The 144179-nt window shown below is 38.8% G+C and overlaps 1 long non-coding RNA gene across 3 annotated transcripts; it reads left to right on the top strand.

Moving 5' to 3' along the window:
* Positions 1–47107: 47107 nt before the first annotated feature.
* On the top strand, positions 47108–138947 carry LOC123332759. Of its 3 annotated transcripts, none has more exons than XR_006549774.2 (4): positions 47108–47411; positions 91036–91115; positions 91811–91884; positions 138857–138947. It is a non-coding gene; the product is annotated as an uncharacterized LOC123332759 (long non-coding RNA). The 3 variants fall into 3 exon arrangements; XR_006549772.2 differs by lacking the exon at positions 138857–138947 and adding an exon at positions 114009–114117; XR_006549773.2 differs by lacking the exon at positions 138857–138947 and adding an exon at positions 92620–92664 and having other exon boundaries at positions 47109–47411.
* Positions 138948–144179: the final 5232 nt, after the last annotated feature.

Raw genomic sequence — 144179 nt, 5'->3', positions numbered from 1 at the left:
GGAATAAGAGATCAAATTGCCAACATCTGCTGCATCATCGAAAAAGCAAGAGAGTTCCAGAAAAACATCTATTTCTGCTTTATTGACTATGTCAAATCCTTTGACTGTGTGGATCACAATAAAGTGTGGAAAATTCTTCAAGAGATGGGAATACCAGACCACTTGATCTGCCTCTTGAGAAATTCGTATGCATGTCAGGAAGCAGCAGTTAGAACTGGACATGGAACAACAGACTGGTTCCAAATAGGAAAAGGAGTACATCAAGGCTGTATATTGTCACCCTGCTTATTTAACTTATATGCAGAGAACATCATGAGAAATGCTGGGATGGAAGAAGCACAAGCTGGAATCAAGATTGCCGGAAGAAATATCAATAACCTCAGATATGCAGATGACACCACCCTTATGGCAGAAAGTGAAGAGGAATTAAAAAGCCTCTGGATGAAAATGAAAGAGGAGAGTTAAAAAGTTGGCTTAAAGCTCAATATTCAGAAAACGAAGATCATGGCATCCGGTCCCACCACTTCATGGGAAATAGGTGGGGAAACAGTGGAAACAGTGTCAGACTTTCTTTTTTGGGGCTCCAAAATCACTGCAGATGGTGTCTGCAGCCATGAAATTAAAAGACGCTTACTCCTTGGAAGGAAAGTTATGACCAACCTAGATAGCATATTCAAAAGCAGAGATATTACTTTGCCATCAAATGTTCGTCTAGTCAAGGCTATGGTTTTTCCTGTGGTCATTTATGGATGTGAGATTTGCGCTGTGAAGAAGGCTGAGCGCCGAAGAATGGATGCTTTTGAACTGTGGTGTTGGAGAAGACTCTTGAGAGTCCCTTGGACTGCAAGGAGATCCAACCAGTCCATTCTGAAGGAGATCAGCCCTGGGATTTCTTTGGAAGGAATGAGGCTAAAGCTGAAACTCAGTACTTTGACCACCTCATACGAAGAGTTGACTCATTGGAAGACTCTGATGGTGGGAGGGACTGGGGGCAGGAGGAGAAGGGGAAGACAGAGGATGAGATGGCTGGATGGCATCACTGACTCAATGGATGTGAGTCTGGGTGAACTCTGAGGTATTACTTATAATTGAAATCTTAAAAAGAAAACCAAAAACAGAACAGCCAAACTCATAGAAACTGAGTTGATTGGTGGTTGTCAAGGGTTGCACTACAGGGAAATTGGGTCAAGGTTGGCAAAAGAGTACAAAGTTTTAGTTATAAAGGAATAAGTTCTGAGGAATTAGTTCATGAGTATAATTGATATTATTATCTTGAATAATTGAAATTTGCCAAAAGAATTGAACCTGTGTTCTCACCAAAAACACAGGTGAATATACGAAGTGATGATTGTCTTAATTAACTCAATTGTGGGAATTTTTTCATAATGTATACAAAATCATTGTATTATACACTTAAATAATTTCCTATTTTATTTTATAAGTGTACATTTATAAAGCTCAAAAAATTTTTTTTTCTTATCTGAAGTTCATACAGATATTCTCCTATATTGTCTTCTGAAAGTTTGTAAATGTTTCTTACTATTAATATATTTTAGCTTTTTAATATCCTGGAATGGCTTTTGGTTAACATGTGAAGTTTCCATACTCAGTTTGGTTACTTTGTTTATCAATCGCCACTGTTAATATATTACATCACCCTGGTGGCTCAGATGGTAAAGAATCTGCCTGCACTGTCGGAGACCTGGGTTCTATCCCTGGTTTGGGAAGATCCCCTGGAGAAAGGAATGGTTACCCACTCCAGTATTCTGGCCAGGAGAATTCCATGAACAGAGAAGCCTGGCAGGCTATACTCCAGGGAGTCTCAAAAGAGTCGGACACGACTAAGCAACTTTCACTTTAATATAAATAAAACTTTCTACTTCATAGGAAAGTGCTCCAATTTTTTCTTACTCTCCTGAGATATTCTGGCTCTTCTTAGCTATTTTTATTTCATATGAAAATTAAAACAGAACCAAAAAAGAAACCCCAGGAAAACAAATCTAAATATAACATAATTGTGCTGACAGTTTGATTAGAATTTTATTTTCCATTTATTTGTTTTCTAATGTCCTTCAAAATAGTTTTAACTTTTTCACAAATTTTATGCATTTCTTTATTTATTCCTGGGTACTTATAACTTTGTTGTAAGTATAGATAGCTACTTCCATTTTAATTATATGTATTGCATATTCATTGCTGGGGGAAAGAAATACACAAATCTAAAGATTTTTTCAAAAAATAAAAATGATGAAATTTTTTGTGAGTCTAATCCTCATCAATAGATGCTTTCCACTTTTCTAATAAGTAGCAATTTTCTTGGAAAATAGTGATTTTTTCCTCTAATTCTAATGCCATTCATTTTCTTTCCTTATATTTCTTTCCTAGACATGACTTTCACCAAAATGTTTAAATGTAGCAGTAAAAGTAAGTGTCTATGTCTTATGTTCTTAAAGGGAATACTAACTTTTCACTTTAAATATGATGACTGTTGTGGGATTTCTATCAATTCCCTTTTTAAGAATAAGTTATTTCCTTCTATTGCTAGTTTGCTAGGTATGATGTCTACAGATATAAAAACAAATAAGTAAATATTATCTGGCATCCATTGGGATAATATTCTATATATTTTTCTTGATAATACCTGTTTAGCGTTTTTCATCTGCAGTCTTAAGTGTATATTTTGCAGATATATTGGATTTTCCTTCTTATCTTTCTCCATTTGCTTCTGCTTCTTAAAAGGCAGAAGGAAGCATCATAAAAATATGTTGGAGTATTTTTCATAAGTTTCTATGTTCTGTAAAATTCTATATAAGCTTGAATTTATCTGTTCTTAGAACACTATCTGGTTTTGGCATTTTGCTTATATGAAGATTTTAATTACTTTTCCTATTATTTTTGTGGTTAAAACACTCAACTAATCTATTACTTCTTCAAGTATGGTGTACTTGTTTTAAATGTGAGCTACAGTTTGGACGTATGACCTAAATCAAATCCCTTACAATTATACAGTGGAAGTGACAAATAAGTTCAAGGGATTAGATCTGATAGAGTGCCTGAGGAACTACGGACAGAGGTTCATGACATTGTACAGGAGGCAGGTATCAAGACCTTCCCCAAGAAAAAGAAATGCAAAAAGGCAAAATGGATGTCTGACAAGGCCTTAAAAGTAGCTGACAAAAAAAGAGGAGCCAAAGGCAAAGGAGAAGAGCAAAGATATACCCATTTGAATGCAGGGTTCCAAAGAATAGCAAGGAGACATAAGAAAGCCTTCCTCAGTGATCAATACAAAGAAAGAAAGTAAACAATAGAATGGGAACGACTAGAGATCTCTTCAAGAAAATGAGAGATACCAATGAAACATTTCATGCAAAGATGGGCTCAATAAAGGACAGAAATGGTATGGACCTAACAGAAGCAGAAGATATGAGGAAGAGGTGGCAAGAATACACAGAAGAACTGTACAAAAAAGATCTTCATGACCCAGAAAATCACGATGGTGTAATCACTCACCTAGAGCCAGACATCCTGGAATGTGAAGTCAAGTGGGCCTTAGGAAGCATTACTACGAACAAAGCTAGTGGAGGTGATGGAATTCCAGTTGAGCTATTTCAAATCCTAAAAGATGATGCTGTGAAAGTGCTGCACTCAATATGCCAGCAAATATGAAAAACTCAGCAGTGGCCACAGGACCGGAAAATGTCAGTTTTCATTCCAATCTCAAATAAAGAAAATGGCAAAGAGTGTTCAAACTACCACACAATTTCACTCATCTCACACGCTAGCAAAATCTCAAAAACCTCCAAGTCAGTCTTGAACAGTATGTGAACCATGAACTTTCAGATGTTCAAGATGGATTTAGAAAAGGCAGAGGAACCAAAGATCAAATTGCCAACATCTGAGGGATCGTCGAAAAAGCAGTGAGTTCCAGAAAACATCTGCTTTTACTTTATTGACTATGCCAAAACCTTTGACTCTGTGGATCACAACAAACTGTGGAAAATTCTGAAAGAGACTGAAATACCAGACCACCTGAATTTCCTCCTGAAAAATCTGTATGCAGGTCAAGAAGCAACGGTTAGAACTGGACATGGAACAACAGACTGGTTCCAAATCAGGAAAGGAGTAAGTACATCAAGGCTGTATATTGTCACCCTGCTTATTTAGCTTATATGCAGGGTATATCATGTGAAATACTGGGCTGGATAAAGCACAAGCTGGAATCAAGATTGCCGGAAGAAATACCAATAACCTCAGATATGCAGATGACACCACACTTATGGCAGAAAGCGAAGAGCAACTAAAGAGCCTCTTGATGAAAGTGAAAGAGGGGGGTGAAAAAGCTGGCTTACAACTCAACTTTCAGACAACTATGATCATGGCATGCAGTTCCATCACTTTGTGGCAAATAGATTGGGAAACAATGGAAACAGAGTCTTTATGTTTTGGGGCTCCAAAATTACTGAAGATGGTGTCTTTGGCCATGAAATTAAAAGACGCTTTCTCCTTGGAAAAAAAGTTATGACCAACCTAGACAGCATATTAAAAAGCACAGACATTACTTTACAATCAAAGGTTTTTCCTAATCAAAGCTATGGTTTTTCCAGTAGTCATGAATGGATGTGAGAGTTGGACTATAAAGGAAGCTGAATACTGAAGAATTGATGCTTTTGAACTGTGGTGTTGGAGAAGACTCTTGAGAGTCCCTTGGACTGCAAGGAGATCCAACCAGTCAAACCTAAAGGCAGTTATTCCTGAATATTCATTGGAAGGACTGATGCTGAAGATGAAACTCAAATACTCTACCTGATGCGAAGAACTGACTCATTGGAAAAGACCCTGATGCTGGGCAAGATTAAAGGCAGGAGGACAAGGGGACAACAGAGGTTGATATGGTTGGATGGCATCACTGATGCAATGGACATGAGTTTGAGTAGGCTCCAGGAATTGGTGATAGAGGGGGAAGCCTGGTGTGCTGCAGTCCATGGGGTCACAATGGGTCAGTCAGGACTGAGCGACTGAACTGAACTTTGAGTTTGGAGACAATGTTTGACTCATATACACAGTACCAATGTTCTTTTTCTGTTGCTGTTAGTAGTGAGGTTTTTGCATTTCATATTCCTTCACATTTAACTTGCTAATGAAGTGCTCTAATTGTAATGTATGCCTCTCCATATATATTTCTTTTTGTCTGTCTCTTGACGTAACTTGGAAACAAAATTCATACTGGATTACCTGAAACACTTTATAGATGAGCATAATTAAGATAAAAACATATTCATTACAAAACATGGAATCAGTAAGTAGACTATTCACTTTGCTGTTGATGAAGTTAAGGTTCAAGATACCAAGCAAGCCTAATGTTTAAGATTAATATTAGAGGGGTTAGAATTTTTAACTTTGAGATGTAAAAATGTATAAATTGAAGCACCAAAGGGCAAAACTGCCTGGTTAATATCTGCTGGGAGGTAAACTTGGAAGATATAGCATATTAGAGCAGATTTTACTGGTACCCTTTCCATATCAGTGGGCAAAGGCCAGATTTATGACTGCTAGCATTGACTTTTTCTTTTTTTTTTCTCTAAAGGCTTTGTCTGGCCTTTGGTATGTTCTTAGCCCACCTAGAGACTGGCAGTGTCAGGAGATTAATACCTCGTCTCCCTGGGGTTCCCAGCTAATGGTGGTTTGTGTGTAAATATCCCAGTTCTCTTTCCTCTCTGATGGTATAACTCTACAGCAGGGGTCTCCAACCCCCGGGCCATGGCCTGCTACTGGTCCATGGCCTGTTAAGAACCAGGTCACACAGCAGGAGATGAGTGGCAGGCCAGGAGCAAAGCTTCATCTGTATTTATAGCTGCTCCCTGTGTCTCGCGTTACCACCTGAGATCCACCTCCTGTCAGATAAGCAGCAGCACTAGATTCTCATAGGAGTGCTAATTCTACTGTGAACTGTGCAAGCAAGGATCTAGGTTGTGTGCTCCTTATGAGGATTATCCCCAAACCATCTTCCCCCAACCCTGGTCTGTGGGAAACTTGTTTTCCCATCCCTGATGCCCAAAAGGGTGGGATCTGCTGCTCTAAAGTGAATGTCGTATAATGGTTCCTAGAATTTTCCAGTTTTTGGAGGTCATCCACAGCATGTAACCACTGGTTGACCTGCAAATTGAAACAGAGCAACTTGGGTATTCCTCACCCTCCTCCTTAACCTGGGAATGTACATTGAGCCCACTGTCCTCATAGTGGGAATAATTTTCAAGGACTCAGCCTTCTGAAAGAGCCCTCTGTTATTGAGACATTTGCAGTATATATGATTGAATCCTGTTAAGGCCTCTCTACACGAACTTTTAAGATTCTGGTGGATGGGTGAGGAGATCTATTTGTCTTGTGGCCATCCTGTGTGAGCTTCCTTGCTTATTAAACCTGTCAGTCTGGAGTAGTCTGCTTCTTTCTTTGGTCTCTCCTTGCCCTCTGTGTACAAGGCCAGTTTGTGAACCAACACCAGTGGAATTAAGCTATTGTTTCCCTTCGTGATAACTTGATATATGCCCATGCTTTTCTGGCACTCTCCTCTCCCCTGTCTCAGTTCCCCAATCACCTACTTGCATTTCTGGACTTACATTCCAAATAAACTAATTGTACTTGAATACATTTTTCAGGATCAGCTTATTTGAAAATTCCCACAAAGGCAGAAATTTTCCTAATAATCAGGTCCTAAGGATATTTTTCTGTAACTGGACAACTGGCTGGCTGAGAGACCACAATAATTAGATTGCTGGTCCTCAGTGATGATAATATCTGAAATACTTTCCCATCACAATTATTAAGAATTTTCTCTGGAGTGAATTGAATTGGTATGCAGTTGTAAGAGGATACACTAATTTATGCCATGTTGTTAGCATTTGAGTATTACTGAAACAATATTAATTATATAAGACCTGTGAAATTTGAAACCATGGGGGCAAATTCTTAATCTATCTCTACAGTGTAGGACATTATAATATTTCTTAATATTAAAATTATTATAAGGCCTTTTGAATAAGGTTATATAAATAAACGGGAAAATGTAGTGATAGATTTGTTGAAAGTACTCATTAAAAATTGACATTAATACTAATGAGAAGAATAGACTGTCAAAGCTCAGTCATCTAGATAGTGCTTTTATCCTACATTATTTTTCTGCCATGCTTTTTTAAAAATTTATGACCACTTGTGGAGACAGTAAGGAGGCTTTACTTTTGTGGTGTTTTCTACTACAGTTGGCCCCTTGAACAACATTGGTTGAAATTATGATAGTCCCTTATATATAGACATTTTTCTAGTAAATATGTATTACAGAACTACAGGAGGCAAGGTTGGCTGCATCTTTGGATGTGGAAGGACAGATGCAGAAGGTTGTCTGTACAGTTACAGGCAGATTTTTCAACTTCATGAAGGGTTTGAAGCCTTAACTCCTGTGTTGTTCAAGAGTGAATTGTATTCCAGTAGATTTTCAGAGAAGTCAGTAAATGTTGGTGTTTGTTTACCATTTAACATAGCGCTCATTTTCAGTCACTCAGTTGTGTCCAACTCTTGCAACCCCATGCACTGTAGCCTGCCACACTCCTCTGTCCATGGGATTTCCCAGGCAAGGATACTGGAGTGGGTTGCCATTTCTTCCACCCACCAGGGGATCTTCCTGACCCAGGGTTCGAACTGTGTCTCCTACATTGGCAGGCGGATTCTTTACCACTGAGCCACCTGGGAAGCTCCCCTGCATTTAATATAGGTAGATTCAAAATAAAGAGCAAACATAGGAAGAAAGAACTCTATGGCATACTGTTAATTCTTTTTTTTTTTTTTTTTACATACTGTTAATTCTGTGAAGTGTTAAGTGAGAAAAAATATAGATTAATACAGATGGCATAAACTGATATTTGTAAAGCAAACAACATAACATCACCCCCCACCCCCACCAACCAGTCTCTATCTAAAATAAGTGTGCATAAATTTACGTATGAGGGAATAAATGCCAAATTTCTATAACTGTTTACACTCAGAGTTTAAGCATGGAAGAGATTGGAGGAGAATTTTTAATATACTGATGTATCTTTGCATTTGTCCACAAGTCACCATGAAGATATGTTCCTTTGATAATTTAAAATATATTTAATTTATTTTAGTGTGTGGAAAGATTAGATAATTTGAATCATTCAAATATATAAAAAGTAAACACATTTTTTGCTTTTTGGGGACACATACAGACTGAAAGTGAAGGGCTGGAAAAAGATTTTCCATGCAAATAAGGACCAAAAGAAAGCAGGAGTAGCAATACTCATATCAGATAAAATAAACTTTAAAACAAAGCCTGTGAAAAGAGACAAAGAAGGTCACTACATAATGATCAAAGGATCAATCCAAGAAGAAGATATAACAATTATAAACATATATGCACCCAACACGGGAGCACCGCAGTATGTAAGACAAATGCTAACAAGTATGAAAGGAGAAATTAACAATAACACAATAATAGTGGGAGACTTTAATACCCCACTCACACCTATGGATAGATCAACTAAACAGAAAATTAACAAGGAAACACAAACTTTAAACGATACAATAGACCAGTTAGACCTAATTGATATCTATAGGACATTTCATCCCAAAACAATGAATTTCACCTTCTTCTCAAGCGCACACGGAACCTTCTCCAGGATAGATCACATCCTGGGCCATAAAGCTAGCCTTGGTAAATTCAAAAAATAGAAATCATTCCAAGCATCTTTTCTGACCACAATGCAGTAAGATTAGATCTCAATTACAAGAGAAAAACTATTAAAAATTCCAACATATGGAGGCTGAACAACACACTGCTGAATAACCAACAAATCACAGAAGAAATCAAAAAAGAAATCAAAATTTGCATAGAAACGAATGAAAATGAAAACACAACAACCCAAAACCTGTGGGACACGATAAAAGCAATCCTAAGGGGAAAGTTCATAGCAATACAGGCACACCTCAAGAAACAAGAAAAAAGTCAAATAAATAACCTAACTCGACACCTAAAGCAACTAGAAAAGGAAGAAATGAAGAACCCCAGGGTTAGTAGAAGGAAAGAAATCTTAAAACTTAGAGCAGAAATAAATGCAAAAGAAACAAAAGAGACCATAGCAAAAATCAACAAAACCAAAAGCTGGTTTTTTGAAAGGATAAATAAAATTGACAAACCATTAGCCAGACTCATTAAGAAACAAAGGGAGAAAAATCAAATCAATAAAATTAGAAATGAAAATGGAGAGATCACAACAGACAACACAGAAATACAAAGGATCATAGAGACTACTATCAACAATTATATGCCAATAAAATGGACAACGTGGAAGAAATGGACAAATTCTTAGAAAAGTACAACTTTCCAAAACTCGACCAGGAAGAAATAGAAAATCTTAACAGACCCATCACAAGCACGGAAATTGAAACTGTAATCAAAAATCTTCCAGCAAACAAAAGCCCAGGTCCAGACGGCTTCACAGCTGAATTCTACCAAAAATTTAGAGAAGAGCTAACACCTATCCTACTCAAACTCTTCCAGAAAATTGCAGAGGAAGGTAAACTTCCAAACTCATTCTATGAGGCCACCATCACCCTAATACCAAAACCTGACAAAGATCCCACAAAAAAAGAAAACTACAGTAGGCCAATATCACTGATGAACATAGATGCAAAACTCCTTAACAAAGTTCTAGCAATCAGAATCCAACAACACATTAAAAAGATCATACACCATGACCAAGTGGGCTTTATCCCAGGGATGCAAGGATTCTTCAATATCCACAAATCAATCAATGTAATACACCACATTAACAAATTGAAAAATAAAAACCATATGATTATCTCAATAATGCAGAGAAAGCCTTTGACAAAATTCAACATCCATCTATGATAAAAACTCTCCACAAAGCAGGAATAGAAGGAACATACCTCAACATAATCAAAGCTATGTATGACAAATCCACAGCAAACATTATCCTCAATGGTGAAAAACTGAAAGCATTTCCTCTAAAGTCAGGAACAAGACAAGGGTGCCCACTTTCACCATTACTATTCAACATAGTTTTGGAAGTTTTGGCCACAGCAATCAGAGCAGAAAAAGAAATAAAAGGAATCCAAATTGGAAAAGAAGAAGTAAAGCTCTCACTGTTTGCAGATGACATGATCCTCTACATAGAAAACCCTAAAGACTCCACCAGAAAATTACTAGAACTAATCAATGACTATAGTAAAGTTGCAGGATATAAAATCAACACACAGAAATCCCTTGCATTCCTATACACTAATAATGAGAAAACAGAAAGAGAAATTAAGGAAACAATTCCATTCACCATTGCAACGGAAAGAATAAAATACTTAGGAATATATCTACCTAAAGAAACTAAAGACCTTTATATAGAAAACTATGAAACACTGGTGAAAGAAATCAAAGAGGACATTAATAGATGGAGAAATACACCATGTTCATGGATTGGAAGAATAAATATAGTGAAAATGAGTATACTACCCAAAGCAATTTATAGATTCAATGCAATCCCTATCAAGCTACCAACAGTATTCTTCACAGAGCTAGAACAAATAATTTCACAATTTGTATGGAAATACAAAAAACCTCGAATAGCCAAAGCTATCTTGAGAAAGGAGAATGGAACTGGAGGAATCAACCTACCTGACTTCAGGCTCTACTACAAAGCCACAGTTATCAAGACAGTATGGTACTGGCACAAAGACAGAAATATAGATCAATGGAACAAAATAGAAAGCCCAGAGATAAGTCCACACACATATGGAAACCTTATCTTTGACAAAGGAGGCAAGAATATACAATGGATTAAAGACAATCTCTTTAACAAGTGGTGCTGGGAAATCTGGTCAACCACTTGTAAAAGAATGAAACTAGAACACTTTCTAACACCATACACAAAATAAACTCAAAATGGATTAAAGATCTCAACGTAAGACCAGAAACTATAAAACTCCTAGAGGAGAACATAGGCAAAACACTCTCTGACATACATCACAGCAGGATCCTCTATGACCCACCTCCCAGAATATTGGAAATAAAAGCAAAAGTAAACAAATGGGACCTAATTAACCTTAAAAGGTTCTGCACATCAAAGGAAACTATTAGCAAGGTGAAAAGACAGCCTTCAGAATGGGAGAAGATAATAGCAAACGAAGCAACTGACAAACAACTAATCTCGAGAATATACAAGCAACTCCTACAGCTCAACTCCAGAAAAATAAATGACCCAATCAAAAAATGGGCCAAAGAACTAAATAGACATTTCTCCAAAGAAGACATACAGATTGCTAACAAACACATGAAAAGATGCTCAACATCACTCATTATCAGAGAAATGCAAATCAAAACCACTATGAGGTACCATTTCATGCCAGTCAGAATGGCTGCGATCCAAAAGTCTACAAGTAATAAATGCTGGAGATGGTGTGGAGAAAAGGGAACCCTCTTACACTGTTGGTGGGAATGCCAACTAGTACAGCCACTATGGAGAGCAGTGTGGAGATTCCTTAAAAAAACTGGAAATAGAACTGCCGTATGATCCAGCAATCCCACTGCTGGGCATACACACAGAGGAAACCAGAAGGGAAAGAGACACGTGTACCCCAATGTTCATCGCAGCACTGTTTATAATAGCCAGGACATGGAAGCAACCTAGATGTCCATCAGCAGATGAATGGATAAGAAAGCAATGGTACATATACACAATGAGTATTACTCAGCCATTAAAAAGAATACATTTGAATCAGTTCTAATGAGGTGGATGAAACTGGAGCCTATTATACAGAGTGAAGTAAGCCAGAAAGAGAAACACCACTACAGTATACTAAGGCATATATATGGAATTTAGAAAGATGGTAACAATAACCCTGTGTACGAGACAGCAAAAGAGACACTGATGTATAGAACAGTCTTATGGACTCTGTGGGAGAGGGAGAGGGTGGGAAGATTTGGGAGAATGGCATTGAAACATGTAAAATATCATGTATGAAATGAGTTGCCAGTCCAGGTTCGATGCACGATACTGGATGCTTGGGGCTGGTGCACTGGGACGACCCAGAGGGAGGGTATGCGGAGGGAGGAGGGAGGAGGGTTCAGGATGGGGAACACATGTATACCTGTGGCGGATTCATTTTGATATTTGGCAAAACTAATACAATTACGTAAAGTTTAAAAATAAAATAAAATTTAAAAAACAATAATAATAAAAGAAAGTTAAATTTTAAGAAACCAAGAAGAAAGCTCTCATTCTTTAATATTCTTTTCTGTGACTTTTTTTCTGCTTCAGTAGTTAAAATTGTTTGCATTTAGAAACTGAAACAAAGTTTTGTATCATAAACATTAAATACATGGCAGTAAACATTTCAGGAAACTATTGGCTGGTAGCAAATATCTTTCTAAGTGGCTTAGGCTATCACCCACCAGTCTGGTGTTTCTTTAAAAAAATGAAGACTTTTCCTGCAGACATATATGATGAAAGGATGCAAAATACTTGTTTGATTCCACATTTGCTTCAAAACTTCTTAAACTAGTGTGGCCTACCTAAAGTAAGTGAAATCATCAAACTGCAGTCCTTTTATCTGTCAGTTGCTGTCTTATATGATTGCCATAAATAATGAGCCATGTCCTTTAAGGGAGAGGATTTCTCCCAAGCAATTCAGTTCAGTTCAGTCACTCAGTCATGTCCGACTCTTTGCGACCCCATGGACTGCAGCACACCAGGCTTCTGTATCCGTCACCAACTCCTGGAGCTTGCCTCAAATTCATGTCCTTTGAATCAGTGATGCCATCCAACCATATCATCTTTTGTCATCCTCTTCTCCTCCTGCCTTCAATCTTGCCCAGCATCAGGGTCTTTTCCAACGAGTCAGTTCTTCACATCAGGTGGCCAAAGTATTGGAGTTTCAGCTTCAGCATCAGCCCTTCCAGTGAATATTCAGGACTAATTTCCTTTAGGATGGACTGGTTGGATCTCCTTGCAGTCCAAGGGACTCTCAAGAGTCTTCTCCAACACCACAGTTCAAAAGCATCAATTCTTCAGTGTTCAGCTTCCTTTATACTCCAATTCTCACATCCATACATGACTACTAGAAAAACCATCGCTTTGACTAGATGTACTTTTGTTGGCAAAGTAATGTCTGCTTTTTAATATGTTGTCTAGCATATTAAGTTAGTCATTGTAAATTTCATTAACATTCTGAGGCCCCTACAAAGATGGTGTTCTGTCATCAAATATAACTTTATGAAAAAAGTTGATAAAATTGGTTTAAAATGAAGACTATGGAAGTATTGATTTTTATATTGTTTTAATATCCTGATTTTTAAAATCACTTAAAAATTCAATTAATAGTGTATTTAGTGACATCCACAGTCTCTTATCAATACAAAAAAATATAATCTGACTGTTTTAATAGTTTGATGTAATTTCTAAATGAAGCCTCAGAAAAATAAAGTTACATTGCTTCTTTGATTGAATTAATTGCTTATTTGTTTGATGTAGTCAAAGTGATATATATATATATAAGGATATTGGGTTTCCAGTGACTTTAAAGTAGCGAAGACTGATAATTAAATTTAATGAATACATTTTCTTTCTTTTATTTACTTATGTATTTATTCATTCATGCTAGCTATGTAATAAGCACTCAATCAAGTCTTGAATACATCGATTTGTGGAATATCTTTTCCCTTGATATTTTCTCAGTGTGAAAGACAAAGGCTAATTTGTAAGCAAATAATGAGGAGACGTGTGCTTGGTACTAAGGGAGAAAGTTACAGCACTGTTAATGGTCAGGCACTGACCCCATCAGACGCACTCTCAGTTCAAGAGATTGGAAATGGGGTACAATTCTTTTATTATATATCACTTTCTTCTTACAGCAAGTTATCCAAAAGTCTAGCTCAACTATTTGCTGACAGAGATACTGCTAGAGGCACATAGAGGTACTGTTCATTCAAGGTATTTTTAACGTCATGTCCTCTGAAATTACTTTTTTAGGGCAGTGATCTCTTCTTTCCCACACTTTTTTGGTTCTTCTTCTTTTTCACTGGCTCTGATTCTGCACCTGGTGTATACCCCAAGGTGCTAGGTATATGAGTGTAGGGGAACAGCACTGGTTTCAGGATCCTGACTTGACCGTAATCGTTCTCAGCATCTTTTTATTCATGTATAAAATGAATTAGGTTAAATTTTAAACGTCACTATGCAATTAAGTAAGAATATAGAGAATTCTTGAAAACATTAAACCTTAAAAATAGTAGAAACAAGCTTAGTTATCTGAATCTTTCTCTCCTATTCAACTGACTTACCAAAACAAGTTTGAAACATATACCAGGACAAAAAGCTGCAATATTCAATGCACATATTATCTTGCAATTCAGTAGAATTGTAATAATACAGTAAAAATAAAACTGATGGAGAGAAGGGCAGAAAGTGAATCTGATAGCTTTTCAATACATAGGTAAATAAAAACAAAAATATATAGTAACAATCAAAGCGTGATTGGGCTTCACAGATCTACAGTAAATGTGTTTCTCCTTTCTGGAAAGTACAAGTAAATAATGTGGTTTTTAGCATTCACTATCGGTTAGTGGCATCCTACATGCTATCATTAAATAAGTTAGGCTTATTCCTTCCATTATCATACAAGCTAAATTTGGTATTGAGCACATGCACATAGAGCAGAAGCTCTGAGGAAGTCTGAACAGACAGCAGCATAAACAATTAAATTTAAAGATGTGCATAGATAAAACTTGCTGGAAAAACTGAACCTTGGGGAAGCATTTAAAGACAGGGAAGAAGGTAACTCTTCAGAGAAGCAGGGGAAAATTATTCCAAGTGAAAAATCATATCCAGACATCAAACCCAAAAACAATTGTGTAGGCAAGAGGGAAAGAAGAGATAAAGAGGAGAGAAAAGACATGCTATTCTGTGCTGTGCTCAGTCACTCAGTCGTGTCTGACTCTTTGAGGCCCCCTGACTGTAGCCCACCAGGCTCCTCTGTCCATGGAATTCAGCAGGCAAGAAAACTGGAGTGGGTAGCCTATCGTTTCTCCAGGGGAACTTCCCAACCCAGGAATCAAACTGGGGTCTCCTGCATTGCAGACAGATTCTTTACCAGCTGAGCTACTAGGGAAGCCCAAAGGACATGCTAAAGGGGGCCATTTGGTGACTCAGTCCTGCCATTTGCCTACAGGTAGAATAAATTTGCCTCGAATTTTTGAAACAACCTCAGCAAACACAATCTTCTAATCCTTATGGAGTTTTACTAAGGCAAAGAAAAGGAAGTATGAGATACTGGAACTTAATTTTTACAAAAGCTATGAAAAATAGTTGGACTTTGAACAGATCGAAGGATCTAAGTGTCAGCTCAAGAAATTGACAAATTATTGCATCCCTACCCTTTACTTTATTATCACTATTTCAGGTGATGAAAATGTAACTTGACTAAGAACTGACTCTTGTCTTCAAGGAGATCACCATCCTGTGAGACAGATATTCAGGTAAACACATACTGAAAGTCAAATGTTCTGTACTAGAAGTGAGAACCATGTAAACAGGAGATAGAGGAAATTACTTGTTCCAACTTGAGGACCTTAGGAAACTTTCTCTAGACAGAAAACATAAAATCTGTCTTGATGGGAAGTGTGGCATTAACCAAGTGTTGGTTAAGGTTTCTAGGCAGTATTGGAGTTTCAGCTTCAGCATCAGTTAGTTCAGTTCAGTCGCTCAGTCGTGTCCGACTCTTTGCGACCCCATGAAGTGCAGCACGCCAGGCCTCCCTGTTCATCACTAACTCCCGGAGTTCACTCAGACTCACGCCCATTGAGTCAGTGATGCCATCCAGTCATCTCATCCTCTGTCGTCCCCTTCTCCTCTTGCTCCCAATCCCGCCCAGCATCAGAGTCTTTTCCAATGAGTCAACTCTTCACATGAGGTGGCCAAAGTACTGGAGTTTCAGCTTTAGCATCATTCCTTCCAAAGAATCCCAGGGCTGATCTCCTTCAGAATGGACTGGTTGGATCTCCTTGCAGTCCAAGGGACTCTCAAGAGTCTTCTCCAACACCACAGTTCAAAAGCATCAATTCTTTGGCGCTCAGCTTTCTTCACAGTCCAACTCTCACAACCATACATGACCACTGGAAAAACCATAGCCTTGACTAGACTGACCTTTGTTGGCAAAGTAATGTCTCTGCTTTTCAATATGCTGTCTAGGTTGGTCATAACTTTCCTTCCAAGGAGTAAGTGTCTTTTAATTTCATGGCTGAAGTCACCATCTGCAGTGATTTTGGAGCCCCAAAAAATAAAGTCTGACACTGTTTCCACTGTTTCCCCATCTATTGCTCATGAAGTGATGGGACCAGATGCCATGATCTTCGTTTTCTGAATGTTGAGCTTTAAGCCAACTTTTTCACTCTCCACTTTCACTTTCATCAAGAGGCTTTTGAGTTCCTCTTCACTTTCTGCCATAAGGGTGGTGTCATCTGCATATCTGAGGTTATTGATATTTCTCCTGGCAATCTTGATTCCAGCTTGTGCTTCTTCCAGCCCAGTGTTTCTCATGATGTACTCTGCATATAAGTTAAATAAGCAGGGTGACAATATACAGCCTTGACGTACTCCTCCCAATGAATATTCAGGACTGATCTCCTTTAGGATGGACTAGTTGGATCTCCTTGCAGTCCAAGGGACTCTCAAGAGTCTTATCCAGCACTGCAGTTGGAAAGCATCAGTTCTTTGGTGCTTAACCTTTATAAAGGAGATCCAACTCTCACATCCGTGCATGACTACTGGAAAACTCATAGCTTTGACTAGACAGATGTTTGTTGGCAAAGTGATATCTCTGCTTTTTAACATGCTGTCTAGGTTTGTCATAGAGAAGGCAATGGCACCCCACTCCAGTACTCTTGCCTGGAAAATCCCACGGATGGAGGAGCCTGGTAGCCTGCAGTCCATGGGGTCGCTGGGAGTCGGACATGACTGAGCAACTTCACTTTCACTTTTCACTTTCATGCATTGGAGAAGGAAATGGCAAGCCACTCCAGTGTTCTTGCCTGGAGAATCCCAGGGACGGGGGAGCCTGGTAGCCTGCAGTCCATGGGGTCGCTGGGAGTCAGACACGACTGAGCAACTTCACTTTCACTTTTCACTTTCATGCATTGGAGAAGGAAATGGCAAGCCACTCCAGTGTTCTTGCCTGGAGAATCCCAGGGACGGGGGAGCCTGGTGGGCTGCAGTCTATGGGGTCGCACAGAGTCGGACACGAGTGAAGTGACTTAGCAGCAGCAGCAGCAGGTTTATCATAGCTTTTCTTCCAAGAAGCCAGTGTTTTTTAATTTCATGGCTGTAGTTACTGTCTGCAGTGGCTTTGGAGCTCAAGAAAAGAAAGTCTGTCACTGTTTTCACTGTTTCCCCATCTATTTGCCATGAAGTGATAGGACTGGATGCCATGATCTTAGTTTTTTGAATATTGAGTCTTAATCCAGCTTTTTCCCTCTCTTCTTTCACTTTCATCAAAAAATTCTTTAGTTCCTCTTTGCTTTCTGCCATTATGGTGGGATCATCTGCATATCTGAGATCTTGGAATTTCTCCCAGCAATCTTGATTCCAGCTTGTGCTTCATCCAGCCTGGCATTTCACATGATGTACTCTGTATATAAGTTAAATAAGCAGGGTGACAATACACAGCCCTGATGTACTCCTTTCCTGATTTTGAACCAGTCCATTGTTCCATGTCTGGTTCTGTTATACTGAGCAAAATTCAGTCATTTGTTGGATTTGAGACAAAGAGATGTATCTAGAATGACAATCAGTTTTCTGATTTGGGTAACTGGATTGATGTTCAGACCCATGAGTAAGAAGTAAACACAATATCTGAGGGAGAGAGGTAAATGTGTTCAATTTTGGACAAGGTGAGTTTGAAGTTCCTGGGGATATCTCATGGGTCAAGTGAGCAGTGAGTAATATGCATAAGACAGGACCTCAGTAGGCTGCCCAATACTAGGAATATAGTTTGGGGAGTTATGATTTTGTAGATGATATTTGAAACCAAAGAAATAGGTGAAGTCCTGAAAGTAACAGAAGAGTAAGGGAAAAAAACTGGAAAATGGAAATGGATTATGGATGAAATGGAATATGGATGAAAGCATGAAAAAATTAAGGACTAGGGTCAGAGGATTATAGGTTAAAGATAAAAAAGTATTCTTCACCACCTGAATCTATCTGGTTCTTGAGTTTAGCCAGGAGGAATTTCAATGGAAAGGGTCATTTTAGTCTTAGAGAATCCAAGGGAGTAAGTCATTTTTAGGAACAAGCGGTTAGTAGTTCCAAAATCAATAGATAGGTCAAATACCACAAAAACTGAAATGTATTCATTTAGAAATTAGATGCATTTTTAGTAGTTTCAATGTGTTGATGAGACAGAAGCCAGAATTCAAGGGGATGTGCAGCAAATGGATGTCTAGAGTCAGTGAGATAAAACTACTTTCAAGAAGCTTGACCCAGATAAGAAGGAGTGATATCAAATTAGATAAAGATCTACGAGAGAAGGTTTTCATGACATAACAGACTCAAGCATGTTCTTCACATATCTCTGATTATATATTTATGGAAACAATTTGCATTGTTGTTCAATTGCTCAGTAGTGGCTGACTCTTTGCAACTCCATGGACTGAAGCATGCCAGGCTTCCCTGTCCTTCACCATCTCTCAGAGTTTGCTCAAACTCATGTCCATTGAGTCGGTAATGCTATCCAACCATTTCATTCTCTGTTGTCCCCTTCTCTTTCTGCCCTCAATCTTTCCTGAAATCAGGATCTTTTCCAATGAGTCTGCTCTTCACAACAGGTGGACAAAATATTGGAGCCTCAGCTTCAGCATCAGTCCTTCCAATGTCTGTTCAGGTTGATTTCCTTTATGATTGACGACTGGTTTGATCTCTTGCTGTCCAAGGGACTCTAAAGAGTCTTCTCCAACACCACAGTTCGAAAGCATTGATTTTTCAGTGCTCAGCCTTCATTATAGTCCAACTCTCACATCCACACATGACTACTGGAAAAACCATAGCTTTGACTAGATGGACCTTTGTTGGCAAAGTGATGTCTCTGCTTTTTATATCTGCATAGATTAAAAAAAAAATAGAAGACTGGAATCATTCTAAATACAGTTGGGGGCAACTCATTATCATTGTCATTATTACTACTTACCATTTTTAAGAAGCCAATAAAATATGTTTAGGATTCCAACTCTCCCTTGCCTACCACATACATTCATTCTGCTGAGATATGACAGAGAGGCTGCTGTCTCCAAAGGCAACACATTCTGTGCTTTCTCAGCTCTGTGTTTGTGTGTGTTCATTACTCAACTGTGTCTGACTCTTGTGAACCCATGGACTGTAGCCTGACAGGGTACTCTGCCATGGAATTCTCCAGGCAAGAATGCTGGAGTGGGTAGCCATTCCATTATCCAGGGGTTCTTCTTGACCCAGGAATCAAACTATGATCTGTATTGAAGACAGATTCTTACCATCTGAGCTACCAGAGAACATTGCCTCTTATTCTTCTTGGTGATTGGTAGTTTAGTGGCTAAGTCCTATCTGACTCTTGTGACCCCATGGACTGTAGCCTGCCAGGCTCCTCTGTCCATGGGATTTCCTAGGCAAGAGTACTAGAATGGATTCCCATTTCTTTCTCCAGGGGAATCTTCCCAATCCAGGGATCAAACACATGTCTCCTGAGTCTCCTGCATTGAGTCTCCTTACCAACTGAGCCACCAGGGAAACCCATATAAGAAGCCCTTATTCTTCTTCATTTTGGTTCAGTCACTCAGTCTTGTCTGACTCTTTGCAACCCCATGAACCACAGTACATCAGGCCTCCCTGTCCATCACCAACTCCCAGAGTCTAAACTAACCCATGTCCATTGAGTCCATGATGTCATCCAACTGTCTCATCCTCTGTTGTCCCTTTCTCCTCAAGCCTTCAATCTTGCCCAGAATCAGGGTCTTTTCAAATGAGTCAGTTCTTCACATCAGGTGGCCAAAGTATTGAAGTTTCAGCTTCAGCATCAGTCCTTCCAATGAATATTCAGAAATGATTTCCATTAGGATGGACTGGTTGGATCTCCTTGCAGTCCAAGGGACTCTCAAGAGTCTTCTCCAACACCACACTTCAAAAGCATCAGTTCTTCAGTGTTCAGCTTTCTTTATAGTCCAACTCTCACATCCATACATGACTACTGGAAAAACCATAGCCTTGACTAGATAGACCTATGTTGACAAATATGTCTCTGCTTTTTAATATACTGTCTAGGTTGGTTATAACTTTCCTTCCAAAGATAAGCATCTTTTAATTTCATGGCTGCAGTCACCATCTGCAGTGATTTTGGAGCCCCAAAAAAGAAAGTCTGACACTGTTTCCACTGTTTCCCCATCTATTGGCCGTGAAGTGATGGGACCAGATGCCATGATCTTCGTTTTCTGAATGTTGAACTTTAAGCCAAGTTTTTCCACTCTCTTCTTTCACTTTCATCAAGAGGCTCTTTAGTTCCTCTTCACTTTCTGCCATAAGGGTGGTGTCATCTGCATATCTGAGGTGATTGATATTTCTCCTGGCAATCTTGATTCCAGCTTGTGCTTCATCCAGCCCAGCGTTTCTCATGATGTACTCTGCATATAAGTTAAATAAGCAGGGTGACAATATACAGGCTTGACGTACTCCTTTTCCTATTTGGAACCAGTCTGTTGTTCCATGTCCAGTTCTAACTGTTGCTTCCTGACCTGCATATAAGTTTTTCAAGAGGCAGGTCAGGTGGTCTGGTATTCCAATCTCTTTCAGAATTTTCCACACTTTATTGTGATCCACACAGTCAAAGGCTTTGGTATAGTCAATAAAGCAGAAGTAGATGTTTTTCTGGAATTCTATGGCTTTTTTTGATGATCCAGTGGATGTTGGCAATTTGATCTCTGGTTCCTCTGCCTTTTCTAAAACCAGCTTGAACAACTGTAAGTTCATGGTTCACATATTGCTGAAGCCTGGCTTGGAGAATTTTCAGTTCAATTCAGTTCAGTCGCTCAGTCATGTCCAACTCTTTGTGACCCCATGAATCACACTTTACTAGCACGTGCTGTTGCTGCTGCTAAGTTGCTTCAGTTGTGTCCGACTCTGTGCGACCCCATAGACAGCAGCCCACCAGGCTCCCTCGTCCGTGGGATTCTCCAGACAAGAACAATGGAGTGGGTTGCCATTTCCTTCTCCAATGCATGAAAGTGAAAAGTGAAAGTGAAGTCGCTCAGTCATGTCCGACTCTTCGCGACCCCATGGACTGCAGCATACCAGGCTCTTGCATCCATGGGATTTTCCAGGCAAGAGTACTGGAGTGGGGTGCCATTGCCTTCTCCATTACTAGCATTTGAGATGAGTTCAATTGTGTGGTAGTTTTAGCATTCTTTGTCATTGTCTTTCTTTGGGGTTGGAATGAAAACTGACCTTTTCCAGTCGTGTGGCTACTTTTTCCAAATTTGCTGGCATATTGAGTGCAGCACTTTCACAGCACTATCTTTTAGTATTTGAAATAGCTCACTGGAATTCCATCACCTCCACTAGCTTTGTTTGTAGTGATGCTTCCTAATGCCCACTTGACTTCACATTCCAGGATGTCTGGCTCTAGGTGAGTGTGAGTGATCACACTATCATGATTATCTGGGTCATGAAAATCTTTTCTGTACAATTCTTCTGTGTATTCTTGCCACCTCTTCTTAATATCTTCTGCTTCTGTTAGGTCTATACCATTTCTGTCCTTTATTGAGCCTATCTTTGCATGAAATATTCCCTTAGTATCCCTAATTTTCTTGAAGAGATCTCTAATCTTTCCCATTCTATTGTTTTCCTCTATTTCTTTGCATTGATTGCTGAGGAAGGCTTTTGGATCTCTCCTTGCTATTCTTTGGAACTCTGCATTCAAGTGGGTATATCTTTCCTTTTCTCTCTTGATTTTGCTTCTCTTCTTTTCACAGCTATTTGCAAGGCCTCCTCAGGTAGCCATTTGCTTTTTTGCATTTCTTTTTTTTGGAGATGGTTTTTATTCCTGTCTCCTGTACAGTATCACGAACCTCCATCCATAGTTCATCAGGCACTCTGTCTATTAGATGTAGTCCATTAAATCTATTTTTAACTTTCACTGTATAGTCATAGGGATTTGATTTTGGTCATACCTGAATGGTCTAGTGGTTTTCCCCACTTTCTTCAATTTCAGTATGAATTTGGCAATAAGGATTTCATGATCTGAGCCACAGGCAGCTCCTGGCTGTTTGTTTGACAAACAGTCAGCTTGTTTTTGCTGACTGTATAGATCTTCTCCATCTTTGGCTGAAAAGAATATAATCAGTCTGATTTTTGTGTTGACCATCTGGTGATGTCCATGTGTAGAGTCTCTTGTGTTGTTGGAAGAGGGTGTTTGCTATGACCAGTGCATTCTCTTGGTATTCCCTTAGACTTTGCCCTGCTTCATTCTGTACTCCAAGGCCATTATTCTTAGGTTAATTCAAAAGCTTCCTCTTGTATTTCCACTTTTTCTAGTTCTGCTCTTTGGAGCCACAAAAGAGTAAGACAAGTCTATCTTTTATAAGAAAATCCTTTGGGTATTTGAAAAATAGCTTGTGTGCTTCCCCTTTTATCTGACTCATTTCTAAGCTAGATGGAAGTTTCTATACTTAACTCCTATTTGAGATGTGTTCAGATCTCTTCTAACTTCATTTCTCATTTTTTCTTCTTCCTTTTAATTTACTCTGGTTTATCAATATATATAAATGATGCTGAATTGTATGTAATATTCCAAGTTTGCTTTGTGTAGTGCAGAGTAAAGTTGGCCAGCTTTATTTCAAACTCCTCTTATTGGCTACCCATTGCAAGCAAACATCTGACACCTCTAGCTCATTAGTAAATTTACATTCACAGTTAATTTTCACATTAACTCATACCAAGTATTTTTTCTTCCTCCATAAATTTATGTTGGCTATTATTGAGCTTTAAAGCATAAGTGTACATTTGATTGCCTTCATAGTAGCCTAGGAATATAGGCCCTCACTGTCATATCTAATCTTGGCTTCATCCCCTTATTGTTTGCTTTCTACCTTCTTTGTTGTCTCCTGAAAATATAATAAGCATACTTTTTTGTTTTCATCTAATGCATGAGAAAAAAATGATATTTTGATTGGTAAGGACGAGGCCACAAATCTGTAATGATCCACCTTTATCCAAGGTTGAAATCAATGTCTTAGTCAACATTATTTATGATTATGAAGGCATTTATGAATGTACCTAATAATTCACATTTCAAAAAGCATCTTATTAACATGTATAAATACTTTATTCAAGTGTCCAAGTGTTTTGTTAAGCTAGTGAAAAATTACCAAAATAGGAAGTAATGATTGTACAGCAGATTTATTTAGGGTAAATCTGCATAGATTTCTTAGGATTTCACAATTCTTGTCAAGTAATAGTAAATTATATTTGTATAGTGCTTGACTTTTCTAAATGATTCATCATGGGATTTTCTAAAGTGGAAGCATTGTATAAAGTTCATGGGCATTTTAGTCTAACAAATGGAATAGAATATCTGGCTTTAGTATGCATTAGCTCTGTGTCAAAAGTGAATGTTTAAACTTTCAGTATATAAAAAAGATAATAATGGATGATTCATAAGATTATTATGAAGCTATAGAGAGAATTTATACCCAGTCCAGGGCCTAGACCACAGTATGCATGACAAAATTAATATCTCTTACTTCCTACACCAAGATAGTTGATTAACTGTACTGATTATTCAGAGTGATATTATAGCCATTTTGAAGATGAATAAAAAATGTTTAGAGAGCTTTATTCATTCATTCAATAATTATTGAATGCTTTCTAGGTTTGGCACTGTTATTCAGCGGATAGAGTGAATTATGAGATAGATGCACAGATACCATGGGAACACAGAGAATGTGTAACCAAACCCAACCTCAAAGGCTAGACAGTTAATTTTGAACAACAGCTTGCTTAGAGTTGACATAATGTTTTGACAACTCAGTAATTGTCTTTATTATCGACGTGACATAAATATTAACAATAAATCTAATTTTTTCTGGTAGGTATAGTCTATAACAAAATAGCTTCTCATATTTAGCTTCAAAGGGTAATATGTTGGGGCAGAAAATTGTGACCCACAAAAGTTTAAAAACCAGCTTTAATGAATCATTAAAGATTATTTATAATTAGCATATGAAGTATATGTAATTAGATGCTAAGGTATTCATGAGGTTCAAATAATTTGTTCTTTTATGAAGTAAAATGTTTTCTTTCTGATTAAAAATATTCTTTATTAAAATGATAATCCATTTTTATAGCTGGATAGTCTTAATTTGGCCATAAATACAGAATTAGTGGAATTAAAATTAATGATATTACATGTAATTCAAAACCATCAAATTATGACCTTTGTAAGAATGAATTTATTCTGTGCAAATCTTATTGTCTGAGAGAATGAATAATATTGTACAACTATGGAAAACTGTCAATGTAGATAATAATTTAGTAGCTATATTTAATAGCAGTGACTAGAAAGCTGACTAAAAATACGGTTTAAACATGACAAATCCATTTTGTTTTTTGCTAAGTTAATCAAAACATATAGTGTTTTTCCCTTGAGAGAATTTTTATTCATTTGAAAAGAGATTAAAAAAAATGCTAATACAGGACTTTTTACTTTGAGCATTTATATAAAGATACTATGTGAATCCTTAGTGTATTTAAAAAACAGTAAACACCAAAAGTAGGACTCCCACTTATCAGAATCATAGGTTGTTGATCCTACACACACACACACACACGACCATACTGAATTACCAAAAAAAAAAAAAAATCTAGACATTAGGAAAATGATAAAAGGCAGAAGAGAAACAGAATCACTTCTTGAAAAATCGCTGTAGTTTCACAGAAGAAAAATGGCAGTCTTTAGGCTTTTTGCCAGTTGCTGTATTCCTTACCTACTTGCACTCTTAGTTGGTGAGAAGCGTTAATTTATCAGCTGAGGGCTGTCTGCATAAACTTGCAGGTGTGCTATCCAAGGATGTGAACTCAGTTTTGAGCAGAATGTGAAAACACAAGACCTTGCAGAAGAAATTGGTGGAGGCAGTAGGAAACCAAGGAGATTGCGATAGTCTGAGATTTGGTCCTGGTTGGGGTGAACAGGGGACTGGGTGGAACTTGATTGGGTGGTGTAGACTAGTTAAGTAAACTCTCCATGCGTCCCTGACTGTCTGGGAAACTTTGTACGTGAGACAGCCAAGTGGAAATTGAGTGTAAACAGAGATTTGGGAACTGGTTGATTTTTGAAGGCCCCTCACCAGTTGCACACAACAGATTGATCATTGAAGAGAGGAAGTTCAAGATTTTTGAGCACATCTGCCAAACTCATTGGCTGACCATTAAATCAATAGAGACACAAGGGTGACCCCTCCGAAACAAAGCTTAAAGGGAAAAGATAAACCCTGTAGAATCCTATAGAAAAGAAGAAATAGACCATATTGCTATCCTAAACCTACATATTTATTATCTATGTGAGTTGTGCTCACTAAGATGCAGATAATCATGACAACTTCCCCCAAGGGCTCTAGAAGAAATCATATAATACAGTTCAAGTAATTAGAGAGCATAGTCTGACACATAGTAACTCTTCTGTTATTTCTTTTTCCTTTTCATTTTTATTGAGGTATGGTTGACTTGCAACATCACATATATTAGTTTCAGGTATACAACATAGTAATCTGACACTTATGTACATTGCAAAGTAATCACCACAATAAATGTAGTCACCATACAAAGTTATCATCGACTACGTTATTGTATTATCACTGTATTATTGACTGCATTCCCTATGCTGTACTTTACATCCTCAAGACATTTATTGTGTGCCTAGAAGTTTATACCTCTTAATCCCCTTCATCTATTTTGCTAATTTGCCACCTTCCCTCCCCTCTGACAACCACCACTTCATTCTCTCTATGAGTCTATTTCTATTTTAATTCGTTTGTTCACTTGTTTTGTTTTTTGGATTTCACATATCAGGGATATCATATGGTATTTGCCTTTCCCTGTCTGACTTTTATCACTTAGCAGAGATACTGAACATTCCACTGCAAACAGCAGAATAGAACATTCTCCAGGATAAATCACGTTTGGCCCCAAAACAAGTCTTAAAAATTTAAGAAGAATGAAATCATCATCAAGCATCTTTTCCAACTACAAAACTATGAAACAAGAACTCAATTACATGAAAAAAACTGGGAAAAACACAAACATGCGGAGGGTAATTTTTCTGTTATTCATACAGAAAGCAGTAAGTGTGCTTTTGCAGAAACAAAAGCAAAATTCTATGAGAAAAGTAGTTTACATTCAGATCAAAAAAGAATAAAAAAAGAAAATAAAAAAAAAAGAGAAGCAAAGATTCAACAATACAAAGTTCCTAATTAACTTGCTAGTTTTAGATGTCCTGAATTTTGCTATTCATGAATTTAGGGTACTGATGGCTGGATGGCATCACTGACTCGATGGACATAAGTCTGGGTGAACTCCAGGAGTTGGTGATGGACAGGGAGGCCTGGCATGCTGCGATTCATGGGGTCGCAGAGTCGGACACGACTGAGCGACTGAACTGAACTGAACTATGCATTCATTCAACAATGATGTTGACACCGATGGGACACTGTGTAAGTTTCTGAAAATAGAAAGATGACTGATTTAAGAATTATAAAAACAGTGATACTACTAATTCAGATGTTTCAAACATATTATAATGATTTCATGTAACAGGGTCTCCCTGTTAGTCATGCAGCTGCTGCTGCTGCTGCTGCTGCTAAGTCGCTTCAGTCGTGCCTGACTCTGTGCAACCCCATAGACGGCAGCCCACCAGGTTCCCCTGTCGCTGGGATTCTCCAGGCAAGAACACTGGAGTGGGTTGCCATTTCCTTCTCCAGTGCATGAAAGTGAAAAGTGAAAGTGAAGTCGCTCAGTCGTGTCTGGCTCTTCGCAACCCCATGGACTGCAGCCCACCAGGCTCCTCCGTCCATGGGATTTTCCAGGCAAGAGTACTGGTGTGGGGTGCCATCGCCTTCTCCAAGTCATGTGGCAAGACAGTTTAAAGGTAAGGACTTCCTTCATGTAAATATGTAATATTACCTCAGTGGCTGGTGACTAAATCCAGGAGTTAAATATTGACCTAATAGGCTTATATTAAAGTTAGCATTGTGTGGGCCTTTATATTACTCTTAAGTCAATGTAGCTGATAAATAGAGATTTCTACCAGAGTTATTGTACCTTCTTTGAATTTGCTATTAGTTATTTCATTCTACATCCATTAGTTTAGAGAGCATTAGGATGTTAGGAGTAGACTTCTAACTTGAGAGCTTATTGAGAGCATAACACCAGAAGGGAGTCCATTGTGATTATCTTGGGGAGTGATACTCATAATTCCTTCTGACTTTTCCTCAATCAACACATGAAAAATTCATACATTTCAGGTTTGACTTTTGAAGGCTTATCTACAAGGAGTAGGCAGCACTGAGACTGCAGTTTCTGTTGATGGTAATAACTCATAATATCTTTGCTGCTGAACAGTTCTCCCCTGACCTTTAGACTCATATAGTTACTAGACTACTTGACATTTCCAAATGCATGCTACATAGATAAATCAAACAATATTTTCCAAGAGGAACTGTTGATTTCATCCAACAAAACTGATCCTCTTCTGGCATTTCCTGGTTTCAGTAATTGTTAAAACCACCCACCAAGATGCTCACATTGGCAAATGTAGTGCCTTCCTCAATCTCCCAACTCTGCAATTCCTATTGTTTCTGCCTTCTAAACATGTCTCATGCTTTTTCAGTTTTCTCTACACTATGATGGTTTGAATCCAAACTGCTTACATTACACCTTTCTCCTAACCAGTCTCATCTTTAAATATTTTGTTGTTGTTCAGTTGATAAGTCATGTCTGACTCTTTGCCACCCATGGACTATAGCATGCCAGGTTCCTCTGTCCTCCACTGTCCCCTGGAGTTTGCTCATATTCATTTCCATTGAGTCAGTGGTGCTATCTAACCATCTCATCCTCTGCTGCTCTCTTCTCCCTTTGCCCTCAATCTTTCCCAGCATCCGGGTCTTTTCCAGTGAGTTGGCCCTTAGCATCAGGTGGGCCAAGTATTGGAACTTAAGCTTCAGCATCAGTCCTTCCAATGAACATTCAGGGTTGATTTCCTTCAGGATTGACTGGTTTAATCTCTTTGCTGTCCAAGGGACTTTCAAGAGTCTTCTCCAGCACCACAATTCAAAAGTATCAATTCTTTAGTGTTCAACTTTCCTTATGGTCCATTTCTTACATCTGTGCATGACTACTGAAAAAAACCATACTATATGGATCTTTATTGCCAAAGATTGCTTTTTACCTTGATTCATGGACCTAACATTCCAGGTTCCTATGTGATATTCTTTACAGCATTGGACTTCACTTTCACCCCCTGACACATCTGCAATTGAGTGCATTTCTGCTTTGGCCCAGCCTTTTCATTCTTTCTGGAGATATTTCTCTGTTCTCCTGTAGTAGTATATTGGATACCTGCTGACCTGGGGGGCAGAGTCATCTTCTGGTGTCACATATTTTTGCCTTTTCATACATTTCATGGTGTTCTCATGGCAAGAATACTGGAGTGGTTTTGCCATTCCCTTCTCCAGTGGACCATGGTTTGTCAGAGGTCTTCACTACAACACATCCATTTTAGGTGGCTTTTCAAGGAATGGCTCATAGCTTCATTGAGTTATGCAAGCCCCTTCAACACAACAAGGCTGTGATCCATGGTGGTGGTTTAGTCACTAAGTTGTGTCCAACTCTTGTGACCCCATGGACTGTAGTTTGCCAGGCTCCTCTGTCCATGGGATTTCCCAGGCAAGGAATACTGGAGTGGTTTGCCATTTCCTTCTCCAGGGCATCTTGCCAACCCAGGGATTGTACCTAGGTCTTCTGCATTGCAGGCAGATTCTTTACCAACTGAGCTACTGGGGAAGCGAAGGGTCTTTAAATCCCTCATTTAAATCCTCTTTTAAACATAGCAGCAGGGTAATCTTTCTAGATTATGGATTGGACAATAATATTGTTCTTTTTTTTTAATTTTATTTTTAAACTTTACAAAATTGTATTGTTCTTAAAAACTTTCAATTCCCTTGCATGATGTTTTCCAGTTACAAATATGAATTCCTTACCAAGGCCTATTATAATCTAACTTCTTTACTCCTTTCAAATTTGTTTCTTTCTACTCTGTCTTCCCTGTATGTTCTGGCCACTGTGGCCTCAGTTTCTCATCTTTGTCTGTTCCTTTCCTACCTCAATGCCTTGGCAGCTAGCTTTATGGTTAAAAATGACTTTATGCTGAAGATCCCAGGTTAAACTTTACAAAGACTTTCCCAAACTATGGTAAATTGCCTAACTACTGTTATTATTTTATATATTCTATCTTTGATTATCATATAAGTACCTCATTTTTATTTTTTTATTGAGATAACATTGGTTGTGACGTTATGTTTCATGTGTGCACATTATATTTCTAATTCTGTATACAGTGCAATGAACACAAGTTTTGGATATGCATTTTATGTACTCATCTATACCAATATATATTTAAGCTGCCACATAACTGCTTTTAAAAGAAGTGCTAAGAGAGCACATTTAGCACCTGTTTCTGCACAATTTCTAGAGCATATACCCCCTCACACAAAGTAAATCTGCAAAACAAAATAATGGACATTACTAAGCTGTATATGTTCGTAATTAATTCAAGAACACAAATAATTTAACAAACAATACTGAAGTCATGCCTTGGAGGTACTAGACATAGGCATAGGCACTCAGCAAGGTGGCAAGTACCCTCCCGACCTGTTGTGGTGTCTCCTAAAATGTAGCCCCCACACCGACCAACACAGCACATTGCTGAGGAATCTCCCCAAACACAAGGCTCATGTCAGAGATCAACCACCAGCACTGGTGGAAATTCTCAATTTGTGGAGACATTGCATTTTTAAAGAACTGGGTAGAAATAGAATAAAAGGTAATATATCTTAATTTCCTTTATAGACCTAGCCATTTTACTAGATTCACAGTGTAAAAATTATAACATGTTTACTTGATTTATTCATGAAATTAAAATGGTTGGCATATTAAATTTAAAAGGATGGTTTATGTAGCCTCTGATTTCAAATTTACTATTAGATATAGTTAATTGCTACAAATACACTGCAAGCTGCTGCACTTAAAAAGTGAACATCTTTTACTTTTCCCCCTATTTATCTGAAGTAGCAAACAACAGAAAATAAGAAACCAATATTAAAATTAACCAAAGTTAATATGGTCATGTTTTGTGGCCATGATGTCCACCATGTTGTCAAACAGATGTAGAAATACACAAATTCAGGAAAGAGAGCTTAGAGTGTGTATCTGTGTATATATATGTGTGTGTGTGTATGTATGTATATATATATATATATATATGTATGTATATTTCTCACACAAAGCAAACCCACAAAATACAAATGTATATTGCTAAGCAGTAAATATTCATAATGCATAAATGAGCACTAATAATTTTATTAAAGGGTGCTAAAATCATGTCCTGTAGGTACTAGCTGCAAGCATAGGAAATCATCAAATTGGCAAAGTACCCTCCTAATCCTATGTTGATGGTATCTCCTAGAATACAGTGTCCCACTCTGTGTGTGTGTGTGTGTGTGTGTGTGTGTGTGTACATACATACACACATATAATGTGCATATTTCACATTGGATCAGGCCAAAAGATTCTAGAATGGAACACAGAGTTGTAACATGAGCAAGAGGTAGGATGTTGCTATCCTCATATGGTGAGAATATCTTGGAAAGCAGGAAGGGCAGGGCCCAGCTAAGAGATCTGAGCAGATAGAGTTCAGTATAAAGGTGATGGGGAAGGTGATACAGAAGGTGATGCAGTTTACTGAATAAATAACCTCAAGCCAAGGACTGGGCTTGTTATTGTTTAGTTGCTAAGTCATGTCCACCAGGCTCCTCTGTCCATGGGATTCTCCAGGCAAGAATACTAGAGTGGGTTGCCATTTCCTTCTCCAGGACATCTTCCCCATGCAGGGATCAGACCCACATCTCCTGCATTGGCAGGTGAAGTCTTTACCACTGAGCCACCAGGGAACTGGGCTAGACAGTTTAAAGGTAAGTTGCTTTGATGTTTGCAACAAATTTTTGAAGTAAATAGTATATTCCTTAGTTGTAAGAGACTTGGCGCTCAGTAAATTTAGCTCCTTTGCTCAAGTTCACATAGAAAGTAGCCTGTTCAGGGACTTCCCTGGTGGTGCAGTAATTAAGACTATTATATGGGGGGTACAGGTTCCAATCCTGGTTGGGAACTAAGATCCCACATGCTGTCAGGATTGGCAAAAATATTTGAAAGCACTTGAAAATGGCCTGTCTGGACAGATAGAGCGTTATGTATTGGTCTTAAACTAAGTTCTTTAAATTTCCAGAAAATGGAGGAAGAAACAAGACTACATCAAACCAAGAGGTGGAGAGGTGGCATTAATACTTTACCATTATATACGTCCCTGGAAAAGGAAATTGCTACCCATTCAAGCATTCTTGTCTGGGAAATCCCATGGATAGAGGAGCCTGGCAGACTACAGTCCATGGGGTTGCAAAAGAGTTGGACATGACTTAGCAACTAAACAACAAACAAATATATGTCAGGCACACTTGTAGACTTTGTGTTTATAGCAGTAAATGAGACAAAGTGTTAAGCTCATTGACTATACAGTCTAGCAGAAGAGACCAGCAATGAAAAATGAAGATATGAATAAATACATGGCATAAATAGTATATAACTGTAAATACGTTGAAGAAAACTGTAGTTATCAAAGGCCATAGATGTGAAGGGATAGAAAGTGGTTTTTTAAAATAGCAGATATATAATCAGAGACACAAATGAAGAGAGGAAAGACTGAAACAGTAGTGTTCTGGGCAGCCGCTAGTGCCATGAAGCAGAATTACTGTGTTTGAGGGATGGTAGGAAGACAGCATGGTTAAAATGGGTAAGAGAGGCAGACAGAGCTGAAGATATGGTTAGAGACAAAGAAAACAGCTGGTTTATGTAAGCTTTCATACGTTATTATAAAGAGTTTGTGGGTTTTTAAACATTTTTTACTTCTTTAATTTTTAAAAAATCTGTATTGAAATATAGCTCATACTATAGTTAGTGTGTGTGTGTGTATATATATATATATATATATATATTCTTTGGGGGCTTCCCAGGTAGTAGCTCCCAAGGCAATAGACACAAGAAACACAGGTTTGATCCCTGGGGGATGGGAAGATGCCCTGGAGAAGGGATGGCAGCCCACTTCACTATTCTTGCCTAGAAAATCCCATGGACAGAGGAGCCTGACAGGCTACAGTCCAGGTGGTTGCAAAGAGTAAGACATGACTAAGTGACTGAACATACATACACACACACAGTAGACATATCTGAGATATATTTTGATGCCACACACATAGAATATCTATACTAGGAGCATATAACAGGCTCTCCCAGGATTCCTCTGGGCATGACTTTGCTGATTGAGTTGCCTATGATTTCAGCTATGTCCCCCTCAGGAGTTCAAAGGATGCTATAAAGGAACAATACAACTTCTGATCTCTCCATTTTCCAAACTCCAATATTATTGCAAATGTCCTTTGCCATACTATTACACATTCTGAATGATCACTGTCAGGGCCTTCTTTGCAGAAAGTCTCATTTTGATCTCAGCATACATTTCACAAAACTGAAGGTTTTTACAATCATCTCTTGTCTTTTAAAATTCGTTAATTTCTTGGAGAGAGAGATTTCCACACAGACATGGGATTTGTCATTGTTCTTATCCTTTGTTTTACTTTCATTTTCTGATGAGGAATTCGATACTCCCCCTTATGCGGCCATTGTTGGTAATGTTTTGTGAAGAGGATGTTAATTAATATTTCTGGAACTTCCTTTTGTGCTAATTTTGGAACCAAGCATCTTGCTTACATTATTTTACTTTAGCTTCAGAATAACCCTGGTAAATGTGTGTTATTTTCATTCATAAAGGAGGACACTGAGGCTGATAATTTAAATACCATGATTAATTACACTTAGTAAGCAGGGGAGTAAGGCAATGGCAACCCATTCCAGTACTCTTGCCTGGCAAATCCCATGGATGGAGGAGCCTGGTAGGCTGCAGTCCATGGGGTCCTAGGAGTTGGACATAACTGAGCGACTTCACTTTCACTTTTCACTTTCATGCATTGGAGAAGGAAATGGCAACCCACTCCAGTGTTCTTGCCTGGAGAATCCCAGGGACGGGGGAGCCTGTGGGCTGCCGTTTCTGGGGTCGCACAGAGTCGGACATGACTGAAGCGACTTAGCAGCAGCAGCAAGCAGGGGAGTGGGGATTTGAGACTTTCCCTATAATTTCTCTAGAACTGCAAAGCACAAGTTCTTTCTATTGCTGGTGCTCCACAGATCCCAGAATAAGTTCCTGTAGCAACCCCTGAAGGAATGGCTTTTTTCCTCCAGCACTTTAAAGTTCCTTTCTGACATCCAGGCTAACTGTGCTGCTTATTTTGTAATCCAGTCAAATGCAGCAGCAGTTTTATATTTCTGCCTTTGAATCTCAGATCCAAGAAACTGGCAGCAGCATGAATTCCTCAGTGTAAAAGAATTGTAATGATCTGACTTTGTCGATGGGTTGACACTGAATTCTTTTAGTCACATAAGGCTTTTTCTTTTTTTGGTGAGAAATAAAAATAGTTGCAGAGGAGTGAATTTGAGGAGTAAGAACAATTTAACTGAAAACTGATTTTTTTATACAAGATTTATAATGAAAGTGAAAGTCATTCAGTCAGGTTTGAATCTTTGTGACTCCATGGACTATACAATCCATGGAATTCTCCAGGCCACCTTTCCCTTTTCCAAGGGATCTTCCCAACCCAGGGATCGAATCCAGGTCTCCAACATTGCAGGCGGATTCTTTTTTTTTTTTTAATTATTATTATTACTTTTTTTACTTTACAATATTGTATTGGATTTGCCATACATCAACATGCATCCGCCACGGGTGTACATGTGTTCCCCATCCTGAATCCCCCTCCCACCTCCCTCCCCATACCATCCCTCTGGGTCATCCCAGTCACCAGCCCCAAGCTTCCTGCATCCTGTATCGAACCTGGACTGGTGATTTGTTTCTTATATGATATTATACATGTTTTAATGCTAGTCTCCCAAATCATCCCCCCTCACAGAGTTCAAAAGACTGTTCTATACATCTGTGTCTCTTTTGCTGTCTCGCATACAGGGTTGTCGTTACCATCTTTCTAAATTCCATATATATGCCTTAGTATACTGTATTGGTGTTTTTCTTTCTGGCTTACTTCACTCTGTATAATAGGCTCCAGTTTCATCTACCTCATTAGAACTGATTTAAATGTATTCTTTTTAATGGATGAGTAATACTCCATTGTGTATATGTACCACAGCTTTCTTATCCATTCATCTGCTGATGGACATCTAGGTTGCTTCTATGTCCTGCCTATTATAAACAGTGCTGTGATGAACATTGGGGTACACGTGTCTCTTTCAATTCTGGTTTCCTCAGTGTGTATGCCCAGCAGTGGGATTGCTTGATCATAAGGCAGTTCTATTTCCAGTTTTTTAAGGAATCTCCACACTGCTCTCCATAGTGGCTCTACTAGTTTGCATTTCCACCAACAGTGTAAGAGGGTTCCCTTTTCTCCACACCCTCTCCAGCATTTATTGTTTGTAGAATTTTGGATAGCAGCCATTCTGACTGTCATGAAATGGTACCTCATTGTGGTTTTGATTTGCATTTCTCTGATAATGAGTGATGTTGAGCATCTTTTCATGTGTTTGTTAGCCATCTGTATGTCTTCTTTGGAGAAATGTCTATTTAGTTCTTTGGCCCATTGTTTGATTGGGTCATTTATTTTTCTGGAATTGAGCTGCAGGAGTTGCTTTTATATTTTTGAGATTAGTTGTTTGTCAGTTGCTTCATTTGCTATTATTTTCTCCCATTCTGGAGGCTGTCTTTTCACCTTGCTTATAGTTTCTTTTGTTGTGCAGAAGCTTTTAATTTTAATTAGATCCCATTTGTTTATTTTTGCTTTTATTTCCAACATTCTGGGAGGTGGGTCACAGAGGATCCTGCCGTGATGTATGTCAGAAAGTGTTTTGCCTATGTTCTCCTCTAGGAGTTTTATAGTTTCTGGTCTTATGTTTAGATCTTTAATCCATTTTGAGTTTATTTTTGTGTATGGTGTTAGAAAGTGTTCTAGTTTCATTCTTTTACAAGTGGTTGACCAGTTTTCCCAGCACCACTTGTTAAAGAGATTGTCTTTAATCCATTGTATATTCTTGCCTCCTTTGTCAAAGATAAGGTGTCCATAGGTACGTGGATTTATGCCTGGGCTTTCTATTTTGTTCCATTGATCTATATCTCTGTCTTTGTGCCAGTACCATACTGTCTTGATGAATGTGGCTTTGAAGTAGAGCCTGAAGTCAGGCAGGTTGATTTCTCCAGTTCCATTCTTCTTTCTCAAGATTGCTTTTGCTATTCAAGATTTTTTGTATTTCCATACAAATTGTGAAATTATTTGTTGTAGCTCTGTGAAAAATACCGTTGGTAGCTTGATAGGGATTGCATTGAATCTATAGACTGCTCTGGGTAGTATACTCATTTTCACTATATTGATTCTTCCGATCCTTGAACATGGTATATTTCTCCATCTATTAGTGTCCTCTTTGATCTCTTTCATCAGTGTTTTATAGTTTTCTATATATTGCAGGCAGATTGTTTACTAGCTGAGCCACAAGGGAAGCCCAAGAATACTGGAGTGGGTAACCTATCCTTTCTCCAGCAGATCTTCCCAACCCAGGAATCAAACTGGGGCCTCCTGCATTGCAGGCAAATTCATAATTCATTATAAGATTTATAATAAAATATGCTTAATTTTCCATTCCCAGAGACAGCTACCAAAAAATATACCTCCTTCGATTTTTATTCCCATCACTTTCCTCATTTCCCCTCAGGTCTGCTCTAAAATAATGTTCATAATCTGCTCCAAACTGTATTGTCCTGCCCTTCCTTTTCTGAGAGAAGAATAGGGAAAAAAATCTTCTCACTTGGTGATAATTGATTAATGCATGCATGCTCAGTCACATCTGACTCTTTGCGACACCATGGATTGAAGTCATCAAGGTGCCTCTGTCCATGGGATTGTCCAGGCAGGAATAGTGGAGTGGGTTGCCATTTCTTTCACCAGGGGATGTTACTGACCAGGGATTGAACCTATGTCTTGTACATCTCCTGCATTGGCAGGCAGATTTTTTTATCACTCAGCAGCCTGGGAAGCCCTAACTGATTCATGCGTGCATGCTAAGTCACCTCAGTCATGTCTGACTCTGTGTGACCTATGGACCCTAGCCCTCCAGGCTCCTCTGTCTATGGGATTCTCTAGACAAGAATACTGGAGTGGGTTTCCATGCCCTCCTCCAGGGGATCTTCCCGACCCAGGGATCAAACCTGTGTTTCTTAATGTCTCCTGCATTAGCAGGCAGGTTCTTTACCACTAGAGCCACCTGGGAAGCCCAATTGATTGATACCTCAGGGATAAACTGGAAATGGTTATATTAATACCACCGATTTTTACCCCACATCTTAGTTTTCCTAATTCACACAAACCTGTTTTACTACAACTTAAATATAAGTAGCAAACTTTATATAGTGTTTATCACCATTCAGTTTAGTTCAATAGTGAGGAGTTAATATGGGCTATGGCTAAAGAAACCACTTAAGGAATTTATAGTCTGTGGAAGAACATGTAAAGGGAGACAATTATATCCTAAGGTACAAATGATTTGAAACTCTCAAGACAGTAATTTTCTCAACTTTAAAATTCAAAAAAGCTTATTAATGGCAATAAGTAAAGTGGTTCAGGTGAATGTAAAGGGAGATCAATTTCTGATAGAGGAAGCTTCTTGAAATAAGGCAATCTAGGGAATCAGGTATTGCCAGTTATTATTCTGCTTCCCTCTGTTTCTTCCCAATCCCCAACACGTGATTGGGGCCCAATGAAGAGCTGAGTCTCCAACTTTTCCCCCATTGATAATATGAAACAATGTGGTGGGAGGTGGGGCTAGCTGGCATTCCGCTTTCTTCTCTTAACTGTGCTATATGTCTGTTGGAGGTTGGGGAACCAACAAGGGGCTCACCACCCACATGCAGGAACTGGCATCTAACTTAGCACCCCTGTGCTCTGTGCTTGCTCTGCTTAGTGGCTCAGTCATGTCTGACTCTTTGAGACCCCATGGACTGTACCCCCACCAGGCTCCTCTGTCCATGGGATTCTCCAGGCAAGAATACTGGACTGAGTTGCCATGCCCTCCTCCAGGGGATCTTCCCAACCCAAGAATCGAGCCCAGGTCCCCTGTATTGCAGATTCTTTGCCAGCTGTGCTACCTGGGAAGCCCCAAGTTGATGCCCCTAACCACAATCAAATCTAAGTCAGTTTCCTTTTCCTGTTGTTCAATCGCTAAATCATGTCTGACTCTTTGTGACCCCATGGACTGCAGCATACAATGCTTCCCAGTTCTTCCCTGTTCTTCAGAATCTTTCCTGTTCTTCAGAATCTCCCATGCTCAAATTTATGTCCATTGAGTCTATGATGCTACCTAACTATCTCATCCTCTGTCATCCTTTTCTCCTCCTGCCCTCAATCTTTTTTGCATCAGGGTCTTTCCCATTGAGTCAGCACTTTGCATCAGGTGGCCATATTGGAGTGTCAGCTTCAGCATCAGTCCTTCCAATGAATATCCGGGTTCATTTCCTTTAGGATGGACTGGTTTGATCTCCTTGTAGTCAAGGGACTCTCAAGAATCTTCTCTAGCCCGACAGTTTCCTGTTACCTCAAGTGATATTTGGATTTGGTTCAGAACCCTCTATGTTCTTTCCAAAAGATGTCATTATGAGAGGAGTAAACTTTCTCTTACCTTCTTGGTACATATTTGACACCATCAGTCTGAGTATAAATTTTGGATGGGGTTTCCATTTCTTGATGGATGGGGTTTCATCACTTGAATGCCTATAGATGTACAGAGGGACAATAATTTAAATAGATTAAATCAGATTTCCCATCTGAAACTATGAAGGCCATTTTTCACAAATGTCAACCATAAGTTCTACATATGGTGATCTTAGATGTAAACATCTTCAATAAAATATTAGCAAGTCTAATCTAGCAATGAATAAATATAATTACTGATTCTGATCAACTGGAATTTATTCCAGGTATGCAAGTCTGATTCAACATTCAAATATCAACTAATGCAATTCACTGTACCAACAGGCTAAAAGAAAACACATGATCCACTAATTAAGAAATTGATTTAATGATATAAAATGAGTCTTCATGATAAAAACTCTCAGCCAACTAGGAATGGTGTGGAGGAAGGGACTTCTACTTGAAGAACAACTAACAAAAAAACCTACAGTTAACAAAACTCTAAATTGTGAATGACTGAATGTTTTTCACCTACAATCAGGAACAAAGCAAAACCATCCACTATTAATAGCTTTATCCAATGACTACTGGAAGTTATTGTCAGGCAAGGAAAGGAAATAACAGGTATACTGATTAGAAATGAATAAATAAAGCTGACCTATTTGTAGATGAAATGACTGCCTACATAGAAAACCCCAAGGAGCCTGTAAAAATCTACAACTAATAAATGAGTTGAATATGAATGTATTTATAAGATCATTATACAAAAATCAATATGGCATTTCTTTATACTAACAATAAATAGGCAGAAATGAAGAAAATTTACGATGCCTCAAAATAAAATGTGGTGCTTAGGTATAAATGAAAATATACATGGACAGAACCTGCATGCCTAAAATTACAAAATACTGATGAAAAAAGTCAAAGAATATCTACATAAATGGAGAGTTACACTGTGCTCATGGATGGAAAAGTTCAGTGTAATAACGATGCCATGCATGCTTGCTTAGTCCAGTTCTTTGTGACCCTATGGACTGTAGCCCATCAGGCTCCTCTGTCCATGGGGATTCTCCAGGCAAGAATATTGGAGTGGGTTGCCATTCCCTTCTCCAGGGGATCTCCTGAACCCAGGGATCAAGACCATATCTCGACTTATGTCTCCTGCATTGGCAGGCAGGTTCTTTAACATTGGCACCACTTGGCGAGCCCAGTGAAGATGCCAGTTCTCTCCAAATTGATATATAGGTTTAACAAAATCGCTATCAAAATCCCATGAAAGATTTGCTTTTAATATTAACAGAATTATTGCACCAATTTTATGGAAAGGCAAAGCAATTATAGTAGTTAAATGTATTTTAAATGACCATTTTTTATGATTCCAATTTCTCTCCTTTCTTAGAATATCATTTATAGTTTTTTTAAAAAACTTTTTGTTTAGTAGTTTCTCTAGAGTTTGCAATATTATTTACAACTAATTCAATTCTACTTTCAAATAATACTATAATACCTCAGGGGTAGTGTGAGTATTTTATAATAATATAATATTAATTGCTTTTTCGTGTCCTTTGTATCATTCTTGTTATTCATTTCACTCACACATAAGCAAGTATCATCATCAGTTCAGTTCAGTTTAGTTTGGTCGCTCAGTTGTGTCCGACTTTTTGCCATCCCATGAATCGCAGCATGCCAGGCCTCCCTGTCCATCACCAACTCCTGGAGTTCACCCAGACTCACATCCATCGAGTTGGTGATGCCATCCAGCCATCTCATCCTCTGTCATCCCCTTCTCCTCCTGCCCCCTATCCCTCCCAGCATCAGAGTCTTTTCCAATGAGTCAACTCTTCCCATGAGGTGGCCAAAGTACTGGAGTTTCAGCTTTAGCATATGTGTATGTATGTATGTATGTATGTGTATATATATGTATATATAAAATCTTCTATATGTATGTATATATATATCTTCTATACATAAGCTGTATACATAAGTATACATGATCAAATACATTTTTGCTACTGTTATTTTGTACAAATGCTTATTTGTCAAATCTGTTAAGAATAAAACACATAAAAGTTTTATTTTACCTTCACTTAACCTTTTTGATGTTCTTTTATTTCCTTGAAGTGGATTTCTGACCTGTGTAATATTTCTTGTCTCTGAAGAACTTCTTTTAATATTGCTAGGAAGGCAGGTCTACTGGCAACAAGTTCCTTCAATTTGTATGTTTTTCTGAGAAAGTCTTTATTTCCCCTTCACTTTTGAAGGACAGGTTTTAAAGGTACAGAATTCTAGGTTTGTGGTTTCTCTCTCAACACTGTAAATATGTCACCTCACACTTCCATGTTTTCTTAGGAGTAGTTGACATGAATTTTTTGTTCTAATGCAAGACGTCTTTCAGGATTTTTAAATTCATCTTTGATTTCCTGTCGCTTGAAAATAATATGAGCCAGGGGTAAATTTTTGTTATTTATCTGACTTGGAATCCTCTGAGTTTCATGGATCTGTGGTTTGATGTCCAACATTAATTTTGGGGAAATTCCAAGTTATAATTGTTTCAAATATTCCTTCTGTTCCCTTCTCTCGTTCTTATTCTGGTATTCCTATTATACTTATGTTACAACTTTTTGCAGTTGTCCCACAGTTCTCGGGAGTTTTTTAGTCTTTTTTTTCCCATTTGCTTTTCATTTTTTGGAGATTTCTGTTGAAATATTGGCAAATCTTTTGTCAGCTGTGTCCTATCTAATAAGCCCAAATAAGGCATTTTTCATTTCTGTAATAATAATTCTGACCTTTAGCATTTCTTTTTGGTTCTTTTTTAGAATTTCCATTTCTCTGCTTTACACTTACTCTTGCATGCTGTCTCCTTTGTCCATCAGAGCAGGGGTTCCCAGCCCCCTGATAGGAACCAGGCCACGCAGCAGGAGGTGAACAGTGGGCAAAGCTTCATCTATATTTACAGCCGCTCTCCATTGCTCCCACTATCACCTGAGCTCCACTTCCTTTCAGATCAGTGGCAGCATTGGATTCTCATAGGTACACATACCCTACTGTGAACTGCACATGCAAGGGATCTCGGTTATCTGCTCCATGTGAGAATCTAATGCCTAATGATCTGAAGTGGAGCTGAGGCGCTGATGCTAGTGTTAGGGAATAGCTGCAAATACAAATAGCAGAGAGGTATGACTGCACAGATACCATAACAAAGCAGTTACTTGCAGACTCATATCAAAACCCTATCAGTGAGTGGCAAGCGACAAGCTGTGTCTGGTGGCAGGCTTTAAGTCAGGCTCCAGTACTTTTATTTTAGTCTCTGTGTGGCCTGTCTATTGTTTTGTTTACCACTTCTGTACATGCCTCTTTCCCACACTATGCACTTGTCTCAGTCACAGTTTTCATAAGTCTACAAGCTAACCCTAGCCAAAATGAGTAAAAAAAGAAAAATGTTGCTGGAGAGCTTCTTTGAAAAGGGGGAAAGACTCATTAATGAGATGACAAAAGACTCCAAGACTACCAACATAAAGAAAGCTGCATATAAAAGAAAATATGAAGAGTCCTTAAATTGTGGGCTCACTGAAAAAATTTAATTTACATCCTCCAAGCCCAGCTTGTATAATATGTGGTGAATGGTTATCCAGCAAAGCCATGAAATCTTCAAAACTGGTTTGCCACATAGAGACCAAACAATCTGCATTAAAAACAAGCCTCTGGTGTTTTTCAAAAGAAAAAAAAATGTGAACACAAAGAACAGAGCAATTATTGAAGGCCACAATTTCATCAAATGTGTCTGCACTGAGAGCATCATTCTTAGTGGCTAACCACATTGCTAAAGCTAAGAAGCCATTTATTATTGGTGAAGAGCTGATCCTGCCTGCTACTAAGGACATTTGTTGTGAACTTTTAGGAGAGGAATGGCACCCCACTCCAGTACTCTTGCCTGGAAAATCCCATGGACGGAGGAACCTGGTAGGCTGCAGTCCATGGGGTTGCTGGGAGTCGGACACGACTGAGTGACTTCACTTTTACTTTTCACTTTCATGCATTGGAGAAGGAAATGGCAACCCACTCCAGTGTTCTTGCCTGGAGAATCCCAGGGATCGGGGAGCCTGGTGGGCTGCCATCTCTGGGGTCGCACAGAGTCAGACACGACTGAAGTGACTTAGCAGCAGCAGCAGTCCAAAAGTGGAGAAGGCAATGGCATCCCACTCCAGTACTCTTGCCTGGAAAATCCCACGGACAGAGGAGCCTGGTAGGCTGCAGTCCATGGGGTCGGACACAACTGAGGGACTTCACTTTCACTTTTCACTTTCATGCATTGGAGAAGCAAATGGCAACCCACTCCAGTGTTCTTGCCTGGAGAATCCCAGAGATGGGGGAGCCTGGTGGGCTGCCGTCTATGGGGTCACACAGCATCGGACACGACTGAAGTTACTTAGCAGCAGCAGTCCAAAAGGTGGCCTGTTTACCTCTTTCAGCTAGCATCATAACTAGATGAATTGATGAAATAGCAGAGGACACCAAGGCACTCATTAGAGAGGATTAATGAGTCACCGTGGTATGCAATCCAGGTTGATGAGTACTGATATTGACAAATCAACAATGTCTGTTTTTGTGTGATGTATTTTCAGGAGGATGTGCACGACGATATGTTATATGCACTTTTGTTGCCAACTAGCATGACCACACTGCAGAACTCTTCAAGCCTAAATGATTGCTGCTGCTGCTGCTGCTAAGTCGCTTCAGTTGTGTCCAACTCTGTGTGACTGCCCAGACGGCAGCCCATCAGGTTTCCCCGTCCCTGGAATTCTCCAGGCAAGAACACTGGAGTGGGTTGCCATTTCCTTCTCCAGTGCATGAAAGTGAAAAGTGAAAGTGAAGCCGCTCAGTCGTGTCCGACTAGTAGCGACCCCATGGACTGCCGCCTACCAGGCTCCTGCGTCCATGGGATTTTCCAGGCAAAGTACTGGAGTGGGGTGCCATTGCCTTCTCCAGCCTAAATGATTACATATCAGGAAAACTGAGTTGGTAAGTTTGTCTCCATATATGCACACACAGACTGACTGCCATGACTGGATGGTTTTCTGCTTTCACTACTCAGGTCAAAGAGGTTGCTTCTGAATATGAGTCTATGCACAGATCCATCCATAGAGAAATGCTGGCTAGCCAAAAAATACTACCTGAACATAGCAAAGTTTTTCAGGCTATGATTAAAATTATCATCCTCCTTAAAGTTAATGCCCTTTAGTTCAGTCACTCAGTCATATCCGACTCTTTGTGACCCCATGGATTGCAGCACACCAGGCTTCCCTGTCCATCACCAACTCCCAGAGCTTGCTCAAACTCACGTCCATCAAGTCGGTGATGCCATCCAATCATCTCATCCTCTGTCATCCCCTTCTCCTCCTGCCTTCAATCTTTCCCAGCATCAGGGTCTTTTCTAATGAGTCAACTCTTCGAATCAGGTGGCCAAAGTATTGGAGCTTCAGCTTCAGCATCAGTCCTTCCAATGAATATTCAGGACCAATCTCCTTTAGGATGGACTGGTGGGCTCTCCTTGCTGTCCAAGGGACTCTCAAGAGTCTTCTCCAACACCACAGTTCAAAAGCATCAATTCTTTGGCACTCAGGTTTCTTTGGGTCCAGCTTTCACATCCATACATGTGATCTCAAATCCATTCATGCCCTTAACTCACCTCTATTCACACAGCTCTGTGAGATGAACCGGAGAAGGCAATGGCAAGCCACTCCAGTACTCTTGCCTAGAAAATCTCATGGACGGAGGAGCTTGGTAGGCTGCAGTTCATGGGGTCGCTACTAGTCGGACACGACTGAGTGGATTCACTTTCACTTTTCACTTTCACACATTGGAGAAGGAAATGGCAACCCACTCCAGTGTTCTTGCCTGGAGAATCCCAGGGACGGCGGAGCCTGGTGGGTTGCCATCTATGGGGTCGCACAGAGTCGGACATGACTGAAGCAACTTAGCAGCAGCAGCAGCAGTGAGATGAACACAGAACACACGTCTTCTCTTATACATAGAAGTGAGATGACTTTCTAAAGGTAAATCATTGGCTAGAGTTTTTGAGTTATGAGAGCAACTGCAGAGAATTTTTTTATAGAAAATCAGTCACCTCTGGCAGCACTTTTCAGTGACAAAGAATAGGTGGCAAAACTTGCTTACTTGTGTGACATATTCAGCCTGTTCAATGAACTCAATCTGTCATTTCAAGGGAGGATTATACTATGTTAAAGTTGGCAGATAAAGTGACTACATTCAAAGCCAAATTGGAATTATGGGAGTGAGGAGTAAACATTGGGCTTTTTGACACATTGCAAGCATTAGCAGAGATTTTGAAAGAGACTGAGCCAGAGTCGTCTTTGTCCCAGTTGGTGCATGATCACCTAGGAGTTTTCAAAGGAGTTTGGGCATTACTTCCCAACAACAAAAGATCCCACACTGGGAAAGAATGGATCCATGACCCATTTGTGAAAAAAACAGATGAATCAACTTCGTCTGTCTTTTGTTGTTCAGTTACTGTCATGTACGACTCTCTGGACTGCAGCCCAAACTGAACCCTGGACTGCAGCACACCAGGCTTTGCATCTCCCAGAGTTTGCTCAAACTCACGTCCATTGAGTTGGCAATACCATCCAACTGTCTCATCCTCTGTCATCCCCTTCTCCTTCTGCCCTCAATCTTTACCAGCTTCAGGGTCTTTTCTAATGAGTCAACTCTTCACATCAGGTGGCCAAAGTATTGGAGCTTCAGCTTCAGCATCAGTCCTTCCAATGAATATTCAGGATTGGTTTCCCTTAGTATTGATGGTTTCATCTCCTTGTCCAAGGGACCCTCAAGAGTCTTCTCCAGCACCAAAGTATGAAAGCATCAGTTCTTTGACACTCAGCCTTCTTTATGGTCTAATTCTCACATCCATACATGACTACTGGAAAAACAATAGCTCTGACTATATGGACCTTTGTCTGTGCTAGAAGAGGATCAGCTATTTGAGATCACAAATGATGGTGGCCTTAAAAGTATGTTGCTAGTGAGAAGTTGCTATATAACACAGAGACCCCAGCTTGGTGTTCTGTGATAACTTAGAGGGGTGGGATGGGGGGAGGGCATGGAGGCTCAAGAGAGAGATTATGTATCTATTATTATGGCTAAATTGTGCTGTTGTCCTGGATAAACCAACACACTATTGTAAAGCAATTTTCCTCTAATTAAAGAATATATACATATTTTTAAATTTTTTTAACTTAAAAAAATTAAGTTATATATTTTAACTAGAGGCTAATTACAATATTGTGGTGGTTTTTGCCATACATTGACATGAATCAGCCATGGGTGTATATGTGTCCTCCATCCTGAACCCCCCTTCCTCCTCCATCCCCATCCCACCCCTCAGGATCATCCCAGTGCACCAACCCTGAGCACCCTATCTCATGCATCAAAACTGGACTGGCGATCTATTTCACATATGTTAATATACATGTTTCAATGCTATTCTTTCAAAAAGCATGTTTGAGACAACTTCAAATCTCCATATGTCAAGGTGGAATATCCTGATATTGCCACAAAAGCATTGAAAAACCTGCTTCCATTTCCAACACCACATCTTTGTGAAGCAAGGCTTTCTGCAATGACAGCAACCAAAATGAGATTATGGAATAGACAAGACATGAGAAACACACTTCAGGTTTCACTGTTTCCCATCACCCACAGATGAGATTGTCTAGTTGCAACAAAACAAGCTCAGGGCTCCCACTGATTCTGCAATATGGTAAGCTGTATAATTATGTCATTCTATATCACAATGTAATAATAAAAGAAGTAAAGTGTGCAATAAATGTAATGAGCTTGAATAATTCCCAAATCATCTCCCTTCCCAGTCTGTGGAAAAAGTATCTTCCATCAAACTGCTCCCTGGTGCTAAAAAGGTTGGGTACCGCTGCATTAGAGCCCCTAGCATATTATTTATGATTGTTTCAAATCCCCAGTCAGATCATTTCAACATGTCTATCATATCTTAGTTTGGATCTGAGGTTTATTTTGTTTCTTCAAACTGTGTATCTCTTAAGGTCCTGTAGGGCTTCCCTGGTGGCTCAGTGGTAAAGAATCTGCCTGCTAATGCAGAAGACATGGGTTTGATCCCTGTGTTGGCAAGATTCCCTGGAGGAAGAAATGGCAAGCCACTCCAGTATTCTTGCCTATGAAATCCCATGGACAGAGAAGACTGGTGGGCTACAGTCCTTGAGGTCACAAAGAATTGGACATGACTGAGTGATTAAACAACAACAATGTCTTGTAACTTTTTCCTGATAGTCGAACATAATATACGGAGAAAAAGAAACTGTTGTAAATAGGCCGGTAGTTACGTGGTATCAAGATGTTGGGGGAGATGAAGCATTCTATAATCTTATGAGTAGGTCTCAGTCTTCCTGGAAGCCTGTACCTTTGACTATGAACTTAACCAGTGATTTTCAGTCCCCTCACCAGCATCTTAGGTGGGACAGGATGGCCAGAGTGGACTGAAGCTGGGTGTTTTCCTTCTCCCCCATGGAAGGCTAGATGAATCTCATGCTCGTGCTCAGTGGCTTCAGTCGTGTTTGGCTCTTTGCAGTGCCATGGACTGTAGACTTCCAGGCTCCTCCATCCATGGGATTTTCCCAGTGAGAATACTGGAGTGGGTTTCCATTCCCTCCTCCAGGGGATCCTCCTGATCCAGGGATTGAACTTGTGTCTCTTCTGTCTCCTGAATTACAGGCAGATTCTTTACCACCCGAGCCACAGGGTAAATCCCTGAAGCTGTGTATTTCCATTTATCCCTGTAGAAATTAGAGTCAGCTGTGAGAAGAGGGTTGCATAGGTCAGCTAGGCTGAGATAAAACACCTGCAGGCTGGAGTCTAGTTAATAGTTTCTCTTGAGGGGAAACCTTGTTAAGAAGAACAAAATGCTCTGGAGTATTTCAAAATGGTGGGCCTTCCCTACCTCTTGCAGTAGCGGCAGGGGATTTTCCTCCAATTTCCTTTGTGAGAACCTGGTGCAAATCTAGAAGGTAAAACCCCCCAAAATTCACCCCACCCCATGAATGAGTTATCCAGAGTTTGTTATTCTCAGAGTTGTCTACTCTGACCCTCCTAACCAATTCAGTTCTGATTTCCCTATCATGGCATGGATTCCTGCAGAGGTTTCAGCTTATGGATTTCTGCTTTGGTAAGTTATGGTTCTTTGCATTAATTTGCTGGTCTCTTCAATTTTGGTGGCAGTGATTTGCCTTGTGACCTCACTTCTCTTGGTTAAGTTGGGGCTGCTGACAAGTATTTCTCACCTACGCAGTTTTATTATCCATTTGCACTACAAAGATAGGTTAAAGCTGTGCTAAAACTTGAAGCAGTTAGGATGCTTTGGGTTGCAAATAACATAAAACTCAAATTAAAAAAGGCCTTAAGAATAACATTTATTATTTTGCATAAGAAGAAGCCTGAAAGTAGGATGATAATTACAGAGTATTTTAGTTGAGAAGTTTACAAGGTCTTCAAGTGCCCAAGTTCTATCTTTGGGCTTAATTACTTTCAAGATGGAGTTTTTGTCCTCAAACTGTAACAATGTCAGTATCTTCTCTGTGATACTGTACTCTAATTCTGAAAGATTATAGGACAAAAATTTTGAGACAACTGGGCAAAGAGTATGATAGATTTCTCTGTATTATTTATTACAGTCCCATGTGAACCTACAATTTGAAATATGAAGTTTAATAAAAAAAATAAAACCTAGGAAGTGCAGTAGTTTAATATTATTAGAGAGTAAGTGCTTATCAGAGAGTATTGGAAGATGTGAATAAAGAAACTGGTATTGGGAAGCCTGGAAGGGCTTGAAGTTTATGGTAGAAAGTTTGGATTTCATCTTGCCAGTGATGTTATACCATTGTGTTAGTTTTATATTACCAGTGTAACAAATTATCATAAATGTAATGGCTTAAAATAACACCAATTTATTATCTTACGATTCTGTAGGTCAGCAGTCTAAAGTGGCTTCACTGAGCTACAATTAAAGTGTCCGTGGCGCTGTATGTGTATTTCTTTTCTGGTGGTTATAAAAGAAAATCTGTCCCTTCGCTTTTTGCTATTGCTGGAGACTGCCTGAATTCCTTGGCAACTAATCCCCTCCTCCATTTTCAAAGCCAAGCTTGTGGCATCAACAGGTGTGTCCGACTCTGGCCCTCCTCCTTTTCTCTTAACTTATGAGGGTCAGGATAGTCTCCTTATCTCAAGATAGTTAATTACACCAGCAAAAGCTCTTTTGCCATAAAAGGTAGCATATTTACTGGTTCTAGGAATTAGGATACGGAAATGTCTTAAAAGGGTATTATGTATAGATACTTATTGCACATAACTTGTAAGACAGCTAAAAGAATTCAAGATTAAGATTGAGTACACTTAACATTAGGTGTTTAAGCAAAACATGTCTGCAATTGTGTGTAGTGGTATGATTTCTCTGTTCCTCTAAGTCTTCCAACCCTGTGCCCAACGCTGGTCTCAAAGTAGAAAAACGTAGCGCTCTATTTATTATTGCTATATATTGTGGATTATAGCAGATATTGGATGTTCTTTTAGTGACTCCTGGGGCATTTGTCTTCTATTTTTCTGTGTTCCAATTTTTGTTGCCCCTTCAAAATGGGAATTATTTCAAAGATTCCAAACATGTAAGTTGTGCACATCAGTCTAATTCTCTCGGTCCTCTTCAAACAAGATCCATGCTTCAACAGTTTGTCTCCTATGAGACCATTGCATTGAAAAGGCTGGTGTTCCCTAATTCTCACTGGCTTTTTTACTCTGAAATTTCATTCAGAAAAGTACGTGCAATTCCAGTGGATTAATCTGTTGTAGCTTGCTTAGGTAGTCATTAATAACAAAGCTGAAAACATTCTAGTGCAGAGCAAATTTTACTGTAATTAAATTGTTCAAAGTGAAAGAATTCAGTATGACTTTTACTTACCTTTGTCTTTAGTCAGGGAAAACAGTAGTCTTGCTGAAATTTTTGGTGTGTAGGCTGTCAGTTCTTCTCCTCTTTCATCTCTGAAGGTTAAATATCCATAGACTTGACTTTAAACTTTGTTCTTTAGAGATTTGTACAAAGGACTTATATAGTCGAATTTATAATTTAGAACTATTTTACTGCATTATGAAGGATGTGTGATTTGTGGAGAAGAAATGACTTGCATTAATCTTAGTTGGCTTTTCCTAAGTATTTTACTTGTCAGTGAGATTAAAGCTCATATGAGATTGTCCTCAGATATTACTTAACATGCAGAGATATTAGTTAAAGTAACATAAGCATGCATTATATTTACTTTATGTGTTAAGTGTTCGATACAAAGGATTTCTTCAGAGCTACTTTACTTGATCAGAAAATGGGAAAGCAAACTAAGTTGTCTCCATGGCTTACCCAACTATCCTGCCATTTCATGAAATTTTAATGAAGTTAACAATACATTGTAAATGAGTTCAGCATTAGTACTGAAGTAGCAAAAAGAGGTAGAAATGGGAAATGCAAAGCCAGTGAAATTAACACTTGAAACAGCAGTCAATGAAAGTATCATTCAGAATTTCAATATATGCTAGGCTTCTAGATAAGAATTTCATCAAGCAGAGCTCCTAAAATTTTGGCAACAATTTCTGAGTACTTGAAAGAAACACTGATATCAACTTGCTGACACCGTTTTAAATTCTTCCTTCAAAAGCTGAATAGAAATCATTACCTTTACCATCATTACTTTGTAACTATTTGACATGATTTATCCCTGAATGTCAAAGAGCTTTAGTATAATACCTTATCAAAAATTTAATAATTTCCTAGAATCTTGGGATAATACAGAGTTTTCTTCAAGTCAAATGCAGTGTGAATGGCAGAGAAAAAAATGAAAATTCACTTCTTTGTTCCCAGGTTCCTGAGCTAATATGTATTAATATATGCTCTTTTGGGCAGTGCAAAAATTATCTGCCCACTACCAGATTAGGGCTTCCCCAATGGTTCAGAGGTAAAGAATCTGCCTGCAATGCAGGAGACATGGGTTCAATCCTTGAGCCAGGAAGATCCGCTGGAGGAGGAAATGGCAACCCACTACAGAATTCTTGCCTGGGAAATCCCATGGATAGAAAAGACTGGTGGGCTACAGTCCAAATAGTCTCAAAGAGTTGGACACAACTGAAAAAATGAAATGAGCACTACTAAATTATAAGATGTTTCTTTACTTGCAAGAGGGTATAGTTTGTAACTGAGTTACTAATTAGAGCTTATCTAGAGGAGAAGGCCAGAGAAGGCAATGGCACCCCACTCCAGTACTCTTGCCTGGAAAACCCCATGGGCGGAGGAGCCTGGTAGGCTGCAGTTCATGGGGTCGCTAAGAGTCAGACATGACTGAGTGACTTCACTTTCACTTTTCACTTTCATGCATTGGAGAAGGAAATGGCAACCCACTCCAGTGTTCCTTGCCTGGAGAATCCCAGGGACGGGGGAGCCTGGTGGGCTGCCATCTATGGGGTCGCACAGAGTCGGACACAACTGAGGCGACTTAGCAGCAGCAGCAGCAGCAGAGGAGAAGGTAAGGTACTAGTGAAGGGACACCAGAAACTTACCTCATCTACAATTGCTGAAAGATTTGGAAAAGAGAGAGACACATGATGTGGAAGGGAAGCTGATAGATACCTTTAGCTAACTGAATGTTGTCATGTCTAGTTCCTGAAGTTCTACATAGGAAAGTAACATGGAAACATGCTTCAGTCCCATATTGAGAAAAATAGAAATATCCAGTGATGAACTTTGTTGCCTTCTGAACTGTGAGCTTCCATCACTGATGTTTTGAAGTATAGCTGGATTATCATTCTTCCAATATGTGTTAAAATAATGGTGTGCTTTGTACATGAGAGTAGATTAGAGGAATACACTTCTGTTTTATATTTTCATAATTACTTACTATAACAAAGGAAGATGCTAAGGTAACCAACTGCCCAGTGAAGGGTATAACAGCTGGATACCCCAGGAGGAAAGTCTATCAAGATTGACAGCAAACAAATCTAGTCAAGGTCGAAGAGAACCCAAAACTGGCTCTAGTTATTCATGGCAAGGTATTCTCCGTTTGTACAAAAATATCTCAAAAATACATTCCAAGCCATAATTACAACTCTTTATATTGATCTTGCTTTTATAATGTATACTTTTAAACATCTTAATGTTCCATATCTTTCTCCTTTATGCCGAACATACCAGTGCTTTAAGAATATTAGTCTTGTGAGTTTTAGATGTATTAGGGTAACTTGTAGGATATTCAAAATAATGATTAAAACAGTTTACTCCTATTTTTTTTTCTGGGGGAATGTTCTGAATGTGTTTCATAGACCCCATTCTTGGAAGATTCTCTCTGAAGAACTTTTCTTTGAATTTTAGTGAAATTTAGTGTCAGTACTCGCTCCAACATGGGAGAGCTACCATAAAAGTAACAAATTTTGTAATTCCTTTAAGAATTTAAGGAAGGACAGACCAGTGATCAGACATGCTGCTTTTTTTTTTTTTTGGTATTAGTAGTAATATTTTTAATTGGGAATTTAGTTGCTTTATGGTCATGTTAATTTCTTCTGTACAGAAAAGTAAATCGGCTACAGATACAGGTATATCTCCTCTTTATCACCACAGAGCATTGAGTAGAGTTCCCTTTTCTATAAAGTAGGTTCTCATTAGTTACCTATTTTATACAGAGTAACATATATATGTCAATCTCAATCTCCCAACTCATCCCACCCACCCCCATCCCTCCTTGGTGTCCATAGATTTGTTCTTTATGTCTGTGTCTCTATTTCTGTTTTGCAAATAGGTTCATCTATGCCATTTTTCTAGATTCCACATATATGCATTAATATGACATTTATTTTTCTCTTGTTTTTGTTGGATGCTGTTTGAGTGACCTGTGAACTCCAAGTACCGGAAGTGTCGGTCAGGAACTGTTTAAATCAGTGAGATCCAAAGCTGGGTATTATCGCTGAAATTTAAAAACACAATGAATTGCTTAAGTTAAATTAATGGAATATTTCAGTGAATAAGAAATAAAATGATTTTCTAGAGTTTCTTTATGTATAAAGATACATACATATATCATGTACATACATGCATACAAATAGTACCTGCTAATACCAAACTTATACCAATATTAAATTCCAATTATGATATTCAAGTTAATTAATCACCTTAATCAGGCTGTGAGAATTTCCACATCCTATATCTATATTCCTTTATAAAAATTTTTGAATTATCCAGTTCGGCGAGGTCTAAGGATCCTTTACTTCTAATGGTAAGTACTATTTTTTTTTCTCCCACCATTTTCTGTAATGAATGCCTTTGCACATTAAGACATTTAAAATACATTAAATTCTCATTTCATTACTGAGTCTGGCTCTTACCTTGGGCCTTAAATGTACATATGCTCAACTTATTTAAGAACATCTATATCCTTCAATATCCCTTTTCTAGAGCAAACTTCCTGTTTGTCCAGTGAGAATTGGCAGTAAAGAAGCTTTTTTCTTTTTTTTCTCTCACTCTGTCTCATTTGAAAGACTTGAATTCAATCTTTTGAGTATCCCACAGTGGTGGTAATGGTAGAGCCATGAGTGATTAAACATCTATCTAGCTGTTATCACTGAGGTGTTAATATTTAACCATTAAAAGAGGATTGTGTTTATTGCCAGGTTGATTATACAAGTAGAGGTTATATAATTACTTGCTGAGTATGTAGTAGAGGTAATGTTTAATCTTGATAGTAAACTGAACCATATGGCCTTTAAATTTTCTGTAATACCTAGGATTATCCAATTGGGTCTGATTTTGCCAGTGTGAAAAATTGAGGCAGAATAGTCCACCTCAATTCTATTCAGAAGTAGAGTATCAAAACTAAATAGACATGTAAAAGCTATGCACTCCAAAGAAACATCCAAACAGAACCATTTTGGGGGCAATCATGTCAGCTATTCAAACCTACCATTACTTGGGAGGATAATATTCAAGGAGTTCCTCAGTTTAAAACCAGTACTTGATCTCAAGTATTTAAATTTTCTCATTGAAAATCAGAGAAAGACAATCTAAGAAATGATTGTATCTATTTTCTGAGGAAATGAGAAATGAAAAAGACATCCAATAGGCATTTTGGTGTTCCCATGAGATTATAGCAACTTTATTTTCCTTTGTTGCTTTCAAAGACTTCAGATTCTGAGGGTAAGCTCCCTCATTTCTTCTTAGAGGCACAAACTCCAAATCAAATAAGCGAACACATTTACAAAAAATCTTTAGGGATGGAATGAGCACCTGTCGATGAAAACCAACCACTGATGAAAGCCAAGCTTGCTGTGCACAAAATCAGAGGGAGAGTACCCCAGGAACAAGTGGGGAATATTCAGCACTGAATAAGTGAATATTCGTATTTCCCCTCTCCATAAGAAAATCAGACATATAAATTTAACCTGACAGGGTGGTGGGGCTCATGCTTTTCTGTTGTTTTTATTGCAAATATTCATCATTTCTATTTTCCTCATAATAGCATTCATTTTAGTATACTCATGGGCCATAACTTAAAGGCCAAAGCTATTCAGTTATCCCACTAGCATGATATATAGTGATTGTGGTGAAAAGCTATTTCATGTTGCATCCATGGCTTGGAATTGTACATTTCACAGTGTTGGAATTTCAAAATTTAGGCAAAAATATTTGTGATGGATCAAGCAAAGAAAGCAAAGCATGCCTGCTTAATAGGAGCTATATTGTAATGTTATCAGTAACATTAGCCTAAAGGATGTGAAAACAAGGTAAAGTGGAAGTTTTTGAACTGAGATGTTAAATGGTGTTGCATCAATGAGGGATGCAATTTTTACTTCTTTTATTCCCTTCTTCAATTTTATCCTTTCCTAGTCATGTGCTTTCCATTAATATATTGCCACAATGAGAGATCATTGCGTATAACCCAATCATTTGGAGTCTTGGACAAACAAGAAAAGGTCAAAGAAACAGCTGAATTTAGAGTGCATATCTGCTGGATTTATATTATGGACTTGGAGAGTTGAAAAAGCTTTCTTCAGTTTAATGAATTGAATATGATTTTGTTCTGGATTGAATCACTGTATGTCATTCAAACAGAAGTTCAACTTATTACTGCACCTGATTCCAGTTAAATATTTTATGAGACAGACAACTGGGGAAATTTGAAGCTGCGACCATAAGAGTAAAAGCCCAAACACCTCTAGAGATGATTTTATGCAACACTATTGTCACCCTGCTCAACTGAAAAGTATCATAAGGATTATAAAACTATTTTAATCTATAAAATAATATAAAATAGAAAAATAAAGCAGACATTTACTGTCATATTATCTTTTAGTTGTGGGAACTTACTCAGATGTAGGCAAATTGAAAGAGAAAAGGAAAAGAGCTTGGGCATACTTATTTATATGCCACATGCATACCTTGAAGTATCTGAAAGTTTTCAGGTAGCAAATTTTGATATTTAATGTTTTAGAGGTAAATGCTATTGCAGTTAAAAAAAAAAAACTGAAACAGTCACATAAATGAACATAATAAGGTCTTTAACTCTCAATACAAAGCATTAACAATTGTAGACTACAGAAAGAACAAATTTGCTTTTCTTCCTCTTCTATATTTCTCCATTAATCTATATATCTTACTTATGGCCCAGTTAATTTGGACATGACCAAAAGAATTGCTAAATGTATGTGGTTCATCGAAGGCCTACTGATGCAAAATTGGTTTAACTCTCTTTCTAAAATACTCCTGTGTACAATGTTTTTTCTTTTTTACCTCCATGAGTACCATGGAATACAATAAAATGACACTTTTAAAATAAATAAAGTTTAATATATATATGCATAAAGTTTATGTCAAACTACTGTGGATTTTGTTATGCTCAAAATAAGATGTGACATTATTAAAAAAAAAAGAGCAAATGTCAAGAGCTAATGCCTGTGAGTTTCACTTATTACTGAGGAACATCTCTCTGCAAAACTGATCCCTGTTTTCCTTTAGTCATTTCTAAGTTCTGAATATGGTAAGGTGATTAAGAGTCCATTTTTGGATGAAAATGGTCTTTAAAAGCAAGTCAAGTTGACCTTGTTCTTGTTGTTCAGTTGCTCAGTTGTGCCCAGTTATTTGTGACCATCAGACTGCAGCACACCAGGCTTTTCTGTCCTTCACCATCTCCCAGAGATTGCTCAAACTCATGTCCATTGAGTCAGTTATCCTATCCAACCATCTCATCCTCTGTAGTCCCCTTCTCCTCCTGCCTTCAATCTTTCCCAGCATGAGAGGCTTCTCTAATGAGTTGACTCTTCAGATCAGGTAGCCAAAATATTAGAGCTCAAGTTCCAGCATCAGTCCTTCTAATGAATATTCAGGATTGATTTCCTTTAGGATTTACCAGTTTGATCTCACAGTCCTAGGGACTCTCAAGTGTCTTCAGTACAGCCTTGATGTACTCCTTTCCCAATTTTGAACCAGTTCATTAGAACCATGTCTGGATCTAACTGTTGTTCTTGATATGCATACAGGTTTCTCAGGAGGGAGGTAAGGTGGTCTGGCATTCCCATCTCTTGAAGAATTTTCAAGTTTTTTTTTTTTTTTTTTTTTTTTTTTTTGTGATCCATATAGTCAAAGGCTTTAGCATAGTCAATGAAGCAGAAGTAGATGTTTTTCTGGACCTCTCTTTAACTCTCTTGCTTATTCTATGATCCATTGGATGTTGGCAATTTGATCTCTGGTTTCTCTGCCTTTTCTAAATCCAGCTTGAACATCTGGAATTTCATGGTTCATGTACTGTTGAAGCCTCACTTGGAGAATTTTGAGAATTACTTTGCTAGCGTGTGAGATGAGTGCAATTGTGTGGTAGTTTGAACGTTTTTTGGCAGTGCCTTTCTTTGGGATTGGAATGAATTTCCAATCCTTTTCCAGTGCTGGCCACTGCTGAGTTTTCTATATTTGCTGGCATATCGAGTGCAGCACTTTAACAGCATCATCTTTTAGGATTTAAAATAGCTCAACTGGAATTCCAGCACCTCCACTAGCTTTGTTTTTAGTGATGCTTCCTAAGGCGCACTTGACCTCATGCTCCAAGCTGTCTGTATCTAGCTGAGTGATCACACCATCGTGGTTATCTGGGTCATTATGATCTTTTTTGTATGGTTCTTCTGTGTATTCTTACCAGCTCTTCTTAATATCTTCTGCTTCTGTTAGGTCCATACCATTTTTGTCCTTTATTGTGCCCATCTTTGCATGAAATGTTCCCTTGGTATTTCTGATTTTCTTTAAGAGATCTCTAGTATTTCCCATTTTATTGTTTTCCTCTCTTTCTTTGCATTGTTCACTGACAAATTCTTTCTGATCTCTCCTTGCTATTCTTTGCAACTCTACATTCAGATGGCTATATCTTTCCTTTTCTCTTTTGCCTTTCACTTCTCTTCTTTTTCTCAGCTATTTGTAAGACCTCCTCAGACAGCCATTTTGGCTTTTTGCATTTCTTTTTCTTGGGAATGATTTTCATCACTACCTCTTGTATAATGTCTCATGACATTAGTTTTTATCCATAGTTCTTCAGACATTCTATCAGATCTTATCCCTTGAGTCTATTTGTCACTTCCACTGTATAATTGGAAGGAATTTGATTTACATCAAACCTGAATGACCTAGTGGTTTTCCCTACTTTCTTCAATTTAAGTCTGAATTTGGCAATAAGGAGTTCATGATCTGAGCCACAGACAGCTCCCAGTCTTGTTTTTGCTGACTGTAGAGACTTTCTCCATCTTCAGCTAGAAAGAATATAATCAATCTGATTTCGATATTGACCATCTGGTGATGTCCATGTATAGAATCTTCTCTTGTGTTGTTGGAAGAGGGTGTTTTCTATGACCAGTGCATTCTCTTTGCAAAACTCTGTTAGCCTTTTCCCTGCTTCATTTTGTGCTTCAAGGCCAAATTTGCCTGTTACTCCAGGTATCTCTTGACTTCTTAATTTTGCATTCCAGTCCCTTATGATGAAAAGGACATCCTTTTATGGTGTCAGTTCTGAAAGGTCTTGTAGGTCTTTATAGAGCCATTCAACTTTAGCTTCTTCAGCTTTAGTGATTGGGGCATAGATTTGCACTACTGTGATATTGAATGGTTTGCCTTGAAGACAGAGATCATTCTGTTGTTTTAGAGATTGTACCCAAATACTGCATTTTGGACTCTTTCATTGACTATGATGGCTACTCCACTTCTTCTAAGGGATTCTCGCCTATAGTAATAGATATAATGGTAATCTGAATTAAATTTGCCCATTCCTGTCCATTTTAGTTCACTGATTTCTAAAATGTCAATGTTCACTCTTGCTATCTCCTGTTTGACTACTTCCAATTTACCTTGACATGGACGTAACATCCCAGGTTCCTATGCAATATTGTTCTTTACTGCATCGGACTTTACTTTCACCACCAGACACATCCACAGCTGGGCATTGTTTCTGCTTTGGCTCAGCCTTTTCATTCCTTCTGGAGCTATTTCTCTGCTCATCTCTGTAGGGTATTGGGCACCTATTGACCTGTGGAGTTCATCTTTCAGTGTCATATCTTTTTGCCTTTTCATACTGTTCATGGGGTTCTGAAGGCAAGAATGCTGAAGTGTTTTGCCATTCTCTTCTTCAGTGGACCACGTTTTGTCAGAATGCTCCGCCATGACCCGTTCTTTTTTGGGTGAGCCTACATGGCATGGCTCAGAGTTTCTTTGAGTTAGACTAGGTTGTGATCCATGTGATCAGTTTTGTTAGTTTTCTGTGATTGTGGTTTTCATTCTGTTTGCCCCTGATGGATGAGGATAAGAGGTTTGTGGAAGTTTCCTGATGGGAAGGACTGGCTGTAGAGAAAACTGGATCTTGTTCTGGTGGGCAGGGCCATGCTCAGTAAATTTTTAATCCAATTTTCTGCTGATGGGTGGAGTTGTGTTCCCTGCCTGAGTTTGGCCTGGGGCCAAACTATGATAGGGGTAGTGGTGGTAATGGTGGCCTCCTTCAAAAAGACTTATGCCAGCATGCCATGGCTCCCAGGGCTGTTGTAGTCAATGCTCTTGACCCGGCAGCAGGCCACTGTCGACCCACAGCTCTGCTGGAGACTCTTGGACACTCACAGGCAAGTCTGGCTCAGTCTCTTGTGGGGTCATTTCTCCTTTCTCCTGGGTCCTGGTGTGCACAAACTTTTGTTGTGCCCTCCAAGAGTCTGTTTACCTGGGGGTTCTCAGTCCTTTCGCCAGATCCCCAGGCTGAGAAACCTGTTGTGGGCCCTAGAACTTTTGCAACAGTGCAAGAACTTCTTTGGTATAATTGTTCTCCAGTTTATGGGTTGTCTGATCAGTGGCTCTATAATGGGGCTAATGGCGACCTCCTCCAAGAAGACTTATGCCACACACTGTGCCTCCCAGGTCTGCTGCAGCCAGAGACCTTGTCCCCAGGCTCTTGTCAGCAGGTCACTGCTGACACATGCCTCTGCAGGAGACGCTCAAACACTCAAATGCAGGTTTAGCTCAGTCTCTCGTGGGGGTCACTGGTCTATTCTCTTGGTCCTGGTACATGAATTTGCTGTGCAAATTGTCCTACTGATGACAAATTGAAGCTATCTAAGCAAGGGTTGGCATTCCTGACTTTTCTGATTTGTGAGATCCAAGGGACTCTGTCTCCTAAGGAAAGATGGCTGTTTTTGAAGGGTCAACTCAATTGTTAAACACAATTTACAAGACACAGTGCCTAACCATCACAATAATTTTAGAGATTCATTAAAATGTTTTCATTTTTTATTTTTTATTTTTTTTGGCTTTGGATTTTTCATTGGCTTTTATTTATTTATTTTTTTTTTTAAATTTTATTTTATTTTTAAACTTAACATAACTGTATTAGATTTGCCAAATATCAAAATGAATCCGCCACAGGTATATATGTGTTCCCCATCCTGAACCCTCCTCCCTCCTCCCTCCCCATTCCATCCCTCTGGGTCGTCCCAGTGCACCAGCCCAAGCATCCAGTATCGTGCATCGAACCTGGACTGGCAACTCATTTCATACATGATATTTTACATGTTTCAATGCCATTCTCCCAAATCTTCCCACCCTCTCCCTCTCCCACAGAGTCCATAAGACTGTTCTATACATCAGTGTCTCTTTTGCTGTCTCGTACACAGGGTTATTGTTACCATCTTTCTAAATTCCATATATATGCGTTAGTATACTGTATTGGTGTTTTTCTTTCTGGCTTACTTCACTCTGTATAATAGGCTCCAGTTTCATCCACCTCATTAGAACTGCTTCAAATGTATTCTTTTTAATGGCTGAATAATACTCCATTGTGTATATGTACCACAGCTTTCTTATCCATTCATCTGCTGATGGACATCTAGGTTGCTTCCATGTCCTGGCTATTATAAACAGTGCTGCGATGAACATTGGGGTACTCGTGTCTCTTTCCCTTCTGGTTTTCTCAGTGTGTATGCCCAGCAGTGGGATTGCTGGATCATAAGGCAGGTCTATTTCCAGTTTTTTAAGGAATCTCCACACTGTTCTCCATAGTGGCTGTACTAGTTTGCATTCCCACCAACAGTGTAAGAGGGTTCCCTTTTCTCCACACCCTCTCCAGCATTTATTACTTGTAGACTTTTGGATTGCAGCCATTCTGACTGGTGTGAAATGGTACCTCATAGTGGTTTTGATTTGCATTTCTCTGATAATGAGTGATGTTGAGCATCTTTTCATGTGTTTGTTCGCCATCTGTATGTCTTCTTTGGAGAAATGTCTATTTAGTTCTTTGGCCCATTTTTTGATTGGGTCAGTTATTTTTCTGGAGTTGAGCTGTAGGAGTTGCTTGTATATTCTCGAGATTAGTTGTTTGTCAGTTGCTTCATTTGCTATTATCTTCTCCCATTCTGAAGGCTGTCTTTTCACCTTGCTAATAGTTTCCTTTGATGTGCAGAAGCTTTTAAGGTTAATTAGGTCCCATTTGTTTATTTTTGCTTTTATTTCCAATATTCTAGGAGGTGGGTCATAGAGGATCCTGCTGTGATGTATGTCAGAGAGTGTTTTGCCTATGTTCTCCTCTAGGAGTTTTATAGTTTCTGGTCTTACGTTGAGATCTTTAATCCATTTTGAGTTTATTTTTGTGTATGGTGTTAGAAAGTGTTCTAGTTTCATTCTTTTACAAGTGGTTGACCAGAGTTCCCAGCACCACTTGTTAAAGAGATTGTCTTTAACCCATTGTATATTCTTGCCTCCTTTGTCGAAGATAAGGTGTCCATATGTGTGTGGATTTATCTCTGGGCTTTCTATTTTGTTCCATTGATCTATATTTCTGTCTTTGTGCCAGTACCATACTGTCTTGATAACTGTGGCTTTGTAGTAGAGCCTGAAGTCAGGTAGGTTGATTCCTCCAGTTCCATTCTTCTTTCTCAAGATCGCTTTGGCTATTCGAGGTTTTTTGTTTTTCCATACAAATTGTGAAATTATTTGTTCCAGCTCTGTGAAGAATGCTGTTGGTAGCTTGATAGGGATTGCATTGAATCTATAAATTGCTTTGGGTAATATACTCATTTTCACTACATTGATTCTTCCAATCCATGAACATGGTATATTTCTCCATCTGTTAGTGTCCTCTTTGATTTCTTTCACCAGTGTTTTATAGTTTTCTATATATAGGTCTTTAGATTCTTTAGGTAGATATATTCCTAAGTATTTTATTCTTTCCGTTGCAATGGTGAATGGAATTGTTTCCTTAATTTCTCTTTCTGTTTTCTCATTATTAGTGTATAGGAATGCAAGGGATTTCTGTGTGTTGATTTTATATCCTGCAACTTTACTATAGTCATTGATTAGTTCTAGTAATTTTCTGGTGGAGTCTTTAGGGTTTTCTATGTAGAGGATCATGTCATCTGCAAACAGTGAGAGCTTTACTTCTTCTTTTCCAATTTGGATTCCTTTTATTTCTTTTTCTGTTCTGATTGCTGTGGCCAAAACTTCCAAAACTATGTTGAATAGTAATGGTGAAAGTGGGCACCCTTGTCTTGTTCCTGACTTTAGAGGAAATGCTTTCAATTTTTCACCATTGAGGATAATGTTTGCTGTGGGTTTGTCATATATAGCTTTGATTATGTTGAGGTATGTTCCTTCTATTCCTGCTTTCTGGAGAGTTTTGATCATACATGGATGTTGAATTTTGTCAAAGGCTTTCTCTGCATCTATTGAGATAATCATATGGTTTTTATTTTTCAATTTGTTAATGTGGTGTATTACATTGATTGATTTGCGGATATTGAAGAATCCTTGCATCCCTGGGATAAAGCCCACTTGGTCATGGTGTATGATCTTTTTAATGTGTTGTTGGATTCTGATTGCTAGAATTTTGTTAAGGATTTTTGCATCTATGTTCATCAGTGATATTGGCCTGTAGTTTTCTTTTTTTGTGGCATCTTTGTCAGGTTTTGGTATTAGGGTGATGGTGGCCTCATAGAATGAGTTGGGAAGTTTACCATCCTCTGCAATTTTCTGGAAGAGTTTGAGCAGGATAGGTGTTAGCTCTTCTCTAAATTTTTGGTAGAATTCAGCTGTGAAGCCGTCTGGACCTGGGCTTTTGTTTGCTGGAAGATTTTTGATTACAGTTTCAATTTCCGTGCTTGTGATGGGTCTGTTAAGATTTTCTATTTCTTCCTGGTCGAGTTTTGGAAAGTTGTACTTTTCTAAGAATTTGTCCATTTCTTCCTCGTTGTCCATTTTATTGGCATATAATTGTTGATAGTAGTCTCTTATGATCCTTTGTATTTCTGTGTTGTCTGTTGTGATCTCTCCATTTTCATTTCTAATTTTATTGATTTGATTTTTCTCCCTTTGTTTCTTGATGAGTCTGGCTAATGGTTTGTCAATTTGATTTATCCTTTCAAAGAACCAGCTTTTGGTTTTGTTGATTTTTGCTATGGTCTCTTTTGTTTCTTTTGCATTTATTTCTGCTCTAATTTTTAAGATTTCTTTCCTTCTACTAACCCTGGTGTTCTTCATTTCTTCCTTTTCTAGTTGCTTTAGGTGTCGAGTTAGGTTATTTATTTGACTTTTTTCTTGTTTCTTGAGGTGTGCCTGTATTGCTATGAACTTTCCCCTTAGGACTGCTTTTACCGTGTCCCACAGGTTTTGGGTTGTTGTGTTTTCATTTTCATTCGTTTCTATGCAAATTTTGATTTCTTTTTTGATTTCTTTTGTGATTTGTTGGTTATTCAGCAGCGTGTTGTTCAGCCTCCATATGTTGGATTTTTTAATAGTTTTTCTCCTGTAATTGAGATCTAATCTTACTGCATTGTGGTCAGAAAAGATGCTTGGAATGATTTCTATTTTTTTGAATTTACCAAGGCTAGCTTTATGGCCCAGGATGTGATCTATCCTGGAGAAGGTTCCATGTGCGCTTGAGAAGAAGGTGAAATTCATTGTTTTGGGATGAAATGTCCTATGTTTTCATTTTTTAAAATAAACTTTTATGTGAAAGAAAATGTTGTAATATGTGATTAATATATGTGTTTTATACCAATGCACTTATAAAAATACAATTTTAATATTTTATGGAGAAAGGGGCCTGCTTAGGAAGGAAAAAACGCCTAGGGCCCATGAATGCCATAGCATGTTCTTGCTGGCTTTAACTTATAATCATGATGAAAGAGAAAAGGTGGCCATAAAAAATACATTATTGTGTGCAATGGGTTAATATTAGGCTTTTTAGATTCTGGATATTCCAAAATTAAATTTCAGCCAATTTATCAATCATTCAGAGTGCTTTCTAATTTCCTTCAAGCTGAAGTAATAGATATAATGTGAACATGTTCCATCATCTTTCATTTGGAGGCTAAAACATGGTTCTTTATTGCATTCAAGTGAAACGTGCCATTCCATGTGGCCCTGCTGCATTAGCCAGTTACTCATTCAAGATGGCATGAATTCTCCACTTTACTGTATTTCTGGTTGGTCTGTGATATGATTGTACTGCAATGTGTTGCTCAAATGTTTCATCTGATTGCAGCACCTGTTCCCTCTTCAATATTTTATGTAATAGAAAACTCATGAATGAAGGCACAACTACCACTGCTGCTGCTAAGTCACTTCAGTCGTGTCTGACTCTGTGCAACCCCATAGACGGCAGCCCAACCACCTCCCCCATCCCTGGGATTCTCCAGGCAAGAACACTGGAGTGTGTTGCCATTTCCTTCTCCAGTGCATGAAAGTGAAAAAGTGAAAGGGAAGTCGCTCAGTCGTGTCTGACTCTTCACGACCCCATGGACTGCAGCCCACCAGGCTCCTCTAACATTAGCAGGTGCCAAAATACTTTCTGAGATGCATATAGGCACTTATGTATGGATTTGTGCAAGATGGTTATTGTTCTGTGTTGTCAAGGGCAGAACTTTGAACTAGGCATGAGAAAACCTGATTTTTGCCTCAGTCATCTTATATCTCTCTGACTTTGAGCAAGAGATGTGCTCTATCATGGATCTCATCTGTTCAATTAAAAAGAAAAAGGGGCTGATTCCTAGGGCCCTTTCTCCCTCTGAACGTCAGTAATTCTTAAAGCTATTCTACTGGTTTGCAGCATGTCTTTCTACGATGTCTGCTCACAGTGCCTGGAATCTCTACTCATCATCAGTTGCTACGATCTCCTACTGACATTGAGTCCTTTAAATTGTCTGCAGACATTTATAACAAGCATCACTTCCAGGCTGGAGAATACTTGGCTGCACTCCAGGAGGCTCTTTTCTAGTTGCTATTATGTCAAATTTCCACAGGTGACATCAATGGGAAGGTTAGATATTATCATCTTGAATAAGGACCAGAGTCTGTGTTAACTTGGTCTTAATCTGTGAAGCCTCATGGAAGTCAAGCTGACTTCTCTGATTTGTTTTTTATCATTTGGTTTGTCAGGAAAAAGAAGAATTCATGGAGATGACTTTCAGCTTTCTAATGATGAGGGCAATTGTTAGCTTTTTAATGACACTTTCTTTGTGCTGGTTTGCATGTGATTTCAATGCCTTACCAAATTAATGATAAATATCCAGATCTAGGTATCTAGCAAAGTGACCATAAGGTCTTAGCCCATTGTAAATGTGGACAGAGATGTAGAAAATAAAATTTGTTATTTTTACACCTTTTGCTCTGGTTTAATGTAAACTATTTAGTTATATATTAGTGTGATTTTTTTTAACTTTTGGAATGTGTGTAGCTTAGTTGATATATTTGTATATGATTACATTTATTTAAGATAAATAGAGGTATTATTTACCTTTTACTGAAGATAAATGGCTGAATTACAGCTAAAGAGAAAATAAATATATACTGCAATGTACTAGCTGTGTTTTCTGGTACAATAATTAATAGAAAAAAATGACCGTGGGTCGTTCTTATCTTATTCCCAACCTCAAGGAAGAATTTTTAATATTTCATTATTAAATAGGTTGTTATCAATCAATATTCTGTAAATATATTTGTTAGAATTGAAGTAGCTGATATAGTTTCCTTCAGTTCAGTTGCGTAGTCGTGTCGAACTCTACAACCCCATGGACTACAGCACGCCAGGCTTCTCTGTCCATCACCAACTCCCAGACCTTGCTCAAACTCAGGTCCATTGAGTTGGTGAAGCCATCCAAACATCTCATCCTCTGTCATCCCCTTCTCCCACCTTCAATCTTTCCCATCAACAGGGTGTTTTTTAATGAGTCAGTTCTTCGCATCTGGTGGCCAAAGGATTAGAATTTCAGCATCAGTCCTTCCAATGAATATTCAGGACTGATTTCCTTTAGGATGGACTGGTTGGATCTCCTTGCAGTCTAAGGGACTCTGAAGAGTCTTCTCCCACACCACTGTTCAAAAGCATCAATTCTTTGGCACTCAGCTTTCTTTAGGGTCCAACTCTTATATCCATACAGGACTACTGGAAAAACCATAGCTTTGACTAGATGGACCTTTGTTGATAAAGTAATGTCTCTGCTTTTTAATACACTGTCTAGGTTGGTCATAGCTTTTCTTCCAAGGAGCAAGTGTCTTTTAATTTCATGGTTTCAGACACCATCTGCAGTGATTTTGGAAACCAAGAAAATAAAGTCTGTCAGTGTTTCCATTGTTTGCCCATCTATTTGCCATGAAGTTATGGGATTGGATGCCATGATCTTAGTTTTTTGAATGTTAAGTTTCAAGCCAACTTTTTCACTCTCCTCTTTCAGTTTTATCAAAAGGCTCTTTAGTTCCTCTTCACTTTCTGCCATAAACTTAGTATCATCTTCATATCTGAGGTTGGTAACATTTCTCTCAGCAATCTTGATTCCAGCTTGTGCTTCATTGAGCCCAACATTTGACATGGTGTACTGGGCAAATAAGTTAAATAAGCAAGGTGACAGTATATGGCCTTGACATACTCCTTTCCCAATTTGGTACAGTTCATTGTTCCATGTCTGGTTCTGTTACTTCTTGACATGTATACAGATTTCTCAGGAGGCAGATAAGGTGGTCTGACATTCCCATCTCATGAAGAATTTTCCACAGGTTGTTGTGATCCACATAGTCAAGGCTTTAGCATAGTCGATGAAGCAGAAGTAGATTTTTTTTTGGAATTCTTTTGCTTTTTCGATGATCTAACAGATGTTGGCAATTTGATCTGTGGTTCCTCTGCCTTTTCTAAATCCAACTTTAACATCTGGAAATCCTGGTTCACATACTGCTGAAGCCTCGCTTGGAGAATTTTGAGCATTACTTTGCCATGTGGGGCCACCCAAGATGGGCAGTTCAAGGTGGAGAGGTCTGACAGAATGTGGTCCACTGGAGAAGGGAATGGCAAACCACTTCAGTATTCTTGCCTTGAGAACCCCATGAGCAGTATGAAAAGGCAAAATGATAGGATACTGAAAGAGGAACTCCCCAGGTTGGTAGGTGCCCAATATGCTACTGGAGGTCAGTGGAGAAATAACTCCAGAAAGAATGAAGGGATGGAGCCAAAGCAAAAACAATACCCAGTTGTGGATGTGACTGGTGATAGAAGCAAGGTCTGATGCTGGAAAGAGCAATATTGCATAGGAACCTGGAATGTTAGGTCCATGGATCAAGGCAAATTGGAAGGAGTCAAACAGGAGATAGCAAGAGTGAACGTCGATGTTCTAGGAATCAGCGAACTAAAATGGACTGGAATGGGATCAGATGACCATTATATCTACTACTGTGGGCAGGAATCCCTTAGAAGAAATGGATTAGCCATCATGGTCAACAAGAGTCTGAAATGCAGTACTTGGATGCAATCTCAAAAATGACAGAATGATTTCTGTTCATTTCCAAGGCAAACCATTCAATATCACAGTAATCCAAGTCTATGCCCCAACCAGTAATGCTGAAGAAGCTGAAGTTGAACAGTTCTATGAAGACCTACAAGACCTTTTAGAACTAACATCCAAAAAAGATGTCCTTTTCATTATAGGGGACTGGAATGCAAAAGTAGGAAGTCAAGAAACACCTGGAGTAACAGGCAAATTTGGCCTTGGAATACGGAATGAAGCAGGGCAAAGGCTAATAGAGTTTTGCCAAGAGAAAGCACTGGTCATAGCAAACACCCTCTTCCAACAACACAAGAGAAGACTCTATACATGGACATCACTAGATGGTCAATACCAAAATCAGATTGATTATATTCTTTGCAGCCAAAGATGGAGAAGCTCTATACAGTCAGCGAAAACAAGACTTGGAGCTGACTGTGGCTCAGATCATGAGCTCCTTATTGCCAAATTCAGACTTAATTTGAATAAAGTAGGGAAAACCACTAGACCATTCAGGTATGACCTAAATCAAATTCCTTATGATTATATAGTGGAAGTGAGAAATAGATTTAAGGCACTAGATCTGATAGATAGAGTGCCTGATGAACTATGGAATGAGGTTCGTGACATTGTACAGGAGACAGGGATCAAGACCATCCCCATGGAAAAGAAATGCAAAGGAGCAAAATGGCTGTCTGGGGAGGCCTTACAAATAGCTGTGAAAAGGAAGAGAAGCGAAAAGCAAAGGAGAGAAGGAAAGATATAAACATCTGAATGCAGAGTTCCAAAGAATAGCAAGGAAAGATAAGAAAGCCTTCCTCAGAGTGATCAATGCAAAGAAACAGAGGAAAACAACAGAATGGGAAAGACTAGAGATCTCTTCAAGAAAATTAGGGATACCAAGGGAACATTTCATGAAAAGATGGCTCGATAAAGGACAGAAATGGTATGGACCTAACAGAAGCAGAAGCTATTAAGAAGAAGTGGAAAAAATACACAGAAGAACTGTACAAAAAAAGATCTTCACAACCCAGATAATCATGATGGTGTGATCACTGACCTAGAGCCAGACATCCTGGAATGTGAAGTCAACTGGGCCTTAGGAAACATCACTATGAACAAAGCTAGTGGAGGTGATGGCATTCCAGTGGAGCTATTTCAAATGCTGGAAGATGATGCTGTGAAAGTGCTGCACTCAATATGCCAGCAAATTTGGAAAACTCAGCAGTGGCCACAGGACTGGAAAAGATCAGTTTTCATTCAAATCCCAAAAAAAGGCAATGCCAAAGAATGCTCAAACTACCTCACAATTGCACTCATCTTAGACGCTAGTAAAGTAATGTTTAAAATTCTCCAAATCAGGCTTCAGCAATACGTTAACTGTGAACTTCCAGATGTTCAAGCTAGTTTTAAAAACGGCAGAGGAACCAGAGATCAAATTGCAAACATCTGCTGGATCGTGGAAAAAGGAAGAGAGTTCCAGGAAAACATCTATTTCTGCTTTATTGACTATGACAAAGCCTTTGACTGTGTGGATCACCATAAACTGTGGACAATTTTGAAAGAGATGGGAATACCAGACCACCTGACCTGCCTCTTGAGAAATTTGTATGCAGGTCAGGAAGCAACAGTTAGAAGTGGACATGGAACAACAGACTGGTTCCAAATAGGAAAAGGAGTACGTCAAGCCTGTATATTGTCACCCTGCTTATTTAACTTATATGCAGAGTACATCATGAGAAACGCTGGGCTGGATGAAGCACAAGCTGGAATCAAGATTGCCAGGAGAAATATCAATCACCTCAGATATGCAGATGACACCACCCTTATGGCAGAAAGTGAAGAGGAACTAAAAAGCCTCTTGGTGAAAGTGGAAGAGGAGAGTGAAAAAGTTGGCTTAAAGCTCAACATTCAGAAAACTAAGATCATGGCATCTGGTCCCATCACTTCATGGGAAATAGATGGGGAAACAGTGGAAACAGTGTCAGACTTTATTTTTTTTGGCTCCAAAATCACTGCAGATGGTGACTGCAGCCATGAAATTAAAAGACACTTACTCCTTGGAAGGAAAGTTATGACCAACCTAGATAGCATATTGAAAAGCAGAGACACTACTTTGCCAACAAAGGTCCATCTAGTCAAGGCTATGGTTTTTCCAGTGGTCATGCATGTATGGTTGTGAGAGTTGGACTGTGAAGAAAGCTGAGCGCCGAAGAATTGATGCTTTTTAACTGTGGTGTTGGAGAAGACTCTTGAGAGTCCCTTGGACTGCAAGAAGATCCAACCAGTCCATTCTAACGGAGATCAGCCCTGGGATTTCTTTGGAAGGACTGATGCTAATGCTTGGCCACCTCATGCGAAGAGTTGACTCATTGGAAAAGACTCTGATGCTGGGAAGGATTGGGGGCAGGAGGAGAAGGGGATGACAGAGGATGAGATGGCTGGATGGCATCACCGACTCGACGGACATGAGTTTGGGTGAACTCCGGGAGTTGGTGATGGACAGGGAGGCCTGGCAACTGCGATTCATGGAGTCGTGAAGAGTCGGACACAACTGAGCAACTGAACTGAACTGAACTTGCTAGCATGTGAGATATGTGCAATTGTGCAGTAGTTTGAACATTTTTTGGCATTTCTTTTCTTTAGGATTGGAATGAAAACTGACCTTTTCCAGTCCTGTGGCCACTGCTGAGTTTTCCATATTTGCTGGCCTATTGAGTGCAGCATTTTTACAGCATCATCTTTTAGAATTTGAAATGGCTCAACTGGAATTCCATCACCTCCACTAGCTTTGTTTGTAGTGATGCTTCCTAAAGCCTAATTGACTTCATACTCTAGGATTTTTGCTCTAGATGAGTGATCACACCATCAAGGTTATCTGAGCCATTAAGATCTTTTTTGTACAGTTCTTCTGTGTATTCTTGCCACCTCTTCTTCATATCTCCTACTTCTGTTAGGTCCATACCATTTCTGTCCTTTATTGAACCCATTTTTGCATGATATGTTCTATTGGTATTTCTAATTTTCTTGAAGAGATCTCTAGTCTTTCCCATTCTATTGTTTTCCTCTGTTTCTTTGCATTGTTCACTTAAAAAGGCTTTATCTCACCTTGCTATGCTTTGGAAATGGCATTCAGATAGCTTTATCTTTCCTTTTCTCCTTTGCCTTTCACTTTTCCTCTTTTCTCAGCTATTTGTAAGGCCTCCTCAGCCAACAATTTGCATTTTAATAATGAAGGATTGTTCAAATTTATCAAGTGATTTTTCTATATTTGATAATATAATTGTATAATTTCATTGTGTCACAATATTTTAAATTGCATTGAATAATTTTGATGCCCTGTTTTCATCCTAAAGCCATATATTTGTTTCTTCTACCTATATAAGTAATAATACCAGTCTTTCTAATGTCATTCTAGTAAATATGTATAGAATCTTTGTTGCAGAGCATATCTGTCATTGGCCAGCCAGAATTACAGAGACTGCTATAGACAGCTGAAGCTGAAAGGGACTGCCTGTAGGGAACTGATGATAAAGGTGTCAAGAGGACAGAGAGCTTCACTGGTGGCTTAGAGATGAAGAATCCACCTGTTAATGCAGGGGATGAAGGTTCAGTCCCTGGCTTAGGAATCTCTCCAGAGAAGGAAATGGCAACCCACTCCAGTATTCACCCTGGAAAATCCCATGGACAGAGGAGCTTGGTGGGCTACAGTCCATGGGGCAGCGAAAGAGTCAGAGATGACCTAGCAACTAAACAACAACATGCTCTAGACCTTAACAGTCTGGCCCCTGCTTGCGTCTTGGACACCCACATATTATCCTCAGTATTCTGTTTTTTCTTTATAAAACTCAATTTCTAAAACTTTCAGACAAGAAAACACATGTTTATATATATAGACATTATATATACATATGGGTTATATGTTAGTCAGTCAGTCCTGTCTGACTCTTTGCAACCCTATAGACTGTAGCCCACCAGGCTCCTCTGTCCATGGAATTCTCCAGGCAAGAATACCTGGGTTGGTCGCTATTCCCTTCTCTAGGGAATCCTCCCAACCCAGTGATCAAAACTAGGACACTGGCTCTGCAGGCAGATTCTTTACTGTCTGAGCTATCAGGGATGCCCCATATGTCACTTCAGTTTAGTCACTCAGTCGTATCTGACTCTTTGCGATCCCATGGATACCAGGGCTCCCTTTCCATTGCCAAATCCCGGAGTTTACTCAAACTCATGTGTATTGAGTCGGTGAAGCCATCCAACCATCTCATCCTCTGTCGTCCCTTTCTCCTCCTGCCTTCAATCTTTCTCAGCATTAGGGTCTTTTCAAATGAGTCAGCTCTTTGCATCAGGTGGCCAAAGTATTGGAGTTTCAGCTTCAGCATCAGTCCTTTCAATGAATATTCAGGATTGATCTCCTTTAGAATGTACTGCTTTCATCTCCTTGCAATCCAAGGGACTCTCAAGAGTCTTCTCCAACAACACGGTTCAAAAGCATCAATTCTTTGGCGCTCAGCTTTCTTTATAGTCCAACTCTTACATCCATACATGACTACTAGAAAAACCTTACCTTTGACTAGCTGGACCTTTATTGGCAAAATAATGTCTCTGCTTTTTAATATGCTGTCTAGGTTGGTCACACCATCTGCAGTGATTTTGGAGCCCCCCAAAAATAATGTCTGTCTCTGTTTCCATTATTTTCCACTGTTTATCCATCTATTTGCCATGAAGTGATGAGACCAAATGCTATGATCTTAGTTTTCTGTATGTGTGTGTGTGTGTGTGTGTGTGTGTATATATATATATATATTCTTTCTTTCTCTGCAACTCTGATTTTGACCTTTCCTTCAGCAATTAAATTCTAAGACAAGAACACCTAGATTAGGGACTGACACAAAATAGGTATTGACTGAATATGGGTAAAATGAATGTGAACAGCAAACATAGGATAATCGTAGTCTTTATAACTCAGACTTTCTTGCTTTTTCTTTCTGATTATCTCATAATTGTGTCCACTATAAAATAAGATGTATCAAAGTGCACATTAAGCTTTTGATGTTTCTGAAGTTTTTCAAATGTTATGAAAAGGTGAGGTAAAAGACATCAAAACAATGAGGAAATCATTTATGCCATGGAATCAGGTACATATTACACAACTTCCAAATCTTTCCTCCTTTGCTCTGCTATTGAATTGTATAGCAGTATATGATGTACTTCAGTTCATTATCTTAATTCAATCTCCAAAATAACCCCGTAACTTAAGGAAATAAGACTTTTCATATCCTTTCTTGTAAACAGATTTGGGGAGATTAAGTGTGAGCTACTCAGCAAAACAGAATTAGTAACAGAACTAGGATTTGAATTTCAAATCTTGTACTCTTTCAAATGCACTACATTGTCTTATCAAAAATGTGTTAACAGGTAGGAAATACAATCTTTAGTGTATTTCAACTTGTTAACATTATTAAAAAATAATGACTGTACATGGTCAGGCTATTTTTGGACTCCTGTTTCTCACCAAATAAACAGATGTTAGATGATGCATCCATTTGATCTCATCATTTTTAAATTAATTTTTGATTATTCAGAGAATATCAGTCTAGCTTTAACTGAGGATCAGTCCTGTTCATTTGGAAACTTTGATATCTTATTTAGATTTAAAGCTCTTTCCATCCCATCTTCCCAGAACTGCTTGACTTAATTCTAGCTGTGCAGAAGGAAACTTCTCTGGTGATGGCGCAGCCCAGATTGATAGAGGAAACAAAAGACAAGTCTCTGCCCCTGATTAGGAAGCATTGCCTCTCCTGCAAATTAACTGTCACAAGCTCTCTGCTCATTGCCACTCCCTGTTTGTAAAGGTAGCCAAATGTTGGTCTTTCATGGAGCGAGTTAATGTGCTGTTCTGAGTATTCTTATTAAGTCCTCTCTCTTTCTTGATGCATTTTCCAGACATGGGGTCCATAGTTTGCTTGTGTTACCTTCCTCATTTAGTGTAGCTCCTGTCAGAGAGGTCCCATTCTGCCAGAGCTTCTAAGGTCCCGTAGCATCTTGGGGGACACTTGCCCAGTCACTTTCTTGTAAACCAGGACAAATAGTAGAAGCGCAGGATGACTGACCCTATTCCAGGCCACCATCCTCCATGTGCCAGCAAAATTAGGTGCTACATTGGCTGAGAGGTTTGGAAAATGTACAGCAAGGATATTCATTAGTTGCCAACCTGGTGGAAAGAGGGCAGTTCAGATATGTACATTAAAAATCTTTATTGAGATATTGTTGACATACAAGATGGTATATATTTAATTACAACTTGATGTGATGATATATGTATACATTGTTACAGGATTGCCACAATCAAGCTAATTAGCATGTCTATCACCTTTACATTTTGTGTGTGTTTTTACATGTTGAGATGTCAGATATGCATTCATAGATTTCAGATACACAGTACAATACATCTAGTACCTATTTATCTTGCATAACTGAAAATTTGTATCCCTTCACCAACATCACCCCATGTACCCCTCTCCCTAAATCCTGGCATCTACCATTTAAACTCTGATCCCACTAGGTGGGCAATTTCAGATTTCACAAATAAGTGAGATCATGCACCGTTTCTATTATTGTGTCTTGTTTACTTTGCTTAGCATAACGTCTTCCAGCTTCATTCATGTTATTACAGATGGTAGATTTTCCTTCTTTTTTAGAGATAAATAGTAATATATGTTTATATGTATTATATATGCGTATGCATATATGTAGGTATGTGTGTATGTGTATGTGTGTGTGTATATGTATATATATATATATATATATATATTTCTTTATCCTTTTGTCCTTCAAGAGATATTTTCATATTGATTCCTTCAAAGAAGCCCTTGCTTGTCTATAGGGATGAAAAACAGCCTCACTTGTTCCAAAGAAGTGTGTTCATGCATAAGGCATTCCAGACTCCACAATGTACCTTTATGCAAGCCCTATGGAGAAATGTCTTGCCCTAACAACTGTGAACACTTTGGATGCAGAAGTTTATCATGGCCCATTATTCATAGTCATGATTCTGAGCACAATGCCTGTGTTAGGGAAAAGTACCACAAACAGTAAATATACTATAGGATAAACAACGAGGGCTTCCCAGGTAGCTCAGCAGTAATAAATCCGTCTGAAATTCAGAAGGCACAGGTGTGATCCCTGGGTCAGAAAGATCCCCTGGAGGAGGAAATGACAACCCACGCCAGTATTCTTGCCTGGGAAATCCCATGGGCAGAGAGCCTGGTGGGCTACAGTCTATGGGGTCACATAGAGTTGGACACAACTTAGTGACTAAGCGGTAGCAGCTGCAGTATAAACTATGATTTTTACATATTGTATTTTGACTTCAAACACAGATGATTAACTTCAGATGATTAACTTCCTTTTCAGGTCACATGGGATTCAACTTGCTGGGTTGTTTAGAATGGGAAGATATAGATAGATATAAACTCAGACTAATTTTATTTGATGGTGAAGAAGATGTATCTTTATTTAGTGACAACTGATTCAGTGGGAAATGTCAGAGATGAAAGAGGTGGCAGGAATGCTTTGTCCTATTTAATAAAGGTGACATTGAATATAATATTATATACAGAATCAGATACTTTGGGGAAGAAAGATAACTTCAGGGAGCACAGATAACTCAGCAAAACAGGAAAATGTGATTGTTTAAAAATACAAGGTGTGAAATTGTAATCTAGTTTTTTTCAGAGTCGTATGTGGAGTTCATTTTTTTAGTGCTTTTTATTGCCATAATAAGTTCAAGATTTCAATAGTTCATGAGTAACTGTAATATGAACATTAAAAAACTACATGTATATCAATTAATAAAATTGAAATTTTCATTTGAGATTATAAAATATTTGACATACTGGTACATGAACAGTGGTTTCTAGGAACAATATAAGACATACATTGTCACATAGAACTAATTTTAGGTATTTGAGGGAATATCTTCAACACACCTAATTATTTTTTAGATCAGTTTCACATTTGCCTTCAAGAATTCTTATGATTGAAGTAGGCTTTGAACAATGTGAGATCCAGAGAGCCATTCAAAGAGTAAATCTTTTTTTCCTAAGACATTTTTTTATTCATACTAAAGAATATTATCTATAGTTTTCATAATTAAAATAGTATGTTCTGTGAAACATATTGAGTGTTAGTTTCTCAGTTGTGTCTGACTCTTAGTGACCCCATGGACTGTAACCCACTAGGCTCCTCTGTCCATGGAATTCTCCAGACAAGAATACTGGAGTGGGTAGCCATTCCCTTCTCCAGGGAATCTTCCGAACCCAGGGATACAACCTGGGTCTCCTGCATTGCAGGCAGATTCTTTACCATCTAAGCCTCCAGGGAAGCAAACATATTGACGGTCATTTCAAAAACTATCTTATATACATTTTAGATACTTCCTTTTGTATGACTTTTGATTACAATTGACCCTTGAGTAAGAGTAGTGTCTGTGATCCTCTGTGCATCCAAATATCTGGCATACTGAAAAACTCATGTGCCACAACTAAGACCCGAAACTGCCAAAATAAATAAATGCTTAAAAAATCTGGATTTCCCTGGTGGTCCCATGGTTAAGAATCTGCCTTGCATTAGCAGAAGAAGCAGGTTCCATCTGCGGTCAGGGAACTAGGGTCCCACATGTTAAAGAGTAAATCTTCCGGAATCATGAGCATTCTCAGTAGTAGTCCTGGTTTAAGAATAACATTATGGTGATATAGAACCTTCATTCTCAAATGATTAGAGTTGATGAAATTTTCCAAGTTAATCTGCCTTTTTTTTTTTGCATTATTGTGATAAATTGTCATATCACAGTATGCAAATTTAAGGTATACAATGAGTTGATTAAACACAATTATATATTGCAAAACAATTACCACCATAGTGTTAGCTAACACCTCCGTCATGAAACATATTTACCACTTCTTTTTATTGGTGAGAATATTTTAGACCTAATCTCTTAGAAAATTTAGGTACATAATACAGTACTATTAACTATAATCACCATGCTATACATTCGATCTCAGAGCTTTTCCATTTTATAAATGGAAGTGTGTACCCTTTGACCAACATCTCCCCATTTCTCCCACCACTCAGCCCCCTGGTAACCACCATCCTACTGTTTTTATGAGTTCAGATTTATTAGATTCCACATATAAAGGGTATATAATATTTGCCTTTTGCTATCTGACTTAAAATTATTTAGCATAAAGCCCTCAAGGTCCATCCATGGTGTCCCAATGGCAGAATTCCCTTCTTGTTTATGGCTGAGTATGTTCCAGCGTTTGTGCTTGTGTGTGTGAGTATGTGTGTGACACATACACCATGTCTTGATCCATATGCCCATTTGTAGTCTCATAGGTTGTTTCCATATCTTGACTATTGTGATTATTGCTGCAATGAACATAGGATTCCAGGTATCTTTTTGAGATCCCATTTTCATTTCCTTTAGATATATACCAGGAACTGGAATTTCTAGATCATATGGTAATTCTGTTTTAAATATAAAGGGATTTCCATACTATCATCCACAGTAGTTACACTGATTTACATTCCCACCAGCAGTGTCCAGTGGGACTTTCCTGGTGGTCAGATGGTAAAGCATCTGCCTACAATGCAGGAGACCAGCGTTCGATCCCTAGGTCGGGAAGATCCTCTGGATAAGGAAATGGCAACCCACTCCAGTACTCTTGCCTGGAAAATCCTGTGGATGGAGGAGCCTGGTAAGCTACAGTCCATGGGGTCGCAAAGAGTCAGACACAACTGAGCGACCTCACTTTTACTTTCTAACAGTGTCCAAAATTTCCCTTTTTTTCTCATCCTTACCAATACTTGTTGTCTCTAGTCTTTTTTAATCTTTGCTGTTCTAATGGGTGTGAGGTTATATTGTGGTTTTGATTTGTGTTTTCCTGTTGATTGGTGATGTTGAGCATTTTTTCATGTACCTGTTGGCCATTTGTATATATTTTTGAAAAATATCTATTCAGTTCCTCTGCCGATTTTTAATCAGATTTTCTTATTATTGAGTTGTATGAATAAAAACATATTTTGGATATCAATCCCTTATTGAATATATGTTTTGCAAATATTTTCTTCCATCTTGTAGGTTTACTTTTTTGTTTGTTTTTTCACTGACTAGAAGTGCTTTAGTTTGATATAGTCCCACTTGATTTTTGCTTTTGTTACCTGTACTTTTGGTGTCATATCCAAAAATATTGTTGCCAAGAGCAATGTTGAAGAGTTTCATTTTATGTTTTCTTCTAGGAATTTTATGGTTTCATTTCTAGTGTTTAAGTTTTTAATCCACTTTGAGTTAACTTTTATGAGTGGTTAAGATACAGATCCAAGTTCATCTTTCTGTATTTGGTTATCTAGTTTTATGAACACCATTTACTGAAGAGACTATCCTCTCCCCATTGAGTATTTTGCTTCCCTAGTCAAATATTAGTTGACCCCATATAGAAGTTTATTTTGATTATCTTCCATTTGTCTATGTCTCCTTTTTATGCCAATACCATATTGATTTGATTAGTATAACTCTGTAGTGTAGTTTGAAACTTGGACGTGTGATACCTCCAGCTTTGTTCTTCTCTCTCAAGATTGCTTTCACTGTTCATGGTCTTTGCAGTTCCACACGTATGTTAGGCTTTTTTCTTTTTCTTTAAAAAAAATGCCACTTGAATTTTGATAGGTATTGTGTTGAATCTGTGAATCACTTGGATTGTATAGATATTTTAACAATATTAATTCTCCTGATCCATGAATACAAAAATCTTTACATTTGTTTGTGACTTGTTTCTTTTGTCAAAGTTTGTGCTTTTCAGGATATAGATCTTTCATCTCCTTGATTAGATTTATTCCTATTCAATCCTTTTGACGCCATTGTAAATTAGATTTTCTTTAGTTTTTTTCAGATATTTCATTGTTAGTGTATAGAACACAACTAATCTGTTGATTTTCTATCCTATAACTTTACTAAATTTGTTGATCAATTCTAACAGTATTTTTGGTGCAGTCTTTAAGATTTTCTATGTATTAGGATGATATTATCTGAAAAAAGACAATTTTGCTTCTTCCTTCTAATGGGGGTGCCTGTTCTTTGTTTCTGGCTTGTGTGCTTGCTATGGCTATGACTTCCAGTATTACACTGAATAAATTGATATAGTGGGAACAGGCACATATTTTGTGTTTCTAATCTTAGAAGAAATGATTTTAATCTTTCAGCATTGAGTATGGTGTAAGCTGTGTACATTTCATATATAGCTTCTATTATGTTGATGTTCATTCCTTCTACACCTAATTGAGAATTTATTATGAAAGGGTGTTAAATTTTGTCCAATTCTTTTTCTGCTCTTGATTTATCATATGATTTTTGTCTTTCATTCTATTAATATGGCGTATTACATTTATTGATTTGCATATGCTGAACGATTCTTACATCTCAGGAATAAATCTAGTTTGATCATGGTATATGATTATTTTAATATGATGCTGAGCTCAATTGGCAAATATATTCTTGAGAATTTTTGCATCTATATTCATAAGGGGGTTTGACCTGGAATTTTATCATAAGGTCTAGTGGTGTAGAGTGCAAGTGCCTGGGTCTTTGGTGGCATCAGGTCCTGGGAAGTGTTATGTCTCTATGGCTTCAGGCACTGGGGTCTACAGCAGTGATACATGTGTAGTCCTTCGAGAGCACTGTGGGCATCCATATTGGTGACAAGGGGTATTGGTGTTCTTAGCAGCACCTGCAGGTTCAGTGGCTAGGGACCAGGACAGGGAACAATGGTGACAAGAGCCAGTGGTGTGCACACACCCTGCTGTTGAAGCCAGCTCCATGTTCCTGTTTAGTGGCAGGGCTGCTTACAGATGTTCACATACATAATGATGGGGGTCAGGCAGGCAGCAAAAGACTAGAGTTAACTGTAGGCACACTGGCAGCTGTGCTGTGGGGAGTCACGGCTACTGGTTGCACTATCATGGCTACTGGGTCATCACAAATGCATGGCAGTGGAGTCCGGTGATGAGGATTTTGCTGGAAGGTGAGGGTGGAATGATGTAGAAGTACAGCCAGAGGGACTAACCACAGGTGAGTGCGGTGGTGCAGGCCAGTGACAGAAGGTAGGACTTGATCTGGGCTCACAAGGAGCTGTGGGATCTCTGGCTGGCAGTGAGCTCTCTCATGGCTACACAAGAGGCTTGTCCAAGGCCAGGGAAGCGTGTCAGGCTAGTGACATTCAAGTGCACAGCTGGGGAGGCTAGCCTCAAGCATGTACGCAGCACCGGGGGATCAGTCATTCAGTTCAGTTCAGTCACTCAGTTGTGTCTGACTCCTCGACCCCATGGACTGCAGCACAGCAGGCTTCCCTGTCCTTCACTATCTCCTGGACTTTGCTTGAACTCAAGTCCACTGAGTTGGTGATGCAATCCAACCATCTCATCCTCTGTTGCTCCCTTCCCCCACTGCCCTCAGTCTTTCCCAGAATCAGGGTCTTTTCTGTGAGTTGGCTCTTCGCATCAGGTGGCTGAAGTATTGGAGCTTCAGTTTCAGCGTCAGTCCTCTAATGAATACTCAGGGTTGATTTCCTGTAGGATCGATTGTGGGTCAGCCATGCAGAGTCAAGTCTGGCATCTGGTGTGCAGCGGCAGAGGCCTAGGCTGATTACCAGGACAGTGCAGAGTCTCTAGTGGATGTTGGAGGAAGGAGCTGGGAAGACTCAGGAGGCTGACATCAGCTAACACAAATACCTGTGGGGCAAAAGCTCGGAAAATATGCAGGTTCTACAGATACTGTTCTCACCTTTGGTTTATTTATTGGTGAAAGCTGTTTGTCTACTTCTGCTGTGTGGCCAACATTACTTCCTTTTTTACCAGCCATTTCTGCTTTGCCTATTTGGCTGAGATGAAACAGGAGGAGGATTTTTTTTACGAGGCCTCCAAAGAGTGAGAAGCTAGTTGCTCATCCTGCCCTTCCTTCCCAGCAAGGGGAGCTCTTTCTAGCTGGGAAATTCCCTCTTGGCACTGAGCAATGCCAGCTTAAGGACTGGAATAAGTCAGATAGAATGGAATCGTCTTGCTTCTCATGCAGTTATTCTCAGGTTTTTTGTTCACTGTGATGCTGACATTTCTTAAGTGTTGCAGCATGAACTGCAGCACTGTCCCACAGCTATTTTCATTTGTGGATAGCGGTCTGACTGTTGATCTCTTGGGAGGACAGAGACAGGTGTCTTACACTGTCATTTCAGTGATGGCACTCTCCTGTCATCTTTTTATTTTATTTATTTATCTATTTATTTATTTATCTATTTATTTATCTACTTTTTATTTTCATTCTAGCTCCTGTACTGTTACTAGGGAGAGTCAACAAAACTTTGAAAAAGAAATGAACTATTATAATTGATGTCTCTTCATCTGTAATACTTTCAAATTTCTTTTCTGTCTTTCTCTTTTCCTCTCCCCACCACCTTCATTCTTTTTTTCCTTTCTTCCAGTTCAGTGAGAGCAGAGATCGTGTCTGCACTCTTCATTGCTCTACTCTAGACAACCAGCACATAACTAGGTAAATAACAATGTTCGTTAATATAACAGGTGAATATTGTATCGTTTTCTATATATTCCGTGAGTGCATATCTTTCAAATCTCTACTAACGCTCAAATTCTTAACTCTGTGAGGATTTCTAAATTCATTGCCCTATGTCATCTTTTAGGAATATAATGGTTCAAGATTTAATGTTTATGCCTACAGTGTATCCTTACCATTTATATGGAGGTAGTAGTTAAGGTTTTTTCCCTCATTTAAATATATATATATATTTTTTGTAACAGCAAAATACTTTCCTTTACTCACTGAATTACCTTGTCTCCTTATCTGAAAACCAGGTGAATATGTTTGTGCGAGTTTGCATTTGACCACTCTCATCTATTGACTTGTTCTGCTTCTAGACTCCTATTGCACTGTCTTGATTGCTGTAACTTTATAGTATGTCTTGAAATCAGGTAGTTTAAGTTCTCTTACATTGCTTTTCTTTATCAAGGCTACTTTTGCAGCTTTACATTTCTGTATTCCTGTATGAAGTTTAATATCAGCTGGTCAATTTCTATAATATATTCTCCTGTGATTTTGACTAGAACTATACTGAATCTAGCGGAGAAGTCAATGGCACCCCACTCCAGTACTCTTGCCTGGTAAATCCCATGGACGGAGGAGTCTGGTAGGCTGCAGTCCCTGGGGTCGCTAGGAGTCGGACATGATTGAGTGTCTTCACTTTCACTTTTCACTTGCATGCATTGGAGAAGGAAATGGCAACCCACATTCCAGTGTTCTTACCTGGGGAATCCCAGGGACGGGGGAGCCTGGTGGGCTGCTGTCTCTGGGGTCACACAGAGTGGGACACGACTGGAAGTGACTTAGCAGCAGCAGCAGCAGCATACTGAATCTAGCATAGATCAGCTTGGGGAAAATGGATAGCTTGATAACTTTCAGGGACTTCCCTGGTGGTCCACTGGTTAAGACTTTGCCTTACAATGCAGGAGGTGTAGGTTTGATCTCTGGTCAGGGAGCTAAGCTCCTACATACCTTGTGGCCAAAAAACCAAAACATAAAACAGAAGTATTACTGTAACAAATTCAACAAAGACTTAAAAACATTTTTTTAATCTTCCAACACATAAACATGTTTGATTTTTAAGTCTTGGCTAATTTCTCTTATCAAGATTTTGTAGTAATTTTCATTAGATTTATTCCTAGGTATTTGATAACTTTATAAATGATTTTGTTTCTATTTCATTTGTACTGGTCTCAGGTAGTACATGGAAAAACAATTGAATTTTTGGGTGTTGACCTAATTATTTCTAGCACAATTTTATAGTTTGAGTAGAATTTCCTTTTACATAGTGTCATCTGCAATTAGGTACAGATGACCTTTTAATCTGTCTTTCATTAAATATCTTTTAGAACAATGCTAAATATAATTAAGTAACTGATATCCTTGAGTTGATTTTGATCGTTGGGAAAGTGTCTAATTGTTCACTATTAAGTGTGCATTAGTTGTTGGAGTTTTGCTGCAACATTTATCAGACTGTAGAGATCCTCTTATATTTGCTGAGAATATTTTCTTTAAAATCAGGTACAATGAATTTGTCACATCCTTTTTATGTATCTGTTGAAGTGAGCATATAGGTTTTTTTCCTTTACTCTGTTAATGCCATGAATTATTCTGCTTGGTTTTTGAAAATTAAAAACTATCCTGACCTGTGTGAAGGATGGCCCTAGCAGTGGGAGCACAGTGAGATTATTCCTTGGCAGTAGACTGATCTTTTACTTGCTCTATTTGGATCCTGATGTAAGTCAAATTTCTAAATCTACTCTGAATTCTGTAATCCACCAGTCTTTCCCAAATAATTTTGGCTGATGCTATTCATAATCAATTTCTTTGCAACCCAAACTCTCTTACCATAGCATGAGGAATGATGCCTTTATATAACAACATCATGTACTTATTACACCCCCAAAGATGACTGAATAACCACCTTGTCCCCAAAACATGGGTGTTTTGTTTCTGTTCTAACCTTATTCTTCAGTTCACACTTTATTTTTGCCTGACAAAGGAGGTGCAAATAAGGACTGTATTAGCTGATGGAGAGCTGCTTTGTAGCTCTTTATTTTAAAAAAGTATACAGGTATATCTTTTGTCCAAATTAAAAAAAAAAAAAAAACTGGTTATAGTGGAATTAATTGTCATAGATTTTGAGGGAGGTGGGAGTGAGGTATTTTTCCACTGAAAGAAAATGATAAATGATGTTGCATTACAACACTTAGGAATGTGAAAGACCTCAATGAAATTTTACGTTGATAGAATGCCTCAGGTGTCAACTTGCAAGGTAAAGAGTAGGGTCAGAAATTGATCCTTAGGGAAGCCAATCTTTAAAGTTTCATAAAGGTCGAAGCATTTCACCTCAAGGTTGTTTTTTAATGGCTATTCTGGATCATTGTATAGTCAATTTGATTGAGTGTGCCATTTGAGACACCTAAAAGAAAAAAAAAAAATCTGCAGTCAATAGGTTGGTTACCAGTAAGTACAATATAGGAGAAACAAAATGTCCTTTTTTACATTCATAGAAATTTTTGCTTTGTAGTGGAAAATAATTGGGATCTGTAGAAATTATCTAAAAATATTTTAAATATTAGCACAGTTAACACATACATATGTAGACTTAAGCACATACATATGCAAAATTTGCATTTTGTCTTTTTAATGCCTGTTTTTGCACATCCACCTTTTTTGCCTTAATAACTTGATATTTATAAAAATAGACAGGTTAAGCATATTATTCTCTAACAGCCCATGAAATATTAGGCTTAAGGCAATGATAACAATAACACTACCTCAGAGTATAATGGGAAAGACTACAGATCTCTTCAAGAAAATTAGAGACATCGAGGGAATATTTCATGCAAATATGAACACAGTAAAGGACAGAAATGGTATGGACCTAACAGAAGCAGAAGATATTAAAAAGAGGTGGCAAGAACACACAGAAGAGCTATACAAAAAAGATCTTAATGACCCAGAAAACCATGATGGTGTGATCTCTCACCTAGAGCTAGACATCCTGGAATGTGAAGTCGAGTGGGCCTTAGGAAGCATTAGTACGAACAAAGTTAGTGGCGGTTATGGAATTCCAGTTGAGCTATTTCAAATCCTAAAAGATGATGCTGTGAAAGCACTGCACTCAATATGCCAGCAAATGTGGAAAACTCAGCAGTGGCCACAGGACTGAAAGAAGTCAGTTTTCATTCCAATCCCTAAGAAAGGCAATGCCAAAGAATGTCCAGACTACTGCACAATTGCTCTCATCTCACACACTAGCAAAGCAATGCTCAAAATTTTCCAAGCCAGACTTCAAAAGTACACGAACTGTGAACTTCCAGATGTTCAAGATGGATTTAGAAAAGGCAGAGGAACAAGAAACCAAATTGCCAACATCTGCTGGATCATTGTAAAAGCAAGAGTTCCAGAAAAACATCTACTTTTGCTTTACTGACTATTCCAAAGCCTTTGACTGTGTGGATCACAACAAACTGGAAAATTCTGAAAGAGATGGGAATACCAGACCACCTGACTTGCCTCCTGAGAAATCTGTGTGCAGGTCAAGAAGCAAGTTAGAACTAGGCATGGAGCACCAGATTGGTTCCAAATCAGGAAAGGAGTATGTCAAGGCTGTATATTGTCACCCTGCTTATTTAACTTATATGCAGAGTACATCATGCAAAATGCTGGGCTAGATGAAGCACAAGCTGGAATCAAGATTGAAGGGAGAAATATCAATAACCTCAGATATGAAGATGACACAATCCTTATGGCAGAAAGTAAAGAAGAACTAAAGAGCCTCTTGATGAACGTGAAAGAGGAGAGTGAAAAGTTGGCCTAAAAACTCAACATTCAGAAAACTAAGATCATGGCATCTGGTCCCATCACTTCATGGCAAATTCATGGGGAAACAATGGAAACAGTGACAGACTTTATTTTTTGGGGCTCCAAAATCACTGCAGGTGGTGACTGCAGCCATGAAATTAAAAGATGCTTTCTCCTTGGAAGAAATGCTATGACTGATATAGACAGCATATTAAAAAGCAGAGACATTATTTTACCAACAAAGGTCCATCTAGTCAAAGCTATGGTTTTTCCAAAAGTCATGTATAGATGTGAGAGTTGGACTATAAAGAAAGCTGAGCACTGAAGAACTGATGCTTTTGAACTGTGTTGTTGGAGAAGACTCTTGAGAGTCCCTTGGACTGCAAAGAGATCCAGCTAGTCTATCCTAAAGGAAATCAGTCCTGAATACTCATTGGAAGGACTGATGTTGAAGCTAAAACTCCAATACTTTGGCCACCTGATGCCGGGAACCAACTCATTTGAAAAGACCCTGATGCTGGGAAAGATTGAAGGTGGGATGAGAAGGGGACAACAGAGGATGAGATGGTTGGATGGCATCACTGACATGATGGACTTGAGTTTGAGTAGGCTCTGGGAGTTGGTGATGGACAGGGAAGCCTGGCGTGCTGCAGACCATGGGGTCACAAAGAGTCAGACACAACTGAATGACTGAACTGTACTGAACTTGGCTTCCTGGTTTCAGGATGACCTAAAATTAGCAAGTATCCCCTAATTCTATAAGCTGAAAGATGACAAAGTTGCCCTGGTAGAAAACACTCTGATCTGAATGCCAATTATTGGTTGCCTTTTTTCTTCAACTTTTATTCCCTACCATTGAAGAAAGTAAATTATATGCTTTCCTATAGCTAACTATTTAGTAAGTATACAGACCTAAACAAATGGGCTGATCTCTCTGAAACTCAGATTCAGTTTAGCTGATCACTCTGTTTGTAAGCGTGGGCCATTTCTATACCACCGAGGAAAGCTGTGAAATTCAATCGGATAACCTAAGTAATGCAGTTAGCGTAGTGCCTGTCATATAGTGGTGTCAAATAACCGAGGAATAATGGTGAGCCTACTGCAGTCACAATCCTCTGAACACAATGAAAAGATTTGTAAGTAAGTCAACATGTAGGATTATATTGTTGAATCAGACACACCAATCAAAGCTCTTACCTAGGTAGAAGAGAAAAGTGCCATTTTTCTTTTGTTTTCCTTTTTTTTTTTTAATGACCCTGCAGCATGAGGGATCCTAGTTCCCTTACCAAAGATCAAACCTATGCCCCCCTGCACTGGAAGCATGGAATCTTAACCACTGTTCGCCAGGGAGGTCCTGAGAGCCCCATTTTTCAATAAGCTCAGAAAAATCAGGTTTTCCTCCAGTGTTGAAGAACACTGTTTTTATTTCAAAAGCACCAAGTGAAGTGGTTGACTTACATTTAAGGGCCACAAAGTATAAACAAATATGCACCAAACATTAAAATCACGTTCATAAGAGCTGGCTGCCCACAATAAGACTGACATAAGGATCCTGAGGCCCAGTGGAAAGAAAAGTGGATCTATATATCTTATCCGATATTTATTCCAGGCCATGGCTCAGGCAAGGAAATGACAGGCAGACTTCCTATTCTTTCACACTCTTGTCCCCACTCTCCAGCTTTCTCCCTCTCTTTTCTTTTTCTTTTTTGTTTGAAAGAGGAAGAACTATGTAGAATCAAATGTATGGCACCCATGTTAAATACAGGTTTTATTGTAAGGAAGGAAATCTTTGCTGAAAGAAACAGAAATCTGAAATGAAAATAAACTTAAATGAAACATCCTGAGCATAGATGGAGCTAAAATTAGGAAAAAAAAGTAGCTGAAATCACCAAGTCTTGGAATTGTCTTTCCATATTTTTCTCTGCTATCTTCAGTGTATTTTCTCTAGTATATTCAGTATATGGCATGAGTATATCCATACTCTTGAAATGGCATCCTAAATATCATATTTTCCTGCACCAAAGTTCAGAGACAAGAATGGAAAAAGCATTTTTTTTTTTTCAGTGTCTTTCTAAGCCTGAAGGACCCTCACTTGGAAGCCCTTTAGAAGATCACTTGGTTTTCTACGCTTCAGTCATTGGGAAAGGAACTGAAAAATTGTTTATCAAATCAGTATTTATTCAAATCACACTGGAAAGAGATAGATCCAGGAAATTTTAGGATTATACAGCATTTTGTTGTTTAGTTGCTAAGTCGTATCCAACTCTTGCAGACCCCATGAACTGTACCACACCAGTGTCTCTGTCTGTGGGATTTCCTGGACAACTATACTGGAGCAGGTTGCCATTTCCTTCTCAGGGGTTCTTCCTGATCCAGAAATAAAACCCGCTTCTCCCGCATTGGCAGGCAGATTCTTTACTACTGAACCACCAGTCTATAGCATAAAGCTGAATTAGACAGCATGCTGCTGCTGCTGCTAAGTCGCTTCAGTCATGTCCAACTCTGTGCGACCCCATAGACGGCAGCCCACCAGCCTCCCCCGTCCCTGGGATTCTCCAGGCAAGAACACTGGAGTAGGTTGCCATTTCCTTCTCCAATGCATGAAAGTGAAAAGTGAAAGTGAAGTCGCTCAGTCGTGTTCGACTCTGAGTGACCCCATGGACCGCAACCTACCAGGCTCCTCCATCCATGGTATTCAAGGTAGAAAGGGCTGCATTAATAAAAAGGCATGGAAATGGGAAACAACTTCTAGTGCATGTTAGCTAGAAAGATAAATTTGATTATGTGAATAATGAATATGAGTAGTAAAAATTTGTTACCCAGCAGTAAAAATTCATGGTAAGTCATAGATATCAGGCTATGGATTTATTCTGTGGTGCACTTTTCTATGTGTGTGTGTTAGCTGCTCAGTCATGTCCGACTTTTTGCGATTACATGGACTGTAGCTGCCAGGTTTCTCTGTGCATGGAATTCTCCAGGCAAGTATAATGGAGTGGGTTGCCATTCCCTTCTCTAGGGGATCTTCCTGACCCAAGACTGAACCTGGGTCTCCCGCGTTGCAGGCAGACACTGTACTGCTGAGCCACCAGGCAAACCTGTCAGTCAGTCAGTTCAGTCGCTCCGTCGTCTCTGACTCTTTGTGACCCCATGGACTGCAGCATGTCAGGCATCCCTGTCACCATCTCCCGGACTTCACTCAAACTCATGTCCACTGAGTTGGTGATGCCATCCAGTCATCTCATCCTCTGTCATTCCCTCTCCCCCTGTGTCAGGGCCTTTTCAAATGAGTCAGCTCTTCACATCAGGTGGCCAAAGTATTGGGGTTTCAGCTTCAGCATCAGTCCTTCCAATGAATATTCAGGACTGATTTCCTTTAGAATGGACTGGTTGGATCTCCTTGCAGTCCAAGGGACACTCAAGAGTCTTCTCCAACACCATAGTTCAAAAGCATCAATTCTTTGGCACTCAGCTTTCTTTGGACAACTCTCACATCCATACACGACTACTGGAAAAACCATAGCCTTGACTAGACGGACATTTGTTTGGCAAAGTTATGTCTCTGCTTTTTCATATGCTGTCTAGGTTGGTCATAACTTTTCTCCCAAGGAGTAAGCGTCTTTTAATTTCATGGCTGCAATCACCATCTGCAGTGATTTTGGAGCCCCCCAAAATAAAGTCTGTCATTGTTTCCAATGTTTCCCCATGTATTGCCATGAAATGATGGGACCAGATGCCATGATCTTTGTCTTCTGAATGTTGAGCTTTAAGCCAGCTCTTTCACTCTCTTCTTTCATCAAGAGGCTCTTTAGTTCTTTTTCACTTTCTGCCATAAGGGTGGTGTCATCTGCATATTTGAGGTGATTGATATTTCTCCTGGCAGTCTTGATTCCAGCTTGTGCTTCATCCAGCCCAGCGTTACTCATGATGTATTCTGCATATAAGTTAAATAAGCACAGTGACAATATACAGCCTTGACGTACTCCTTTTCCTGGTCTTAAGGAAATGTAAGTGTAAAAGTAACATTACAATAAAAAGGTGGAGACATTTTATATCCAGTTAGGATCAGAGACAGCAGTTACAAGAAATAAAGTATGCTTTAAATGAGATAGATGATAAATTTCAGCTCTTATGTTTACCTGTTTTAAAAACACATATGTGTCCTGTAACTGGCTTATTTCCCTTAGTGTAATGTCCTCCAGGTCCATCCATGTTGTCACTAGTTACGAACCTTTTTATGGCTGAATAATATTCCATTGTATATACATAAGCACCACATTTTCTTTATCCATTGATTGGATATTTCCACAGTAGCTGCACCAGTGGTATCAATTACATGAGGAATCTAAAATAGTCAAATTCATAAAAACAGAGTAGAATGGTGATTTCCAGGAGTGGGAGGAAGGAGGAAATGGGAAAATAATAGAAAGTGTAAAGTTTCAGTTATATAAGATGAATAAGTTCTGGAAATCTACTGTACATCGGGGCTTCCCAGGTGGCTCCGTGGTAAAGAATCCGCTTGCCAGTGAAGGAGGTGCAGGAGATGCAGGTTTGATCCCTGGGTCAGGAAGATCCCCTGGAGGAAAAACTGGCAACCCACTCCAGTATTCTTGCCTGAAAAATCCCATGGACAGAGGAGCCTGGTAGGCTACAGTCCAAGGGGCAGCAAAGAGTCGGACATGATTTAGTAACTGAGCCACATTCTGTACATCATACTGCCTATAGTTAATAGTACTCTACTGTATACTTAAAAGTTTGCTAAGATGGTAGGTCTAATGTTGTGTTCTTATAAAAAATTAGTAATGAATAAGGTGGGAGAATACTTTTGGAAGTGATATGTTTATGATATAGGTTATGGTGATGATTTCACAGGTTTATACTTAATCTTCTAGTTCATTGAGTTGTGTATATTAAATCTGTAATGCGTTCTGTATGTCAATCATACTTTAATGACATTAGTTATTAATGTTAATTTATAAAACAAACCAATTATTTAGAATCTTTGCATGTATGTGTGTGTGTCTGTGTGTGTTTATTTTTACACCTAGTTCAGTTCAGTTCAGTTGCTCAGTCGTGTCTGATTCTTTTCAACCCCATCAATCCCAGCACGCCAGGCCTCCCTGTCCATCACCAACTCCCGGAGTTCACCCAAACTATTGAGCATTGAGTCAGTGATGCCATCCAGCCATCTTATCCTTTGTCGTCCCCTTCTCCTCCTGCCCCTAATCCCTCCCAGCATCAGGGTCTTTTCCAATGAGTCAATTCTTCGCATGAGGTGGCCAAAGTGTTGGAGTTTCAGCCTCAGCATTAGTCCTTCCAGTGAACACCCAGGACTGGTGTCCTTTAGGATGGACTGGTTGGATCTACTTGCAGTCCAAGGGACTCACAAGAGTCTTCTGCAGCACCATAGTTCAAAAGCATCAATTCTTCGGTGCTCAACTTTCTTCACAGTCCAACTCTCACATCCATACATGACCACAGGAAAAACCATAGCCTTGACTAGATGGACCTTTGTTGGCAAAGTAATGTCTCTGCCTTTTAATATGTTATCTAGGTTGGTCATAACTTTACTTCCAAGGAGTAAGTGTCTTTTAATTTCATGGCTGCAATCACCAGTGATTTTTGGAGCCCCCCAAAATAAAGTTTGTCACTGTTTCCACATCTATTTCCCATGAAGTGATGGGACCGGATGCCATGATCTTAGTTTTCTGAATGTTGAGCTTTGAGCCAACTTTCTCACTCTCCTCTTCCACTTTCACCAAGAGGCTTTTAGTTCCTCTTCACTTTCTGCCACAAGGGTGGTGTCATCTGCATATCTGAGGTTATTGATATTTCTCCCGGCAATCTTGATTCCAGCTTGTGTTTCTTCCAGCCCAGCGTTTCTCATGATGTACTCTGCATAGAAGATAAATAAGCAGGGTGACAATATACAGCCTTGACGTACTCCTTTTCCTATTTGGAACCAGTCTGTTCTTCCATGTCCAGTTCTAACTGTTGCTTCCTGACCTGCATATAGGTTTCTCAAGAGGCAGGTCAGGTGGTCTGGTATTCCCATCTCTTTCAGAATTGTCCACAGTTTATTGTGATCCACACAGTCAAAGGCTTTGGCATAGTCAATAAAGCGAAATAGATGTTTTCCTGGAACTTTCTTGCTTTTTCCATGATCCAGCGGATGTTGGCAATTTGATCTCTGGTTCCTCTGCCTTTTCTAAAACCAGCTTGAGCAACTGGAAGTTCACGGTTCACATATTGCTGAAGCCTGGCTTGGAGAATTTTGAGCATTACTTTATAAGCATGTGAGATGAGTGCAATTGTGCGGTAGTTTGAACATTCTTTGGCATTGTCTTTCTTAGGGATTGGAATGAAAACTGACCTTTACCTGTCCTGTGGCCATTGCTGAGTTTTCCAAATTTGCTGGCATATTGAGTGCAGCACTTTCACAGCATCATCTTTCAGGATTTGAAATAGCTCCACTGGAATTCCATCCCCTCCACTAGCTTTGTTCGTAGTGATGCTTTCTAAGGCCCACTTGCCTTCACATTCCTAGTTCAGTTCAGTTGCTCAGTCATGTCTGACTCTTTGCAACCCCATAAATTGCAGCACGCCAGACCTCCCTGTCCATCACCAACTCCTGGAGTTCACTCAGACTCACGTCCATCGAGTCAGTGATGCCATCCATAGTCATCCATCTCATCCTAAGTCAAAAGCAATTAGCTAATCCTGTTGAGTTTTTCTACATAAACAATTTTATAATCTGTTGTATGTCACATTTCTATCCCTACTGATTTCATTCAGCAATTTACAAGAATTTAGTCTCTTTCTTTCTTTCCAGCCATACATTCCAGCATTTATCTAGCTCCACACACACTGTTTTTATTTGTGGCTACTCAAATTGTCTTTTTACATTTTACAAGCCCCCCGCCTTTTTTTTTTTTACTGTCCTTCTTATCTACCTTTGTCTTTCAAATTTTAGCCAAAACTATTTATTTCTATGAATCTCTTCTACTCTCTCCAGCCTATGACAAAACCAGATGTCTTGACCTTTCGCTGTTTATGGTATTGGCTGTGCTCCTGTATTGAAGTTCTTCTCATAAGGTATGTAACATTTTATTTCATTGTCTCTTATACTCTTTAATGGAACTTTATGTTTATATTGTTTGACATATAGTAGAATTTCAATAGGCGTTTATTGAATAAAAAAAATTGATTGTTCCTAACACTGAGTTGGGATTATATAATATGGTCCCAACACAAAATAATTTAAAATCATCTTGACATTTGTAGCATCAACAGAATTGGATTTGAGTCTTATTTGAGAGCAACAGTGAACCCAGCTTTGAAATTCTGATAATTGATTTTTATGAAAGATATGAATAAATCCAAAATCATGACCAAAGTATTTAAAGGGCTGACAGCTAGATTCTTATGAGGAAAGATATAATAATTTTTTATAGATCACTTTAGAGATGAGATGAATGTTAACCCACTGTGATTATTTGAAGAGTTTTATAAAGGAGATGATTAGTTTTCTTTTCCTTCTTGAGATGAGACAGAATAATAAAAAGCTTAAATTACAGGAAGAGTTTGCAGCGGCATTCAGAATGCAAATTTACCATATTTATGTTTGGTAAAAAAGTTCATTTGTGCCTAACTTCAAAATAAGATGAAAAACCTGGAATTAAGGTAGTTGTCTAGAGAGCTTCAAGGCCCTTCCTGACTAAAAATCAGCATAGTACAGAAGATGAGAGTTAAAGGATATGCTAATACATGCTGTTTTTTTCCCCTTTTAGTCAATTGTAAGCAGATTATTTTGTACAAAAGACTGGAAGCAATAAACAGTGGGAGTAGTATGACCTTATTGAAGGTACTATTCTAAGTTTAATACTTATCTCACTGATGTTAAACCCTAAGGTTGTTAACACAGATGGGTATTTAAAAACCAATACTTTTAGAAATCAGAATATAAACCCAATATAAACCCAATTGTAACACAATTCTTTTAAATTTAATTTCTTTATTGAGTAAGTGTTACATGCACTGAAAAATAATTGGATGTAGAAACAACAGCAATGAAATTATGTTTTCTTCCCACTAATATTTAGTTATCTTTTTCAACCATATACCTATTGGGTCAAGTACAGCCTCTTTAGGGGGACATACAAAGGTCTTTATATTCCTGTGTCTGCCCACTCTCCCAACTTATACTATTGTAATCTGCAGATTTGTTTTCTTTCATAGTATATATACCCACAAACAGACATACAAATATTTTCTGCACCTTGCCTTTTGACTTGGTAAAATATCTGATATAATTATATATTATTACATATTGGTATGACTCATTTTCTTAAAAAAAAAAATACCTAAGAATAAACACACAGACCAATGGAAGCAAATAAAGTGCCCAGAACTAAACCCTTGCATATATGGTCACCTGATACAGATTCTATTTACACATTTTCTTAAAACTCAATATTCAAAAAACTAATATCATGGCATCCAGTTCTATCACTTCATGGCAAATAGATGGGGAAAATGTTAAAACAGGTTCTGATTTGGCTTTATTTGTCTCCAAACTCAATGCAAACATAAAATTAAGAGACATTTGCTCCTTGGAAGAATTGCTGTGACAAACCTAGACAGCATATTAAAAAGCAGAGACATCACTTTGCTGACAAAGGCCTGCCTAGTTATGGTTTTTCCAGTAGTCACGTATGGATGTGAGAATTGGACCATAAAGAAGGCTGAGCACAGAAGAATTGATGCTTTTGAACTGTGGTATTGGAGAAGACTCTTGAGAGTCCCTTGGACTGCAAGGAGATCAAACCAGTCAATCCTAAAGGAAATCAGTCCTGAATATTCATTGGAAGGATGAAGCTCCAATACTTTGGCCACCTGATGCAAAGAGCTGACTCATTGGAAAAGACCCTGATGTTGGGAAAAACTGAGGGCAAGAGGAAAAGGGGGTGACAGAGGATGAGATGGTTGGATGGCATCATTGACTCAATAGACATGAGTCTAAGAAAACTCAGATAGTTAAAGAATCTGCCTGCCAGTGCAGGAAACATAAGAGAAGTGAGTTTGATCTCTGGGTTGAGAAGATCCCCTGGAGGAGGGCATAGCAACCCACTCTAGTATTCTTGCCTGGAGAATCCCATGGACACAGAGGAGTCTAGTGGGCTACAGTCCATAGGGTCACCAAGAGTCAGACACAACTGAGCGACTGAACTGAACTGAGGAGAACAGGGAACTCTTGTACACTGTTGGTGATAATTAATATAAATTGGTATACTATTGTGGAAAACAAATGAAAGTGCCTCATAAAATTAAGAATAGCACTACCATATAACCCATCAATCTCACATTGGGGGACATATCCAAAGGAAATTAAAACAGGATCTCAAAAAAGATATCTGCACTTCTATGTTCCTTTTAAGATACAGAAACAAACTGTCAATAGATGAATGGATAGAGATGTGATATATCTGTATAGAATGGAACATTAGTCAATCATAAGAAAGGAAATCCTGCCATTTGCAGCAGTATGGATCACTCAAGGGTGTTTTCTTAAATGAAGTGAGTCTAACAGAGGAAGATTAACACTATATGATATTATTTATGTGTGGAATCTGAAAAAAGCCAAAGTCATAGAAATAAAGAGTAAAATGGTGGCCAGTAGGGGACTGGAGGGTGGGAAAATTAGAGCACTGTTGGTTAAAGGATAATAACTTGCACTAAGAAGATGAATAACTTCTGGAGATCTAATGTACAGAATCATGATTATAGTCAATGTTACTGTGTGACATACTTCAAAGTTGCTAACAGACTAGATTTTAAATGTTTTCACAATGAAAAAAGTAATTATATGATATGGTGGAGGTGTTAGCTAATGCTATAGTGGTATTGTATTGTAATATATAAATGTGTTAAATCAAAACGTTGTACACCTTAAACTCATAAAGCATATGTGCGTGCTCAGTTGTGTCAGACTCTTTGCAACCTCATATACTGTAGCCTGCCAGGTTCCTCTGTCTATTGGATTGCCCAGGCAAGACTACTGGAGTGGGTTTCCATTTCCTTCTTCAGGGGATCCTTGTGCCCCAGGGATTGAACCCATGTCTCTTGCATTGGAAGGCAGATTCTTTACAATGTTACATCAATTGCATCTTCATACATGTAATAAAATTAAAATAAAAGACTCTATGTTATTCCATTTTACACTTGTTAAATAATATAGACAACCAGTCATTTCTTAGCTAAGATTTTCCCAGACAATAATATAAATGAAAGGAGACTTTCTATTTATATTGGTATAATCTGGTGAACAAATGGACATATGAATAAAGGTCATTTGCTTAAGATATGTTACCAATTCTGAATACGTTTTGTCCAGGAAGGGACACAAGGAGACCATACAGAAGCTCTCAATCAGTGATTGTGTTAGGGCACGTACTAGATTATCCTTGAATAATGGATATCTCTAAGCAGAGGTTAGCCTAAATTCTCTCCTATGCTATGAAATATTCAGAACCTTCCCAGTGTGGATCTTTGAGAGAGTCGTAACAAGTAAAGATGTAATAGGATGCTGGGAGGATGCACACTCGGCACCTGTTGGATAGATGGAAGTAGTAGTGGGAGGAGGGAGAAAGTGACAAGAGTTTAGTGTCCTGTCCGTCCCCTGCCCCCTGTTAGGATCAGAGAGGGCCAGAAGAAAAGAACTTTCATAAATGGCATCACCTTCCAGGGCTGTCCTTGAGGGTCCATGATTGTGGCCCATTGTCCCTGTTTAGAGTATTAAGGGAGGTTCCCCAACAATGTTAGGTACACCATTCTTTCTCTTGGCTCCAAGATCTCTGTTCTTTTAACTTTGCTCATTCTGTATTTTGCTTTACTTGTTCTGCAAACTCGACTATTACTGTGTTTGATTAAATTTAACCATTGACTGCAGTTCTAAGAGTAGCAGTCAGTAGTGGCATTGCTAATGGCATAAAGTGGGAGGAGGCAGCTGAGGAGAGGAAGAATGAGAGGTGTTTTCCTATGACCTGGTTTCTTAAGATATGTCACTAGAGATGTGTCTGTTGGACCAGGGCTTCCCTCTTCTCCTTCCTGGATCTCTTCTCTAAAACCAATCTTTTATACTCAGTCATATGGCCTCATCAATTATTAGCCTACCTCTTCTGCTGTGGGAGGGATATATTTAGCAGGAAAGGCAGTGGAGGTGAAGAGACCCATTGTTTATAAATACCTACCATCTTTGACCTCAGTAGCAGAGAAATGTGAATAAATAATTTCTCAAAACCTAGAATTCCAGAGAAAACACGTGGGTAGCATACAGGAGTGTCATGAAGAGAGACGGTTGATATCCACTCTCATGCCTGTATCATGAGGGGTAGTAGCCAATTTTGTGCACAGACAGTCAGGGCACTGGACAGTCAGCTCAGTCTGCTGATGGAAAGAGGGTATTTATCCTTGATGTCAGTGTCCCAGGCATAGCACACGTAGTGCTCATGCAGAACTTGCCAAAGAACAAAGAATGGATTTTAAGTGTAATAAAGGCTCATTTTTCAAGCCAGAAACATTTATGAATGGGCAGTGGTTCCTCCCAGAATGTTTAGAATTTACTCTTTAGGGAAAGAAGTGAAAAGTAATATATACAGAAGGGAGAGAGACTCATAATAGGTACATCACAAGTCTGAGAATGAGCCCAGAGGACCTCCCTGATGGCCTAGTGGTGAGGACTCTGGGCATTCACTGTCATGGCCCAGGTTCAATCCCTAGTCAGGGAAGATCCCCACGAGCTGCAAGTTGCACCAGAAAAAAAAAAAAAAAAAGTACCAGAGAATGAGCCCAGTGACTATGAAGGAAAATGAGGCAGGGTTTTAGCCTTTTAGGCCAACGACTTATACTTTGGAGATTTAGTAAAGCCAAAAACATCTAGAGAGAGAAAAAACATGTACCAGAGAGAGAAACTGGTAACTCTTTTAGCTTAACTGATGATCTAAGAAGTAATTAAGAGAATAATATATTGGATGATGATGTATGTAAAATCCTAGTCTTTGGGGGTGGAGGATGGAGTCAAAGAATCTATATGTCTCTGGCCAAGCAGTTTGGACAGGGCCTTGGGTTTTCTGGGGATGAGAAGAAATAGTGTTACCAAAATGAGCAAGACCTGGGCCGGGAGCTCCAAGTCAGTTTAAGAGACACACAAGTGTTACATTTCCCAGGGCAGACTCAAATCTGTAGGAATACAGATGTCAGATCCAGAATGAAAGGAAGCAGAGCAGCAGAAATCAGGAAGCACAGTGTGAGATGGATGGAGACGAATAGCTCAGAATAGAGGTCCTTCCTGAGGTCCATAAGGACGAGGTAGGTTTCCATACAAATTTCACAGATTTGGACTCTAGAATGATCAGACTTTCTCAAATCTCTAAAGTATATGAATTGAGGAATTTGAATAATATGGAGACTTTAAGTTTCAATATACATAATATTGATATATGGCTTATAAAACTTCCTTGGTGGCTCAGACAGTAAAGAATCTGCCTGCAGTACAGGAGACCTGGGTTTGATTCTTAGGTCAGGAAGATGGCCTGGAGAAGGGAATGGCTACCCATTCCAGTATTCTTGCTTGGAGAATTCCATGGACAGAGGAACTTGGGGGTCTACAGTCCATGGGGTCACAAAGAGTTGGACATGACTGCGTGACTAACACACACATACAGTGTGTTCTGCATAATGGGATATTTTACAGGTCTATTATTTGGCTATGTTTCACATAGCTTTTTATGTGAAGTTACAGGGAGCTAAGAATACTGAGTTTGAATGGATGCTTAAAGTTGAATTTTAAGGTCTGATGGAAGGAAAACAAGTTTGAGAGCTTTTATGAATTTGACAAAAATCAGAGATTTGAGAAATGTTTAATACAGACTGGAGAGACAATTTTAAGAGGACTCTAAACATAGGAAGGATTACTTTTGAAAACTCCTAGTTCAGGGGCTGTCTGAGGCTGGCAATGCCATTGAAGATAGTTTAGAGTCCAAGGGAACATGGGTAAGAACTCTGTGGGATATAAAGAATACAACCCATGAAAAGTTTTTATGGTCCAGTCTGAGTCAAGGGTTAGCACATCTGGATGAACTGTGATAGGAAGAAGAATTTTGAAATCCCTGAAGAGGTACCTGTGAAGGAAAATAAAGCTACTAAAAAAGAGATCAGAGCATAAACATGGGATATGCAACAGTGACCGTTTTAAGGGAATCCATTTTCAAATTCTCCACTTTCATCACACAAGTTTTATAAAACTCCCTTAGAATTTGCTTGCATTTACACTAGCCCTTTTAGTACTTTTAAACTATAAAAAGCACAACCCCCACACACCTCACTTGTCTCAAATCTTGTAATACTGCCTTGCCTGTGGTGTCAAATTCTCTTGGTGACAAGGGGCTAACATGAGCAGCAGCACTGATTTAGGGAAAGTTTCCCTTAATGACTTTTAAGCCACTCTAAACCATAGAGCTTATGGATTGTGCCTGTTATTATACTTTTTCTTTAAAGGTGAAGCTTGTATCTTACTGGAATATACTGCATTCTTTTTCTTTTTTTTGTCTTTTTTTTTTAAATTTTATTTATTTTTAAACTTTACATTACTGTATTAGTTTTGCCAAATATCAAAATGAATCCGCCACAGGTATACATGTGTTCCCCATCCTGAACCCTCCTCCTCCTCCCTCCCCATTCCATCCCTCTGGGTCGTCCCAGTGCACCAGCCCCAAGCATCCAGTATCGTGCATAGAACCTGGACTGGCAACTCGTTTCATACATGATATTTTACATGTTTCAATGCCATTCTCCCAAATCTTCCCACCCTCTCCCTCTCTCACAGAGTCCATAGGACTGTTCTATACATCAGTGTCTATTTTGCTGTCTCGTACACAGGTTATTGTTACCATCTTTCTAAATTCCATATATATGCGTTAGTATACTGTATTGGTGTTTTCTTTCTGGCTTACTTCACTGTATATAGGCTCCAGTTTCATCCACCTCATTAGAACGGATTCAAATGTATTCTTTTTAATGGCTGAATAATACTCCATTGTGTATATGTACCACAGCTTTCTTATCCATTCATCTGCTGACGGACATCTAGGTTGCTTCCATGTCCTGGCTATTATAAACAGTGCTGCAATGAACATTGGGGTACACGTGTCTCTTTCCCTTCTGGTTTCCTCAGTGTGTATGCCAGCAGTGGGATTGCTGGATCATAAGGCAGTTCTCTTTCCAGTTTTTTAAGGAATCTCCACACTGTTCTCCATAGTGGCTGTACCAGTTTGCATTCCCACCAACAGTGGAAGAGGGTTCCCTTTTCTCCACACCCTCTCCAGCGTTTATTACTTGTAGACTTTTGGATCGCAGCCATTCTGAGTGGTGTGAAATGGTACCTCATAGTGGTTTTGATTTGCATTTCTTGATAATGAGTGATGTTGAGCATCTTTTCATGTGTTTGTTCGCCATCTGTATGTCTTCTTTGGAGAAATGTCTATTTAGTTCTTTGGCATTTTTGATGTGGGTCATTTATTTTTCTGGAGTTGAGCTGTAGGAGTTGCTTGTATACTCTGGAGATTAGTTGTTTGTCAGTTGCTTCATTTGCTATTATCTTCTCCCATTCTGAAGGCTGTCTTTTCACCTTGCTAATAGTTTCCTTTGATGTGCAGAAGCTTTAAGGTTAATTAGGTCCCATTTGTTTATTTTTGCTTTTATTTCCAATATTCTGGGAGGTGGGTCATAGAGGATCCTGCTGTGATGTATGTCAGAGAGTGTTTTGCCTATGTTCTCCTCTAGGAGCTTTATAGTTTCTGGTCTTACGTTGAGATCTTTAATCCATTTTGAGTTTTTTTTGTGTATGGTGTTAGAAAGTGTTCTAGTTTCATTCTTTTACAAGTGGTTGACCAGATTTCCCAGCACCACTTGTTAAAGAGATCGTCTTTAATCCATTGTATATTCTTGCCCCTTTGTCAAAGATAAGGTGTCCATATGTGTGTGGACTTATCTCTGGGCTTTCTATTTTGTTCCATTGATCTATATTTCTGTCTTTGTGCCAGTACCATACTGTCTTGATGACTGTGGCTTTGTAGTAGAGCCTGAAGTCAGGTAGGTTGATTCCTCCAGTTCCATTCTTCTTTCTCAAGATCGCTTTGGCTATTCAAGGTTTTTTGTTTTTCCATACAAATTGTGAAATATTTGTTCTAGCTCTGTGAAGAATGCTGTTGGTAGCTTGATAGGGATTGCATTGAATCTATAGATTGCTTTGGGTAGTATACTCATTTTCACTATATTTATCCTTCCAATCCATGAACATGGTATATTTCTCCATCTGTTAGTGTCCTCTTTGATTTCTTTCACCAGTGTCTGGTAATAATCATGTCTCATTATATGGTATAAAGTATTTAATATATTCTAATTTGTATTTCAAGAGCAAACTTATTTAAACATGATAAAAAACATTTATCAACTTAAAGATCTGAGGAGAATGAAGTTGTCAGTCTCTCTGCAGGGAATCATACTTGTCCTTAGGTAACCTTATGGTTTTCTCTGTCCTCTGCATCAGTAATTTCTTCAAATGTTTTCTTTTAAATAAGGTCTTCACTCAACCTTGGGCTTCCCTGGTGGCTCAAACGGTAAAGCATCTGTCTGCAATGCAGGAGACCCGGGTTTGATCCTTGAGTTGGGAAGATCCCTAGAAAAGGAAATGGCAGCCAACTCCAGTATTCTTGCCTGGAAAATCCCATGGATGGCGGAGCCTGGTAGGCTACTGACAATGGGGTCGCAAAGAGTTGGACATGACTGAGCAACTTCACTTCACTTTACTCAACCTCAGTATTTAAAATTATAACATTCCTGCATCCATATACTCCCAGCCCCCTTCTGTTTTAATGTTTCATATCACTTACCACCATCTAATGGAATGCATATTTTACTTGAGATAAGATAATAAAGTCTCCTCTTACTCCTTAAAATATCAGTTCCATTAGGATGGGGCTGTCCTTCTGATTTGTTAAAGGCTGTATTCTCCACAACTAAAGAATGCTTGGCACAGCATAGGTACTTAACATTTGTGAAATAAATAAAAAATTACACTGTAGTGGGGAGAGAGCTTTGAAAGATTATAGAAAGCCATTAGAGAGTAGAACACACGATGATAGCAAATGGACAGGGGAAGGAAGTGGAGGAAGTTCACGAACTTTCTTCTTCAGGATACCCAGGGAATGTAGCTGAAGTTGGTAACCAGCTGTAGTCATTCAGAGAAATTAGAACTGCCTAGGCCTGAATAGTGAGAAACTAGTAATCCAGCACAGATGAACATGCCTGGTTTAGTTCAGTCACTCAGTCATGTCTGACTCTTTGCAACCCCATGGACTGCAGCACTCCAGGCTTCCCTGTCCATCACCAATGCCAAACATGCCTAACAGAAAGGCAAAACTCTGAAATGAAGAGAAATATTGAAGATAATATGCGGGAGAGCTTTGGTGAGAATTACTGAGCAGATAAAGAATCTGCCTGCAACGCAGGAGACAACAGGAGATGTGGGTTCAATCCCTGAGTCAGGAATATTCCCTGGAGTAGGAAATGGTAACCCACTCCAGTATTCTTGCCTGACAAATTTCATGGACAGAGGAGCCTGGCAGGCTACAGTCCAAACTGTCACAAAGAGTCAGACATGATAGAGTGTGTGCTTAGAGTGACTGAGCACACATTGAGGTTTTTATTTTAGCCAGTAGATCAGCAGCTTGAATTAATACTTAAAAGTAAAATATATCCACGTTCCAGCATGTATCATGCACTATCTGGTATATAAAAAGGAAATACCTATCTTTGGTTGACAAGTTTGCGATTAATGGCTCAGAACATATATTAACAAGCTTATTGATAACCAGGCTGCTATAGCAAAAGCCACAGCACTGTGGCAAGTATTCCAGGATTGACTGACAGGGGAAGTTGCAGCACATACTGGGTGATGAGGACAGGCCATTAGTACTGAAGTAAGAGCTTTTTAAAATTGGGAACATTTAGCACTGTGTGAAGGCCCAGTTGGAATAATCTGCACAGTCTATTTTCTAGGGGAAAAAAAAAACCTATTTGTGTACAACATCCCACTGTGAAATTTTCACATGACCAAGCTGGTTAAGAGTGACTTCTTTGTGATGGAGCCAGTGATGTGACTGGAGAGACTGCTAAGGTCACTCTTTCTGGGAGATTCTCAATGTTTGATTGATTGTTTGATGGAGCCATTCTTTCAACCAACAGACATTAATTGGTAGCCTGCTCTGTGCCTATCAGTAGTATGTCATGCTTAAGAACCCTGATTTTAAAGTCAGATAAGGCTGGCTCCAAATCACAACTCTTAGGTTTAACAAGTCTGACCTGTTTGTTTTTGAAAAAGAGTTAACACCTGCATCTCAGATTCATCATCTAAGAAAGGGAGCGAATTATAGCTTTCAGGTATCATGTTAGGATGCGTAGGGGACAGATTTATGTCAGTTGAGAAAGGTTTCTGGCACACAGGGAGCTTAGAAAATATAATGATACTTTTTGTTGCAACTTCATAAAGACAATAGAAATTCTTGGGTGAGCACCGAGGATTACCCCATGAGTGATGCATAGGTAGGGCTCAAATATTTCCAAGAACTTAATTGCCTCCAGTAAGAATTAAGCCTAAATCTTCAAGCTGAATGTGAAATATTAAGAACTCTGCAAGGTACAGAGAACACATATTCAGTACAAGAGAATAAGTCATGTAGAAGTTACGTCAACATGTAGAAGAAAAGGGGCATGTTTTAGAAGTCTGTGCAATAAAAGGAATCTTCACTGGATAAGCTTTGTAGCCACATTGAGCTGAAGCATTTCCCTTTACAATCACCTGCAAGGAGGAGAGAGGAAGAGATCATTCATTCAAAGTCACTTATTAGCTCATTCCCAGTGACACTTCGAACGATAAAGCAAAAAATGTATTTCTTTTGTGCCAGATAGCCATTCCCATTCTTCTGCTGGTGCTGCTGCTAGGTCACTTCAGTCGTGTCTGACTCTATGCGACCCCATAGACGGCAGCCCGCCAGGCTCCGCCGTCCTATTCTAGGGCTGTGTATTCTCTATGGTCCTCTACCTGTCTATGTTTCTTACTCTTGGTCTTCCTTTTTTTTTTTCTCTCCTTTACTACTGATTCAGTGGCCTGTTTTACAGTCAGATGAATTTTTGAAACATTAAATGAATCAAGGAGAAATATCTGGGAAAAAATGTATAACTTCTAGATGGAATTCAAGGCATTAGAGATTAGATTGTCCCTCACACCAAAAACAAAAAAAAACAAACAAAACATAGTCACAGAGTCCTACAATCTTGCCACGGAATGTCTCTAAGAAAATTAATTGAGGGAAATGGCTTTAACTGGCATTTAGATTTCTAATATAGTTATAAGTAATTCCCTTTAGAGAAATTTTAGAGGAGACCTTACCCATTTCAGCTTGATTTGAATATGGTTGTCTTCCAATCTTCTGTTATGAAGACTTACAGAACTGAGAGAATAGCTTAACTAGGGGCTAATTTTGCTGCACATGTTTAAAGCAACTTCTATGAAAACAACAAAGAAGTAGGCTGAGGTCAATCATAATAAAATCTATTCTTCAACCAGGAATATGTAACAAGTCAGTGGCCTCTAGGGTGGCTTCTCTGGTGGCTCAGATGGTAAAGAATCTGCCTGCCATAGGGGAGACCCGGGTTCAGTCCCTGGGTTGGGAAGATCCCCTGGAGAAAGGGAATGGCTACCTATTCCAGTATTTCTGCCTGGAGAATTCCATGAACAGTGGAGCCTGGCAGCCTACAGTCCATGGGGTCACAAAGACTAGGATATGACTGAGAGACAAACACACTAGGGTGACTTTGAACAGACAAATCGAAAGTCAAGGTCATAAACCTTATGTTTGTGAATATTCTAGTGTGTGCTCAGTCGTGTCCAACTCTTTGAAACCCTATGGACTGTAGCCCACCAGGCTCCTCTGTCCATGAGATTTCCCAAGCAGGAATACTGGAGCAGGTTGCCATTTTCTACTCTAGGGGATCTTACCATTCCAGGGATCGAACCTGAGTCATAACATCTGTCATAAAAGATACTTGATGTCAGAAATTACTTTTGCAAAATTTTTAAATGTTGCAAATAACAATATTAACTCTAAGGCTATGAAGCTATTCTCTTTCCATCTCATTCTCAGATCATATCAGATCAGATCAGTTGCTCAGTCCTGTCCGACTCTTTGCAACCCCAGGAATCACAGCACGCCAGGCCTCCCTGTACATCACCAACTCCCGGAGTTCTCTGAGACTCACGTCCATCGAGTCAGTGATGCCATCCAGGCATCTCATCCTCTTTCATTCCCACTCCTCTTGCCCCCAATCCTCCCAGTATCAGAGTCTTTTGCAATGAGTCAACTCTTCGCATGAGGTGGCCAAAGTATTGGAGTTTCAGCTTTAGCATCATTCCTTCCAAAGAAATCCCAGGGCTCATCTCCTTCAGAATGGAATGGTTGGATCTCCTTGCAGTCCAAGGGACTCTCAAGAGTCTTCTCCAACACCACAGTTCAAAAGCATCCATTCTTCGGCGCTCAGCCTTCCTCACAGTCCAACTCTCACATCCATACATGACCACTGGAAAAACCATAGCCTTGACTAGACGGACCTTTGTTGGCAAAGTAATGTCTCTGCTTTTGAATATGCTATCTAGGTTGGTCATAACTTTCCTTCCAAGGAGTAAGTGTCTTTTAATTTCACGGCTGCAGTCACCATCTGCAGTGATTTTGGAGCCCAGAAAAATAAAGTCTGACACTGTTTCCACTGTTTCCCCATCTATTTCCCATGAAATGATGGGACCGGACGCCATGATCTTCATTTTCTGAATGTTGAGCTTTAAGCCAACTTTTCACTCTCCACTTTCACTTTCATCAAGAGGCTTTTGAGTTCCTCTTCACTTTCTGCCATAAGGGTGGTGTCATCTGCATATCTGAGGTTCTTGATATTTCTCCCAGCAATCTTGATTCCAGCTTGTGCTTTTTCCAGCCCAGCGTTTCTCATGATGTACTCTGCATATAAGTTAAATAAGCAGGGTGATAATATACAGCCTTGATGTACTCCTTTTCCTATTTGGAACCAGTCTGTTTTTTCATGTCCAGTTCTAACTGTTGCTTCCCGACCTGCATACAAATTTCTCAAGAGGCAGATCAGGTCGTCTGGTATTCCCATCTCTTTGAGAATCTTCCAGTTTATTGTGATCCACAACAGACAAAGGCTTTGGCATAGTCAATAAAGCAGAGATAGATGCTTTTCTGGAACTCTCTTGCTTTTTCCATGATCCAGTGGATCTTGGCAATTTGATATCTGGTTCCTCTTTCTTTTCTAAAACCAGCTTGAACATCAGGAAGTTCACCGTTCACATATTGCTGAAGCCAGGCTTGGAGAATTTTGAGCATTACTTTATTAGCGTGTGAGATGAGTGCAATTGTGCAGTAGTTTGAGCATTCTTTGGCATTGCCTTTCTTCGGGATTGGAATGAAAATGGACCTTTTCCAGTCCTGTGGCCACTGCTGAGATTTCCAAATTTGCTGGCATATTGAATGCAGCACTTTCACAGCATCATCTTTCAGGATTTGGAATAGCTCAACTGGAATTCCATCACCTCCACTAGCTTTGTTCGTAGTGATGCTTTCTAAGGCCCACTTGATTTCACATTCCAGGATGTCTGGCTCTAGGTCAGTGATCACACCATCGTGATTATCTGGGTCTTGAAGATCTTTTTTGTACAGTTCTTCTGTGTATTCTTGCCATCTCTTCTTAATATCTTCTGCTTCTGTTAGGTCCATACCATTTCTGTCCTTTTTCAAGCCCATCTTTGCATGAAATGTTCCCTTGGTATCTCTAATTTTCTTGAAGAGATCTCTAGTCTTTCCCATTCTGTTGTTTTCCACTATTTCTTTGCATTGATCGCTGAAGAAGGCTTTCTTATCTCTTCTTGCTATTCTTTGGAACTCTGCATTCAGATGCTTATATCTTTCCTTTTCTCCTTTGCTTTTCACTTCTCTTCTTTTCACAGCTATTTGTAAGGCCTTCCCAGACAGCCATTTTGCTCTTTTGCATTTCTTTTCCCTGGGGATGGTCTTGAACCCTGTCTCCTGTACAGTGTCACGAACCTCATTCCATAGTTCATCAGGCACTCTATCTATCAGATCTAGGCCCTTAAATATATTTCTCACTTCCACTGTATAGTCTCATAAGGGATTTGATTTAGGTCATTCCTGAATGGTCTAGTGGTTTTCCCCTACTTTCTTCAATTTCAGTCTGAACTTGGCAATAAGGAGTTCATGGTCTGAGCCACAGTCAGCTCCTGGTCTTGTTTTTGCTGACCGTATAGAGCTTCTCCATCTTTGGCTGCAAAGAATATAATCAATCTGATTTCGGTGTTGACCATCTGGTGATGTCCATGTGTAGAGTCTTCTCTTGTGTTGTTGGAAGAGGGTGTTTGCTATGACCAGTGCATTTTCTTGGCAAAACTCTATTAGTCTTTGCCCTGCTTCATTCTGTATTCCAAGGCCAAATTTGCCTGTTACTCCAGGTGTTTTTTGACTTCCTACTTTTGCATTCCAGTCCCCTATAATGAAAAGGACATCTTTTTTGGATGTTAGTTCTAAAAGGTCTTGTAGGTCTTCATAGAACCATTCAACTTCAGCTTCTTCAACGTTACTGGTTGGTGCATAGACTTGGATTACTGTGATATTGAATGGTTTGCCTTGGAAATGAACAGAGATCATTCTGTCATTTTTGAGATTGCATCCAAGTACTGCATTTTGGACTCTTTTGCTGACCATGATGGCTACTCCATTTCTTCTAAGGGATTCCTGCCCACAGTAGTAGATATAATGGTCATCTGAGTTAAATTCACCCATTCGAGTCCATTTCAGTTTGCTGATTCCTAGAATGTTGACATTCACTCTTGCCATCTCTTGCTTGACCACTTCCAATTTGCCTTGATTCATGGACCTGACATTCCAGGTTCCTATGCAATATTGCTCTTTCCAGCATTGGACCTTGCTTCTATCACCAGTCACATCCACAGCTGGGTATTCTTTTTGCTTTGGCTCCATCCCTTCATTCTTTCTGGAGTTATTTCTCCACTGATCTCCAGTAGCATATTGGGCACCTACTTACCTGGGGAGTTTCTCTTTCAGTATCCTATCATTTTGCCTTTTCATACTGTTCATGGGGTTCTGAAGGCAAGAATACTGAAGTGGTTTGCCATTCCCTTCTCCAGTGGACAACATTCTGTCAGATCTCTCCACCATGACCTGCCCATCTTGGGTTGACCCACGGGCAATTAGTTTCATTGAGTTAGACAAGGCTGTGGTCCTAGTGTGATTAGATTGACTAGTTTTCTGTGAGTATGGTTTCAGTGTGTCTGCCCTCTGATGCCCTCTTGCAACACCTACCGTCTTACTTGGGTTTCTCTTACCTTGGGTGTTGGGTATCTCTTCACAGCTGCTCCAGCAAAGCACAGCCATTGCTCCTTACCTTGGACAAGAGGTATCTCCTCACCACCGCCCTTCCTGACCTTCAACGTGGGATAGGTTCTCTAGGCCCTCCTGCGCTGGCGCAGCCAGGGCTCCTTGGACGTGTGGTTGGTCCTCCCGGCCACCGCCCCTGGCCTCGGGCGTGGGGGCGTGGGGTAGCTCTACCTGTGTTAATTTCTCTTAATTATTTCTTTTTGCTTATTCTCTGAAAGTTTCTATTTGTGTGTTTGGAGTGCTTTTTAATCCAATTGTCTAGGGCTACTTCCTGGAATTTCTCTACTGGTGAGAGCGAATGTAGCAAAGAGCTAAATAGTCATATTTTTAGACTATCTATGTTTGAATGTATGAATATGGATAAAGATAATATTAGAAATCTACTAACCCTAGGGCTGAAATGTCTATAGATAACTTTTTTCCTCCCATTGTTTTTTTTTTTTTTTTCCCCCCCTGTTGATCTTATGTTCTTTTCCTCTTTATTTTAGCTGCCCATGTGTTTTGGTGTATAATGTGGGTTTGTTCAAAAAGGCTAATGCCTTAAATAGGAATGAAGGCAAGTATGAGGTGACTAGGGAGTTCACAGACTGTCATTTCCAATTTATCTGAGGGCTTACCAGTAATTGAATAATAGTTTCTCTTCAACATAAGACTCTGAGGAACACTGAGGATCAGGAAATCTTCAAACTTAAACCTTGATTTTATCAATACAAGGATGTATTTAACAATGTAGTTTACCTATGAGAAGGACTATTGGTACCTTGGAGAAGAGAGTAGTGTTAAGTAGAGGTATCACTGCCAATGCATGCCAATAATACTGAATATGATGAGATTTCAGACATGCCAGAAACAAGGGCAAGCAGCATGGGAAATGATTTAAAAGGACTCTTTAGATTTGAAAATAGTAAACATCCCAGTTGGAATTATTTTAAAAATTTTCTCTGTAAAAAAAAAAAATCCAAGGAGTGGTATTAGATGATTCAATTAAATGTTCAGACCTGGACCATTGGCAAGGCAGGAGTAAAAGCCTTGGATATGTAAAAGCCCACAGAGTGTCCATAGTATTTAGTGTTTGTTCAGTAGACTGATAAGAGTTTCATAAACTGAGAATTATCAAGCTTTAACTTGAGACTGTATATTTCTCTTCTATTTTTTTCCTATGTCATTCTTTGCTTTTTCAATACTGCCATGAATAATTCAGATGCGTTTTACTGTTAGGATATATAAGCTGAATCTGAGTGTGGATGCCACTGGTTAAGATTTGACCAGAAAAAGCTTTCATGGAATAAGGGTGAGAGCAGAACGTTGGTGTCTGTGGGTAGTTAGGAAGGTCAGTCACTGCCTTAGTGACTAGATTGCCATCTTCAATGGACCGCGGGTTGCATGAGTACCCTTACCGCCCAAATACTCCCACACTAGGATTTTTTATAAGATCAGTTTGCCTTTTTCAGGCTGGTATCTTTGTCCTGTGCACAGAACACTTTGACTATAGAAAAGAAGCAATTCTCTGAAAAACTACATTCCAGAAAGAATATACAAAAAAAAAAAAATCAAAATTGAATTACAAGAGTATCTGATAAATTTTAGAATTTCTAAGTACACCTGAATTGAAATTGAGGGCCTTATTAACTCAAAGAAACCCAGGGAAATGGAGATATGCCTGAGACCAATAAGAATATGTAAAATAATGTTTTACATTAATGATTATAAAATTATGAGAACTTCTTTTCAGAGCTTGAAACATTGTCATTAAATCTGTTTATAGTTCAGTCGCTCAGTTGTGTCCAACTATTTGCAACCCCATGGACTGCAGCACACCAGGCTTCCCTATCCATCACCACCTCCTGGAGTTTACTCAGTCATGTCCATTGAGTCAGTGATGCCATCCCACCATGTCATCCTCTGTCGTCCCCTTCTCCTCCTGCCTTCAATCTTTCCTATCATCAAGGTCTTTTCAAATGAGTCAGTTCTTCACATCAGGTGGCCAAATTATTGGAGCTTCAGCTTCAGCATCAGTCCTGCCAATGAATGTTCTGGACTAATTTCCTTTAGAATGGACTGATTGGGTATCCTTGCAGTCCAAGGGACTCTCAAGAGTCTTCTCCAGCACCACAGTTCAAAAACATCACTTTTTTGGTGCTCAGCTTTATAGTCCAACTTTTTTTATAGTCCAGCTCTCACATCCATACATGACTACTGGAAAAACCTTATCTTGGACTAGATGGACCTTTGTTGGCAAAGTAATGTCTCTACTTTTTAATATGCTGTCTAGGTTGGTCGTAACTTTTCTTCCAGGGAGCAAGCATCTTTTAATTTCATGGCTGCAGTTACCACCTGCAGTGATTTTGGAGCCCCCGCAAAATAATGTCTGTCACTGTTTCCCCATCTATTTGCCATGAAGTGATGGGACCAGATGGCATGATCTTAGTTTTCTGAATGTTGAGCTTTAAGCCAACGTTTTCACTCTCCTCTTTCACTTTCATCAAGAGGCTGTTTAGTTCTTCTTCACTTTCTGCCATAAGGGTAGTGTCATCTGCATATCTGAGGTTATTACTATTTCTCCCAGCTCTTGATTCCAGCTTGTGCTTCATCCAGCCCAGCGTTTCTCATGATGTGCTCTGCTGTATTAATTCTATGGTAGGTATTTTTTAGCATCAGAAAGCCTTGGTGGTGAAATCAATGAGGAAGCTAAAATTGATGGATCGACTATGGGAGAGTGAGAAATGCTTAAAGTAAATTTTGAATGGATGTGGGTAGAGAACTTATGCTTTAGGTTAGGTTGTTAAGGGACTCACAATACTCTCATTTTCTCGGTAAAAGTATGAAAAAAATAATGGGAAAAATAGAAGATTTTTCTTTGGGGCTAGTTAAGAACAGTGACTCCAAGGAAGCATTGATAAACTGAATTCTGTAGAGAAGCAAAACCCTTCATAGGACAGCAGAGAGTTGCAGTGCTGTCTTTAGAAATGAGCAGAGGGAAGAATGGGCTTGCCACAGAAGGAGAGTATTAAGAGGGACTAGAGAGTGTTAACTGAGTATGAATGACTTATGATTTTGAAGGATGGTATAAAGCTCCTGAAAAACTCCAAATGCAAAAGTAAATCATAAGGTTTACTTTTTAAATAATTCTAAGGTCTTCTTCACTTCTGACTTTTGTACAGGGAGCAGCAGTGGAGAAGAGACTAGAACATGGAAATCAATAATCTATTGTTGAGATTTCTCATAGTACTTGGGGTCTGGGGCTGTGCCTGTATTAAATCTAAGCATAATCTAAAATTTTATGAAATGTCAACCCCATTCCCTCCCAGTTCAAATAATGACAAGATAACAAAATGCACAGTCACAAGAAATTCTGACTTGGGCTAATCATGGCTGAATTCAGACTAATTGAAGCTGGTCCAAATGTCACACAACTTGATGGAAGGAAGAACTTCAATGGCACATGAGTTTTCCTGTAATAAAGAATATAGCAAAATATTATTTTTCTGTCTCTGGAAATTTACAAAAATTTCTAAAATAATCTTAAAAATGTAGATAATTAAAAAACTGTGACCCCCCTCAAATTAACAGAAAATGTAACTAAGCTACCCAGATTTAATATGTTATTGAATCTAACATTCAAGCATCTTCAGAACAAGCATTTTAACTATGTTAAACATTTCAGGGAAATATTTAAGTAAAAATTAGTAATGTAGAGAAATTAAAACAAAAATAGAATTAAGTACAGATTCTATAATATACTGAAATCTGTTAGACATACATTGGCTGGGCCTAATAATTTGGAGACTGAAGAAAAAGAATCTTTGAACTTGAGGGTTCAGTTCAGTTCAGTTCAGTCGCTCAGTCGTGTCCGACTCCTTGCGACCCCATGAACCACAGCACTCCAGGCTTCCCTGTCCATCACCAACTCCGAGTCTACCCAAACCCATGTCCATTGAATCAGTGATGCCATCCAACCATCTCATCCTCTCATCCTCTGTTGTCCCTTTCTCCTCCTGAGCTAAATCTTTCCCAGCATCAGGGTCTTTTCAAATGAATCAGCACTTCGCATCAGGTGGCCAAAGTATTGGAGTTTCAGCTTCAACATCCGTCCTACCAATGAACACCCAGGACTTACCTCCTTTAGGATGGACTGGTTGGATCTCCTTGCAGTCCAAGGGACTCTCAAGAGTCTTCTCCAACACCACAGTTCAAAAGCATCAACTCTTCGGTGCTCAGCTTTCTTTATAGTCCAACTCTCACATCCATGCATGAGATAAAGAGAAATTACCAAAACTGCAGTAAAGAGAGAAATATTTGAAAAATATTCAGTATAGTATCAATGTCTTTTGTGATAATATGCAGTCTAGCGTACATGCAACTGGAGTCTCAGAAATAGAGATGTGAGAGAAAATAAAGCAGAATTTTAAAAAGTATTTTCTTCCTCTGAGAAAAATCTTTCCTTTGAGAAAAATCTTCTTTCCTTTGAGAAAAATCATGAGCCCACTGATTCAAGAACTTGACATACACTAATCAGGTTAAATAACCATTATGAACAAACTGTTGGGAACCAAGAGTAAAGAGAAAATATTAAACCAAAAAACAACAGCAAAGTAAAAGATGCATTATATACAGGTGAACAAGAATAAGAAATATGAAGAATTTGTCATCAGAACCAAGGCAAAACATGAAACAATGGAAGGACATCTTAAAATGGTGAAAGAACAAAAATAGTCAACTTAAAACTCTTTATGGAGTGAAAATGTATTTCAAAAATGAAAGCAAAACAGATTACTTTAAATAATGAAATCTAAGAATTTGTATCTGGCAAACTTGGAGTATATGAAATGCTAAAAGAATTTCTTTAGGCTAAACAAAAAGTTAACAGAAACTAGGATCTAATAGTGGAATGGGAAGAGTGGGTAGGTTGTAAAATTTTTATAAATATAAAGACTTATTTTTAAGAATTCTTTTTAAGGAAAATTATATGTTAAAAGCTAAAGTAACATATTGTCAAGTTTATAAAACATGTAGAAGAATATGACAGTGGCATAAAGGACAGCATAGAGATCACTAGAAATATATGGTTGTAAGGTTTTATTATGGCATAATATCAGTTCTGAATAGATTGTCATAAGTTTGAAAGGAATCTTTTAATTTTTATGGCGACCATGAATATTTACAGACACAACTCAAAAGGCAATAAAGGAGACAAAATAAATTATTTTTATTTTAAAACTCAGAGCAAAAAAGACAGGTAAGTAGAGGAAGAGGAACAAAGCACAACTAATTTAAAAAGAAATCAATTAGGAAGATGGCTGACTTAGATCTAACATTACTAATACTTTCATTCAACAAAAATGATCTAATCAATTTTTATATTAAAAAGAAGAGATTGTCAGACTAGATACAAAGCAAGATACTACTATGAAATGTATAAACCATGATAATAATACTCATGATAACTTTGCTATATTAATATCAGACACAGCAGATTTCAAGTAACATTCCAGTATTAGAGGAAAAGACATTCAATAATGATAAGAAGGTCATTTCATTAAGACAACGGAATCCTGCTAATAAGAACCTGTGGCCTAGGGAACTCTACTCAGTACTCTATAATGGCTATATGGAGAAAAAAATATATAAAAAAGTGGATATATATATATATATATATATATATATATATATATATACTGATTCACTTTGCTGTATACCTGAGACTTGCACATTGCAAATCAGCTATACTCTAATAAAAATTTAAAAGGAAAAAAGAAGACATAGAAGTCCTAAATATACACCTTATAACAGAAATTCTAAGTACATAACATTTAACAGGTACAAAAGAAGAAATATATACAACTGAAGTAATATTTGGAGGTTTTACCATTCCTTCCCAATAATTGAAAGAATAGACAAAAATAGTGATAAGAATATGAGAGGTTTGAATAACACTTTCAGTCAACAGGATCTATTAGACATTTGGGGACTTTAAACCCAATTAAGTCAGAATACACAATTCTTCTGAAAGGCATCTTGTATGTTCCTTAAGGTAGATGATATGCTGGGCCATAAAATGTCTCAAATGGCAAAGGACTGAGATCACAGGGTACATTTTCTGATGATGGTGAAATTATTTAAAAAATTAATAACATTCAGACATTCTGAAAGTTCACCAAAAGTTTGGAAAGGAGATAACATATTTGAAATAACAACTATGTTGATGAAATGACAGGGGAATTTAGAAAGTATTTCAAATGAATGATACATTGCAAAACAATGACATTTGTGGGATGCTGCTAAGGATTCCTTATAAAGAAATGCATGACTTAAAATCTGTGCATTAGAAAAGAAGACAGATTTCACAATCAGTGATGTGTTTCCATCCAAACTATCTAAATATTAAAGAACAGATTTAAAATGTGGAGTGAGGTTGTCACATTAGTAGACAGTTGAGGGAGGTGCCTCCAGTCTTAATTAAAAGTGCACAAGCTGAGTAGAGAAGACTTGAGTTGACACTCATGCAGCGTGATACCTCTCTTTCTCATCCCTACCCTATCAACTCTTCACACATAGACACATACATTTTTTCTCTCTGGAAAAGCCTGATGGGTAAGATAGCTAGAAAATCTTCAACCTGGGTGTGCTTTAACATCATGACATACAGAAAACCTGCCTTATTCAAGCATTTAATCAGTTGCAGTGACTCTGCTATGTGAGACCCACACATATTAAATATGGTAACCTGGCATGAAATGCAGGAAAAGAGGTAGTGCCTTCTCAACAGGGTGTAAAATTTTTATGAATCATGTATAAATGGGTTAGATTTCAGTAGCAATAATCTGTGGAGTCTACTCTTCAAAGCCACAGATCTGAGGAGGGACAACAGGAACAACTGTTCTTGAGAGCTACAATACTAACATATTTACTATTCTCTAGGTTAATCTCTTTATTATTTTCTAAGTATGTTGATTTTGAAATTAGTGAGTTTCCATGTTGTAGTTTCCTACTTAGACTTTCCATTGTCTAGGAGCCATGAGTTAGGATTGAGGAAATACTCCATGTGGTAGGATTATGGGAAGGAAGCTGGTCTGTGGGGGAGTTAACTGAGCGGTGCTTCGTGTTCAGGAACTTCTCCAGGGTGTACAGGTAGCTCCTCCACTATCCTCTTGAGATGTTTACGTCAATCTCATTGTTTCCTACACTTGACCGTTATACTCGTCTTTCAGTCTTAAGCTCTTCATTGTGAATAGGATGTCTTAACATTAAGAGGTATTTTATTAAGAAGCCTTCTTCTAGAGGGGGGGAAAACAAACATATTTGTTCAACTTTTGGAGAGACAAATTTCTGAGCTTTCAAACTTCAGAATTTCTAAGCAAATATTCATAATAATTTTGAACTCTATACATTTGAGGGACATCATGGAAAGAAGACAAGTGCCTGTTAAGCATGGAAACCAGGAAACCTATCCACAGTTCATTGTACAGATACCCAGATCATTTGTTGGAAAGCAGAATGCAGCCTGGCCCTGTTCTAGAGCCATCTGACTTGGACTCGGCAGATGGCATTTACTTATAAGCCAGAGAAAGGGGAGCACAGAAAGGAATCTATGTGTGACTGTTTTTCCCTTTCTACTTCATTGTTGTTTATTTTATTTATTTATTTTTTTTTGCTGTCTTTTTAAAAAAAATTTTTAACTTTACAATATTGTATTGGTTTTGCCATATATCAACATGAATCTGCCACAGGTATACACGTGGCGGATTCTGAACCCCATCCTGAACCCTCCTCCGTTCTCTCTCCCTATACCATTCCTCTGAGTCATCCCAGTGCACCAGCCCCAAGCATCCAGTATCTTGCATCTAACCTGGACTGGCGACTCGTTTCATATATGATATTATACATGTTTCAATGTCATTCTTCCAAATCATCCCACCCTCTCCCTCTCCCACAGAGTCCAAAAGACTGTTCTATACATGTGTCTCTTTTGCTGTCTCGTATACAGGGTTATTGTTACCATCTTTCTAAATTCCATATATATGTATTAGTATACAGGACTGGAAAAGGTCAGTTTTCATTCCAATCCCAAAGAAAGGCAATGCCAAAAAATGCTCAAACTACCACACAATTGCAGTCATCTCACACGTTAGTAAAGTAATGCTCAAAATTCTCCAAGATAGGCTTCAGCAATATGTGAACCATGAACTTCGAGATGTTCAAGCTGGTTTTAGAAAAGGCAGAAGAACCAGAGATCAAATTGCCAACATCCACTGGATCATGGAAAAAGCAAGAGAGTTCCAGAAAAACATCTATTTCTGCTTTATTGACTATACCAGAGCCTTTGACTGTGTGGATCACAATAAACTGTGGAAAATTCTGAACGAGATGGGAATACCAGACCACCTGATCAGCCTCTTGAGAAATTTGTATGCAGGTCAGGAAGCAACAGTTAGAACTGGACATGGAACAACAGACTGGTTCCAAATAGGAAAAGGAGTTTGTCAAGGCTGTATATTGTCACCCTGTTTATTTAACTTATATAACTTATTTAACTTATACATCATGAGAAACGCTGGACTGGAAGAAACACAAAGTGGAATCAAGATTGCCAGGAGAAATATCAATAACCTCAGATATGCAGATGACACCACCCTTATGGCAGAAAGTGAAGAGGAACTCAAAAGCCTCTCGATGAAAGTGAAAGTGGAAAACGAAGATCATGGCATCCAGTCCCATCACTTCATGGGAAATAGATGGGGAAACAGTGGAACAGTGTCAGACTTTATTTTTCTGGGCTCCAAAATCACTACAGATGGTGACTGCAGCCATGAAATTAAAAGACGCTTACTCCTTGGAAGGAAAGTTATGACCAACCTAGATAGCATGTTCAAAAGCAGAGACATTACTTTGCCAACAAAGGTTGGTCTAGTCAAGGCTATGGTTTTTCCTGTGGTCATGTATGGATGTGAGAGTTGGACTGTGAAGAAGGCTGAGCACCGAAGAATTGATGCTTTTGAACTGTGGTGTTGGAGAAGACTCATGAGAGTCCCTTGGACTGCAAGGAGATCCAACAAGTCCATTCTGAAGGAGATCAGCCCTGGGATTTCTTTGGAAGGAATGATGCTAAAGCTGAAACTCCAGTACTTTGGCCACCTCATGCGAAGAGTTGACTCATTGGAAAAGACTCTGATGCTGGGAGGGATTGGGGGCAGGAGGAGAAGGGGACGACAGAGGATGAGATGGCTGGATGGCATCACTGACTCGATGGACATGAGTCTCAGTGAACTCCGGGAGTTGGTGATGGACAGGGAGGCCTGGTGTGCTGCGATTCATGGGATAGCAAAGAGTTGGACATGACTGAGAGTCTGATCTGATCTGATCTGATACTGTATTTGTGTTTTTCTTTCTGGCTTACTTCACTCTGTATAATAGGCTCCAGTTTCATCCACCTCATTAGAACTGATTCAAATGTATTCTTTTTAATGGCTGAGTAATACTCCATTGTGTATATGTACCACTGCTTTCTTATCCATTCATCTGTTGATGGACATCTGGGTTGCTTCCATGTCCTGGCTATTATAAACAGTGCTGCTGATGAACATTGGGGTACATGTGTCTCTTTCAATTCTGGTTTCCTCAGTGTGTATGCCCAGCAGTGGGATTGCTGGGTCATAAGGCAGTTCTATTTCCAGTTTTTTATGGAATCTCCAGACTGTTCTCCATAGTGGCTGTACTAGTTTGCATTCCCACCAACAGTGTAAGAGGGTTGTCTTTTCTCCACACCCTCTCCAGCATTTATTGTTTGTAGACTTTTGGATTTCAGCCATTCTGACTGGCGTGAAATGGTACCTCATAGTGGTTTTGATTTGCATTTCTCTGATAATGAGTGATGTTGAGCATCTTTTCATGTGTTTGTTCGCCATCTGTATGTCTTCTTTGGATAAACCTCTATTTAGTTCTTTGGCCCATTTTTTGATTGGGTCACTTATTTTTCTTGAATTGAGCTGTAGGTGTTGCTTGTATATTTTTGAGATTAGTTGTCAGTTGCTTCATTTGCTATTATTTTCTCCCATTCTGAAGGCTGTCTTTTCACCTTGCTTATAGTTTCCTTTGTGGTGCAGAAGCTTTTAAGTTTAATTAGGTCCCATTTGTTTATTTTTGCTTTTATTTCCAATATTCTGGGAGGTGGGTCATAGAGGATCCTGCTGTGATGTATGTCAGAGAGTGTTTTGCCTATGTTCTCCTCTAGGAGTTTTATAGTTTCTGGTTTTACATTTAGATCTTTAATCCATTTTGAGTTTATTTTTGTGTATGGTGTTAGAAAGTGTTCTAGTTTCATTCTTTTACAAGTGGTTGACCAGTTTTCCCAGCACCACTTGTTAAAGAGATTGTCTTTAATCCATTGTATATTCTTGCCTCCTTTTGTCAAAGATAAGGTGTCCATAGGTGTGTGGATTTATCTCTGGGCTTTCTATTTTGTTCCATTGATCTATATTTCTGTCTTTGTGCCAGTACCATACTGTCTTGATGACTGTGGCTTTGTAGTAAAGCCTGAAGTCAGGCAGGTTGATTCCTCCAGTTCCATTCTTCTTTCTAAAGTTTGCTTTGGCTATTCAAAGTTTTTTGTATTTCCATACAAATTGTGAAATTATTTGTTTTAGCTCTGTGAAGAATACTGTTGGTAGTTTGATAGGTATTGCATTGATTCTATAAATCACGAAGTTGTGTCTGGCTCTTTGGAGCCCTGTGGATTGTAGTCTACCAGGCTCCTCTGTCCATGGGATTCTCCAGGCAAGAATACTGGAGTGGGTTGCTATTTCCTTCTCCAGGGGATCTTCCAAACCCAGAGATCAAACCCATGTCTCCTGCATTGGCAGGCAGGTTCTTTGCCACTGAGCCACCATGGAAGTTGTGACTTCCTCGTGACTCTTAGTGACTTCATAATGTCATGTTATTTTGAATGATGAGCATAAGCTTTTCCATGGTACTATAAAATATTAACAGACTTCCAGTAATGGATTTTCATAATAGATATCCTTTAAGAGCAAACTTACCTAGTAAGGAATGGCAAGATGTTATAGAAAGATCTGAGATGTGTGGAAGCATTATAGAGGAGGGGGTAGGAGTTGTCCATAGGAATACATTTTCTGGTAGTAAACAGAAGGTGATCATCTCTGATGCAACTGAGCTGTGTTTCACACCCCTACATGTTTTCTCCTGCAGGAAAATGGAAGCATACATTTCAGAAATTAGATAACATTTTTTTTTTTTTCTGTTTAGAACAAGGGCTACTCTCAGTATTTACATCTGTTGGGCATTCTTTCTATTTTCTTCTTTTACAATTCATATATTTGTGATGACTTTCCTTGTTCATTTAATAGTAGTTATGAGTACCAGGGTAGTAACTCAATTATCCCAAGATTGCTATTGAGTTATAATTTTGGATTAAGGGACTAACATTTCTATTTTACATAAAACCATGAGCATCACTATTGAATCTATAGCTATAAAATCTCCTTCTTTTTCATTTTGAGTTATGAATATTGATATCTTTTTGCTTGTGAAAATTTCAGTCCACTGATGTTAATGTCTGAGTTGAAATTGTATGGGGTGCTTATAAGTTCAACTAGAAGAAAGTTCCATGAAGTGAGAAGGATGACAGATACTCAGTGATTGATGAGTAGTGAGAATGATGCTCCTTTCACAGTACTGGAAAGTCTTTTGCCCCATTTCCTCTCAAGATTTCTGACTGTCCTATAATATTTAATAAACAAGTTAGGAATCCAGGTCTGATAGAGTAAAAGTGGATTTCTAGGTTCTTGATTTTTAGTAGTTATAAATAATCATACAGAAGGGGAACACATATTCATTTGAGGGAGACCAAAAATATGGGAAACATATTTGAGACCATGTGGAATATAAAGGAAATAAGTAATCCTTGGAAACATAGTTGATCTTGATAAGCAATGAGGTGTAGCTAGGCCTACTGTTTCATCTGTGGTGTGAGAGTTGGTCTCTTAAAACAAAGATTCCAGACAGCACAGACACAGCAATCTTTCATAAAATGTTTCTATTGAGAAATAGGACTTAACTCAAAAAACATCTTCTCGACAAAGAAAATAATCCCAAAGCAGTAAGTGGGGTACCCAAAATAACTCAGCATGCAAAGTTACTGCTTAAGGCACTGGAACTGAAGTCTTAACCTATATCTTATGATTGTCATAAGACAAACGGGTTTAAATTTAAAACTATTCTGTCATTAAATTTTAATGAAATGAAAGGCAACAAAGGTGAACATGAGGTGATGAACTAATAATCTCTCAAATCTCATTCAAAAAGCACTGAAAGCAATATGTTCATATAGGCAAATATATGTTTTCTGCATCCATTTACTGGGTTAAACTAGCAGGGTAGCATACTGAGACAAGATAGCATTAAAGAGAATTCCAATCAACTGCAAGTCAGTTCAATTCAGTCATGTCTACTTATTGGGAAACCATGAGCTTCAGCATGCCAGGCTTCCCTGTCCATCACCAACTCCCAGAGTTAACTCAAACTCATGTCCCTTAAGTCAGTGATGCCATTCAACCATCTCATCCTCTGTCATCCCCTTCTCCTTCTGCCTTCAATCTTTCCCAGCATCAAGGTCTTTTCAAATGAGTCAGTTCTTTGCATCAGGTGGCCAAAGTATTGGAGCTTCAGCATCAGTCCTTCCAATGAATATTCAGGACTGATTTCCTTTAGGATGGACTGGTTAGATCTCCTTGCAGTCCAAGTGACTCTCAAGAGCCTTCTCCAACACCACAGTTCAAAAGCATCACTTCTTCAGCACTCAGCTTTCTTTATAGTCCAACTCTTACATTCATACATGACTACTGGAAAAATCTTAGCTTTGACTAGCTGAACCTTTGTTGGCAAAGTAATGCCTCTGCTTTTTAATATGCTGTCTAGGTTGGTCATAACTTTTCTTCCAAGGAGCAAGCATCTTTTAATTTCATGACTGCAGTCACCACCTGCAGTGATTTTGGAGCGCCCCCCCCCAATTATGTCTGTCACTGTTTCCACTGTTTCCCCATTTATTTCCCATGAAGTGATGGGACCAGATGCCATGATCTTAGTTTTCTGAATGTTGAGCTTTAAGCCAACTTTTTACTCTCCCCATTCACTTTCATCAAGAGGCTCTTTAGTTCTTTTTTGCTTTCTGACATAAGGTTAGTGTCATCTGCATATCTGAGGTTATTGCTATTTCTCCTGGCAATCTTGATTCCAGCTTGTGCTTCATCCAGCCCAGCATTTCTCATGACGTACACTGCATATAAGTTAAATAAGCAGGGTGACAATATACAGCCTTGACGTACTCCTTCCCCTAACTGGAACCAGTCTGTTCTTCCTTGTCCAGTTCTAACTGTCACTACCTGACCTGCATACAGATTTCTCAAGAGGCAGCTCAGATGGTCTGAATTTCTCATCTCTTTCAGAATTTTCCATGGTTTGTGGTGATCCACACAGTCAAAAGACTTTGGAATATTCAATAAAACAGAAATAAATTTTTTACTGGAACTCTCTTGCTTTTTCAATGAGGCAACGGAAGTTGGCAACTTGATCTCTGGTTCCTCTGCCTTTTCTAAATCCAGCTTGAACATCTGGAAGTTCACGGTTCACGTAATGTTGAAGCCTGACTTGGAGAATTATGGACATAACATTACTAGTGTGTGAAATGAGTACAATTGTGTGGGAGTTTAAGTACTCTTTGGCATTGCCTTTTTTGGGATTGGAATGAAAACTGACCTTTTCCAAGTCCTGTGGCCACTGCTGAGTTTTTCACATTTGCTGGCATATTGAGTGCAGCACTTTCACAGCATCATCTTTAGGATTTGAAATAGCTTCACTGGAATTCCATCACCTCCACTAGCTTTGTTCGTAATGATGCTTCCCAAGGCCCACTTGACTTCACATTCCAGGATGTCTGACTCTAGGTAAGTGATCATAGCATCATGATTATCTGGGTTGTGAAGATCTTTTTTGTATAGTTCTTCTGTGTATTCTTGCTGCCTCTTCTTAATATCTTCTGCTTCTCTTAGATCTATAGCATTTCTGTCCTTTATTGAGCCGATCTTTGTATGAAATATTCCCTTGGTATGTCTAATTTTCTTGAAGAGATCTCTAGTCTTTCCCATTCTATTGTTTTCCTCTATTTGTTTGTATTGATCACTGAAGAAGGCTTTCTTATCTCTCCTTGCTATTCTTTGGAACTCTGCGTTCAAATGGGTATATCTTTCTATTTCTCCTTTCTTTTGGCTTCTCTTCTTTTCACAGCTATTTGTATGGCCTCCTCAGACAACCGTTTGGCCTTTTTGCATTTCTTTTCCTTGGGGATGGTCTTGATCCCTGCCTCCTGTACAATGTCACAAACTTCTGTCCATACTTCTTCAGGCACTCTGTGCATCAGATCTAATCCCTTGAATTGATTTGTCACTTCTACTGTATAATCACAAGGGATTTGATTTATGTCATACCTGAATGGCCTAGTGGTTTTCCCTACTTTCTTCAATTTCAGCCTGAATTTGGCAATAAGGAGTTCATGATCTTAGCCACAGTCAGCTCCCAGTCTTGTTTTTGCTGACTGTATAGAGCTTCTCCATGTTTGGCTGCAAAGAATATAATCAATCTGATTTCGTTGTTGACCATCTGGTGATGTCCATGTGTAGAGTCTTCTCTTTTGTTGTTGGAAGAGGGTGTTTGCTATGACCAGTGCTTTCTCTTGGAAAAACTCTATTAGCCTTTGGACTCCTCTTTTCTGTACTCCAAGGCCAAATTTGCCTGTTACTCCAGGTGTTTCTTGAGTTCCTACTTTTGTATTCCTGTCCCCTGTAAATAAAAGGATATCTTTTTTGGAAGATGTCCTTAATTCTAGAAGGTCTTGTAGGTCTTTGAAGAACCGTTCAACTTCAGCTTCTTCAGCTTTATTGGTCGGGGCATAGACTTGGATTACTGTGATATTGAATGGTTTGCCTTGGAAATGAGCAGAGATCATTCTGTTGTTTTTGAGACTGCATCCAAGTACCGCATTTGAAACTCTTTCACTGACTATGATGGCTACTCCTTTTCTTCTAAGGGATACTTGCCCACTGTAGTAGACATAATGGTCATCTGAGTTAAATTCACTCCGTAGGTAGAATTAAAAGCCAGAGATAACAGAGCTAAAGGTCAGCAGTTTAAAAAGGAGGTGTAGTGTCAGAAAGGGTTAAAACTGGGCTTTTCAGGGGAGAAAGTATCACAGAGTATTTCATGAAATGTCCCTTTGCCATGGAATTGACTTGGGGAACCTTAAACTGATGCAAAGAAGTTTCAAACACTCCCCATATTTTAAAGAATTCCCAGGATAGGAGTCTGACACCTTTCTAGTTAGTCATGGTCCAGTAAATTCTACTAGTCAACTATCCATTCTTTTCCTCTATTCCATTTACATAGAAATACTACAGGAAAGGTGGCTATTTCAAAGAACACTGTTGAAGTCCTATATGAGACCCTAGAAGCGAGAGATAGAGCTTGTGCTGCCCTTTCCTGTTGAAGATTAGGTGTATGTCCCTCATCCACAATCTCAGGGATGTGGTTCAGAGAGGATAATTTGTAGAGACAGAAGAGGATCCTGGCATTTTACTTCCCTTTCAGAAGTGTTCTTATGAAGTGGTTTGCTGATACGACATCTGTGCCTTTTTTTTTTTTTTTTACAATTTTTTTTTCATCACCTAAATTATTTATTTATGTTTGTAATTTTAAACTTTAAACATTTTATTTTGTCTTGGGAGATATAGCCAATTAACAACACTGTGGTACTGTCTGGTGAATAGCGAAGGTGACTCAATCAACCATATACATGTATCCATTCTCCCCCAAACTTCCCTCCCATTCAGGTTGGACATCTGTGCCTTTTTGAATACAGCAATAAGATAATTGTGGACAGGCAGGAGGAAAATCCTGGGAGGAGAGACAACAGATATGTAGCAGTCAGCTCCCACCCCTTGTGGTGTAGCAAGAATGTGTCGATTTTTGTGGGTCTGCTGAGCATTTGAAGGAGGTGAGCTTGAGCTGCTCTGTAGGGACCACACTTAAGAAGGTTATTCTCTGTGTGAATGATTCTACTAACAGAGGCTCTAAGATTCTACTAAGCTGGGGCAGAGAGCAGAAAGGAATTAAACTGAAATCAGATATCTCTTATCAGCATGGGCAGGAATTGAGGATATCTCTAATAAAGTCTATCAAGGAACCCACAAGTACCTAATTCACATTTGCAATAAAGAGAACACTGAGCTACGGTAAATACTGCGTGAAAGAAAAGCCAACAGCCAAAGGGGCTCCAAATGCAGTCTGAGAACAGAGATACAGTGCCTCTCAAACTTCCTTTCCAGGATTCTGTAGGAGAGATAAACAGTAAATGCTGTTATCAGACCAAAGGGTAAAACGAATCCAAAGAGCTTGTACTTAAAATTGACTGGAAGTGGGGAGCCGTCCAAAATGTAGTTATTAGCAGTCCTCCAAGAAATAGATTGGACTTCCTTCGTGGTGTGATGGTAAAGAATCTGCCTGCTGGTAGGAGACTTGGGTTCGATCCTTGGGTCAGGAAGACTCCCTGGAGAAGGAAATGGCAACCCACTCCAGTATATTGCCATATACTTCCCTGGAGAATCCCATGGACAGAGGAGCCTAGTCCATGAGGTCACAGAGTTGGACACAACTTGGTAACTAATCAGCAACAAAGAAGTAGATATCAAGGTGATTAAACGAGCAAGGATTTAAAAAAAATGATTGGAGTATAGTTTATTTATAATATTGTGTTAGTTTCAGGTATATAAAAAGGTGAATCATATGAATACACTTATCAACCTCCTTTTATTAAGATTCTTTTCTTATATACATCATTACAGAGTATTGAGTAGAGTTCCCTGTGCTACACAGTTGGTCCTTATTAGTTATCTATTTTATATATAGTAATGTGTATATTTCCATCCTAAACTCCTGATTGATGCCTCCCCGCAAGCAAGGATTTTTATTATGGAAATCAACTGTGAGAGAAAATGGGGAAGAAGCCTGGGGAATCTGGAGAAGCAGGTGTCAGATGACAAGGCAGCCCTGACTCTGAGTGAAGGGGAAGATAGGGTGGGTGGAAATGTTATAATCAGCTATGTGGTCTCTGAAAGATTCAGTAGGGTACTTGGGAACTTGCTAGCCAAAGTTGCCTATCAGAGGAATTCCATGTCTTCCAGGAATAGACTCGTTATGTATCCCTGCAGTCTCTGTCGTTTGCTGGCAGCATCCCACGAAAATCATGACCTAGGAATAAAGATGATAGGTTTCAGAGCACATGGCCTGGGTTTTCCCTGTTGTTGGCGGTCTACCAAAAAATACTTCCAAGGCCACTTTAGTAGTTTAGAGAAAGTAGAGTTTGACTGAGCATGGGTAAAGGAAATGCTGGGAAAAGCTTGAAGCTTGAACTCCATGAGTTGCAGAATAAAGTAATTATATAAGCTGATGAGTAGCTTGGGAGAAAAGCAGAGGCAGATAATTCAGGGTTCAGGACATGACTGAGGCAGTTTTGTGCTGGCCATCTAGGGCAGTGGTAGCTAGAACTTGGACACAGGGAGGAGAGAGAAAATCGGAGCCTTTAAAATGAGACAAAATGCTAGAACCATCAGTTTAACAGTTTAAACTAGTTCTCAAAGAAATAATCTTGTTGCTCTGGTTTTCTTCATGTATGTATTTACCTTGTCTCAAGTATTATTCTATCTTGTTTTATTTTTTCCCGAGGTTACTAATTCTGTAAAAGAGATACGATTAATCTCTTGGGATTAAACACTATGAGGTACCATTTCACGCCAGTCAGAATGTCTGAGATCCAAAAGTCTACAAGCAATAAATGCTGGAGAGGGTGTGGAGAAAAGAGAACCCTCTTACACTGTTGGTGGGAATGCAAACTAGTACAGCCACTATGGAGAACAGTGTGGAGATTCCTTAAAAAACTGGAAATAGAACTGCCTTATGATCCAGCAATCCCACTGCTGGGCATACATACTGAGGAAACCAGAATTGAAAGAGACACGTGTACCCCAATGTTCATCGCAGCACTGTTTCTAATAGCCAGGACATGGAAGCAACCTAGATGTCCATCAACAGATGAATGGATAAGAAAGCTGTGGTACACACAATGGAGTATTACTCAGCCATTAAAAAGAATACATTTGAATCAGTTCTAATGAGGTGGATGAAACTGGAGCCTATTATACAGAGTGAAGTAAGCCAGAAAGAAAAACACCAATACAGTATACTAACTGCATATATATGGAATTTAGAAAGATGGTAATGATAACCCTGTATGAGAGACAGAAAAAGAGACACAGATGTATAGAACAGTCTTTTGGACTCTTTGGGGGGTGGGGGGGATGATTTGGGGGAATGGCATGGAAACATGTATAATATCATATATGGAACTAGTTGCCAGTCCAGGTTTGATGCACGATACTGGATGCTTGGGGCTGGTGCACTGGGACGACCCAGAGGGATGGTATGGGGAGGGAGGAGGGAGGAGGGTTCAGGATGGGGAACACGTGTATACCTGTGGCGGATTCATTTCGATATTTGGTAAAACCAATACAATATTGTAAAGTTTAAAAATAAAATAAAATAAAAATAAAAACTCTCAAAACTGCTGATTCAAAAAATAAACTTCTATTGTGTACATTATGATTTTCAAAAGCAGGTAAAATGTGAAAGTGAGCTTGATATATCTCTCACTATCTTCAACATTTTTTTTTTTTTTGTCATCAATGTCCTTTTCCTGTTTCACTCCCCGTGGATAATTTTGAAGCTCAACCAAGTCATCACATATAACTTTACTGTGGTTAAGCTCTAGTTGCTCTTCTAAAATGACACGTAGGCTTTCTTTAGATCTCTTACTACATGAAATTTGATTTACGACTTGTTTCATGGTGACTCAGAACTTACAAAGATAGTACAGATTGTTGGCACTCTGAAATTTGATTTACTTTTGAATGATTAATTGATTTCAAGGGCATGCATTAATTGGGTGCTTTGAGGAAGGGAATTTTAAATATAGAGTAAAAGCCTAAGAGTTATATGGCTCAGACGGTAAAGAATCTGCCTGCAATGCAGGAGATCTGGTTTCAATTCCTGGGTCAGGAAGATCCCCTGGAGAAAGGAATGGCAACCCACTCTAGTATTCTTGCCTGGAGAATCCCATGGACAGAGGAGACTGGCGAGCTATAGTCCTTGAGGTCTCAAAATAGCCGGACACAACTATGTGACTGACACTAATCTGCGGTCTGCCATGGGATTAGTCTGAATTCCATCTATAACACTTTCTACCTAAATATATAAAGCTCTCCACTGACTCCTTATATCTTTATCTGTGTAATAAAGATATCATTTACCAATTAAGTTGGTTACAGACATTAAATATATTATGTAAGCAATGTGTTTTGAATGATAAGTGGCACAATACGTGGTAGCTAATGCTACTATTTGTGCTGCAGTGCACTTCAGTAACGATGTGAGACACAGGGAGAGAGAGGAGGAACTCTTCATGAGAAATTGATTAGGTCGAAATGAGATTTTCCCAGAAAAAAGGAGTGATGCCAGAATTACAGTCTAGCAGCCTGGGTGGCAATAATCTTTCAGTGGTGCTCAGAGCTCTCTACATTTACCTTCCCAAGCTTCTTTCCCAAGCAATATTTTCTACTTTTATAGCTGATGCCCATCAGCTATCCAGTCTAAGATATTTATGATTTAGCAGGTTATCTCAAGTTTCACAGAGAACATGTAAAGTACGTTCAGCTATCAAATCCAAGCTGCTTCTTTTGCAGAAATTGACAAGCTGATTCTAAAATTCATTATGGAAATGCAAGAAATATAGAATAGCTAAAACAGTCTTTAAAAAGAACAAAATTGGAGGATTCACACATTTAGACATACTACAGTTCAATGAAATACTATTTAGTGTCCAGAAATAATCCTTTACATTTTGTGCCAATTTACTGTGAACAAAGGTACCAGGATAATTTGATTGGAGAGGAATAATCTTTTTGACAAATGGAACTGGCACGGACATGCAGTGCAAAAGAATGAAGTTGGAACTTTAATTCATGCCAATATACAAAAATTACTTCAAAGTAAATAAAAATACCTAAATATGAGTTTAAAATATTAAACTCTTAGAAGAAAATATATATGTGAATCTTCACCATCTTGGGCTAGGCATGGAACCTAATGCACAAACAGCCAAAGAAAAAATAGACACCTTGACATTATCAAAATTTACAACTTTTTTACCCTCAAAGGAGGGATACCATCAAGAAAGTGGAAAGATGTGTGTTCTCTATGTCTGCATCTGTATTCCTGCCCTGAAACTAGGTTCATCTGTATCATTTTTATAGATTCTAAATATCTGTGTTAATATATGATCTTTGTTTTTCTGACTCACTTCACTCTGTATGACAGACGTTAAGTCTATTTACATCAAATGACCCAATTTCATTCCTTTTCATGGCTGAGTAATATTCCATTGTGCACACGTACCACTTCTTCTTTATCCATTCATCTATCGATGGACACTTAGGTTGCTTCCTTGTCCTGGCTATTGTAAATAGTGCTTCAATGAACATTGGATACATGTGTCCTTTTGAATTATGGTTTTCTCAGTGTAGATGCCCAGTAACAGGATTGCTGCATCATATGGTAGTTCTATGTTTAGTTTTTTAAGAAACCTCCAGACTGATCTCCACAGTGGCCATCTCAATTTACATTCCCACTAACAGTGCAAGAGGGTTCCCTTTTCTCCACACCCTCTCCAGCATTTATTGTTTGTAGGGTTTTTTTTTTTTTTTTTTTTTTTTGATGATAGCCATTCTGACTGGTGTGAGGCGATTCCTCATTGTAATTTTGATTTTTAATCCTCTAATAATTAGAGAATAGATGTGTGTACACAGTGGGGAAAGAGGAAGGTGGGAAAATTAGGAGAGTAGCATATGTGTGTGTGTTAAATAGGTAGCTAGTGGGAATCTGCAGTATAGCCCAGGAAGCTCAACTCAAAGCTCTGTGATGACCTAGATGGGTGGGATGGAAGGGAGGTGGGAGGGAGGGCCCAGGGGATATATGTGTGCATACAGCTGATTCACTTCATGGCACAGCAGAAGCTAACACAACATGGTAAAGCAATTACACTCCAGTGAAAAAAGAAAGTGGGAAGACAACTCACTGAATGAGAGAAAATATTTGCAAGTCATATATCTATCTGGTAATGGATTTATATCTATAAAAAAAAGAACTCTTGTAACTCCATAAAAAAATAAAATAACCCAACTAAAAATAGGCAATTGATTTCAATAGATATTTCTCCAAAGAAGAAATAAAAATGGTCAATAAGCACAGCAAAGGATACTCAATACCATTAATCATTAGGAATGAAAATCAAAACCTCAATGAGATGCCACTTTCACTAAGATGGCCACAGTGAAAAAGACAATTGGTGTTTGGGAGGATGTGAAGAAATTGGAACCTTCCTGCATTGTTGATGGGAATGTAAAGTGGTGCAGAGGCTTTGGAAAACAGGTTGGCAGTTTCTCCAAGTGTTAAATATAATGTTACCATATGGCCTAGCAATTCTTTTTCTGGATATATTCCTTGGAGGATTGAAAATGTATGTTCACATAAAAGTTTGTAAGTGAATGTTCATAACCTCAGTATTCATAAAGAGAAACAAGGTAAATATACACCAACTGAAGAATGGATTTTAAAGGGTAGAATTCCCTACAATGGAGTGTTACTCAGCCATACATAAAAAGGAAAGAAGTGCAGGTACGTGCAACAGCATGGGTTACTTATGAAAATATTATGCTAAGTGAATAAATTTAGTCATAAAAGACCTCGACTGTGTGCTTACATTTAAATAGAAGGTCCAGAATAGGCAGTTTAGAGACATCCAGTAGATTACTGTTTGCTTCGGGCTTAAGGTGGTGTGAGGTTTTGGGAACAACTGCTGGTGGGTATAGAGTTTCTTTTTGGGATGATGAGAATGTTGTAAAATTAGATTGCAATTATGATTTCACAGATATGGGAATGTGCTAAGCATCATTGAGTTGTTAGCTTTAAATGCGTGAATTTTTGGCGTGTGAATTGTATCTTAATAAGTTTGTTGAAAAGCGTAATATTCAAAGGATTCCATAGAAATCTGAATGGAGACATTAAACTCTAGTATTTCTAAGTGGTATGGAATATGAGAAAAACAGAAATCTAAGGGATTTGGGAAATATATAATAGGTTGATTAAGTTTATGATTTGATTCCTTTGATAGGACTGCCTTATTTGAATAACATAAATTATTCCTGTTTATGGCAACTGGTTAGATTCCATAGATCAAAAAGCACAAGTTGGCTTGGTCTCTGGAGGAATTTGCTGAGCAGACAAAGCTCTGTTAGCCTGGGCAGTGAGAAGTACCAGGTTGTTTGGAAATCAATTTGATGAGGAAAAGAATTTAACATTCTTCAAAAAGCCCCTTCTCCTTCTCTAACTGACTAAGAAGGAGAAGAGGGCAACAGAGGATGAGATAACTGGATGGCATCTCCGATTCAATGCACATGAACTTGGGCAAATTCCAGGAGACGGTGAGAGACAGGGAGGCTTGGCGTCCTGCCGTCCATGGTGTCGCAGAGTCGGAGAGGACTTGGTGACTGAACAACAACAGAAATCCTCTAGCGGGTGGGATCAATTAACTTTTTCTTTAGGTAGCTAGATATTAAATACTTTAGGTTTGTAGATAATATAATCATTGTCAAAACTATTCAGCTGCCTTTTTTTATCAGAAAGCAGCCATGGACCATACCTATATGAATGAGAGTGGATGTGTTCCATTGAGATTTTATTGGTAAAAGGGTGATGACTGAATTGGGCCTAAACACCATAGCTTGCCATTTCGCTTTAGGGGAAAACTCATGTTACAGAGGAGATCTGGAATGAACAATTGTCTAGATCCAATTCCCAGATCTTCTAGGGTGCATAGAAAGACACAGAAACTTGGATCTGATAGCTAATATAACAACACACGTGACTCATTATGAAGACATCTAGACCTATGGGGGACTTGGAATTCCCAGACCAGCCTAACACGTGAGTACAGAGCAGGGGAAGCAGCTCAGCCTATTGCTCCATGTATACTCTGATGAAAGGTGCAGTAGTTGTATAAAAGGTGTGTGTGCTCAGTCGCTTCTGTCATATCCCACTCTTTCCAACTCCATGGACTGTAGCCTGCTGGGCTCCTCTGTCCATGGAACTCTCCAGGCAAGAATACTGGAGTGGGTAGCTATGCCCTCCTCCATGGGATCTTTCTGACCCAGGCATAAAATTAGTTAATATTTTTATTGTTTTAATTCTAATGCTTCAATAGAAAGAAAATATCAGGCCTTGGTAAAAATTTGAGGATTTCCTCAAGATGGACTTATATCTTAGCTGACCATAAATATCCCAGTATAACAAATGGTTTTATGGAAAGTTAAGCCTAAAGTCTCATATGACTTTTGAAACCATAACAGTCTTATCCTGTGGGATCTTTGCATGTTTTCTGGAAGCAAATGCAAATAATCAAGTAATAGAAAGACACTAAGAAGACACTGAAAGTGTCAGCCAGATAAAAATCTTATGGGAATTTAAAGCAAGAATAGTGTCAACAGAGCTTAGGTTTGTTCTCAAGTGTTTCTCTGAAGGGCCTGTGGCAGAAAGAACATTTTGGAATCAGGGCTTCTAGGGGACTGTTATTAGAACTACATACTAGTGGAGATTCATTCTAATGACTCCAGGGAATTCTGCTCTGTCATCTCTCCCTTCCCCCTCATTACATTTCCCCACTGTTTATCATTTATTACTGATGCTGTGTGGCAGTTTCATTTGCAAAGTTCCATGCTCAAGGGAACCTATGTCACATGGGGTCTCTGTGAATAGACAGAGTAGTCTGTGAGTAGAGGGAGGGCAGGATGAAGGTGTCTGGGGCCACATTTGGGATACCTGATGACCTTGGTGATAGATATATACGCTTGTTGATGGGAGACCCTCTTGCTTCCCAGCCCAGACCTGCCTTTAACATCACTAATTTTCATTTAGATAATTCAGTCCCATTACTAAATGAGTCTAATGTTTTTATTGTGTGAGAAATGAGAAGCATAAAACTGAGGATTACACGTTTAAAGTGGGTAGCTAGCTTTGGAATCAAGCTACTGAGGATAAAAAATGTGAAGCTGTCCTTTATTACACAGAGACTTTAAGTGAGAGAAAGGGGGTTGGAGAGAGACTGATGTTGATCCTTCAATTCCCAACATATACAAATATGCTGCTGACTGCAACATCATCCGTCCCCTTTGTCCCTTTTTCTTTTAATTTTTTTTCAGGATGGCTTGTATCTCTGGGCTGCTAAATTTTTTCCTCCACCAATGCTTTTTTTTTTTTTTTTTTGTCTCTTTTCTGTCTGTGACTCTTCTCTCTTTCCCCTTTCGTGTTGACCTTATAAGCTCCTGGTGGTCTCAAGTGACTTTTCTACAGTGCCCCAATCAACCTCACGGGGGCTAGTCTTGGTCCAGGAGAGAAGTGGTTTCAGTATTTTGATTTGGGAGGCTGCTTGTAGGATGTTCATAAGCAGTGACACTCATACAATGCCCAGACACATCAGCCATGAGATTTACCACGTCCTATGAGTTGATAAGCTTCCCAGGTGGCTCAGTGGTAAAGAATCCACCTGCCAGTGTAGGAGCTACAGGACACATGGGTTTGATCCCTGGGTTGGGAAGATCCCCTGGAGAAAGAAATGGCAACCCACTCCAGTATTCTTGCCTTGAGAATTACATAGTCAGAGGAGCCTGGGCAGGCTACAGTCCATGGGTTGCAAAGAAGTTAGACGTGGGTAAGCGACTGAACACATACAAATATTAATCCAATGAGAAGTACCTGTGGATTTGATTAAAAAAAAATTAAACATCACTAGGCAATCAGTGGCATCATTTCTTCGTTCTGTTAGTGCTTTTATTGATATGTTTAGTAACAGTCTTCATGTTCAAGGTGAACCAAGAAAGCATGATGACTGGCTTTGCTGGAGAGAACTGCATAGCAAGTAGGTGTGAGAAAAGAAGGGGAGATTAAGTGAGCAGAGTTTGAGTGATCTTCCGAGTGTCTTGGGAGGTCAGAGACTAGTCTCTAATCTTCCATGAACACTCTCCCTGTGTTCCTCCTGTAATTACTCCAAGATGCTTCCAAGTAATAACTTCAGTCTTAACACTTCATTTTTATTCCCATGATACCTTGAACCTAAAAACTTACAGGGTTGAGAATATTTCAGAAATCATCATGCAAGTAGGAAATGTGTTGGGGTGAGAATCCTCAAATTTTGAGAAAAGAAAAATTGGAGGAAGATAACTTGTAGACTTGAGGAAGGCTAAACATTTTAGGATTATAAAGGAAACTGACTGACAGTTCTAAAATATCCTAGAATTATAAAGAGAAAAATATAGTTTTGCTTTCTCAGAAATGCTTCCCATGACCAACCTTTACCAGTAAGTCCCACTCTTCCTTCTGCCTTTGTTACTTTCTGTTGCATCAGCTTATGGTTTCCTCGTCACACTTGCCATAATCAGAAATCATTTTGTTCATTTTTGTTTTTATTTATCATGTATTTCTGCTTCCAGAATTAAAGCTCCATGGTGAAGAAATCTGCCTAGTTTAGATAAACAAACTTGGCAAGTGATATAACATCTCTAAGCTATAGTTTCCTAAAGGATGAAATAGGGATTATAAGACATACCTCAAAGATTTCTTGTAAAAATTAAATTAAATGAGATAATACTGTTGACCCTTGAACAATAAGGGTTTGAACTTTGTGGCTTCACCTACAAATGGATTAAAAAAAAAATACTGCTCCAATACTGTATCTCATGGGAGGTTGATTGAATCTGCTGATGCAGAACCACAGATAGAGACAGACTGTAAAGTTACATCTGGATTTTCCACTGCATGGGGAGTTGCCATATTTAACCCCTTGTGTCCGTCAAGGGTCAACTATACATGAAAAGCAGTTATCAAAGTGACTGAAATTCAAGAAGCATTTAATGAAAGGAAGATGTTATTTCTTCTGTCATTGTCATCATCCCAGAGCCTGTTCTTTGTCTAACACTATGATGGCAGATGTAAAGAAAACAGCAACTTATAGGAGAGAGAGAGGCTGGAGACAGAGGAAGAAAGAGAGAGGAAAATGCTATCAGTTAATTTTGATCCGCAATAAAATAATCACTCCAAAACTTAGTCCAGTAAGTCCCATACATACAAACGAGTTCCATTCAGAAAGCAAGTTCTCAAGTCCAATTTGCTTATAAGTCCGACTAAGTTAGTCCAGCACCCAGCTAACACAATTGGCTATATAGTACTATACTGTAAGAGATTTATAACAATTTTCACACAAATAGCACATAAAAAACAAAAACATTTTTAGTCTAAGAGTACAGTAGCTTGAAAAGCACAGTACAACAGCTGTCGTTAATGGGCCGGCATCGAGCGAACAGGCAAGAAGAGTTCCTGACTGGAGGAGGGAGAAGGGGTAGGAGGTCATAGAGCTAAAGGATTGGCAGCAGTAGAAAACAGTTATTGTTTAGTCACTAAGTTGTATCCAACTCTTTTGTGACCCCACGGACTAGAGCCCTCCAAGGCTCCTTCATTCATGGGATTTTCCAGGCAAGAATACGAGAGTGGGTTGCCATTTCCTTCTCCAAGGGCTCTTCCTGACCCAAGGGATCAAACCCATGTCTCCTGCATTGGCAGGCAGATTCTTTGCCACTGAGCCACCTGGAAAGCCCAGGAAGTGGATGGCAAGCTGCACTTTCACTCACACCTTTTTACCTGATTAGACCTGCGAACACAAATCTGCATCTTTGAAAGTTTGCAACTTGAAGCTTCCTAACGTAGGGGCCTTTCTGTATTCTAAAACCATCATTTGTTATGCTTAGTAATGGTATTTCTGAGGGTCAGAAATTAGTGTTGAATTTAATAGGACAACTTTCTTTGTTCCACCATCTCTGGGACCTTGGCTGGGCAGACTTGAAGGCTTGAGGTGATTCAACATCTTGGAGCTAGAATAACCTGGAGGTGATTCCTTCCTCATCTGGTCTACGTGCTGTTCGTTAGCTGGGACATAGGTTGGTTGTGGGTCAGAGCACCCCCACTTTGATCTGCATGTATTCTCTCTCTGTGGGCTCATCTGAGTCTCCTCACAGTGTGACAGTGTGGTTTACCAATCAGAAGTTCCAAGAGAGCAAGGCAGAAGTATATGAACGGTAATCCTTTATTCTCAGAAGTGATAAAATGTCATTCCTCTCTCTTAAAACATACACAAAAGTTCACCCCAGATCAAGGAGAGGGGACCTGGGATATCCCTACTATTATCCCTACTACCTGGGATAATTTTCAGCGTTACATTGAAAGTATGTGGGATGCAGTATTTTGTGTCTCTCTTTGGAAGATAAGATTGACTTCAGAAACCATTGTATATAGTTTAGCCTGACAAGGTTGAGAAGAAAGCAGAAAGAGGGCTGTTCAACCACAACCGGCCCCTCCCACTGACATGCATGTGCTAATTTCTCTATCAGGAATGACAGTCTCTTCCATTTTTATTATATTCTCTCATTTGTTTTCTCTGTCTCTAAATTTTTCAAGTTGGGTATATGGAAATATCATTATGTTAAAAAAAAAAAAAGGACTACAGAGGAAGAACAAATTAGAGAAGTGATTAAAATATTGTGATCCTATTTTAAGTAACTAGGGGTATTTAGAGAGGGGCATGTTTTGTAGATAGTGCAAATTCAGAGATTTTTTGACAAAATTATTTTAGGATTCTGAGACTCTGTTTGTGAATGTTGGTGTAGGAGACCGTTAAGAAGTGATTAACGTAACATGAATAAGTTAAGTGTTGTCTCGTTCTCCAGGTAGGAAGAGATTTTATTAAAAATAGTTGTAGTGAGCCTGTCCAGTCAGAAACATCTGGAAAGTAGATAATTGAACTTAATCACATTTCTCTGAATATTTTATGCAAGAAACAAGCAAGGAGGAAAGACAGAGAGGAAAGTGGCCCATGAATGAGTGTCCTTGGAATAAGATTGAAAGCATTTTAAGGTTTTTGTCTTGTGAAACATAGGGAAAAAATTGAGCATAAGCCTGTGATTTTCCTCTTCCCTCCTCTCTTTTTGTGGACCATTTGTGGTTTGTTATTTCTCCCTCTTTCTAGGTGTATCTTCTCTTATTCTTTTAAAGGGGACTTTTCAGATGGCCCTCCATGTATTCCACTTCCTTGGTGAAACATGTCACAGGAGCATTTATCAGGAAGGCCACTTCATCACTTTGGAGTGAAGGGAGGAGCAGTGTCTTAGAGGCAGCAATTGTTGTAGAGGAATAGAGAGGAACACTTTTGTTCTGTAAACTGGGCAATGTGAAGTTATCACTGCTAGTCTTTGGTTGACTGGTTTCCATCTACAGTCATGAGATAGAGCATTGTTAGTGCTTACGGAAATAAGGTATTTTTGGACATAAAGCATAAACTAGATTGGTAGTTTAACTAAGGCTGAAGATAACTGAAATCTGTTAAGAATAACAAAGCACATAAACCAATTTAGTTGAATGAAATTAAGGCTAAATATATACTTAGCCCATATGTCATGTATTATTTTATTTTTTACTACATAACTAATGATGTTCTGGGTACTAAAATGGAAGAGAAAGAGTGATGGTACACATGAGAGAAATCTAGAGGAAAGAATATTGACTGGAAAAATGAATGATGTAAACATTGAGATCATTTACAATCATAAAAATATAAACCAACTAAATATTCAATAATATGCATATGTGCTAAATTGCTTCAGTCGTGTCTAACTCTGTGCAAACCTATGGACTGTAGTCTGCCAGGCTCCTCTGTCCAGGGATTCTCCAGGCAAGAATACTGGAGTGGGTTGCCCTGCCCTCCTCCAGGGGATCTTCCTAACCTGGGGGTTAAAACTGCGTCTCTTATGTCTCCTGCATGGCAGGTGAGTTCATTACCACTAGTGCCATCCCATTCAATAATAATAAGAATGTTAAAATAAAAGATTTCACACACTTGTATCTGCAGCCTTAAGGTAACATTAAATGATGTGGAAAATGATCACATTGTTTTATGGAAGATACAAATAAGAGTGTGCAGTATAATTCAAATTATACAAAGATATATGCCTTGATGAAGATTGTAAAGAAATATTTTTAAGTGTATTAAAATGTTGAATAGGTATCACTGGTTGGCAGAATATCAGGATATTTTAATGTTCATCTTTTCTCTTTTCCATATATTTCAAAATTCAAAAATACATTATTTTCTCATTAGTATTTAAGTAATGCTACCAAAATCACTGCAGATGGTGACTGCAGCCATGAAATTAAAAGATGCTTACTCCTTGGAAGGAAAGTTATGACCAACCTAGATAGTATAGTCAAAAGCAGAGACATTACTTTGCCAACAAAGGTTCGTCTAGTCAAGGCTATGGTTTTTCCTGTGGTCATGTATGGATGTGAGAGTTGGACTGTGAAGAAGGTTGAGTGCAGAAGAATTGATGCTTTTGAACTGTGGTGTTGGAGAAGACTCTTGAGAGTCCCTTGGACTGCAAGGAGATCCAACCAGTCCATTCTGAAGGAGATCAGCCCTGGGATTTCTTTGGAAGGAATGATGCTAAAGCTGAAACTCCAGTACTTTGGCCACCTAATGCGAAGAGTTGACTCATTGGAAAAGACTCTGATGCTGGGAGGGATTGGGGGCAGGAGGAGAAGGGGATGACAGAGGATGAGATGGCTGGATGGCATCACTGACTCGATGGATGTGAGTCTGGGTGAACTCCAGGAGTTGGTGATGGACAGGGAGGCCTGGTGTGCTGTGATTCATGGGATTGCAAAGAGTCGGACACGACTGAGCGACTGAACTGAACTGAACTGAACTAGTTATAAATGTGACAATGGTCCTATCTCATTGTAGGACTCTGAAAGAACCATGCTCTGAAGTCTCCTTAAAGACAAAACTAGGAATAATAGGAATAATGGGAGAGTGCTTTTTACCCACTCAATTGACTTACAGATTGAAGGCAAAAGGAGAAGGGGACAACAGAGGATGAGATGGTTAGATAGCATCACCAAGCCAATGGACATGAATTTGAGCAAATTCCAGGAGATAATGGAGGTCAGAAGAGCTAAATAGCATGCTACAGTCCATGGGGTCACAAAGAGTCAGACACGATTAGCGACTGAACAACAACGTTGCAAAGTTATTTTTAAAAACTGGAGCTCAAATGTTCAAAAATGGGAATGCTTTAGTGATTGATGAATTGTCCTTGGACAGGTTTGTGATTATAGTTCCTATAAATAATGCAAGCCTTCAGTTAAGAATTAGATTAACATAACCTTCCAGCCTTGAGCTATCTTGATTTTAAGTACGTGGCAAGTCTAGTTCTTCCTAGTGTTTGTAATCCAACTGGAAACTTGAAATAACCTTTAAAGTGTATGTAGAGTTTCCAAGTTATTTTTCATTGTAGATTGTAAAATGGGATATATTTATGGACTTTTTAAATGTCCCAGAAGATCACTAATAAATCCCAATAAGAACATTGCTGTTGAAGCATTTCCTCAAGTTAAGTGAGGTTGGGGAATACTGCACATGTCAAAAAAGGAGAGGTATTATTTGATTGTCTACATCATTTCCTACTACAGCCAGAATAATCTGAAAATATGCTTTGGACCAGACACATATTTTAAATGATTCAGCAAAACTTGGAAGAGGATATAGAAAAGAAGTATTTATTTTCTTGATTGTTTATTAATATTTTTTAGGGATATTTTTCTACCAGAATACACTATCATGCTAACTTGAATTGTAAGGCAGTACTACAGCTTACTACAGCTTGCAAAGAGTCAGACACGACTGAGCACACACACAATACAACTTCATTTCAGAACAATAATTTTTATTTTTTGTAATTGTAAAAGTAATTTTTTAAAAGCCTAGTGGATGTTGATGCTAAGTCTAGGCATCAATTTAATGCCTAGAGATTAATCAATTTTCTTAATATCCCTAAGAAAATTAAAAGGTTCTGTTCATATTTACTTATGATAAGATTGTTCCTATAAGAAATCCTAAGCATTTTTCAAAAATCAAAAATTCATAGAATTAATAATTGAACTTAGGCTAAAAAATCTCTGGTTAATATACAAAAACAAAACATACAAAACTAATGAACAAACAAAAATACTTATATATTTTTTTAGCCTACAGAATTTATCATTTCTTAGTGCAATTTACCAAAATAAACGCTTTTATTTTTTGCCTATCTAAAAAGTATTTATTTCACCTTTATAATTTAAAACACTTTTACAGCTTTTAGAATACAATACAATTTATACAAATAAAATTTACCCTATTTATGTGTAGTTCTGAGAGTTTTGACAAGTGCTGACAGTTCTGTAACCATTACCACGTTCAAGATACAGAACAATTCTTCACCCTCCAAAATTACCCTGTGCCCATCTGTAGTCACCTGTCCTGCCTCCCACAGTCTCTGGTAACCACTGATTTATTTTCTATTCTATTGCCTTGCCTTTTTAAAAAATGTCATATAAATTGAATCATGCAGCATGTGGCTTTTTAAGTCTGGCTTCTCTCATTTAGCATAACGCCTTTCAGATTTATTCATATTGCTATTAATACTTTGTTCCTCTTTATTGCAGAGAAATGCTGTTGTATGCCTGCATCACTGTTTATCCATTACCCAGTTGAGGGGCATACTAGTCGTTTACAATTTTTATGGGTTTTATTTGTACCCTCAGGGAAACAGGGGTTTGTTTATGTGATTTGATTTTTATTTCCATCCAGGAACTTAAGCCTTTTGTTCTCTGGAGAGCGACAAGAGAGGCAGGCTCAGGTGAAGTTTTGTGCTCCTCCAGCTGTAGTGTTCCCCTTCCAGAATCCTGCACCATAAGGGGGCTTTCTCAGATCTCCCTGTCCCGGCCCTGATCTTTCTCTTGAGCACTGGGTTAGGTCTGTGAAGATCCTGCAAATAATTGAGAATATCCCTTGTGTCTCGTTTTTAGGGTTTATATTTTCTAATCAGCTCACACTCCACCTTTAGCAATGTGGTAACTATTTACTTGAATTTTTAGATGTTTGTATGTTATCTGTCATCTGCCCCAGAAGACCGACCACTTATATCTTGTCTCTTCATAGCTGTACTTGTCATCCTTGGATTTTGGGTGAGTTGGTTGTCCTGTAACCATGAATCTAATGAGTTCAGGAAAAGCTGTGACATTTTAGATTATATAGTGAGTTGAATGCTGTGGTTGTTGTTATAGATGTGGGAGTAATGCTCTTTCTTGCTTGCTAACATCCTAAACAGAAGTTGGAAAGCACCTAACCTTTATATTTAAAAAAATTTTAACCAAGTGTATATTTTCTTTCAACACTTTAAAATATATCATTTGATTATCTTTGGCTTCCATTCTTTTAAAAGAAAAGTAAGATGTTCTTATGATTGTTCACCTATGTGTAATGTTTCTTTTTTTTTTTAATATATATATTTTAATGAAGTACAGTGGACTTCTAATGTTTCAGGTGCACATCAAGGTGGTTCAGTTATACAAATATATATATATTATTTTTGAAATTTTTTTCCATTATAGGTTGTTACAAGATATTGACTATGGTTCCCTATGCTACACAATAAACCTTTGTTGCTTGTTGTATATCTATTTTTAAATTAGAAATCTAGCATTCTATTCATACTAAGTCAAACACTGGAATCAAAATGTCATAATTTTTTAATTAGGCAAAAATTCATGTTTTCTAAAATATACATATTATGCATATTTATATATGTATACAAAAGCTTTTTTTACTACACTTGATAAAGGCTTGAGGAAGAACAGTAAAAAAAAAAAAGAGAGATGGAGAAATTGGAGAACATAAACTAAATGAAATGGGAGCATTGAATATGAAATAGAAAAAGTGAAAAAAACTAGATAAAAGTAAGAGATCATCATATAGTCCAGTTGTTTTTAAATTTGTCTGCTCATGAGAAACTTATCTGGAGCTCTGGAGAAAAAAAGCAATACCTGAGCATTTGTGTTTTTCAAAAAATTTTGAGATAATTCTAATGTGCATCTGGATTTTAAAAAGTGAAAGAATTAATTTCCAGAAAATATAAGCACTCATGCAACTCAATACCAGGAAAACAAACAACCCACTCAAAAACTGAGAAAAGACCTAAACAGACATTTCTCCAAAGACATACAGGTGGCTAACAAAAACATGAAAAAATGCTCAACATCACTCATTATTCAGTTTAGTTCATTTCAGTCACTCAGTCTGTCCCACTCTTTGTGATCCCATGAATCACAGCACGCCAGGCCTCCCTGTCCATCACCAACTCCCGGAGTTCACTCAGACTCATGTCCATCGAGTCGGTGAAGCCATCCAGCCATCTCATCCTGTCGTCCCCTTCTCCTCCTGCCCCCAATCCCTCCCAGCATCAGGGGCTTTTCCAGTGAGTCAACTGTTCTCATGAGGTGGCCAAAGTACTGGAGTTTCAGCTTCAGCATCAGTCCTTCCAGTGAACACCCAGGACTGATCTCCTTTAGGATGGACTGGTTGGATCTCCTTGCAGTCCAAGGGACTCTCAAGAGTCTTCTCCAACACCACAGTTCAAAAGCACCAATTCTTCAGAGCTCAGCTTTCTTCACAGTCCAACTCTCACATCCATACATGACCACTGGAAAAACCATAGCCTTGACTAGACGGACCTTTGTTGGCAAAGTAATGTCTCTGCTTTTGAATATGCTGTCTAGTTTGGTGCTATATGTATACCTATGGCTGATTGATGTTGAGGTTTGCCAGAAACAACAAAATTCTGTAAAGCAATTATCCTTCAATTAAAAAATTAATTTTAAAAAAGTGATTACAGGTTTTTCTTTTAGATCCTGGTTTTGGTGATATAGAATTCTATTATTTTTCTGTTGACCGATTATGCTGCTGCTGCTAAGTTGCTTCAGTCGTGTCCAACTCTGTGTGAGCCCACCAGGCTCCTCTGTCCCTGGGATTCTCCAGGCAAGAAACTGGAGTGGGTTGCCATTTCCTTCTCCAATGCATGAATGTGAGAAGTGAAAGTGAAGTCACTCAGTCGTGTCTGACTCTTTGCGACCCCATGGACTGCAGCCTGCCAGGCTCCTTCATCCATGGGATTTTCCAGGCAAGAGTACTGGAGTGGGTTGCCATTGCCTTCTCTGAACAATCATGATATAATGGTATTAAATGAGTAATAGTTATGTAATCACAATAGTAAAAGATGTTTATCAGTTTTCACAATCAATTGCCAGACAAAAAATAAAAGGTAATTACAGTTGCAAGCCTAATGGGACATGATTAACAATATAAAATAATTGAATACAGTTTGGGGAAGAGTCAAGCAGAGTGATGTGGTAAGTAGAAGTGCATACATGCACACATTTTCATCCACCCAGATGTTGCAGGAAGGGCAACCCCTTCCAGGGCCCAAAAGCGGTCTCTTGTCTAACACTCAGAAATGAATTGTCTGAGGAGACATAGGAAGTGACAAAACAAGAGATTTTATTGGGAAGGGGTGCCTGGGCAGAGAGCAGTAGGGTAAGGGAACCCAGGAGAACTGCTATGCTTGCAGTCTCAGGTTTTATGGTGATGGGATTAGTTTCTGGGTTGTCTTTGGCCAATCATTCTAACTCAGAGTCCTTCCTGGTAGCACACACATTGCTCAGCCATGATGGAGGATTCTGGGAGATGGTAAGACACATGGTGTCTAACTTTGACCTTTTCTGAACCCTTATGATTTGTGGTGGCTTATTAGTTCTGTGTTCTTTACCTCCTGTCATAAAATAACTCATGCAAATAGTTACTATGGTGGCTGGCCAGTGTTGGGCAGTTTCAATCAGTGTGTTTCCCCTAACACAGCCAGTCTATGTCTTGTGATTTGTGCATTTAATTCATTAACATTTAAGGTAATTATTGATCTGTATGATCCTATTACCATTTTCTTAATTGTTTCAGGTTTACTTTCTGTTGGTCTTTTCCTTCTCCTGTGTTTCCTGCCTAGAGAAGTTTCTTTAGCATTTGTTGTAAAGCCAGTTTGGTGGTGCTGAATTCTCTTAACTTTTGCTTGTCTGGAAAGCTTTTGATTTCTCCATCAAATCTGATTTCTCCATCAAATGCTGAGTAGAGTGTTCTTGGTTGTAGATCTTCCCTTTAATCACTGGCCATCTACCAGGCCATTCCCTTCTGGCTTGGAAAGTTTCTGTTGAGAAATCAGCTGATAAACTGATGGGAGTTCCCTTATATGTTGCTTGTCATTTTTTTTCTTTGTTGCTTTTAATATTTTAACTCTGTCTTTAATTTTTGTCAGTTTGACTACTATGTGTCTTGGTATGTTCCTCCTTGGGTTTATCCTTCCTGGGACTCTCTATGCTTTCTGGACTTGATTGACTATTTCCTTTTCCATGTTTGGGAAGTTTTCAGCTATTATCTCTGCAAAAGTTTTCTTTCTTTTTATTTTTTTTAAATTTATTTATTTTAATTGGAGGCTAATTACTTTGCAATATTGTATTGGTTTTGCCATACATCAACATGAATCTGCCATGGGTGTACACGTGTTCCCAATCCTGAACCCCCCTCTCCTCTCCCTCCCCATACCATCCCTCTGGGTCATTCCAGTGCACCAGCCCCAGGCATCCTGTATCCTGCATCGAACCTGGACTGGTGATTTGTTTCTTATATGATATTATACATGTTTCAATGCCATTCTCCCAAATCATCCCACCCTCTCCCTCTGCCCAGAGTCCAAAAGACTGTTCTATACATCTATGTCTTTTTTGCTGTCTTGCATACAGGGTTATCATTACCATCTTTCTAAATTCCATATATATGCATTAGTATACTGTATTGGTGTTTTTCTTTCTGGCTTACTTCACTCTGTATAATCAGCTCCATTTTCATCCACTGCATTAGAACTGATTCAAATATTTTCTTTTTAAAGGCTGAGTAATACTCCATTGTGTATATGTACCACAGCTTTCTTATCCATTCCTCTGCTGATGGACATCTACGTTGCTTCCATGTCCTGGCTATTATAAACAGTGCTGCAATGAACATTGGGGTACAGGTGTCTCTTTCAATTCTGGTTTCCTCGGTGTGTATGTCCAGCAGTGGGATTTCTGGGTCATCAGTTCAGTTCAGTTCAGTCTCTCAGCTGTGTCCGACTCATTGCGCACCATGAGTTACAGCGTGCCAGGCCTGCCTGTCCATCACCAACTCCCGGAGTTCACCCAGACTCATGTCCATCGAGTCAGTGATGCCATCCAGCCATCTCATCCTCTACCATCCCCTTCTCCTCCTGCCCCCAATCCCTCCCAGCATCAGAGTCTTTTCCAATGAGTCAACTCTTCACATGAGATGGCCAAAGTACTGGAGTTTCAGCTTTAGCATCATTCCTTCTAAAGAAATCTCAGGGCTGATCTCCTTCAGAATCGACTGGTTGGATCTCCTTGCAGTCCAAGGGACTCTCAAGAGTCTTCTCCAAAAACATCAGTTCTTTGGTGCTCAGCCTTCTTCACAGTCCAACTCTCACATCCATACATGACCACAGGAAAAACCATAGCCTTGACTAGACGAACCTTCATTGGCAAAGTAATGTCTCTGCTTTTGAATATGCTATCTAGGTTGGTCATAACTTTCCTTCCAAGGAGTAAGCTTCTTTTAATTTCATGGCTGCAGTCATCATCTGCAGTGATTTTGGAGCCCAGAAAAATAAAGTCTGACACTGTTTCCACTGCTTCCCCATCTATTTCCCATGAAGTGATGGGACCGGATGCCATGATCTTCGTTTTCTGAATGTTGAGCTTTAAGCCAACTTTTTCACTCTCCACTTTCACTTTCATCAAAAGGCTTTTTAGTTCCTCTTCACTTTCTGCCACAAGGGTGGTATCATCTGCATATCTGAGGTTATTGATATTTCTCCCGGCAATCTTGATTCCAGCTTGTGCTTCTTCCAGTCCAGCATTTCTCATGATGTACTTTGCATATACGTTAAATAAGCAGGGTGACAATATACAGCCTTGACATACTCCTTTTCCTATTTGGAACCAGTCTGTTGTTTCAAGTCCAGTACTAACTGTTGCTTCCTGACCTGCATACAGATTTCTCAAGAGGCAGGTCAGGTAGGTCTGGTATTCCCATCTCTTTCAGAATTTTCCAGTCTATTGTCATTCACACAGTCAAAGGCTTTGACATAGTCAATAAAGCAGAAATATATGTTTTTCTGGGACTCTCTTACTTTTTCCATGATCCAGCAGATGTTGGCAATTTGATCTCTGGTTCCTCTGCCTTTTCTAAAACCAGCTTGAACATCACGAATTTCACGGTTCACGTATTGTTGAAGCATGGCTTGGAGAATTTTGAGCATTACTT

This window comes from Bubalus bubalis, chromosome 3 (genome assembly GCF_019923935.1).
Source record: "Bubalus bubalis isolate 160015118507 breed Murrah chromosome 3, NDDB_SH_1, whole genome shotgun sequence".
Classification (NCBI taxonomy): domain Eukaryota; kingdom Metazoa; phylum Chordata; class Mammalia; order Artiodactyla; family Bovidae; genus Bubalus; species Bubalus bubalis.
This window is presented reverse-complemented; position numbering and strand designations above follow the sequence as displayed.